General features: G+C 39.3%; 3 protein-coding genes and 1 long non-coding RNA gene across 9 annotated transcripts in view; 1 reads left to right on the plus strand and 3 right to left on the minus strand.

Moving 5' to 3' along the window:
• Positions 1 to 4,007: 4,007 nt before the first annotated feature.
• USP14 (ubiquitin specific peptidase 14) lies at positions 4,008 to 60,695 on the plus strand. Of its 4 annotated transcripts, none has more exons than XM_045378026.3 (16): positions 4,008 to 4,253; positions 8,729 to 8,874; positions 12,373 to 12,405; positions 24,477 to 24,581; positions 25,765 to 25,868; positions 37,988 to 38,046; positions 42,192 to 42,322; positions 43,170 to 43,250; positions 43,604 to 43,689; positions 44,789 to 44,903; positions 48,767 to 48,832; positions 48,985 to 49,077; positions 50,178 to 50,306; positions 55,854 to 55,914; positions 56,568 to 56,675; positions 57,302 to 60,695. In XM_045378026.3, the coding sequence occupies exons 2-16, from the start codon at positions 8,791 to 8,793 to the stop codon at positions 57,448 to 57,450; spliced, it is 1,404 nt and encodes a 467-aa protein (XP_045233961.1). In that variant the 5' UTR covers positions 4,008 to 4,253; positions 8,729 to 8,790; the 3' UTR covers positions 57,451 to 60,695. The 4 variants fall into 4 exon arrangements, with proteins under 4 accessions (XP_045233961.1, XP_005587127.1, XP_073878851.1 ...); XM_005587070.5 differs by having other exon boundaries at positions 4,008 to 4,179; XM_074022750.1 differs by lacking the exon at positions 24,477 to 24,581.
• On the minus strand, positions 60,588 to 113,083 carry THOC1 (THO complex subunit 1). Of its 3 annotated transcripts, XR_012427276.1 has the most exons (22): positions 113,002 to 113,083; positions 110,513 to 110,586; positions 110,359 to 110,419; positions 108,797 to 108,863; positions 105,262 to 105,380; positions 104,764 to 104,812; positions 104,258 to 104,353; positions 101,335 to 101,417; positions 99,620 to 99,693; positions 94,981 to 95,089; positions 93,502 to 93,633; positions 91,476 to 93,014; positions 73,721 to 73,821; positions 72,255 to 72,321; positions 72,007 to 72,057; positions 71,844 to 71,914; positions 71,004 to 71,099; positions 70,343 to 70,408; positions 64,967 to 65,050; positions 62,553 to 62,700; positions 61,497 to 61,572; positions 60,588 to 60,987 (listed from the first exon to the last, which is right to left on the minus strand). XR_012427276.1 is itself a non-coding variant. In XM_005587073.4 (21 exons), the coding sequence occupies exons 1-21, from the start codon at positions 113,053 to 113,055 to the stop codon at positions 60,692 to 60,694; spliced, it is 1,974 nt and encodes a 657-aa protein (XP_005587130.1). In that variant the 5' UTR covers positions 113,056 to 113,083; the 3' UTR covers positions 60,588 to 60,691. The 3 variants fall into 3 exon arrangements, 2 of the variants coding, with proteins under 2 accessions (XP_005587130.1, XP_073878850.1); XM_005587073.4 differs by lacking the exon at positions 91,476 to 93,014; XM_074022749.1 differs by lacking the exons at positions 93,502 to 93,633; positions 94,981 to 95,089; positions 99,620 to 99,693; ... (6 more) ...; positions 110,513 to 110,586; positions 113,002 to 113,083 and having other exon boundaries at positions 91,476 to 92,485.
• On the minus strand, positions 74,419 to 76,706 carry LOC135968265 (uncharacterized). Its single transcript, XR_010582909.2, has 2 exons — positions 76,426 to 76,706; positions 74,419 to 76,134 (listed from the first exon to the last, which is right to left on the minus strand). It is a non-coding gene; the product is annotated as an uncharacterized lncRNA (long non-coding RNA).
• A 25,556-nt stretch (positions 113,084 to 138,639) lies between the features above and the next one.
• COLEC12 (collectin subfamily member 12) overlaps positions 138,640 to 144,179 on the minus strand; it is a 192,658-nt gene continuing 187,118 nt past the window's right edge. The window contains exons 9-10 of the mRNA XM_005587074.5: positions 140,962 to 141,107; positions 138,640 to 139,344 (exon numbers count right to left, since the gene is read on the minus strand). Of these exons, the coding sequence (XP_005587131.1) occupies positions 139,325 to 139,344; positions 140,962 to 141,107 (166 nt within the window). The 3' untranslated portion in view covers positions 138,640 to 139,324. The remainder of the gene's footprint in view (positions 139,345 to 140,961; positions 141,108 to 144,179) is intronic.

Here is a 144,179-nt window from a genome sequence, read left to right on the forward strand (position 1 = left end):
GAGGCCGGTGGATCACCTGAGGTCAGGAGTTCGAGAGCAGCCTGGCCAACATGGCAAAACCCTGTCTCTACTAAAATACAAAAATTAGCCGGCGTGGTGGTCCGTGCCCGTAATCCCAGCTAGTTGGGAGGCTGAGGCATGAGAATCGCTTGAACCCAGGAGGCGGAGACTGCAGTAAGCTGAGATGGTGCCACTGCACTCCAGTCTGGGTGAAAAAGTGAGACTCCGTCTGAAAAAAAAAAAAAAAAAAGAATTCACCCTCAGAGCCTCTAGGAATGCAGTCCTGCCAACACCTTAATGTTAAGACCAGTCTCAGACTTCTGACCACCTGAACTGTAAGATCATAAACTTACAATAAACTTATGTTGTTTTAAGCCACTAGGTTTGTAATAATTAATTACAGCACTCATGGGAAACTAAAACGGCCATAATAACACATAATACTATTTGACACGAAGGAGTGATTGTACAAGAAGGCTTTCAGTTTATGTAAAAAAGCATTAAATGGAAACTTTAAAGTTGGACAGGATTTCCCATGGCCAGATGAGGAAGGAGGGTGCATTCTAAGCAATAAATTGTAGGTAATTCACCTAGTGAAAACATTTCTGATATTTGGTCATTTTTTATAGAAGTTACCCATCCATTAAACACATGGAGGGCAGGGCTTAGCAATGTGTGTCATGGTGACGAGGTTGCTGTCATCTACAACTCTCTCTGACGTCTAGGAAGGCCAGCTGTGCAAATTTTTTTTTTATGCTTCCTTTCAGTTGCTAGCATGGTTCCACCTCCTCACTCTGCCCCCATCTGTCTTAAGTTTAGGTCTGCAGATTTTCAAAGAGGCTGGAAGAAGCTAATGGTACCAAAGGGACCAAAACTTGGTCTACAAGATTCCCTGGTCACCTACAGAATGAATAAACTTCAGATAGGTAACTTTCACATCCAGTTCTCACAGCATCAGGTAATTCCTGAGTGCCTACCAGATAGCCACAATTCCTGTTTATAGTGTACTTGGGGGGAATACAGACATTAAAAAAATAGAAGTGTGATGAATTACTAAAGAAAAAGCTGGCCGGACATGGTGGCTCATGCCTGTAATCCCAGCAGTTTGGGAGGCCAAGGTGAGCGGATCGCTTGAGGCCAGGAGTTTGAGACCAGCCTGGTCCACATGGCAGAAACCCCATCTCTACAGAAAGCACAAAAATTAGTCAGGCATGGTGGTACACGCCTATAATCCTGCTCCTTGGGAGACTGAGGCATGAGGATCACTTGAGCCTGGGAGGTGGAGGCTGCAGTGAGCCATGATTGCTCACTACTCTCCAGCTTGGGTGACACAGCAACACTCTGTCTCAAAAAGAAAAAGGAAAAGAAAAAGAAAAAGAAAAAGAAAAAAAAAGAAAAAGAAAAAGAAAAAAAAAGAAAAAGAAAAAAAGAAAAAAAAAGCACAAGTTGCAATGTGAGTGTAGTAGAGAGGATGATGATTTGCCTCTGAATCTTTCAATCTTTAGGCCTCCTTTACTGTCAACTTCAACAAAGGGCAGCACAGATTTTTCCACAGATGATCTATACATTTTTATTTATTTTATTTTTATTTTTATTTTTTTTGAGATAGAGTCTTGCTCTGTCACCCAGGCTGGAGTGTAGTGATGCATCTTGGCTATTGGAACCTCTGCCTCCCAGGTTCAAGCCACCCTCCCATCTCATCACAGCCTCCCGAATAGCTGGGACTACAGGCATGCACCACCATGCCTGGCTAAGTTTTAAATTTTTTGTAGAAATGGGGGTCTCACGTCATTGCCCAGGCTGGTCTGGAACTCCTGAGCTCAAACAATCCACCTGCCTCGGCCTCCCAAAGTGCTGGGATGACAGGCGTAAGCCATGGTGCCTGGCCAATCTATGCAATACATTTTTAAATATATATGTTATAGAAATATATTACTGAATATTAAAAAAATAGAAAATAAAGCTATCCATAGGCTACTATTCTAGCATACCCTGCAAAATCCCTTTGAAGTTTTACTGTGTAATATAAAATAGGTATCATTTATTGCAACCATGTGCAATGCACTGTGCTAAGAATCTTCTATACATAATCTTATTTAGTCCTTGTAACAATTCTGTGATGTAGATATTATACCGTTTTCTCCATTTTACATGCACAACTTGAAGATATTGCTAGTTTAGTTCCAGACCACTGCAATATTGCTAATATTGTAATAAAGTGAGTCACACAAAGTTTTTGGTTTCCCAGTGCATATAAAAGTTATGTTTCTACTATACTGCAGTCTATTTAGTGTCAAGGCTGGGTACAGTTGCTCATGCCTGAAATCCCAGCACTTTGGGAGGCCTAGGTGGGCAGATTGCTTGAGACCAGGAGTTCAACACCAGCCAGGGCAACATGGCGAAATCCCGTCTTTACAAAACATACAAAAAAAATTAGCCATGTGTGGTGGCGCACGCCTGTAGTCCCAGCTACTCAGGAGGTTGAGGTGAGAGGATAGCTTGAGCTGGGAGGTTGAGGCTGCAGTGAGCCGTAACTGCGCCACTGCACTCCAGCCTGGGTGACAGAGTGAGACCCTGTCTCAAAACAAACAAAACTTTACTGCTAAAAAATGCTAAGGATCATCTGAGCTGTCAGTGAATCGTCATCTTTTTGCTGGCAGAGGGTCTTGCCTTAATGTTAATGGTTGCTGACTGATCAGAGTGGTGGATGCTCAAGTTTGGGGTAGCTGTGGCAATTTCTTAAAATAAGACAATGAAATCTGCCACATGGATTGACTCTTCCTTTCATGAGAGTTTTCCCTGTGACATGCAGTGCTGTTTAGCATTTTACCCACAAAAGAACTTTCAGATTTGAATTTCTTTCAAAATTAGAGTCAATCCTGTCAAACCCTGCTTCTGTTTTATCAACAGTTCCGTAGTTTATGGAATATTCTAAATCCTTTGTTGTCAATCAACAGTGTTCACAGCATCTTCACCAGGAGTAGTTTCCATCTCAAGAAACCACTTTCTTTGCTGATCCATAAGAAGCAACTCCTTGCCCATTAAAGCTTTGTCTTGAGATTGCAGCAATTCAGTCACATCTGCGGGCTCCACTTCTAATTCTCGTTCTCTTGCTATTTCCACATCTGCAGTTGTGTCCTCAACTCAAGCCTTGAACCCTTGTGGGAAAAGACTTGTTGCCAGAGCAGTCAGAATACACAAAACATTGGAGTTTGCTGTTTTACATGGGGGTGGTTAGTAGCACCCCAAAACAATCTGATGTTACCATGTAACATCAAAGATCCCTAATCATAGACCACTGGAACAGATATAATAGTATTAAAAAAGTTAAAGTATTGTGAGAATTATCAAAATGTGACACAGAGACACAAAGTGAGTACATGCTGTTAGAAAAAAAGAACTGACAGACTTGCTAACCCAGGGTTGCCACGAGCCTTCAATTTATTAAAAACAAAAACAAAAACAAAACCTCAGTAAAATGAGGTGTGGGTGAATAACAAGAAAACTGAGGTTTGCAGACATCATACAGCTAGCTAGTAACAGCTGGGATTCAAAACACCTCTGACTTTACAACCACTAATTTTATTTATTTTATTTTGAGGCAGGGTATCGCTCTGTCGCCCAGGCTGGAGTGCAGTGGCACGATCACAGCTCACTGCAGCCTCGACCTCCTGGGCTCAAGCGATTCTCCCGCCTCAGCCTCAGACAGCAAGTGGGATACCAAGTTCCCACTTCATCTGCCGCAGGGCTGGGCCGCGCCAAGACCACGTGGCCAGTGGGCGCAGAGCGGTGGGCAGCAGTGCGCAGGCGCGCACCTGCTGCTGTGGCTGGGGCCCAGAGCCCGTCCCTCCCTCGCTCCCTCCTTGCTTCCCGCCACCCCTCCACCGCCTTCCCCCTCCTCCCTCCTCTCGCCACCTCCAGGCCCCGCCCCGCCCCTGCCGCCCTGTCTCCTCCCTGCAGTCGCTTCGGAGCTGCACGGGTGTTCTGCGTGTTGCTGCGTCATCGCCAGTGGCCGGTTTGAATGAGGCTCTCGTCGCACCGAAGCCGCCGCCACCACCGCGCCTCCGCCTCGGCCGCCGCCGCAGCTGCTTCTGGTCTCTGTCTCTTCGCCGCCCTTGTCAGGCCCAGCCCTCCTGCGCCGCCGCCTCCCGCCGCGCCCCGCCATGCCGCTCTACTCCGGTGAGCCCCGTCCTGGCCTCGCGCGCAGTACACGGGGCCGGCGCTAGGCCTCCGCGTAGGCCTGGCCTGCACTGGTGGGCGCCGGGCATGGGCCGGGAGGGGTCGGGGTGGGGTGCGCGGGGCCGGCGGTGCGGAGACAACCCTGGCACCTACCCCTCTCCCGGCTGGGTTGGAGCCCTGCGTGGCGGGGGAGCGCGGTCCCCGGATGGATGGGGGGAGTGGAGATGGGGAAGCCTCTCAAAGTCGTGACTCTGCAGAATAGTTTCTGACGCTGCCCTGGTGTGCGGTGAAAGTGAGGGTGTGTCCTGAGGCGCTGGGCACCAGGCTGGAGGTGCAGGGCGATTCCTTTGGGCTTCTCAGTGGTCGCCGTGGAAGGGAGCGGGGAAGAAGGGGAGGGATGGAGGGACCCGGGACGGAAGGTGAGCCTTCATCCTTCTTGGGGTTGCCAGGCGGCGTTCGCCGCCCTTCGCCCTTCTCTTGCCCCTTGCCTTTGTTCGACCGCCCCTTTGGTACCAGTTTTAGTTTTGTCCCGAGGCAGATTGTAAACCTTTTTGCTTCGTTTTCGTTTCATCAGACGTTGCATTGCATTTCTCTATCCGAAACATGGTGTGAGCTTTCGGAAGTAGATGAATACACATATCCCCGGGGTGTCATTTCTTGATTGGCGTTTGACAAGGGCTTGTGTTGTTTGCTTGCTGACAGTCCAAGGTACTGGCCAGGGATCACTTTTACTTAGAGAATGGACCTTGCTGCTCCCTAGCCTTATTCAAAATGGCACCTAAAATATGTGTGGTGTCTCCAATTGGCTGTAGATGTGTGATTCATTGACCATCCCTATTTATTCTGTCACAGTTCCTTTATTGAAGATTCAGCATTTACAAAGCATGATACGAATAAGAGTATTGTTTGATCTCAAGGTGGATTCTTGATGGTCTAGAATCTTTAATCGACTTCTTAATGATTGCCCAACCCTTTTCTAAAGCCATAACAACAGTAGAATGACTCTTGAAATATTCTAATACCTAAATACACCAGTAGGTTCACACACTTAAAACCCCTATATGTTTCCTCAAAAAATGCCAGCGCTGACCAAAGTTTCTTCTTTAAAATGTGAACTTTATCTTAAATATTTAATCAGATCTTTTCCTCATCCCTCAAATGAGGGAACTCGAGTAGATTTCTAAGGTCCCTTCCTTTGACCTCTCCATATCGATAATCTGTATTTTGAGGGTCAGCAAAAAGCTCTATATTAAAATGAAGAGAACATTTTAAGTACTATTTCATAAGATTTAGTAGAAAATTAAGTATGTAGGCTTGGCGCAGTGGCTCACGCCTGTAATCCCAGCTCTTTGGGAGGCCCGAGGTGGGCGGATCACTTGAGGTCAGGAGTTCGAGACCAGCCTGGCCAACATGTTGAAACCCCGTCTCTACTAAAAATACAAAAATCAGCCGGGAGTGGTGGCGGGCGCCTGTAATCCCAACTACTTGGGAGGCTGAGGCAGGAGAATCGCTTGAAACCGTGAGGCGGAGGTTGTAGTGAGCCAAGATCGCACCATTGCACTTCAGCCTGGGTGAAAAAAAGCGAAACTGCATCTCGAGAAAAGAAAAAAATTACGTATCTAGATTATTAAATGGTTAAAGATAAGTGCAATTAAAAATTAAAGCCAGGGGCCGTCGTGTGTGCCTTTAATCCCAGCTACTCGGGAAGCTGAGTTGGGAGGATCACTTGAGCCAAGGAGTTAGAGGGTGCTGTGGTCTGTGATCACACCACTGCACTCCAGCCTGGGTGACAGAGCAAGACCCCCGTCTCTAAAAATAAACACACACCTGTGCCTCTTACACAGTTAGGGTTTTGTACATATTGCTTTGTTTTAATTTTCAACATAATCCTGTGATACTGGTATAATTCCTCTTGTAAGCATAAGCAAAACGTTTTAAGTAACTTGCTCATGGCAATAGCGCAATAAATTTCAGGTAGTTTCCTCTCCTTTACTTCTAGTACTGTTTTGGTTTAATCGTGTAGCATCTTTAGCTTGTACTATTGTAATATGCTTCTAGTTTATTTCAGTGATTACAGTGTGCCCTCTTCAAGCCCGATTTCTCTGCTTATGACAGCCTTTCAGGAATTACACGTTGCCTACAATATAAAGCCTTTATGTGTTTTATTTTATTTTATTTTTTTATTTTTTGAGACTGAGTTTTGCTCTTGTTGCCCAGTGTGGGGTGCAATGGTGCAATCTTGGCTCACTGCAACCTCCACCTCCTGGTTTCAAGCGATTCTCCTGCCTCAGCCTCGCGAGTAGCTGGAATTACAGGTGTCTGCCACGTTGCCTAGCTAATTTTTGTATTTTTAGTAGAAACAAGGTTTCACCGTATTGGCCAGGCTGGTCTCGAACCCCTGACCTCAGGTGATCCACTCGCCTCAGCCTCCCAAAGTTCTGGGATTACAGGCATGAACCACCGTGCCTGGCCTCTTTATATATGTTTTAGGATGACTTATCTTCCATAACTTGATCCTTAGCCAGCTTCCAGTTTCATCTACTGCTGCTTTCCCTTTTCTCTGGTAATCAATTACTTACATCTTAGAACTTACCATGCTGCTTTATGCTGTGGAATATTTTCCTTCTTTTCTGGGAATACTTCTGTTCTCTCCTAGTCTCTAACACCTAATCTTTTCTTTGAGATTCAGAATTGATAGTGATAACTCAGAAGTTAATACTTCATCCAGGAAATCTTTCCTCATTTATGAAGCATTCCACTTTGTTGCTGTAGCCTTTATAATACTTATATTGTTAATTACTCCCCCCCACCCCGCCCTTATTAGGCTGTAAGTTTGTGGAGAGTCTTCCCAGTGTTTTGTACTGGGCTTGTCATTAAATGAATGCTCAACATATTCATTGAACTGATGATAGAATTGGGATTTGGTGTCTGGATGAGGTTTTCAAATTCTGATTTCAGGAGTTAGAAAGCAGTTAACAGTTGTGAGATTCTTATTTCTGAAAAGTTATAAAGTTTTCAGTGGAACTAATATATATCTTTGGGTTTTAAAAAATTTATTTCAAAAGTTAGCTATGTTATGAGGCTGATTGAAATTTTTTATTTTGGTAAAATGTATGTAATAAAGTCTACCATTTTAATGGTTTTTACGTGTGCAGTTCTATAGCATTAAGTATATTCACACTTTTTTACAACTATTACCTTCGTCCACATCCTCTGGCAAACACCATTCTCTTTTTGTGTGTATGCGTTTGACCACTTTAGGTATCTCACATAACCGGAATCATCCATGTTGTAGCATGTGTAAGAGTTTCTTTCCTTTTTAAGGTTGAATAATATTGCATTGTATGTATATACCACATTTTCTTTGTCCATTAATCTGTTGACGGACACTTGAGTTGCTCCCACTTTTTTTGGCTGTTGTGAATAATGCTGCTGTAGACATGGGTGTACAAGTATCTGTTTGAGTCCTTGCTTCCCGATCTTCAGGGTGTACCCAGAAATGAAATTGCTGGATCATATGGTAATTCTGTGTTTACTTTTATTCCCACCAGAGGTATACAAGTGTTCCAGTTTCTCCACATCTTTGCTAACGCTTGTTACTTTCTGTTAAAATTTGAAAAGAATAGCCATTCTAATGGCTGTGAAGTGGGATTTCTATATATTTTTAAATGCTTTAGATATGTCTCTGGATTTTTTCTTAATCGAGCACCTCTTGTTCAGAAATGACACTTTTCAATTCTCCCACATTTCTTATGACTCAGATTCTGTATTCCTTAAGTTGTTCTAGATGTGCTTTATTCTCCCAGGAATTTTTTTCTTCTCTTAAACTATCTAACCTTTTTCTCTCTCTTCTTTTCCAATGCTGTGTGCTGATATGAATGATTCTTCAATTAAACACATTGTGGGGGCTGCAAAACTTACCATTTTGGGAAATGTTTCAATACGATCATATTGTTGGAGTAGGATTCAGAAGACTTGGGAGTTTATTAACCAATTTTTTTTGACATTAGCAAATCAATCTACTTCTCTGAAGTCTCAGTTTCTTTTTTTTTTTTTGAGACTGGAGTCTCGCTCTGTCGCCCAGGCTGGAGTGCAGTGGCACGATCTTGGCTCACTGCAACCTCCGCCTACCAGGTTCAAGCGATTCTCCTGCCTCAGCCTCCCGAGTAGCTGGGATTACAGGCGCCTGCCACCACACCCGGCTAATTTTTGTATTTTTATTAGAGACAGGCTGGTCTCGAACTCCTGACCTTGTGATCTGCCCGCCTCAGCCTCCCAAAGTACTGGGATTACAGGCGTGAGCCACCACTCCCAGCCCACTGAAGTCTCAGTTTCTTTAACTATGAAATGAGAAGTTAGGTTTGATCCAGTGAAATTTTATTCAGCACCTACTGCATGCATGCTGCTCTTGATTAGGTAGGCATTATGGGCATAGACAGATGAATGACATACTTTGACTCTTGATAACTGCCTAATTGGTGATCTTCTAAGGGTCTGTAATTCTTTTCTTGTTATTTTTTAATTTAAAAAATTGTGATTTTGTTTGCAGTTACTGTAAAATGGGGAAAGGAGAAATTTGAAGGTGTAGAATTGAATACTGATGAACCTCCAATGGTGTTCAAGGCTCAGCTGTTTGCGTTGACTGGAGTCCAGCCTGCCAGACAGAAAGTTATGGTGAAAGGAGGAACTCTAAAGGTAAAATGTAGTCCAAATTTTCATCACGTTACTATTATTGTATACTTTTTGAAAAATAACACTGGAAAATGTATTTAATTTTAATGTAGCATTTGAAGTACTTTTTTATATGATGAGAATATGTCATCTATGGGGTTTAAACTGTCTTATGCATGTTAGAGTAAGGGAGAAACATTGTAGCTGTTTCACAACACTATACTGTATTATAAAAACATCCTTTTAAAACTCTTTTTACTTTTATTTATTTTTAACTTTTAGGTTCTGAGGTACATGTGCAGGTTTGTTATATAGGTAAACCTGTGTTACAGGGTTTTGATATACAGATTTCATCACCCGGGTACTAAGCATAGTACCTGACAGGTAGTTGTTTTTTTTTAAGATCCTCTTCCTCCCACTCTCCACCCTCAAGTAAGCTCCAGTGTCTATTGTTCCTCTCTATGTGTCTATGTGTTCTCACTATTTAGCTCCCACTTAAAATTAGAACATGCGGTTTGCTTTTCTGTTCCTGCATTAGTTTACTAAGGAACTAACAGGTAATGATCTCCAGCTCCATCCATGTTGCTGCAAAGGACATGACTTTGTTCTAAAAGCATCATTTAAATTTTATTTTAAAATGTATTGTATTACCAGATACCTCTGTGGGTCAGAAGAGTGGAATACTTTACAGTTATCTGTATTGTGTGAATTTTTTTTCCTATGAGGATGTATTAAAAGTATTAGTTTTATTTTGTTTAGACTAAAATGAAATCAATTAATATTTCCTTAGTAATTTTCTGCGATGAGGTTGGAAAATTTTATCTCAGCTTAAACATATGGAACAATACAGATAGGTTTGTTTTCTTAAAAAACTATTACAGAATGTAATTTTGTACATGCATTTGTATGTTGAAATTCAAAGCACTTCAGCATTTTTACCAAAGCCCTGGTTCTGGAAAACAGTTCGTTTTTTTTTTTTTTTGGCCTTTATTGCATCCTACCCATTAATGAAGAGCCGTTTTTTTCTTTTTTTCTTTTTCTTTTTTTTTGAGACGAGTCTTGCTCTGTTGCCCACGCTGGAGTGCAGTGGCGCTGTCGTGGCTCACTGCAACCTCTGCCTCCTGGGTTCAAACGATTCTCCTGCCTCAGCCTCCTGAGTAGCTGGAATTACAGGTGTCCACCACCATGCCCGGCTAATTTTTGTATTTTTAGTAGAGATGGGGTTTCACCATGTTGGCCAGTCTGGTCTTGAACTCCTGACCTCAAGTGATCTGCCCACCTCGGCCTCCCAGAGTGCTGGGATTACAGGCGTGAGCCGCCGCACCTGGTCCCCTTTTTCCATAACAGTAATTATTACCTAACTCCTACCTGGAGATGGGAGGAAAAAAATTCTGTTTAAAAAGAGAATAAACCTAATTTTTTTCTTTACTTCCTTTGGAATGATCACAGTGACCACAGTTAAGAATCCATCCTTGCCAGCATCACTGATGAAGGACTGAAGAAAAGACAAGAAGATATCTATTATTATTATTATTATTATTATTTTTGAGATTGAGTCTCCCTCTGTCACTCAGGTGCTGGAGTGCAGTGGCGCCATCTCAACTCATTACAACCACCGCCTCCTGGGCTCAAGTGATTGTCCTGCCTCAGTCTCCTGAATAGCTGGGATTACAGGTCACCGCCACCACCCCTGGCTAATGTTTGTATTTTTGGTAGAGACAGTGTTTCACCATGTTGGCGATGGTCTCCTGACCTCAAGTGATCTGCCCGCCTCGGGCCTCCCAAAGTGCTGGGATTACAGGCGTGAGCCACCACACCCGGCCTCTGTTGTTTTTAATAATATAAGTATAGTTTTAAAAAATACTTTCTTCAAGGGTTAGATAAAATGCTAGAGATCTGTAGTTAACTTTAAAGACAAAGACTGGCTACCCCCTCAGGGCAGTAAAACACATGTTGGAGGAAAATAACTTTGTTTACCTCTGAAGGTACAGTATGAACCTTTGGCCTTTAGTGAACTTCATAGCCTAATTCGTGCTGAACACTGTACTAGTGGTATGCTGTCAGGAGTTATAGAAGTATGCAAATTAAATGAAACTGTGACTGCTAATAGTTACCATTTATTGAGTACTTATTCTGTGTCAGGCTTTTATTCTATTTTCTTTAATTTTCAGCTATATGTTGTCCATATCTTATAAATCAGGAAATTTTATAAATGAGTGTCAAAGAGGTTTAAGTAACATAGTAAGGCACCAAATGAGCTTATGATTTATAAATCAAGCAGATCTGTGTTCCATTCCCAGCTTTGTGTGACCTTGGGTGAGTGATCTTAGAGGGCATTTATAGTTATCATTCGTTATCTCTAGCGGTCATAGTCCTTAAATTGAGAAGGGCCTGTAGGAAGTTACTGTTCCATTTTAAAGCAGATAGAGGATATAATTAGTGGCACCAATGAAGGGTAGACAAGCATATTGAATACCCAGTACTTTCTATAAAAGGGAGTAATATGGAATCGACTTTATCCTATGAGGGGAAAGGCCTAGCTGCAGTAAGTTAAAATATTACTCTGGACTAATCATGCATTTAAAAAAATATATTGATCTTTATTTAACATATTGAAGGGAAAGTAATTGCTTTATAGATGTGAAATTTAGCACTTGAGAAACATTTGTGGTTATGCAAGTACTAGTAAGATTTAGTTTGCCTTGGGTAGTCTGGTTTATTCTAGCATTTGTATTCTTCTGAGTCTCCTGGTTTTGATGGTAAATTATAGAGTCACCTTAATTACATTAACTCTTCATTCTTGCCATGTAAGCTAGTTATTTATTAGCTCTGCTGGTTCCAAACACCCAAAAAATAGGATCTATCATCTGTCATTAGTCAAGTGTATTTTAGTACTTGCTAAAAGTATTTTTTTTTATACTTATGTGTTTTTTAGTATTTGATGCTGTAAAGGTTACTGCCTTTTATATTGTGTTACCTTATGCAGTTGAAGCAAATTATTTGAAACCCTGGCTTTAGGACCGCTTGTGTTTAAAGAAATTTTTTTTTTTTTTTTTTTTTTTTTTTTTTTTTTTTTTTTTTTTTGAGATGGAGCCTTGCTCTGTTGCCCAGGCTGGAGTGCAGTGGTGAGATCTCGGCTCACTGTAAGCTCTGCCTCCTGGGTTCAAGCAGTTATCTTGCCTCAGCCTCCCGAGTAGCTGGAATTACAGGTGTGCACCACCATGCCCAACTACTTTTTGTATTTTTAGTAGAGATGGAGTTTCTCTATATTGGTCAGGCTGGTTTCGAACTCCTGACCACAGGTGATCTGCCTGCCTTGGCCTCCCAAAGTGCTGGGATTACAGGCGTGAGCCACCGTGCCTCGCCAAAAAAAATTTTTTTTTTATTGCTGTAATTTTAAATAAAATCTGCATACAGGATAAATTTTATTCTGTTTTGAAGTAGATTAAAATAAATTGATTATTAGATTATGTTCTGCTTGTACAGAAGTGGTTAAATGTCTTTTGTTTGTCTTTGAAACAGGATGATGATTGGGGAAACATCAAAATAAAAAATGTAAGTATTATCTTATGGATGTTTATTATAATGCGGTAACCTCATTATGATACCAAAATAAATTCCAGATGACTTTTTTTCACATGTATATCCAGTTGTTCCAGCACTATCTGTTGAAAATACTTGCCTTTTCCCATTGACTTGTGTTGGGCTCTTTCTTGAAAACTAGTTACAGGTTTATTTTTGGTTTTTGTTTCATTGATCTAGTAGATTAGAGTTACACTAGTACCAAATGGTTTTGATTACTAAAGCTTTATAATAAAAGTCTTGAAAAAAAAATTAGCTGGGTGTGGTGGTGCACACCTGTAATCCTAGCTACTCGGGAGGCTGAGGCAGGAGGCAGGAGAATCGCTTGAACCTGGGAGGCGGAGATTGCAGTGAGCCGAGATCATGCCACTGCACTCCAGCCTGGCAATGGAGCGAGACTGTCTCCAAAAAAAAAAGAGTCTTGGAATAAGGTAGTATACATTCTTATGCTCTGCAACTTTCTCCTCTTTGAGATTTTGTTTGAGATTACATTGAATCTGTAGCTCAATTTGGGGAGAATAAACATCTTAACAATATTGCATATTAAAATCCTTGAATATGATGTACTTCCTTATTTGTTTGAGTCTCTGTTTTCTCTTAGCAGTGTTGTAGTTTTTAAATATAGAGATTTTGCATGAGTGTTTTTTTTTTGGGGGGGGACAGGGCCTCACTGTCATGTATGCTGGAGCACAGTGGCATGGTCACAGCTTGCTGCAGCTTCAAACTCCCAGGCTCAAGCAGTCCTTCCATCTCAACCTTCTGAGTAGCTGGGACCACAGGCATGTGTTACCATGCCCAGTTAATTAATTAATTTTAATTGTTTTTTGTAGAGATGGGGGTGTCACTATGTTTCTCAGGCTGGTCTTAAACTCCAGGGCTCAAGTGATCTTCCTGCCTTGGCCTCCCAGAGTGCTGGGATTAACAGGTGTGAGTCACTGTGCCCAGCCCTTGCATGACTTCTCTTAAATTATTGGAACTTAACGTTTGTTCACTGCTTAAAATGATATTAAAAAATTGTTTCCAGCATTCATGGCTAGAATGTAAAAATACAATTGATTTTTCTTTTTTGTTTTTTTTTGAGACAGGGTCTCACTCTTGTTGCCCAGGCTGGAGTGCAGTGGCGCGATCTCAGCTCACTGCAACCTCTGCCTCCCAGGTTAAAGCAGTTCTCCTGCCTCAGCTGGGATTACAGGCACCCACCACCATGCCCGGCTAATTTTTGTATTTTTAGTAGAGATGGAGTTTCACCACATTGGCCAGGCTGGTCTCAAACTCCTGACCTCAGGTGATCCGCCCATCTTAGCCTCCCAAAGTGCTAGGATTACAGGCGTGAGCCACTGCGCCCGGCCAAAATACAATTGATTTTTCTAAGTTTATTTTCATTCTGGGTTCTTGTAAGCAATTTACTTACTAATTCCAGTTGTGTTTTGGGCAGATTCCATTGGGTTTTCTGTGTACATAAACATGTTATCTGCAAATAATGACAGTTTTATTTCTCCCTTTTCAATATTCATGACTGTCAGTTTTCTTAAACTTTATTGACATATAATTGATAAACAGATGACTTCTTTTATTTATTTTTTTTGAGACAAAGTCTTGCTTTGTCGCCCAGGCTGGGGTGCAGTGGTGTGATCTTGGCTCACTGCATTATCTGCCTCCCTCGGTTCATGTGATTCTCCTGCCTCAGCCTCCCGAATTGCTGGGATTACAGACGCCTACCACCACGCTCGGCTAATTTTTGTATTTTGGTTTCGCCATGTTGGCCAGGGTGGTCTCGAACTTCTGACCTCAAGTGATCCTCATGCCTTGATCTCTGTGCCAGGCTTTGTCCTACTTTTTGATAGGATTTCTAATACAGTGTTAATAGAAAGTGAGAAGAGTGGCTGAGGGTGGTGGCTCACGCCTGTAATCCCAGCACTTTGGGAGGCCGAGGCGGGTGGATCACGAGGTCAGGAGATCGAGACCATCCTGGCTAACACGGTGAAAACCTGTCTCTACTGAAAAAAAAAAAAACAATTAGCGAGGCGTGGTGGCGGGCACCTGTAGTTCCAGCTACTCAGGAGGCTGAGGCAGGAGAATGGCGTGAACCAGGAGGCGGAGCTTGCAGTGAGCCGAGATCATGCCACTGCATTCCAGCCTGGGCAACAGAGCAAGACTCCATCTCAAAAAAAAAAAAAAAAAAGTGATGAGAGTGGACATCTTGTCTGGGTGTGGTAGCTCAAGCCTGTAATCCCAGCACTTTGGGAGGCCAAGGAGGGTGGATCACTTAAGGTCAGGAGTTCGAGACCAGCCTGGCCAACATGGTGAAACCCCGTCTCTACTAAAAATACAAAAATTAGCCGAGCGTCATGGTGCGCGCCTGTAGTCTCAGCTAGTCAGGAGGCTGAGGTAGGAGAATTGCTTGGCCTCAGGAGGCGGAAGTTGCAGTCAGCTGAGATCACACCACTACACTCCAGCCTGGACAACAGAGCGAGACTCCACCTCAAAAAAAAAAGGAACAAAATGAGTGGACATCTTGTCTTATTGTAGTTCACTACAACTTAAAATTATGAAAGACTATTAAATTTTGTTAAGTGCTTTTTCTGTTTGTTAAAATGATTGTGTGATTTTTTTTCTTTTGGTAATGTGGTTATTCTCACTGATTTTTAACTTAAACCTTGGGATATGCAGTTCTCAAATTTCTTGGTATTGTTACCCTTTTGCTCTCTTAAATATTATGATTGACCCCAGAGTTTCATATAAAGGCACACCTTATTCTTTGTGCTTCACAGATAATTGTGATTTTTATAAATTGAAGGCTTGTGGCCATCTTGCGTCGAGCAAGTTTGTAGGCATCATTTTTCCAGCAGCCTATGTTCACTTCATGTCTCTTTGTCACATTTTGGTGATTCTTGCAATATTTGAAACATTTTCATTACTCTCACGTCAAGTATGTTGATCTTTGATGTTACTTTTGTAATTGTTTTGGGGTGTCATGAATCACACCTGTAAGATGGCAAACTTAATCGGTAAATGTGTGTTCTGACAGCCTCACTGACCCGCAATTCCTTCTTCCCTCTCCTCAGGCTTCCCTATTCCCTGAGACAAGGCAGTATTGAAATTAGGCCAGTTAATAACCCTATAATGGCCTCTAAGTGTTCAAGAGAAAGGAAGAGTTTCATGTTTCTTACTTTCCACAGAAAGCTAGAAATGATTAAGCTTAGAGAGGAAGGCCTGTGTAAAGCCAAGATAGGCCAAAAGCTAGGCATTTTGCACCAGTTAACCAAGTTGTGAATACAAAGGTCCAGTTTTCAAAGGAAATTTATAATTTAAAAGATAAAGTTCTTGAAGTGTTACTGCAATGAACACACAAGTGATAAAGCAAAGCAGCCTTATTGCTGATGTGAAGAAAGTTTAAGTGGTGTGGATAGAAGATCAAACTAGCCACATTTCCTTAAGTCAAAGCCTAACCAGAGGAAGACCCTAATTCTCTTTAATTCTGTGAAGGCTGAGAGAGGTGAGGAAGCTACATTATCCTCATCAGACTAACACAGGAACAGAAAACCGAACACTGTATGTTGTCACTTATAAGTGGGAGCTGAACAATGAGAATACATGGAGACAGGGAGGAGAACAGCACACACTGGGGCCTGTCAGGCAGTGGGATGTGGGGAGAGCATCAGGATAAATAGCTAATGCATGCTGGGCTTAATACCTAGGTGATGGGTTGATAGGTACAGCAAACCGCTATGACACATGTTTACCTGTGTAACAAACCTGCACATCCTGGACATGTACCCAGAAACTTAAAAAAATATATATATATATATGAGATACATAATTTGAAGCTAGCAGAAGTTGGTTCACAAGGTTTAAAGAAAGAAGCAATCTCTGTAACATAAAAATGCAAGGTGAAGCAGTAAGTGGTGATGGAGAAGCTGCAGTAAGTTATCCAGAAGATCTAGCTAAGATTGCTGATGAAGGTGGCTACACTATACAGCAGATTTTCAATGTGGATGGAACAGCCTGATATTGGAAAAAGATGCTGTCTAAGCCTTTCATAGCTAGAGAGGAGAAGTCAGTGCCTGGGTTCAAAGGCCAGCCTGACTGTCTTGTTAGAGTCTTATGCAGCTGGTGACTTTAAGTTGAAGCCAATGCTCACTTACCATTCCACAAACTGTGGATCTCTTAAGAATGATGCTAAATCTACTCTGCTTGTGCTCTGTATATGGAACAACAAAGCCCAGATGCCAGCACATCTGTTTACAGTATGGAGTAGTGAATATTTTAAGGCCACCATTGAGACTTACTGCTCAGAAAGATTCCTTTCAAAATATTACTGCTCATTGACAATGCATCTAGTCACTCAAGAGCTTTGAGAGAGATAAACGAGATGAATGTTGTTTTCATGTGTGCTAACACAACAACTATTCTGCAGCCCGTGGATCAGGGAGTAATTTCTACTTTCAAATCTTATTATTTAAGAGATACATTTTGTAAGGCTAAAGTTCCCCTATAAAGTTATTTCTCCATGAATCTGGGCAAAATCAAAAACTTTCTGGAAAGGATTCACCATTCTTGATGCCATTAGGAACATTCATGGAAGGAAGTTAAAATGTCAGTATTACCAGAAGTTTGAAAGAAGCTGATTCTAACCCTTGTTGGATGACTTTGAGGAGTTCAAAACTTGAGTTGAGGATATAACTGCCCATGTGGTGGAAATAGGAAGAAAACCAGAATTACAAGTGCCCAGGCACGGTGGCTCACTACTATAATCCCAGCACTTTGGGAGTCTGGGATAGGAGGAGAGCTTCAGGCTGGGAGTTCGAGACCAGCCTGGGCAACACAGTGAGACCCTGTCTTTACAAAAAATAAAATTAGTTGGGCATGATGGTATATACCTGTAGTCCTAACTACTCTGGAGACTGAGGCAGTAGGATCACTTAAGCTTAGGAGTTTGAGGTTACAGTGATCTATGATTGTGACACTACACTTCAATCTGAGTGACAGAGCGAGACCCTGTGTCTAAAAAACAAAAAAGAATAAAAAAATGGAGCTTGAAATTGTGACTGAATTGCCACAATCTCATGATGCAACTTGAACAGTTGAGGAGGTAACTTACGGATGTGCAAAGAAAGTAATTTATTGAGAGACTCTACTCCTCGTGAAGAAGCTGTGAATGTTGTTGAAACGACAACAAAGGATTTAAAATATTACACAGGCTTACTTGATAAAGCAGCAGCAGGAATTGAGAGGATTGACTCCAGTTTTGAAAGAAGTCCTACTGTGAATAAAATGCTGTTAAACAGCACCGCAAGCTACAGAGAACTCTTTCATGAAGGAAGTCAGTCAGTGCGGCAGGTTTTATTGTCTCATTTTAGGCAATTACCCAGGATTCAGGAACCAGTGCTGTCATCAGTCAGTAGCCATCAACTTGGAAACAAGACCCCCCGCCCTGCAAGAAGATGATTAACTGAAGGCTCAGATGATTGTCAGCTTTTTTTTAAGCAATAAATTATTTTAAAATTAAGATGTGTGCATTCTTTTTTAGACATAATGCTTTTGCATAGTTTACAGACTGATATAAACATGACGTTTGTATGCACTGGGGAAAAATTTTTGAGCGACTTGCTTTATTGTGAGATTTGCTTTCTCATGCTCTGGAACCCAAACTGCAATATCTTCAAGGTATCCCTGTGTTTTAATCTATGTAATACTGTTTTGTTGGATAAAAGGTAATTTTATCAAAGTCAGTTTATCACATTTTTTACTGATTTGAACTATGTTGTAAGAAATCTTCGCCTGTGTCAAGTTTACAAGATTTTTTTTTTCCTGTTTTATTTTAAAACTTAATAAGTTTTAGCTGTTACATTTAGATATCTTTTTTTTTTTTTTGAGATGGAGTCTTGCTCTGTCACCTAGGCTGGAGTGCAGTGGCACGATCTCGGCTCACTGCAAGCTCCGCCTCCTGGTTCACGCCATTCTCCTGCCTCAGCCTCCCAAGTAGCTGGGACTACAGGCGCCTGCCGCCACACCCGGCTAATTTTTTCTAGTTTTAGTAGAGATGGGGTTTCACCGTGTTAGCTAGGATGGTGTCGAACTCCTTACCTCGTGATCCGCCTGCCTCGGCCTCCCAAAGTGCTGGGATTACAGGAGTGAGCCACCATGCCCGGCTTATATTGTCTGTTTTTTTTTTTTTTTGAGACTTGTTGCCCAGGCTGGAGTGCAATGGCGCTATCTCGGCTCACTGCAACCTCTGCCTCCCAGGTTCAAGCAATTTTCCTGCCTCAGCCTCTCGAGTAGCTAGGATTACAGGTGTGCACCATCACACCCAGCTAATTGTTTGTATTTTTTTTAGTAGAGATGGGGTTTCTCCATGTTGGTCAGGCTGGTCTTGAACTCCTGACCTCAGGTGGTCCGCCCGCCTCAGCCTCCCAAAGTGCTGGGATTAGAAGTGTGAGCCACCGCACCCGGCCTATTGTCTGTTTTGAGTAAATTCTTGTGTTTGCTGTTAAGCAGTGGTTGAGGTTATTTTTTTCACATGAATATTTAGTTTAGTGAGCAACATTTGTTGAAAAGACTATTGTTTTCCATTCTTCCTCGGTGCCTTTGTTGAAAATCAGTTGACCATAAACGTACGGGTTTATTTCTGGATTCTGTTTTCTTCCATTGATTTTTATATGTACCTTTACACCAGTACCCACTCCCTGCTGTTTTGATTCTTCAGGCCTTGAAATCAGGTTGTCTAAGTTTTCCAGTTGTTTTTCTTTTTTAAAGTTGTGTTGGCTATTCTGGGATCTTTGTATGTCTCTTGCATATTTTTAGATTCAGCTTGTCATTTTCTCCCTAAGAGCCTGCTGTGATTTTTATTGGAATTGCATTGAATGGGTATGTCAGTCTGGGACATCTCAGTATTGAGTCTTCTAATTCACAAACATGGTAAACCTTTCCTTTATTTAGATCTTAACATTTCTCACAACAGTGTTCAATGTTGGGACTTACACATATTTTGTTCCACATATTGTTAAGTATTTCATGGTTTGTTTTTTTTTTTTTTTGTTTGTTTGTTTGTTTTGAGACAGTCTTGCTCTGATGCCCAGGCTGGAGGGCAGTGGCGTGATCTCAGCTCACTGCAGACTCCGCCTCCTGGGTTCAAGTGATTCTCCTTCCTTAGCTTTCTGAGTAGCTGGGATTACAGGCACCCGCCACCACGCCTGACTAATTTTTGTATTTTTAGTAGAGACGGGGTTTCACCATGTTGGCCAGGCTGGTCTCAAACTCCTGATCCGCCCGCCTCAGCCTCCACAAGTGCTGGGATTATAGGCATAAGCCACTGCATCCGGCTTATTTCGTGGTTTTTAATGTTATCATAAGTGGTACTTTTTTTTTTTTTTTTAGACGAGGTCTTGCTTTGTCGCATGGGCTGGAGTGCAGTGGCTCATAGCTCACTGTGGCCTTGAATTCTTGGGCTCAAGGGGTTCTCCCACCTCACCCTCCTGAGTAGCTGGGACTACAGGCATGGGCCATTGTGCTTGGCTAAGTTTTTGTTTTTGTTTTTGAGACAGAGTCCTACTCTGTTGCCCAGGCTGAAGTGCAGTGACGTGATCATGGCTCACTGTAGCCTCTGCCTCCCAGGTTCAAGCAGTTCTCGTGTCTCAGCCTTCTGAGTAGCTGGGACTACAGGAATGTGCCATTATGCCAGGCTAATTTTTGTGTTTTTAGTAGAGATGGGGTTTTGCTGTGTTGACCAGGCTGGTCTCGAACTCCTAGCCTCAAGTAATCCTCCTGCCTTGGCCTCCCAAAGTGCTGGGATTACAAGTGTGAGCCACTGCACCCAGCTGTGGTATTTTTGAAATGTCATTTTCCAATTGCTTGCTAGTATATAAAAATAAAGTTAATTTTTATAATTGACTTTGTATGCTCTGACTTTATTTCATGTATTACTTTCTTAGGATATTGTAGGTATACATGTCGTCTTCAAATAAGGACAATTTTATTTCTTCCTTTTTAATCTTTGTGCATTTTGTTTCTCTTTTTTTCTTTATTGCAATGCTTAAGACTTTAAACAGTGCTGAGTAGAAGTGGTTGATAGTGGACATCATTGCCTTTTTCCTGACCTTAGGGGAAAAGCCTCCATCGTGGCTGGAGGTAGTTTATAGAAGCTCATCATCAGGTTCAGGAACTCTGCTTCTAGTTTGCTGAGAGGTTTCGTCATGAATGGAAGTCGAATTTTGTCATTTTGTTAAATGCCTTTTCTATATCATTTCTTCCTCTCATTTAATCCATTAATGTAAACTACACCGACTTCTGAGTATTAAATAGAACTTATATTCTTGGGATAAACCCCACTTGTACATTATATATTGCTAGATTCTATTTGCTTATCTTTTGTTAAGGTTTTTAGTGTCTCTTTTCATAAGAGGTAATGGTTTATAGTTTTCTTGTGTTCTTTTTTTATCTGGTTTTGCTATCAATGTAATGTTGGTCTTATACAATGAGTTAGGAAGCGTCCCTTCTCTTCTGAGTTTGTATTTTTTCTTTTTTATTTCTGCTGCCACTCCACTGGGGTATTTTTTCTTTAAATGTTGCCTAAAATTCTCTAGTGAAGCCTAGATTCACTAAAATTCTCTTGTGAAGCCTAGTTCACTAGACTTCGTCTGGGTTTGGAGTTTTCTTTGTAGGAAGACTTTAAGAATTTAGCGTCTTTGATAAATGTAGGACTATTTTTTTATGTTTTCTTTCATATCAGCTTGATAATCAGTATTTTTGAAGGAATTGGTTCATTTAATTTAATTTGTTGAATTGATTGTCGTACTCTAATGTTATTATCCTTTAATTCTAGAATGTGTAGTGCCGTTTTCGAAAACTCTCTAGTATGGGCAAATTATGATTTGTCTGTTTCCTTTATCATCAAGCCAGAGTTTTATCACTTTCATTGATGGTTTCCCCACCAAAAAAAAAAATCTTTAGCCTGTTCATTTATTACTTTGTTAATTTTTTCTCTTTGCTAATTTTTTCTCTTTGCTTTCTTTCTACTTTGGTTTTAGTTTTTTTTAATTTTGAAATTTTAATTTTAATTTTGAATTTTTATATAATCATATTTTGTTGAATGAAATGCTAAAACCCAGGCAAATGATAGTGACTTTTTTTGTTTGTTTTAGAAATGGGATCTTGCTATGTTGCTTAGGCTGGCCTTGAGCTGCTAAGCAGTCTTCCCATCTTAACCTTCCGATTACCTTGGACTGCAGGTGTGCGCCACCACACGTGGCTTGGTTTTAATTTTTACTTTTTCTTTTTTTGAGACAAGGTCTCGCTCTGTCGCCCAGGCTGGAGTGCAGTGGCTCGATCTTGGCTCAACACAAGCTCCTGGGTTTACGCGATTCTCCTGCCTCAGCCTCCCAAGTAGCTGGGACTACAGGTGCCTGCCACCATGCCCGGCTAATTTTTTGTATTTTTAGTAGAGATGGGGTTTCACCATGTTAGCCAGATGGTCTCCATCTCCTGACCTCATGATCCGCCTGTCTCGGCCTCCCAAAGTACTGGGATTACAGGCGTGAGCCACCACGCCCAGCCTATTTTTACTTTTTCTAGCTTAAGGTAGAAGCTTACCTAGTTCTTTAATTTTAAGCCTTTTTTTTTTTTTTAAAATCTCTTTTGCCCATTTTTGTCGTATGTATTTGCTTTTTCTTATAGATTTGCTTTTTTGAGTGCTTAGTATATATGGTGTAGTTTTTCCCCTAGTTTATTGTTTTCAAATGTTTTATACATTTTTAAGATTTGTGTAGCTAGTTACATCAGTCTTTTTAATATTTATGTCACTTTTAGAAAATCTTCCAACAATGCATGAGTTTTTGGATTCACTTGCATTCTTTTATGAATATTAATTTTTTTACATTTAAATCTTTACCTTTAATTCATTATGATTGTGGTATGGTATGAAGTGGAGAGCTGATAGTATGTTTTTTCTAAATTATACAGTTTTTCTCAATGTTTTTCATTATATAATCCCTTTTCCCAATAATTTTTAAGGGCATTGTTTTAGTCTCTATTCTTTTTCAGAAATTTCTTAGCTATTATCATGGGTATAAATTTGCTGCATGAATGAATCATTTTGCAAGGTTTTATAAAGGAATTTCATTAAGTTTATATAACTGTAATTGCATCTTTATAGTAATTTTTCAAGTACAAAACTTGTCATGTCTTTCAATTTACTTAGGTGCTTTTTTTCTATCCTTAAGTAAAGCTTTATTCTCTTATTAAAGTATTACATTTTTCTTGTTATGTTTATTCTTAGATATATGTTGGCATTTCTTCTATTGTGTTTTCCAACTGGTTATTGCTAGTATATTCTTTAAATAGTTGGCTCCTGAGACAGTTGTCTTTGGAAAAAGATTCTTAGCCTGGTAGGGTGGCTTATGCCTGCAATCTCAGCACTTTGGGAGATGGGGGGATCACTTGAGGCCAGAAGTTTGAGGCTACAGTGACCTGTAATTGTGCCACTGCACTCCTGCCTGGGTGACAGAGTGAGTCCCTGTCTCTAAAAAAAAAAAAAAAAAAAAAAAATTCTGTAGTGATGGCTTAGTACTGCTTTACTGCTTTGTAATGATATTATAAGATGTCTATGTAGAAATAAAAGGTGATAGAATAAAGGTCTTTAGATTTAATTGTAGGTATTCTTAACTGAATTTGTTGGCCTTACTAATTTCCTAATTTTAATCATCATCTGGATATTTTTAGTCTTCTGGCTATCATTTTCCCTCCCTGTTTTTTGTTTTTGTTTTTGTTTTTTTTTTAAACCTCCACTTCTGGTCCTACCTTTTTCTTTGTCTCATGTGTTCGTGCCTTCCAATTAAGATATTGAGTAAGAGAGTAAGGTGTTGTTCATATTTTAAGATTATGAGCTTTACAATGACAGTGTCTTCCTTGTCCTTCTATTGATTGTATGGAGTGTTTGCGTATGTATTCAATAAAAGTATTTACTTAGGTTAATGTGTAGAATTATATAATTGGATATTTTGAACAAATTTACTCTGTATTTGGTTTGATATTTTTCAGTAATGGAGAATTTAATGCTCTAAAAATATTTGTTTTTAAATGTAAACAATCACTACAGTTACACAACAGACACAGAAAGAATTTTATTAGTGTTTGTTTGTTTGTTTTGTTTTTTGAGACAGGGTCTCACTCTGTCACCCAGGCTGGAATGCAAGTGGTGAGATCACAGCTCACCGCAGCCTCAACCTCCCAGGCTCTAGTGATCCTCCTACCTTAGCCCCCAAGTAGCTGGGATTACAGGCACGCACCCCTATACCCAGCTAATACTGGTATTTTTTGTAGAGACGGGGTTTCGCCGTGTTGCCCAGGCTAGTCTTGAATGGGACTCAAACCATCCACCAGCCTCGGCCTCCCAAAGTGCTAGGATTACAGGCATGAGCAACTATGCCTGGTCTGAATTTTATTAGTTGTTAGTTTGTTATGGAGAGAGGTGATGCCACTAAATGTTAATAATCATTTGAGAAATTCCCTCTGCTACAATATTCTAAACACTATTAGGTGTTTTTATGGCAATATTTGTTTTTTCCTTCAGCTTTATTTAGGTACAATTTATATAGAGTAAAATTCATCTGTGTTTGATGTACAGTTTGATGACTTTGGGCAATTCTGTATTGTCACGTAACCACCACCACAATCACGATTTAGAAGTTTCATCACTAAGAAGTTTCTTTACACCTTTGCCTTGGCCTCAAACAGCCACCCCAGGGCTTTTTTACTTGTTTTAAACAATACAGTGATTTTTTATAGTGTATTTACAGAGTTGTGCAGCCTTCACCACAATCTAATTTTAGAACATTTCTATTACCCCAGAAAGAAACTTGTACCAATTTAAAGCCACTCCCTCTTCCCACCTCCAGTCCTAGGCAGCAACTAATCTACTTTCTGTAGATTTACTTTTTTTGGCAAATAGAATTATGTAATATGTGTTCTTTTGTGCCTGGCTTCTTTTGTTTGACATAAACATTACCAACTTTTAAGGATTTTCATGAAATAACTTTTTTTAAAAACAGGGAATGACTCTACTAATGATGGGGTCAGCAGATGCTCTTCCAGAAGAACCCTCAGCCAAAACTGTCTTCGTAGAAGACATGACAGAAGAACAGTTAGCATCTGCTGTAAGACACGCCAGATTTTATATGTTTGATACTACTTTTTGAAGGACCATTATTACAGTGTCTTTCAGAAAGTAGTATCTAAATGTCTTGAAGACTTAATCATTAATACCAAGATAGATGTTTTTATCTGTAAATAAGAGTTTTATTATTTTTAATTAGATTAAGGGAGTCCTTCTGTGGTTAAATAATGCACAGTTAGGGTTGTTTTTGGTATTGTACACCTTACTACTGGTTTTCAGACTTCCAAGTGAATTTATTTAGGCTTAACTTGTATATATTTAGCTAATATCTGTAATATGTTTCTGGCAGATAGTACTATATAAGTGTTTACTATTTATGAGAAAACAGGGTCAAAGAGTAGTTTAAATGCTGGGATATTTAAATTTTTTAAATCCTTCATGTGGAAAATATATACATTTTATCCTGAATAAATGCAAAATCAGTTTAGAAACTGGCCAACACATGTGTCAAATTTTTTTTTAACACCTTGCATTTATTGAGTGCCATTCATTCATTTTCTTGTTTTTTTTTTTTTTTTTTTTTTCCCTTGAGATGGGGTCTTGCTCTGTCACCCTGGCTGTTGTGCAGTGGTATGATCGTAGCTCACTACAACCTCAACTTCCTGGGCTTAAGTGATCCTCCCACCTCAGCCTCCTGAGTAGCGAAAATTGTAGGCGTGCACCACCATGCCCAGCAAATTAAAAAAAAAATTTTTTTTTTTTTTGGTAGAGACAGGGTCTTGCTGTGTTGCCTAGGATGACCTTGAACTTCTGACCTCAAGCTATCCTTCCACCTCAGCCTTCCAAAGTGCTAGGATTACAGGCATGAGCCACTGTACCCAACCTTTTATTTTGCTTTTTGTTTTGAAGTGTTTCTATGCATGTTTTGCCTGTTCTCTTCTCCTGATAAACCTGCCAAAAAGGCAAGACTGGTATGATTATTCTCTTATTTTTAAGAAGGAAACTAAAACATAATATGATGGCCAGCATGATCCAAGTAAACATTTTTTGGGGGGGAGAAATAAAACTGTTTCTTTAGAGTGAAGGCAGAATATAAATTGGTAGAAGCTAGTAAATGGTACTTGATTCAAAATGAGAATTTTAGTGATTTATATATGTCATGTCATTTTGCAAAAATGGTTTAATGATTTAATCCTTTTTTTTTTTTTTTTTTTTTAAACTAGATGGAGTTACCATGTGGATTGACAAACCTTGGTAACACTTGTTACATGAATGCCACAGTTCAGTGTATTCGTTCTGTGCCTGAACTCAAAGATGCCCTTAAAAGGTAAGGCTGCAGTCTTTTTTGGGTAAGGGATGTTCACATTTGGGTGAGTAGTATTGTTTTGTTTTGTTTTCTTTAGCATCTTAATGAGATATAATTAATTTATTATACAATTCACCATTTTAAAATGTTTAATGATTTTTACAGTATTCACAAGTTTGTGCAACCATCACCACAATCAATTTTAGGACATTTTCCACCTCCCCCAAAAGAAGTGTCATACTCACTGGCAGTCACTCGTTATACCCTTTCACCCACCTCTAGCCTTAGCCAAACATTAATCTACTTTCTGTCATAGATTTGCTTATTCTGGGCATTTCATATAAATTGAATCAGAATATGTGATCTTTTTGTGACTGACTTCTTTCATTTAGCATGTTTCCGTGGTTCATTCATGTTGTAGCATATATAATACTTCATTCCTATTTTATGACCGAATAATACTTCATTTTATGTATATATCACATTTTATTTATCCATTCATTTTGTTGATGGAAATTTGGTTTGTTTCTCCTTTTTGGCTGTTATAAGTAATACTGCTGTGAACGTTCATGTTTTTTGTGTAGATGAACGTTTTCATAATAGTAACTATGTTTGACGTTTTGAGGAACTGCCACAATGATTTTCCAAAGCGACAGTACTGTTTTACATTCTCACCAGCTATGTGAGAAGATTGCCAGTATTTTCTGTCTTTGATTAAGCCATCTAGCGGTGTGAAGTGTGGTATCTCATTGTGGTTGTCATGCACATTTTGTTTTAGTGACTAATGATGTTGGGCATCTTTTCATGTGCTTATTGGCCATTTGTATATCTTCTTTGGAGAAATGTCTGTTTAAATCTTTTGCCTGTGTTTTAAGTGGGTTGTCTTTTTAAAAATTCAATTGTGTTTTTACATATATGCAAGTTCTTTACCCAATGGATAATTTGCAAATCTTTTCTTCTATACTATTAGCGGTCATTTTACTTTCTTTTTAAAAAATTTATCTTTTTTCCTAAGTCTGTTGTATGCAGTGTCCTTTTACTTCATGATACGTTTGTAGTGCAAATGTTTTTTAATTTTGATGTAGTTTAATCTTAATTTTAATTTTTTCTTTTGTCACATATGCTTTTGGTTTCATATGTAAGAAGCCACTGTCTAATTCTAGGTTACAAAAACTTACTTCTTTGTTGTTTTTCAAGAGTTGATATACTTTTAGCTCTTCTGTTGAGGCCTGTGGTTAATTTTTATGTATGGTGGGAGGGAGGGAGGTATTTGCCTATTCTTTTGCATGTGTATATCCAGTTCTTCCAGCATCATTTGTTGAAGGCTGTTGTTTCCCCACTGAATTGTCTTAGCACCTTTTTTGAAAGTCAGTTGATCATAATGTATAGGTTCATTTCTGGACCCTGGATTCTTTTCCATTTATATATATGTCTATCCTTATGTCAGTCAGTACTGGTTTCAAAAAAGAAAGAACATTTTGTTTTTATACCATCGTATGAAAGGAAAAGAGTAAAGAATTAATTACAAATGTTTCGAGAACCTGTGAAATAGTCTACAAATAAGGGTCCTTTCTTCCAGTGAGTATAAATGTAACTTAAAAAATATGTAACTTAATTCTGACTAAATTTATATAACTGTCTTGATACATAAATTGTCAGTTCTTTATGACAGAATTCTGAACTACAACTTGGATTCTAGACAGCTTTATGAATATTGATTTTTGTTTTTTCCCTCAGTCTCTTGTGAAATGTTGTGATAGAACTGAGTAGAAGAGAAGGGAGAGAAGGACTGTGCAGAAATCTGAAAGAGTGACTTTAAAGGTTTTCTACATTTCTCTGAAGTGAATAGTTGTCAGGTATTTATGAGAAACTGCATAGATTACAGCTGATGTATTATCAGTGAGCAAGACACAGTATCTGTCTTCAGGGCACCTACAGTCTAATAGAGAAAGACTATCAAGTAAACAGGTACTGTTTCAGAACTGCTGAGATGGGAAATGTAGGCTGCTATGAGAACATCTAAGGAGGTTCATAAGGGGTATCTAAGGATAGTTTGGGAAGACTCTTAGAGTAACTGGTATTTAAACAGTTAGGTATTATGCCAGCCTGGATGAGAGGTTAGGGAAGTGTAAGAGTGGACTGGAGGAAATAGTATTTAAGCAAGCGTCTGGAGGCAGGAGACTGCAGCATACTCAGTGCAACTGCCTGGAGAAGAATGGATATAGAAAAGGTGCTAGATGGGAGATTAGCAGGGGCCAGCCAGAAATCTTGAAGTCATTTTTAAGAAGTGTGGACTTTGTGTTGTGGACGAAGAGAAGCCATTGGAAAATTTTAAGCAGAGTACTGACATTCAAATTATCCTCTGAATTCTAGGTAGCTAAGATTATTATTTTGTTCTTTAATACAGTTTTTATTTTAATTTTGCTTTAAAAATTGCCTGGTGAATCTTACTGTGTCTTTTATATATATATCCCAAAATATTGATTTATTTTACCCTTTCCTCTTATCCTTGGATGATAATACTGCTTGGGGTAAGAGTCTAGGTCAAAGCCATTTTTCCTCAGTGACTGGGAGTTATTTCTCCACTATTTTTGTGTGTCCGTGCTTACTGATGAGAGATCTGACATCAGTCTTGATTTTTATTCTTTTCTGTTAGTAGCTTTTAGGGTTTTCTCTTTTTTTTTTTTTCTTTCCCCCAGTGCTCCAAGAATGTGAGAGTGTGGGTTTTATTTATCTTATTTAGTACTCAGTAAGCACTTTTAGTCTGAGGACTCTTGTCCCAAACTCTAGGACATTTTTGGTCATTATTTCTTTAGATACTGCTTCTCCTCTACCTCGTTTCTTATACATATTAAAATTTCTAGATCTGTTTTTTAGTCTTCTAACTTGTCTCCATGTTTTAAATTTTTATAATTTTATGTGATGTGCTCCAGGAAAATGCCTCAGTTCTGTCTTACATTTTACTGATTCATACGTCTGCTTTGTTTCATTGCTTATTTATCATGACCTTCTGTTCTTTTTGTAACTCCTTATTCTTAATTTTTGGATCTAAATCCTGCTTTTATTTTTCTGAGGCTCTGAAGTATTTTTGTTTAAAGGTTTTTTTTTTTTTTTTTCCTTGTTTGGCCTTTTAACTCTGTTCTTTTTGGATGTAAGGGTTGTTCTTCCCTCATTTGTTTGAAGGTTGTGTACTCATATCATGCAATCATATTCTCTTCCTTAAGTCTCAGTTGCAAATTATCTGAATAGGTAGTTTGCTGGGGTAGCTTTCTGGCTAGCACCCGTGGGAGTGGCTGGTGGAGATGGCCTTGGCTCGCTTCCAAGATTTCCTCTTCACTGTTTTCTTCTTGGATGCCTTTTAGGCTCCTCCTGGGAGAGCGCTCTTTTATGTTTTGGAAAGAGTTCTTTATAAGCAGGGGAGGTTTCATCCTGTGTGGTTCCATTTTCCTGAAACCAAAAGAAGCATTTTTTGTTTTTCCTTATTTTTAAGTTACTGTTTTTGCTTTTTGGTTTTTATTTTTAGTTTTTTTTTTTTTTTTTTTTTTTTTTTGCTTTTTTTTTTTTTTTGGTACAGCAACCTCTGATGCCAAACAAAAGAAGTAGTTTTTGAATTCTAAATTTTCTCAAGAGAGTGCACTTAGTAACCTAATTGATACAAGATGTCATGGATGGTAGTATGTCTTTGGAAAAATGGCACTAACTGATAACAAGAATGAAAGAACAGAAAAACATTCCATGAAAGGTGTTTTACAGCTGGAGATGAGGAAGATCATCCTCACAAATACTTAGCAGAACTTGTCTTTGGCAGGTTCTATAGAGTGGGAGGTATGGGTTCCGAGTGCGATGACTCGTGCCTGTAATCCCAGTACTTTGGGAGGCCAAGGCAGGTGTCCCACTTGAGCTTAGGAGTTTGAGACTAGCCTGGGCAACATGGCAAAACCCCATCTCTACAAAACAAACAAACAACCAAAACAAAAATTAGCCAGGCGAGGTGGTGTGTGCCTATAGTCCTAGCTACTCAGAGGCTGAGGTGGGAGATTGCTTGAGCCCGGGAGGTCGAGGCTGCAGTGAGCCATCAGCTTGCCACTGCACTCCAGGCTGGGCAATAGAGTGAGGCCCTGTCTCAAAAAATAAAATAAATAAAATAAAATAAAGTAAAAGAAAATAATAAATAAGTGGGATGTTTAATGATGGAGAGTAGAAGGAAAGTGTATGCAAGAGAAATAGACTGGATTAGCTTAAGAGGCAGTAAGGACCAAGAACTATAGCCACAGGTAAAAACAAGGTTTGAAATGGCTTGCTTAATGCCGCCCAACAGTAGAATCTCATCATACTTCTGGAGTTAGGTTCTCAATTTAGAACCTAGAGTGAAAACTATTATGTTACAAAAAATCATCCCAAAATTCTATAAATTACTCCTCAAAAGACAGTATCACATTGCCGTATCTGTTGTATTGGAGACTAGCAAGCCCCACCTCTCAAAGCGTACCCAGTTTCATCTTTTTTTTTTCTCCCTTATTTTTTATTTATTTATTTTTGAGACAGTCTCACTCCCTCACCCAGGCTGCGGTGCAGTGGTGTGATCTCAGCTCACTGCAGCCTCCGCCTCCCAGGCTTGAGCAATTCTTCTGTCTCAGCCTCCCAAGTAGCTGGAATTACAGGTGTGTGCCACCATGTCTAATTTTTGTATTTTTAGTAGAGACGGGTTTCACTATATTGTCCAGGCTGGTTTCAAACTCCTCACAAGTCATCTGCCTGCCTCAGCCTCCCAAAGTGCTGGGTTTACAGGCGTGAGCCACTGTGCCCGGCTGAAAATATTTATCTTTAAACACTAGAGTCTCATTCAGTTCAGTGAGATGCTCATATGAGAGGCATGCAAGAACTGAGACACTCGGAGGGAACAGAAAAGCCCCATATTTCATCTCACAGCTGTCTAGGGGATATGTTCATTGTGTGAAATTGCGTGTGGAATTGCTTATACTACTTAAAATTATTTCTTCTTTTTAGCTTGTTGAGGGCATATCTTCATTTAAAAATTTTAAACATTTTAAATTATTTTTTATTTTTTGAGGCAGGCCCTTGATCTGTTGTCCAGGCTCTGGAGTGGCACGATCACAGATCACTGCAGCCTTGGCCTCTTGGGTTCAAGGATCCTCCTGACTTGGTTTCCTGAGTAGCTGGGACCTCAGACGTGCACCACTATGTCCAGCTGATTTTTTTTTTTTTTTTTAAAGTAGAGACAAGAGATGGCTATGTTGCTCAGGCTGGTTTCAAGCTCCTGACCTCAATCAATCCTCCCAGCTTGGTCTGCCAAAATATTGGGATTATAGGTGTGAGCCACCACATCTGGCACACAAATCTTCATTCTAAGTAATTGATTTCCACTTGATCTTGACAAAAAAATTTTAAATAACAGAAAAGTCTACATAGTTGATACTCACTTTTTCTTAGCCATCTTCTCAGCCCTTATGTCAGGATATGATGAAAATGCATCATACATTTAATTCATACAGATTGAAGATGTGCCCTGGGCTGGATGTGATGGCTCATGCCTGTGATCCCAGTGCTTTGGGAGGCTGAATCTATAGCTTGAGGCCAGAAGTTTAAGACCAGCCTGGGCAACATAGTGAGACCCGCATCTCTGCAATAAAAAAGAAATAGCTGAGTGTGGTGGTGTGTACCTGTAGTTCCAGCTACTCGTGAGGCTGAGCTGGGAGGAATGCTTGAGCCCAGGAGTTTGCAACTACAGTGAGCTATGATGATGCCACTGCGCTCCAGCCTGGGCAATGCAATGAGACCCTGTCTCTTAAAAAAAGAAAGAGATAGGCTGGGAGCAGTGGCTCATGCTTGTAATCCTAGCACTTTGGGAGGCTGAGGCGGGCAGATCATTGAAGGTCAGGAGTTCAAGACCAGCTTGGCTAACATGGTGAAACCCAATCTCTATTAAAAATACAAAAATTAGCCAGGTTTGGTGGTGGGGGCCTATAATCCCAGCTGCTTGGGAGGGGGAGGCTGAGGCAGGAGAGTTGCTTGAACCCGGGAGGCGGAGGCTGCAGTGAGCCGAGATCACACCACTGCACTCCAGCCTGGGCGACAGAGTGAGACTTCAGTCTCAAAAGAGAAAGGGATGAAAATTTGTGTTATACTTGGGTTTTTTCTTTAAACATATGTGTAGCAGTATATGTGTTTTTTATAACCAGTTCGAACAGTCTTAAATTTGTGCTCACGTCTTTGTTTTTATGCTTACATATTAACAGTTCTGCAGTACATCTTGATGCATAGGATTCTTTGGATCAATTTCTGGAAATGGAATTGGTGGGTTAATAAATTAGAGTGGATAGTTTGACCTTTTAGATATTGGCAATTGTTATCCCAAAAGGTAGAAAAATATGAATGCTACATTCTGTACATATTCATCAAAGTAAAATATTATAATGATAAACATTTTTTGATTACTGATAAGGTTGAACTACTTTTTACTGGTGAGTTTGTTGGTGACTTACATTTCTCTTACAAGGTAACAATCTAGGTTTCTCTTTTTTTCTCCAATTACCATTCATAGTATATTGATACACATTGATCTTTTATTGTATGTATTATTATTAAATATTTTTGAGACCTGGTCCTAGATTTTCTAATTGGGTTTATTTATTGAGATCTGATTTCTTATATGTGTTTGTATTATGCCATTTTAACCATCTGGTGTATAGTAATGCATCCTTCTTACTTTCAATGTATTACTGGATAGTTTGACCCATATTTTGTATCTCTTTGAACTTCATGGTCATGTTGTTCAATACACCTTTCTCCCTCTAAATGGATATATAGTGAGAATGTCAACCTTTGGGATTTTGACCATAATGTTTATCCGAAACCATAAGTTTCAGATAAATTGACATTTTTGCAATATTTAGCCTTCCCATCAGGAATATAGGCTGTCTCCCCCATTGTTCCAGATCTTATTTGACTTTCAGTAAGATGGATTTTTTTCACGTGTTTTATTTCCAGCTGTTTTGAATTTTTGTATTTTGTACTGTTAGATGAATTTTCCCTTGATCATTTTGTTATCGTCCCTGCTAGCTGATGGGAAGAAATCAGGCATACTAATTTCAAATATCAGATTTCCATGGTTCCAAGGTGTACTTTCCCCTAATACTGAAATACCTTATATTCTTTGAAAATTTTAATATACTTTTTATTTACCTTGAAAACATTTATTTACCCTGAAAACACATTTTATTTATGATGATACTTATGATTATGATTTATTTATGATATTTATATTTATGAGGAAATAAGACCTATTTTCTATTAATATTTGGATTTTCTAAATAGGTAATCAAATCCATTACTCAGGTTAGTATTGTCTATTTCAGGCAGTTTACTTCGTGTTTCTTTTGTGTTTTACTGGCTAGAACTTTTAACATAGTGTTAAATAGTAGATGGTTGTGGAATTCTCTTGTTTTTGATTTTAATAAGATTGTTGTGTTTTAGGGTTAAATATTGACCTTGCATGTGGTGGAAATATTCTTTTTTTCTTTTTTTTTTTCTTCTTGTCCTCCTCTCAGGTTTGGTGGAAATATTCTTAAGAATGTTAAGAAAGTATTCCTCCATCATTTGTTTACTGGAGATGTTTTAAAAATAAGAAATATATGTTAATTTGTCAAATGTTGTTTGTTGACCTAGTTCTAAGATTTTTCTTACTGGATCTATTTGTGATACATTAGGTTAATAGTTAGCCTAATAGACTATATTCCTGATGCATTCGTATTCTTTCAATATATAGTGCTGAATTTAATTTGCTGGAACATTTTAAAAGGATGTTTGGGGTCATTTGTTACTAAGACAGATGTATAGCATTCTGTCTCCCTCTGGCCGGTTTTTTTTTTTTTTTTTTTTTTTTTTTTTTTTTATTTGTGAGGGTTTGGTGTTAGAGTTATGCTAGTTCTATGTCCGTCTTTTCCTGGAACTTTTGTTTTCTTTCATATTTTTATAGGACTGATTTGCTGCTGAAAGACTTGCCCATGAAATTGGCTGCACTCAGCTTTTTTGGGGTATTTTATTTTATTTTATTTTATTTTGAGACAGTCTCGCTCTGTTGCCTAGGCTGGAGTGCAGTGGCGTGATCTTGGCTCACTGCAACCTCCGCCTCCTGGGTTCAAGCGGTTCTCCTGCCTCAGCCTCCCAAGCAGCTAGGATTACAGGCATCCGCCACTACGCCCAGCTAATTTTTTGTATTTTTAGTAGAGATGTGGTTTCACCACGTTGGCCAGGATGGTCTCAAACCCCTGACCTCAGGTGATCCCCCGGCCTTGGCCTCCCAAAGGGCTAAGATTACAGGCGCGAGTCACTGTGCTTGGCCTTTGGGGTATTTTAAATGTACTTATTCTCTTCTAAAGTTAGTTTTGGGAATTTATATTTTCCTACAAAATTGTCCTGTCTTTAAATTATTTCAGCTTAAGAGTTATTCTACCATTGGACCTGTATTTTTTTTTTGTATTTTTATTTTTTATTTGTTTTATTTGTGTTTTCCTCCCTTTGTTTGTGTTATCTTGCTAGAGATTTGTATTTTAGCTTTCAAAGAATTGGCTATTAGATTTGTTCATTCAATTTTTTGATTTGTCTGATTCATCCTACTTTTTGTATTATGTTTTTCTTATTTCTGTTTACCTTAGGCTTGTTTTATTGTCTATTTTCTAACTTAAAGTTTCATATTTGGATTGTTTACTGACTCTTGTGTAGTAATGAAAGCATTTAGTTCTGAGATTTTGCTTGTTCTCTATTTGTTAGATGAGGCTGTTCAAATGTTAACAAAAACCACTAGAAAGTCTGTTATCTTTTCCTTTTAGCCCAGTTTTTGTTTTTTGTTTTTTGTTTTTTTGAGACAGTCTCACTCTACCTCCGGGCCAGAGTGCAGTAGCATGATCTCGGCTCACTGCAACCTCCGCCTCCTGGGTTCAGGTGATTCTCCCGCCTCAGCCTCATGAGTAGCTGGGACTACTACAGGCACGTGTCACAACGCCCAGCTGGTTTTTGTATTTTTATTAGAGACAGTGTGTCATCATGTTGGCCAGGATGGTCTCGATCTCTTGACCTCGTGATCCATCTGCCTCGGCCTCCCAAGTGCTGGGATTACAGGCATGAGCCACCACGCCTGGCCCATTTATTTTTGATTATTGAATTATAACATGCAGAAAGTATACAGATTGTAAGTGTACAGCTCAATGAATTGTCCCAGGGTGAACACATCCATGTACCCAAAATAAAGGCAGAACCCTTCCAGCACTCTAAAAATCCCCTCACAGATCTTAATCACTACCACTGTTTATGTTTTCCAAATTGGAAATACTATCCTGACTTCTAATCTCATAGATCAGTTTACCAATTTTGAACTCTTTGTGAACAGAAGTGTACAAACTGGGCCCATTTGTCTGGCTGATGACTGGCTAATGGGTCTGGCTCGTGATGTTTAGTGTATCCATGTTCTGTGTATTGGTGGTTCATTTCTATTCATGCTGTATAGTATTCCATTGTGTGCTATACTACCAATTTGTCATCCATTCTTCTGTCGATAAATATTTGGTTTATGTTCAGTTTTTGGTGATTATGAAAAAATATGCTCTGAATATTCTAGTACATTTTTGGGCACATGCGTTTGTTTCTCTTGGGTGTATATGAGTATGTATGCATATGCACAAAATATATATGAGTGAAACTGCTGGGTCATAAAGGGATGTATATATTCAGTTTTGATATGTTTTGCCAACCAGTTTTATAAACGGAGATACCAATTTGTATTTTCATTAGCATTATATGTGCTTTTCATTTGTTCCACATCCACCCCCAAGAGTTTAAGCCAAGTTACTTAGCCAGTGGATTTAGAAACGCATATATGAAAGCATATGTTATAAATGTATTTTATTTCACCATGGGTAAGGATTTGGCCTATTTTGGAAATTTGAGTTTGTCTTTTTGATCTGATGTATGATTGAATATTTTATGGGGACTAGAAAAGTCAAAATGTCCTCTCTTTGTAGGTGTCAAAGTATAATAGACATTAGGTTAATTTTATTATGTTCAGATTTTTTATATCAGTACTTTTAATATATCGACTTGACAGAGATAAGGAAAGATTCTCAGTACTTTTGACTGTAAAACCTCTCAGTATTTCTGTCAGTTTCTCTTTTTCTAAGTTTTTCTTTATAAACTTCAGTGTTAATGTTATTTGGCTTAATAGATGGTTTTACATTAATTAGGAATTACATTTTATTGCTCTAATATGGGAAGTGTTTTTTGGATATTAAATTACATATGACTTTTCTTAGTTACAAAAAAAAGGTTGATAATTCATTAGTTATCTTTGCCATAAATGTAGAAATAGTTACATATTCATGTTACCCTATAACAAGAAGTAAAATTCAGTAACAGCAGCAATTATATAGCTAATTACATTCCCAAGTGATGTTCTGGGATATGTCTGCTATATTAGTACTTCATTTTAATTTCAAAAATGCCTTTCAAGAAGTTGCTAAAATGTATTAACAGGGAAATTTAATGATTTTCAGGTTTTTAAAAATTAACACACATAATTCAGGCATTATTGTGAATTATTGTTTATTGAAAAATTAAGAAAGTTTGTTTAGTCACAGCAGTTTCCGAAAGATGCAAACAAATGAAAAAGGGAAAAACAAAACCCTTCAGTTGAATACAATTTAACACAATACTTTCTGTGATTTCTTTCATACTACCTAAGCATAGAGGTTTTGCTTTTTAAATTGAGATATAATTCCCATCTAGTGAAATGCATATATCTTAAGTGTTTGGTTTGATCAGTTTTGACAAATGCAAATTCTCTGTAATCCATTTGCCTGTCAAAGTATAGAACATTTCTATTATCTCAGAAAATTCTTGTGTGTGCCTTTTCTCAGTTAATCCTTATCCTCTCCACCCACTTCCAGCAACTACTGATTTCGTATTAGTTTGCACATTCTGAAACGTAAAATAAATGGAATCCTACAGGTTGTGCTTTTCTTTTGTTCTGGCTTGTTTCACTCCGTATCTAGCTTGGAGATCCATTCATATTACTATTGACTAGATCAGTAATTCTGATTGCTCCACATTCTTGCCAATATTGGGTGATACTAGTTTTTTTTAAATTTTAATTTTAATCACTCTAATGGGTGTATAGTGTGTACACATAGTTTAATCATAGTGCATATGCAGTCTCCCTCCTACTTCAATGTTTGATATTAACTGAATGATAATTTCTGAGCTTTTGTCATAAGACTTTGTGTGAGTAACGACTGCGGTTTGAATATTTCCTTTGCATGGCCAGTTTGTAAATTAAGTGAGGATCATAAAGCTGAAAGTGAATTTAGAAATCATTTAATAGAAGCTCCTCAGTTTTCAGATGAGCAAACTGACCTAAAACCTTAAGTGACCTATTTAACGATACACAGCAAGCTAATGCTGAATGTTTTTGATCTAATGCTTATTTCTTCCAAGTTATTTCAGAGATTGTGTTATTTTATTTTCTTTGTAATTAATGGATAGTTTTGTTTCACAGTACTTTGAGAAAATGCTTGTTTTAGCTGGGTGCAGTGGCTCATGCCTGTAATCCCAGCACTTTGGGAGGCTGAGGTGGGTGGATCACCTGAGGTCAGGAGTTTGAGACTACCTGGCCAACATGGTGAAACCCTGTCTCTACTAGAAATAAAAAAATTAGCTGGGCATAGTGGCGTGCGCCTGTAATCCCAGCTACTCGGGAGGCTGAGGCAGGAGAATTGCTTGAACCCAAGAGGTAGAGGTTGCAGTGAGTCGAGATCTTGCCATTGCACTCCAACCTGGGCAACAAGAGCAAAACTCTGTCTCAAAAAATAAAAAATAAAATAAAATGTTTGTTTTATATGCGTTTGACAAAGGGAAGGAGCTTAAAGTAGTCTCCATCTAAATTCCCTTTTCAGCATTCCTTTTTTTCTCCATATAATGCAAGACCAGGAGAGAAGAAAAGGAAAGGTGGGAACAACTCCGCGGGACTTGCAGTTGAGGGTGTCGTAATAACTCCTTTTAACTGGCTGCTTCCCATTTGAGTGTTAGAATGAACTGAATTCTATTATTTAACTCTGCTTTAATGTTCCTAGGTATGCAGGTGCCTTAAGAGCTTCAGGGGAAATGGCTTCAGCGCAGTATATTACTGCAGGTTTGTATTCTAAATATACTACTTTTTAATAGGAGTAAGACATTTTATTTTTCACTCAAAATCCTTTGCAGTTTCCAGAATGTCTTTTGTAAAACATCACCTCATTAAGCTTGGAGTGTACGTTATACTTAAGTTAAGCAACTTGGTACTTATTTTGTCATCCAGATTATAAATCAGTGATGTCTGTCCTTTGTGAAAAATAATCTTTGGATTTTTTTGGTTAAATTATGATTTTGGCTTCAGGTTTGATTTGTGTAATATATCTTTGGGGTTGACTGGGGAGAGCCAGCGACGGGTTTTATCACAATCAATGCATCATTATAAAAGAGGGTCTTAGTGAGTATTGGTGTAAAGAAGTGATGTGTGGCCGGGCGCAGTGGCTCAAGCCTGTAATCCCAGCACTTTGGGAGGCCGAGGCGGGCGGATCACAAGGTCAGGAGATCGAGACCACAGTGAAACCCCGTCTCTACTAAAAATACAAAAAATTAGCCGGGCACGGTGGCGGGCGCCTGTAGTCCCAGCTACTCAGGAGGCTGAGGCAGGAGAATGGCGGGAACCCGGGAGGCGGAGCTTGCAGTGAGCCGAGATCGCGCCACTGCACTCCAGCCTGGGCAACAGCGTGAGACTCCGTCTCAAAAAAAAAAAAAAAAAAAAAAAGAAGTGATGTGTATGAGGAGAAATAGTAATCTTAAAGGATAGAAATAACTGGTTTCTTCATTGCATAAGAGAATATGCCCCTCACGTAATTTTGGACATTTTAATACTGTTAAGTCTTTGGGTTAGGTCAATAGGGTTTTACAGCCATGCCTTTTTTTTTTTTTTTTTTTGAGACAGAGTCTCGCTCTGTCACCCAGGCTGGAGTGCAGTGGCCGGATCTCAGCTCACTACAAGCTCTGCCTCCCAGGTATACGCCATTCTCCTGCCTCAGCCTCCCAAGTAGCTGGGACTACAGGCGCCCGCCACCTCGCCCGGCTAGTTTTTGTATTTTTAGTAGAGACGGTTTCACCGTGTTAGCCAGGCTGGTCTCGATCTCCTGACCTCCTGATCCGCCCGTCTCGGCCTCCCAAAGTGCTGGGATTACAGGCTTGAGCCACCGTGCCCGGCCTTTTATTTTATTTTTTTTACTCTTTCTCTAATGGCTTTATTGACATAGTGTACATATCATAAATTCTGCCCATTTAAAGTGTATAATTCATTGTTTTTTAGTTTATCCGCAGAGTTGTGCAAATTTTACTAAAATGTTAACTTTAGAACATTATCATCCCAAAAAGCAACTTCATAACATCTAGCAGTCACCTCCTTTCCTGTTTCTAGCCCTACCCAAACATTTGTCTGTGTGTTCCTTCTCTCTAGATTTGCCTACTCTGGACTTTTGTACTAAATGGAATTAGATAATGTGTAGTCTCTTGTGACTGGTGTCTTTCACTTAGTATAATGTTTTCAGAATTCATCCACATTGTGGCATGTATCAGTACTTCATTCTTTTTTATTGCTAAATAAGAGTGCCTTGTATGGACATGCCACATATCATTTATCCATTCATCATTGATGGATATTTGGGTTGTTTCTACTTTTTGACTATTACAAATACTCCTGACATTCGTGTACAAGTCTTGGTGTGGACAGATGCTTTCATTTCTCTTTGGTATGTATCTAGGAGTGGAATTAATTGCTGGGTCATATGGTTACTGTATTTAACCTTTTGAGGAACTGCCAGAATTTTCCAAAGGAGCTGCACCATTTTACATTTCCCCCAGAAGGGTATAAGGGTTCGGATTTCTCCGTGTCCTTACCAGCACTTAGTATTATATGTCTTTTTGATTGTAGCCATCCAAGAAGTATGAAGTGTTATCTCACTGTTGTCAACCATTGATTTTTGATATTATAAACAGGTTTCTTTTGTGTCATTTGCAGTTAGAGAGATTTTACTCTAACCTTTTTTCCTAAAGTAGACTTACTTGTTGAAGTTTTTAATGAGAAAGTGTGATCGTTTATATCTACTTCATTTGACAGCTTATGTATCTTAGAATAATTTAGAATTTCAGCAGCTTCTCCAGCATCATATATGCGGCTAATAGTATTGGTGCGATGAAAAATACTGTTCTTTACATTTTTGCTTCTTGACTTTTTAACTTCTTGTTTTGAAATACATCTAAATTTACAGAAAAGTTGTAAGAATTCACCAGTTACTAACTTTTAATTGCATTTGGTTTCTCGTTTTTCCGTTATTCATGTAATTTTTTTCTGAACCATTTTAGAATAAGGTGCCAGACATCAGGTGTTTTATTCCTGAATACCTCAGTATGTATTTCCTAACAATAAGGACATTCATAACCACAAGATAATTCTTAATTTTCAGAATCTGAGCTAGGTGCTGTGGCTCATGCCTGTAATCCCAGCACTTTGGGAGGCTGAGGCGGGCAGATTACTTAAGGCCAGGGATTTGAGACCAGGCTGGCCAACATGGTGAAACCCCGTCTCTACTAAAAATACAAAAATTAGCCGGGTGTGTTGGTACATGTCTGTAATCCCAGCTACTCAGGAGGCTGAGGCACAAGAATAACTTGAACCTGGGAGGCGGAGGTTACAGTTAGCTGAGATTGTGCTACTGCACTTCAGCCTGGGCAACAGACTGCGACACTGTCTCAAAAAACAAACTTTTTTTTTAGAATTTGGGAGTTTCACACAGTACTCTAAAATACAGTCTTTATTCAGATTTTGCCAGCTGTCCTAGTATTGTCCATTAAAAATTTTTTTTCCTGCTTCAGGATTCAATTTAAGATCCCACATTGCATTTAGTTGTTATGTCTTACTAGTATCTTTTAATCTACATTTCTTCTTGACCTTTTTCTTTTAAACTGATGAAATACTTTTGAGATGCTCTGTTGATGGTATATACTAGATCTTAAATCATCTGTTTGTTTTTGAGTAGTATATAAAGTATTATTAAAATGTAGGCTTTTATTTAAAAAAATAATTAGCTTAGTAGTGATGCCTAAATTTCAGCCTTCCCTCCAAAAATATTTTTTAAACATTGTGTTCAGTTTTGTTATTCAGTAACATTTTTTTGAGCCCCTGCTTTGTGCTAAGATGCTGTGGTATTTGGTGGGTTCAGTCTGTATAATAATGATAGGTGACATTTCACATCTTGGGTATTAATAAAACATACAAGTTGAGGTAAGCTAGAGGAAGAGTTTTGCTGTACATGAAGCAGAGCAAGGTATGATCACTAGGAAGTCAGCAGAGGAGAAATGGTTCGAACTCCAAGAGAGCAGACTGGTCCATGACTGTGAGATTCATGCTGCTGAGAGGGGTTAAGTGGAAAGAAGGTTTTCTGAAGAAGGTAAATTAGTAGTAGTTTTGGTTCTTAGCTGTCCAGTAGAGTCAGCTGTTTAAGGACCCAGATTTAAATCTCCAGGAGTTGAGTAGATGAGAACCAATTATAGATTTAAAGGGAGGTAAGTGGGGAGAGGTGACCTGCTATCCTGATCTTGGCAGAGTAGCAGAACGATTACATTATGCCTGTTTGGTCCCTACACAGAGGTTATGTGTTCTTTGTACTGAATTAGAACACCCTGCTTTGTTTGGGAATACAAAGGCTGGCAAGAAGAAAGAGAGAGGCAGGGCTCTGAAGTTGTTTACAACTAGTGATTGCTTTGTAAGGTCTTCTGGTGAATTCTTTAAGATTTAAAAATGATTTCTTTTTTTCTTGTTGAGAGTCCAACAATTGTCAGAGTAGATACACTTAAAAATATTTAAGCGGCTGGGTGTGGTGGCTCACACCTGTAATCCCAGGCTGAAGTGGGGAGATCACAAGGTCAGGAGTTTGAGACCAGCCTGGCCAACATGGTGAAACCCTGTCTCTACTTAAAAAAATGCAAAAATTAGCCAGGCATGGTGGCATGCTCCTGTAATCCCAGCCACTCGGGAGGCTGAGGCAGGAGAATTGCTTGAACCCAGAAGGTGGAGGTTGCAGTGAGCCGAGATCGTGCCGCTGCACTCAAGCCTGGGGAATAGAGCTAGACTCCGTCTCAAAAAAAAAAAAATTAAGTAGGTTTTTGTTTGTATTAATTAAAATTAATTTACAGTCGCATGTATTAAGTATGTGACTATTTTACTAAGGCAATGTTTGCTTTGTCTTTAAGCCCTTAGAGATTTGTTTGATTCCATGGATAAAACTTCTTCCAGTATTCCACCTATTATTCTACTGCAGTTTTTGCACATGGCTTTCCCACAGTTTGCCGAGAAGGGTGAACAAGGACAGTATCTTCAACAGGTAATTAGGGCAAGGTATTTTTCATTCTGTAAATGTAAAACTTAGGTTTCCTACATTTACCATACTTATTGGAACATAGTTCGAAATATAAACATCAGTCTTCTCTAGTTCATGCCAGGGCTGTCTCTTGCCTGGAACCTCAACAGTAGTCTTAACTGATCATCTGGCTTCTGCCTTTGCCCCTTTGCAGTTTCTCTACACAACCCATGGTGTCCTTTTTAAAATGAAGATAGGATTATGTTGGCCCCTTGTTCAGTACTCCCTAGTGATTTCTACCGCAGTCCTAAATCCTCTAGCCCCTGGCTTTTTCTCTGAGTTCATCACTACCACTCTGCCAGTTGCTTGCCCCTCTCCAGCTGCACAGGCTTCCTTAAACCCTTCAAGTGCCCTCTTCCTGCAGGGCCTTTGCTCTTGTTCCTTTGGCTGTCAGACAAGTACAAGACCAGCTCTCTCACCTCCTTCAGATCTCAGGGCTCCAAGACCAAAGCCTCAGGCTTTCCCTGATGACCTTGTTGAAATAGGACACTTCCCTTCCCCTGATCACTTACTGTTTCCATCCTGCTTTTTTTTCGCTTCATAACCCTTATCTCTACTTGAATTTTATATTTTCACTGCTATTATGCTGAGTATCTAGTACAGTGTTTAGCACAAATTGGAGCTTAGCAGATGTCTGTTGAATGAATAAGCTATTCTAGAATTATTTTTTGGAAGATCATATCTCTTATTTGGCTTAATATTTTTAAAGAAGGAAACCACTCTCTTGCCTAGGAGACAGTGATTATTTTGGAAGAATTTTGTAGATCATTCACTGCCAGGATTACTTACTTTGTCTTTTTTTACATTACAGGATGCTAATGAATGTTGGATACAAATGATGCGAGTATTGCAACAGAAATTGGAAGCCATAGAGGATGATTCTGTTAAAGAGGTAATTGAAATATATTTGTGATTATAGACTTTCATTATATCTTGATTCTTTTTTTATTTTTTTTCCCCGCAAAGGCTTAAAATAAGTTCATCTTAATGGGTAGATGTGTATTTAAATACTTTAGATGCTCAATCTGTAGTCAGAATTTGGAAGCTTGCATACGACATTTACATTTAATGTATTATTTATTAAACTTAATTCATTGGTGATTTTTTGTAATGTTTTTTGAAGGATTTTACATTAAGGGACTATATTTTAAAAACTTAAATATGTATTACTAAACTGAATTGTGTGGAAGAAAATATACATTAATATTTATATAAAGTTGGAATTTTTATTTTAATTTTTTGCAGACAGACTCTTCATCTGCATCGGCAGCGACACCTTCTAAAAAGAAAAGTTTAATTGATCAGTTCTTCGGTGTTGAGTTTGAAACTACGTATCCTTATGAGCCAAGATTTGTATAGACTATCTACCTTATTAGAATTGACATAAATAGCATCATTGGCTGATTGATTGGTGGTGGGTAGAAGAAAAATTCTTCAGAGGTTTTTTTTTTTGTTTTTTTTTGTTTGTTCGTTTTTGAGACAGAGTTTCGCTCTTGTCGCCCAGGCTGGAGTGCTATGGTGCGATCTTGGCTCACTGCAACCTCTGCCTCCCGGGTTCAAACAATTCTGCCTCAGCCTCCCAAGTAGCTGGGATTACAGGCGCATGCCACCATGTCCAGTTAATTTTTTGTATTTTTAGTAGAGAGGGGGTTTCACCCTCTTGGCCTGGCTAGTATGGAACTCCTGACTTCAGGTGATCTACCCGCCTTGGCCTCCCGGTGTGAGCCACTGCGTCCAGCCCAGAGGTTTTTATGCCTAAAAAAATACAGTAATGGAAATGAGGAATTTGGAAAAGTATACCTATTGGAGTGACCTTGAAGGATAATGGGATTATTCATTATGTTTTGATTAATATAATTATTCTAATTTATTTCTTGAAGGATATTTATTATTTTTTCCTAAGAACATCTTTAGCAGAGTCTACCTCATTTTCATTCACCTTATAAAGAATTAATTTCTTATATGTCAAGGTGACTGTTAATAATAACTTTTAAAATAAAGAATTTTTTAATTGTATAAAATGGTGTGTATCAACTATATACATGAGATTGAACCAGTTAATAAAACATGAATCAGGAAAGTACTGTTTTCTAGGTCATGGTTAGAAAATCTTAGAAAAAAATTATGTTTATGTACCTTTGGGCTTCTAAGACCATTATAAGACCACACTAAATACCAGTTTATAGTTCAGAGTTTATTGCAGTTTATCTTTTAATACACATTTATTACTCATTGTTGTTTATAGAATTGTTGGTAGCCAAATGAACATTCTTAAGTATGTTGAAATGAATCTTTATTGGGAGACTAAAATGTTTTAAATGCCAATGAATGATACTATTAATTTTAATGGAATTAGGATAATGTATTATATTCAAGAGTATATAACAAATTGAATACCCGTTGGCATATTCCTTATCTTAGTTTACAAAGCATGAAATGTACAGAATCTGAAGAAGAAGAAGTCACCAAAGGAAAGGAAAATCAACTTCAGCTTAGCTGTTTTATCAATCAGGAAGTCAAGTATCTTTTTACAGGACTTAAATTGGTAAGGACAATCACAGTCCATCCTTGTTGTTTGTGAATTCCACATTCGCAAGTAAGCCAAAGTCATTATTCGCTGGGCTTTAATGGTCATTTGTAGACATGTGCAGAGCAACATGCATTTTGAGTTGCCCAATACACACAGTCTCATCTGAGGTCAAACAAGTACTTGGCCGTCTTGTTTCAGCTTGGTAAACAAATACCATTTTAGCAGGAATGTTAGCACCGGTTTTTTTTTTTTAATTTCTGCTTTTTATTGGTTATTTCACTGTTTAAGATGACCCGCCAAGCATAGGACTGAGTGCTGTCTAGTGTTTCTAAGTGTGGGAAGGCTGTGATGTGCCTTACTGAGAAAATACACATGTTAGAGAAGCTTCAGTTGGGCCTGAGTTGTGCTGTTGGCTCTGAGTTCAATGTTATTTAATCAACACAGTATGTGAAATAAGGTGTCTTTAAACAGAAACACACATAAAACAAGGTTATATATTGATTGGTTGATGAAAATCTTGTGATCAAAGGTTGGCGGAATCTAATCCTGTATTTCCTCTAGGAGCAGTGGTTCAGTATTCACTGATTCAGTGCTTGTGGTGACTTTGTAGAACATAATTATTGTCACTATCAAAATCAACTGTGTAGTCAGAAATCAAACAAACTTCAACTAGCTTTTCATTTCATAAACAAAAGCATTATTGACATGGTTGCATATGCTAACAAATATTGGGACATCTCACTTTTTAATCACTGGATGTTCCTGCTTCACACTGAAGAAGCACCTAGTGCTTTGTGCTGTACCTTGCTTTATTTTAAAGCACTCAAGAAATGTTTGTTGAATAATATACATGTTAAGATTTAATTTTTCCTTAGAGTTAGTTGTTTTCATGGGCCCAATAACTTAGTTGAACTATTAACTTTAAGGAAAATTACTTAATCTAAGCTTCTGTTTTCTTACATGAAAATGAGAGTAACTATAGGGTTGTTTGTGGATTTGTGCTCTTAACCATTAAGGGTGATCATACAATGTATTGTCTAAACTAGGACACTTTGGTGGAGAGTGAATGAGGGTATGTTAGTAATTATGCAGTGTAAACTGGGATTTTTTTGTGCAAATCAGGGCATGTAGTTGTTCTGCCATTGCACTGTCTTGCAGTTGAGGCCCTGGAATTTAAATAACCTAACTGGCTTTTGGCAGAGCCAGAACTAGAACTCGCTTCTTTCGTTATTCAGTTAGTGCTGCTTTTCCAGTGCCATACTAAAGAATGCAGACTCACATAAAATGTTGGCTTCCACTCTGCTGATAAGCCCATGGATAAAACATATGGTTTTGCTTGCTGACTTACTAATTTGGTATGCTTTGGGGACATGTATATCTCTTGAAGGATCTCCCCATTTGAAGTGCTATCTTTTAATAGTTTTCAAATTGCAGTTCATGTGATTTCACTTTCAAAATCTCTGATAATTAGGATTATTTTATTTTTTTCTTTTTTTTCTTTTTTTTTTGAGATGGAGTCTCTCTCTGTCACCCAGGCTGGAGTACAGTGGCGCAATCTCGCTCACTGCAACCTCTGACTCCCAGGTTCAAGCGATTCTCCTGCTTTAGCCTCCCAAGTAGCTGGGACTATATTTGGTATACAAAAATACCAAGTATAGCCACCACGCCTGGCTAATTTTTGGTATTTTTAGTAGAGATAGGGTTTCACCATGTTAGCCTGGATGGTCTCAATCTCCTGACCTCATGATCCGCCCGCCTCGGCCTCCCAAAGTGCTGGGATTACAGGCATGAGCCACTGCCCAGCCAGGATTGTTTATTTTAATTTAAGTTAGCTTCTTCCTAAACACAGTTGTATGAAAAATAAATCATGAATAAAAGAGCTGTTGCAGCATCTAGATATTTGAAGAAGGGCCTGGAGGGCAGAATATTTAAAAATTTTGGTTGATCCTCTTTTCTGTCTCCTCTAACCAGAAGTCTTGAAGGAAGAAAAGTCAGTGAAAAATGATGAGGCATTGGAATAGGTCCTCTGTGCAGAGCAGAGGCCTAGTTTGGGCAGAGGGGTTGGGTTGATAAACACTGAAGCGGGACCTGGATTATGTTGATAAACAAGATGATTTGTTGTCTGGGGGCTGTCATCTACAGTTTGGGGTAAGTTTGGCAGGGGAAGGGTTGGTAAATGGACATAAGAAGAGAGAGTGAGTCATGTTCTGTCTTATGATACTGAGGGGAGAGTTTTGAGGCAGCGTGGATAAGAACATGGTGACTGTTAAGAGAAATTCATTTAAAAACACAAAAGTACTTAACCCCCAGGAGTCAAACCATGTAAGGCATGATGTGCAAGTTTCAGGATTTACCAGCAAATGAAGTCTCAGTGTTCATCGGAGAGTGTGGAGTGGAGTGCTTTGGGAGGGACTCTCCGGAATGGTATTTTCTTCACAATTTTGTAAAAGTATAGGAAAACCGAACATACCCAGAAGGTCTAGATGATAGTGTATTGGTGATAATATTAAGATTTCACCACATATACTTTCTTGAAAAACATGTATTCCTAAAATGTATTTACTTCCTTTATAACTTTTAAGATGTTTTATCTTTTGTTCTGATAATTCTTGAGTAATTTGGCTTCGTTTCTCTACTGCTTTGCTGCTGAATAAACTTAAGCTACTCCACAGTGATTCCTTTTGTAATGATTAGTAATTTTAAAAAATCAGATGTTAAAAAATTATTATACAAGTGTAACATGCTTAAACATTACCAGTAGGTTATTTTAATTCTAATTTCTTTTTTCTTTATTTTCTTAAAGCAGAGCACATAAATAGTGCTAATTTTTTCTATAACATTAGAAATAGTAGTGACTGGGCCGGGCGCGGTGGCTCAAGCCTGTAATCCCAGCACTTTGGGAGGCCGAGACGGGCGGATCACGAGGTCAGGAGATCGAGACCATCCTGGCTAACACAATGAAACCCCGTCTCCACTAAAAATACCAAAAAATTAGCCGGGCGTGGTGGCGGCGCCTGTAGTCCCAGCTACTCGGGAGGCTGAGGCAGGAGAATGGCAGGAACCCGGGAGGCGGAGCTTGCAGTGAGCCGAGATCGCGCCACTGCACTCCAGCCTGGGCGACAGAGCGAGACTCCGCCTCAAAAAAAAAAAAAAAAAAAAAAAAAAGAAATAGTAGTGACTGTTAAATGTAGAGTATATGCCAAATATTTTACCAGGTTTTCTACATGTGCTGACTGTAATTCTAACAATAGCACTATAACATAGATTACCACTACCACCTTTTCCAAATGATGCCCAGAGGGATAAATACCGTTTTCATTGTTACATGGGCTGTAAGAAGTGGAAAGGTGATCATGCTGGTTAAGATATGTGCAGTAGCTAAAGGCTTTCCCACATCTGTTAGGTTAAAAGAGGGTTTCTGTGTTATGACTGTTTTCAAATTTAACAATAATTGATCGGTGCTTATTGGCTTTTATGCATAAAATGTAAAGAACAAGAGTTTCCTGGGTTCTCTTAATTTTCCTCTAGGGTGAATATTCTGATAATAAACAGGAATGACAGAGCTTTGTTATATAAAATACAATATAAAATTCTCTGAATCTAAGCATCATTTGGGGCATAACTAAAAAACATCAAACAGTATTTACACTCGGGAGGAGTCCACAACAGCGTAAATTATTTGATGCCTTATAAGAATTGAACAGTATCTGGAAGTCTTCCCATATTGTCATCATATTGTGTTTCAGTGGTATAAACCCATTGATATACTGTATATTGCCTATTAAGTGGTGCTAGTTTTTAAAAGGCTTAGTGGTGTGATTCTATATTGCAGAAATTTTTTAAACTAATGTTTGGTCTTCTGTTATGTTCTTTTTTAGCGACTTCAGGAAGAAATCACCAAACAGTCTCCAACATTGCAAAGAAATGCCTTGTATATCAAATCTGTAAGTTATGCATTCCTTTCGAAGCCAAATTCTACTTCATTGAAATATTTCCAGTTAATTAATTTTATCCAGTCTTAATTTTTACCACTGAAGAATTAAAACTTGTATGGTATTTTGATGTAATTGGATTTCTTTCCATTTTCTCTCCTTAGTCCAAGATCAGCCGGCTACCTGCTTACTTGACCATTCAGATGGTTCGATTTTTTTATAAAGAGAAGGAATCTGTGAATGCCAAAGTTCTTAAGGTTAGTAATGAACTTTACTTTGTATAAGAAATGTAATTCTTTGAAGGTAATTGCTAACTTACAATTGCTTTCATTATTCCTTTAGGAATAGTTAGGTTCTTTGAAATATTTAGGGGAGATACTAATATTAGACAGGTGATTCTTAACTATGAATGTATATTAGAATGATCTATTTTTTTTTATATTTAATTGTACACACGCCTGGCTTCTCCCTCACCCCCAAACATCTGGGTCTTTGGTGGGGCCTAGGATATTATATTTTTCAAAAGATTCACATATAATTCTGATGACTCTCCTGCACTACGCAGAAATAGTGCCCTAGACCACATCCTCAGCTTCAGGGATACTGATTCAGTAGCTTGGAGAAGGGCCTGAGGTAGGGAGTGATAACACTCTGCACTATATTCTAGGTGGTTCCTTTCTTTCAGGTGAAAGGAGAAAATCATTGGTGCCCAAAGAGTACTTAAATTGTAATCCCTTGATTTAGGATCCAGCCTCAGAAACCAACTGTTTTTGTTGAGTTGTAGTTCTGCTACATCTCCATAGAGTCCCAGGAGGGGCCTATCATTTTAGCCTTTTGAGCTTAAATTCTTAGTATATTTTCGAATATACTTAGCATTGTATGAGAAGAGAAGGTTAAATGTACTTTAAGTATCTAGTGTTGTATACTTTAAATATATACTACTATAAGCTATTGAACTATATCACTATTATTTCTATGTAAAGTTGTATTTCAAACTTAAAAAAAAAAAAACGTTTATTCCAGTTTGGGAGATCCATTATTTTCACAGCAGCTTGTCTAGTATTTCTGAGATGTTTCTTCTTTCAGGTAAATTTTGGTACTTCCTCTGTGGTTGGTTTTGTGGGTTAGAGTATTTAATGGAAAAACATGTTTTGAAAATTTCTCACCTTAAAAAAGTTAGAACCAGATCATTCTTAAAAATAGGCATTCTTAAGAGGTTTTCAACTGCAGATTTCCAAGTGATTTTCACAGATTTTTATTTTCAACTGTATTTGAATTACGAAAGCATTACTTCAGATGTGTGATACGTTAAGTATCTTTATAAATGTGTTTACACATGTTTTTTGTTTGTATATAGGATGTTAAATTTCCTCTTATGTTGGATATGTATGAACTGTGTACACCAGAACTTCAGGAGAAAATGGTGTCTTTTCGATCCAAATTCAAGGATCTAGAAGATAAAAAAGTGAATCAGCAGCCAAATACAGTAGGTTCTTACTGCTGACTTTCTAATCTTAGTATCTTAATCTCCCATCAGTGCTCAGCAATTACTCTCTTTTTTTTCCTGCTTCATTTTTCCTTCAGAACTATACTTTGTATAGTATTAATAAAAATGGATGAATCTGTATTACAATTAGCAGGTATACACATCCTCCATATATCGGTGCAGGTCTTTAAAGTTTTGCATGTGTTTTATTTTCCTTTTTTTTTTTTTTTTTTGAGACAGTGTCTCCTTTTGTCACCCAGGTTCACTGCAGTCTCAACCTCCCAGGCTCAAATGATCCTCCCACCTCACCCTCCCAAGTAACTGGGACCAAGGCATGCACCACCATGCCCAGCTAATTTTTTGTATTTTTGATAGAGACAGGGTTTTGCCATGTTGCTCAGACCGGTCTTGAACTCCTGAGCTCAGGTGATCTGCCTGCCTAGGCCTCCCAGAGAGGCCTTTAGGTGTATTTTAGCATGAGAAACAGGAACTCTACTTAGAGTAAATGAGTCCTTTGTGGTAGAATAAGCTTAATATTTTCTTTCCCCCCATAATCTGTAGCTCATACTCCTTTTATACTTATCTCCTCAAAGTACTTCGCATAAAACCTTACCTAGTGTTGACCTTGATACAATCAAAATACAGTACATTTCCATCACCACAAAGATCCTGCGTAATTGCCACAGAGCCACTTTTCTTCTGCCCTACCCTTAATTCCTGACAACTACCAACCTGTTCATTTCTATAATTTTGTCATTTCAAGTAAGTTGGCCAGGCATGGTGGCTAGCGCTAGTAATCCCAGGACTTTGAGAATCTGAGGCAGGAGGATCACTTTAGGCCAGGAGTTCGAGACTGTCCTGGGCAACATGGTGAAACCCTGTCTCTACAAAATATGAAAATTTAAAAAAATCAGCTGGATGTGGTGGCATACATAGGTAGTCCCAGCTACTTGGGAGGCTGAGATGAGAGGATTGCTTTAGGCCAAGAGTTAAATGCTGTAATGAACCATGATTGTGCCACAGTACTCCAACCTGCATAACAAAGCAAGACCTTGTTTCTAAAAAAAAACACAAACGAAGTAAAAACTCTTCCACTCTTTAATATAACCTTTCTCACTCAGCATAATTCTCTGGAGATTCTTCCAGGGTGTTAATGCATATTGGTCGCTCCTTCCATTTCATTGCTGATCAGTATTCCCTGGTTTGAGTTTACCACAATCGGCTTCACCATTCACCTGTTGAAGAACACCTGGATTGTTTCTAGTTTTTGTCTGTGATGAATAAACCTGCTGTAAACATTTGTGTACAGGTTTTAATGTAAACGTAAGTTCCATTTCTCTGGAATGAATGCCTAGGAATGCAATTGTTAGATTGCGTGGTAGTTGCATGTTTAGTTTTTCAAGAAACTGCCAATTATTTTCTAGAGTGGCTGTACCATTTCACATTTCCACCAGCAAGGTGTGACCGATTCACTTTCTCTGCATTCTCACCAGCATTTGGTGGTGTCACTGTTTTTCATTTCAGCCATTGGATAGGTTTATAGTGATACTGTGTTTTCCTTTGCACTTCCCTAGTGACTGATGAAGTTGAGCATGTCTTCATGTGTTTGCTATCTGTATATCCTCTTTTGTGAAATGCTTCTTCTTGTCTTTTCCCTATTTTCTTTTTTTTTTTTTTTTTTTTGAGACAGAGTCTTGCTCTGTCGCCCAAGCTGGAGTGCAGTGGCGCAATCTCGGCTCACTGCAAGCTCCGCCTCCCGGGTTCACGCCATTCTCCTGCCTCAGCCTCCCGAGTAGCTGGGACTACAGGCGCCCGCCACTGCACCCGGCTAATTTTTTCTATTTTTAGTAGAGACGGGGTTTCACCATGGTCTCGATCTCCTGACCTTGTGATCCGCCTGTCTCGGCCTCCCAAAGTGCTGGGATTACAGGCGTGAGCCACCGCGCCCGGCCTTCCCTATTTTCTAATTGGACTGTTTGGTTTTTTTACTCTTGAATTTTGAGAGTTCTCCATATTCTAGACCTTTGTTGGATATGTGGTTTGTGAATATTTTCTCCTAGCCTGTAGCTTATGTTTTCGTCCTCTTAACGTAGGGTCTTTTGCAGAGGAAAGGTTTTGTAAATTTTTATGAAATCCAGTCTATTTTTTTATTTGGTTGCCTGTGCTATTGGTGTCATATCTGAGAAAGCATTGCCGGGCTCGGCTCGGTGGCTCTCACCTGTAATCCCAGCACTTTGAGAGGCCAAGGCAGGCAGATCATTTGAGGTCAGGGGTTTGAGACCAGCCTTGCAAACATGGTGAAACCCTGTCTCTACTAAAAATACAAAAAATTAGCCGGGTGTGGTGGTGCGGACCTATAATCCCAGCTACTTGGGAGGCTGAGGCAGGAGAATCGCTTGAACCTGGGAGGCAGAGGTTGTGAGCTGAGATCACACCACTGCACTCCAATCTGGGTGACAAAGCGAGACTCCATCTCAAAAAAAAAAAAAAAGTCTAGTTCAAGGCCTCAGAGATTTATATGTGTGTTTTTTTTCTCAGAGTTCTGTGGTTTTAGTTCTTCCATGTAGATCTTTGATCCATTGAGGGTTAACTTTTTATATAGTGTGAGGTGTGGGTTCAGATTTATTCTTTCGCATGTGAATATCTGGTTGTCTCAGCACCATTTTTTAAGAAGACTGTTGTTTGCCTATCAGATGGTCTTGAAACCTTTGTAGAGATTAATTTGACCATCTGTATGTATGGCTGTATTTCTAGACTATTAATTTTATTCCATTGGTCTATATGTCTGTTCTAATGCTCATACCAGACTGTCTTGATTACTGTAGTCTTCTAATGAGGCTTGAAATTGTGAAGTATCAACTTTCACTTTTGTTCTTCTTTTTGAAAGTTATTTTAGCTATTCTGAGTCCCTTGCATTTCCATGTATATTTTAGGATCAGCTCATCCATTTCTTAAAAAAAGATTGATGGGGATTACATTGAATCTGTGGATCAATTAAAAAGTATTACCATCTTAATAGTATTAAGATGAATCTCAGCACTTTAGGAGGCCAAGGTGGGCAGATTCCTTGAGCCCAGGAGTTTGAGACCAGCCTGGGCAACATGGCGGAACCCTGTCTCTACAAAAAATACAAAAATTAGCCAGGCTTGGTGGCGTGTGCCTGTAGTCCCAGCTGTTCAGAAGGCTAAGGTGGGAGGATCACTTGAGCATGGGAAACGGAGGTCGTAGTGAGCCAAAATGGCACCACTGCACTCCAGTCTGGGTGACCGAGTAAGACTCTGTCTCAAAAAATAAAAAGTATTAAGTCTTACAATCCGTAAACTTCATGTGTCTTTCTATTCATTTAGGTCTTTAATTTTTTTTCATAATGTTTTTTAGTTTTCAGTGTACAAGCCTTGGACTTTTTTGGTTAATTTTATTCCTAAATAGTTTATTCTTTTTGATGCTTTTGTAAATGGCATTCCTTTCTTAATTTCATTGTCTAGAGTGGCTAGTAAAGCTAGCGTATAGAAATAAAATGAATTTTTGTATATAGATCTTAAATCCTTGACTTTGCTGAATTTATTAGCTGTTTTTATCCGTTAGTGTTTTGAAGAGAGTATGTAGATTTGGTGTTAATTTTTTTTAAACATTTGATAGAATTGGTGATCATTTCATAGAATTGGTGGAACAATCTATGCTTAGATATTTTACTTTCAGGAGCTTTTATTTGTTTATTTTATTTTTATTTATTTTTTTTCTATTGGAGTTTTTACATTTCAAATTTAATTTCCTTCATAGATACAGGGCTGTTCAAATGATCTATTTCATATTGTATTTATTTCTGTAATTTGTTTTCCCAGAATTGATCCATTTCATAAGCTTATCAAATTTGTATGTAGAGTTGTTTCTAGTATTTATTACCCTTTTGATGTCTGTAGGATGTTTAGTGAGTGAGATCCATCCCGTTTCATTGCTGATATTTGTAATTTGTGTTTGTCCCCCTTGCTTGAGGATTATTAATTTTATTGATCTCGTCAAAGAATTGGCTTTGTTTCATGGATTTTTCTCTATTTTCTGTTTTTAATTGTATTGATTTCTGCTCTTATTTCCTTTATTCTGCTTGCCTTGTGATATAAATTTCTCTTTCAGCAGTGGTTTCACTATATCCTATGAATTTTGATATATATTATTTTCATTCTGTTCTTTGTATTTTTAAAAATTTCTCGAGACTTGCTCTTTGACCATGGATTATTTAGAAGGGCCTAAGTAATTTTCCTGTTATGTTTCTGTTGATTCTAGTTTGATGCCATTGTGGAGAGAGGGCACACTTACTTGATTTAAATTCTATCACATGTATTTATTTATTTGAGACAGTCTTGCTCTGTTGCCCAGGCTGGAGTGCATAGGTACGATCTCGGCTCACTGCAACCTCTGCCTCCTGAGTTCAAGCAATTCTTGTGCCTCAGCCTCCCGAGTAGCTGAGATTACAGGCGACTGCCACCATGCCTGGCTAATTTTTGTATTTTTATTAGACACAGGGTTTCATCATGTTGGCCAGGCTGGTCTTGAGCTCCTGACCTCAAGTGATCTGCCCGCCTCGGCGTGAGCCACTGTACCTGGCCTAAATTATATTAAATTTAAATGTGATTTAGGTATAGACTATTTACATTTAGTGCAATCATTGACGTTAGGGTTTAATTCTGCTTTTTTGATGTTTTGCTTTTTTTTTTTTTTTTGTCTTCTTGTGGGTTACTTGAACTGTGTTTTAGTATCCTGTACAATGTTTTTAAATGTGCTGCTTTGTACAGTTTTTTCAATGGTTGCTGTAGGTGTTTTCATTCTCTATATAAAAAAGATGTGATTAACCTAGTTGCCATTTTTTGTTGTGGAATCCTTTGACTTCTTGTCATCACAGCTACCTGTAAGCTACTGGCATTGTCTTCATTACCATTATAGTTTTAAAGAACTTTGTGCTGTATACCTAGATAAATTTTTCTCATGTTCCATGCTAAAATGACTTGAAGCAGTGAGTTCCTACTAAGAATCCTTGTCTAATTTAAATCATGCCTCTTTAATATAGGTAAGGCTTTGCTGAAAAATATTTCAGTTTATTTGTGCTGGCGTGGCGAGTGGGCAGGGCTCGGGTGGTTTAATGCAAACTACAGGAATTTAACTTCTCTTGTTACAGAGGTAGTTTTTTCCCCCCACCGCTGTGGTTTGATAGGATTTTGGTAACATTGGGAAATTGGGTTTTCCTTTTCTGCCCTAGAGCACTGTTGAACTGTACTGCTGTATTCACTGGTATGCTCTCACTTTAGTGGTTTAAAATTGGTCATCATGTTCAGGGTGTCTGCTACTGTACTGTAACAAGATTTTATATTGTTCAAGTGTAGGACTGCTGGGTTTACAGTTTTAACTGTAGTTATATCATTTTAGTAATTTGAAAGGTAGACTATTTTGTCTCTGCTTTGCACTGTAGACAGTAAATATTTATGAAATTGAACACTTACAGAGAATTCAAATTTTATTTCCAAAATCATCATTTAAACATTTTTTTCTCCTCAGAGTGACAAAAAGAGTAGTCCCCAGAAAGAAGTTAAGTATGAACCCTTTTCTTTTGCTGATGGTAAGTAACATTTTCATTTTGAGTTATTGTCTGTGTGTCTTTTTAAGGTAAAATTTATGTCTTACCCCATATTTACTTATTCTGATGTCCTTTTCAAACAAAATGTCAGGTTTCTTGAACAATTTACCTTAATATGACATATAGTAAATTTACTCTTGTTGGCATACAGTTTTATGAGTAAGTTACTTCTTAAAACATCAATTATGAAGCCGTAACTATGATTGCACAATAGTATCTTGTTGGTTTTTTTTTTTTTTTTGAGATGGAGTCTCACTCTGTTGCTCAGGCTGGAGTGCAGTCTAGTGATCTCGGCTCACTGTAAGCTCCGCCTCCCGGGTTCCCGCCATTCTCCTGTCTCAGCCTCCCGAGTAGCTGGGACTATAGGCGCCCGCCACCAAGCCCGGCTAATTTTTTGTATTTTTAGTAGAGATGGAGTTTTACCGTGTTAGCCAGGATGGTCTCGATCTCCTGACCTTGTGATCTGCCCACCTTGGCCTCCTCAAGTGCTGGGATTTGGACAGTAGTATCTTATTGGATTCTGATAATATAATACTTTCCTAATGTGAACTTTAGAGTTATTGATTGTTACTTAGCTTGAGGAGGCACATATCTATTCATTGTCTAATATTAATGGATTTACATCTTTTTTTTAGATATTGGCTCCAATAATTGTGGATACTATGACTTACAAGCAGTACTAACACACCAGGGAAGGTCTAGTTCTTCAGGTCATTATGTATCATGGGTGAAAAGGAAACAAGGTAATGAGTATTCTTTTTTCAACTGTTCAGTATTATTTTAACAGTTCATTTATTTTATAGCAGTGGTTTTCAAACTTTGGGTCTCAGAACCACTTCACATTCTTGAAGCCCCAAAGAGCTTTGGTTTATGAGGTTTGCCTCTTAATATTTACTGTATTAAAAATTAAAAGTGAGAAATTAAAAAAATTAGTTTTAAAAATGATAGTAATAAGCCCATTACGTATTAATGTAAAAACAAAGTGAGTGAGAAATGGTACTGATTTACATTTTTATGTCTTTCTGTTGTCTGGCTTAAATAGGAGGCAGCTGGGTTCTCCTGTTAGTGTTTGCATTCAGTCTGTTGCATTATCATACATTATGTAGCCTCTGGAAAATTCCAGAGCACACTTGAGAGAATGCAGGGTGGAAAAGGCAAGCAGTGCTGTAGTGGTGTCATTGAAGTAGTTGTAACCTGGTGGAACCCCTGCAGTGCCCTTAAGCCTGTGTGGTCACCGGGCCGCATTTGGAGGACTGTTGGTGTGGCCAATGGAGCACTGCTGTGCCTCCGATGACGCTATACCTTTTTTGCAGTGGAACTCAGAGAAGAATCCTGCATAACATTAATTCATCTTCTCCCTGTTATTTAGATGAATGGATTAAGTTTGATGATGACAAAGTCAGCATCGTAACACCAGAAGATATCTTACGGCTTTCTGGTGGTGGAGACTGGCATATTGCTTACGTTCTACTCTATGGGCCTCGCAGAGTTGAAATAATGGAAGAGGAAAGTGAATAGTAGTCTTCATTTTAGCTATTTATGCTTAGGTGTGAAAATAAATGTTATTTGCTGATCATTTCTATAATCCAGAGCTTTAGAGGAAGACACATAGGTGGTTTTATCTGTTTCCCCTCGTTTGAAACAAGAGGACAGAAGCAGACCACTCTGTGCATCAACCTAAAAAATTACAGAAAAGAGAAAATTATCTTTGGATTGTGCTGCCCTGTATAAGGGTGGCAGAAAGACATTTTTTAAAAGCTTATTATTTCTTGCATTATTTTTAAAAATTCTGAGTTGAAATGCCTTTCAATCATTTCTTTCTGTGGTCATTTTTCTTGCTGCCTTTTTCACCCAAGATTCAGCAATCAGATGTTTATTGCACACCTATTACCTATTATTTGTTGTTCTTGCATGGTTCAAACCACCATTCTATAGCCACCCATCCTTTGCCTTATCTAACAAACATTTTTCCAGGAAGGTGGAAAAGGAAGTTTTGCTCTCATTGTGTAACTCAGTGCTGCTGTCCATCCCATGGAAACATGGGCACAATCAAGTATTTGTCCAGCCTGTTGCAGGCTTTTCATGACTTTAAAATAAATTGTGATCAGTAATAGTACATTTGATTATACATTTATTATTGTGTCTCTCTCTGATGTACTGTGGATTGTACATTTAACTTTGGAATGGCTTTGTAATAATCAATCTTAAGAAAATGTTGACAAGCTCTGGTTGCTTACTTTTAGAAAATGAGGACATTTAATAATAATAAAAAAAGGGGGATTAATAGCTTTTGACCTCAAGTCTTTTGTCTTCTGAGTGTTGGAGCTTGGCTGAAGATTCAGATATGTTTAATGCTGTACAGTTTCTGAAGATGGTTATTAACACTGTGCTGTCAAGCATCCATTTGAAAATATTTGTTATCTTCTTTGCCTGCCTGTATTTTACAAAGAAATAATACAAAGTTGTAAAAGTAATGGATTTCTTTGGATGCCAAATGCAGTGATGTTATCAGTCAGATTTGTTCCTTGGCTCAGTTGGTGTTTGTATTTCCTAATTCCCCAAACTTTGGCTGGGTGTGGTGGCTCACGCCTATAATCCCAGCACTTTGGGAGGCCAAGGCAGGTGGATCACTTGAGGCTGAGATTGAGACCAGCCTGGCCACATGGTGAAACCCTGTCTCTACTAATAATACAAAAATTAGCCGGGCGTGGTGGTGCACACCTGTAATCCCAGCTACTTGGGAGGCTGAGGTCGGGGAATTGCTTGAACCCGGAAGGCAGAAGTTGCAGTGAGCTGAGATCACACCACTGCACTGTAGCCTGGGTGACAGAGAGACTCTCTCCAAAAAAAAAAATCCCCAAATCTTAATGTCTATTTCAGAATTTTAGTGATTTTAAGGTGATAGTAGAAAATACCAAGCATATGAGGTATTTCAATATGATAGGCTTCTTACATTTTAATACATTAGTTACTCATCTTTGTTCCAGGACCCTTGGCTGATTGCTAGGGAAAGGATAAAGCATAGAATACCAGCCAGTTTGGCTCTAATTTTGAGTTATTTATAATAAAGTTTGGGGATTATCATAACATCTCATATCTTTCTTTGTGTATGTTGTTTGAATGCTCTGCAGAGCACAACACTGATAACTATTAAAAATAGAAAACAGCCATTTTACTTTCAAATCTGATGTGATGTAATCTGTGAACACTAGGGGGGATAAAATAAGCATTGCAGGGAAACTTATTTGTAAATAGCTTCCTCACCTAAACTTTGACTTGGCAATCAATACTTTCTACTTCGTGGAGGGGATTAAGAATACAATGGGGAGGAGGAGACCATAAGAATTATAATGATTCATGTATATTTGTATGATGCTTATAACTTTGCAGTCTTTTTTATTCATTATCTCATTCAGTCAGAACAATTTTATTGAGGACATGAATTTAACAATTAGAATTTAGATTTTCTGACTGTAGCTACTAGATGCTGTAGCTACTAGACCAGGTGAGCTAGGTTTAGAGCAAAGTATATAAGCCTTGTATGGAATAGATTAGAATTTAAAAAATTGTAATTCCTTATTATAAAAAGTTTGATTTCATTTTATTTGATCTACAAGCATTATTCCAAAGAATTTTTTCAAGTAGAAATGGGAGTTATACCAGTGTCGTTTTAAACTAATAAGGCTATTTTAGAATTCAGCCTTGCCTGTAAGGTCTTTGAGAAGGGAGAATAGGCAGCAAAAAAAAAAAGTCTTGATTTCTGAATGTGCCTTATATGCTGTGCCACTCACACCGAGGCCATCTCAGCATTAGAGCCGTGCTAGATCACTGCTTGACTAGCTAGAAGTTAGGCCCAAGTAAGCACATTTACAGAATAATCTGCACTCAGTAGCCCTTCTTCAGGATTAAAAACAATGATGACCTCATCTTAGAGCCCTAAAGGGAAATGGGAACAGGAAAAGGCGGTGGTACTGTCTTCTGCTACTACTACTTAGTGCTTTGCTGTGTATAGGGTGCTTTCACATACATCTCATTTGAATGTCACAAGAATCCCTGAAGTGATTAAAAGTCTTGAGAGGTCAGGCAATTTTTGTAAGGCTAGAAGGAAAAGTGAGGTTTCAGACTTCATTTCTTTTAAAGTTGGCAAACATTTTCTGTAATGGACAAGATAGATAGTAAATTATTTCAGGCTTTGCAGGCTATGAAGTGTTGCAGCTCCTTACCTTTGCTGTTATAGTGTAGCTGGAGCCATAGACAGTTACGAGTGAGCACAGCTGGGTGCCAGTACAATTTTAACGATCAAGACTCGTGGCAGGCAGAACAAACCATCATTTGTTGATCCTCTGCTTGAAAGCACGAATAAGAACAGAGCAGTCATATGGTTTCAGAAAGTGTTATTCTGGGATTCCAGGATAGCTAAATTTTGTAACTACTAACAGCACACAGGAAACTAATTTGGTATAGGAAACAACATATCCCTAAATAATGCTTATTTAACTTCATTATAAATACATCTACTTAACAAAAATAGATTTTGTGAGGGTCACTTCGTTTAGGTCATTATCTCAACCCACCCTCCTACCAACCTCCCCAAACTCTGGTTTGAGCCAATATGTGTTCTATTGTTCTTAGAGCACCAGCCGACTGTACAACAATTGTTATAAAAATGTTTATTGTTTACCAAAACCAGTGGACCTCTTATCAAATGCTGCTTGGTAACAAAATCTATCACAGTTTTAATAAAAAGAAAAAAAAGAAGCTAACTATTTGTCTCATTGTCATTAGTTAGACTTTCTGCAAGGTCACTTAATCCAGACTTATTCAGTGCATTAATCAGATTCTCAGGTGTTGCATGAACTCCCTCTTGATCTTGCCAGGCAACCAGGAGCTGCTTAGCTCTCATCTTCATGTCTTCACTGTCACACTCAATCTGCCTAATTTCTGAGTCTTTCATTTCCAAGTAGGGAGCCAGAATCTTCCATTGTTCACCCAGCTTGTTGGCAAATACCTCTATTTGTTCTCCTGTTACAGGTTTGTCTCGCCGAACATCAGGACCTAGAAAACGGAGAGAATATAAATTATGTGCAATTCTAAGTATACAACAGAAATGGAAAGCTATGGGGCCAATGAGTTTTATTAACCACCTTTAGTAGACTTTATTTTAAAAGCAAACAATTATTTTTTATATTCTCCATAAGCTGAATACCACTCTTAATAAGCATGGTCAATAATCAAAGCTAAAGCTGTTACCTCTGTTAAAATTATGTAGGCTTTCCCTGAAATGAACTGCTCCCCTTCCAGTAACCAATAATTAACAAAGGTATGGGTCACCTTCAAATGTATTTTCCTTCCCTTTTAAAGTATCATTACTCCCCAATTTTATTGCATAAAATGTAGTATTTTTAAAGTTATTATTAAGCAATGTTTTACATTCCTCACTGTAAGTCAGAAACAGTTGAGATAAAATGGGAGAAGTTGAGAAGCCGATTAAATAATGTACCTATCAACAAAGAACCCCAATCTTCTTCAATTTTGTTAAATAACCAAGAAAATTAAATTCTTACTTTCATTTTCCTTCAGTAAAGCATCATTATCTTCCTCATCTTCATCCTCACCTGTTTTTATTTCTTCAGAAGGAGGCTAAAAATGAGAAAGAAGAATGTTTGAAAGAATGCCAGCCTCTGAAGTACGGTAACAAGTACTTTGTTTAGATAAAGATGATTGTGAGATTCCAAGTACAGGGTGCCAGAACCTCACCCCTGAGAGCGTTAGACAGTGTCAGGTAAGGATCCTAAGTGGGACTGTCTTCACATGCAGAAGGAGTGAACTTGGTAAGACCCCAGAGTTGGAAAGACTCCCCACCCCCAATCTGGGAAGCAGGAAGGCCGTGAAAAGCACAGTTCCAGGATTTGCAAATACCCAGGGTTTAGTAAAGATGGCCTCAAGGAAGCCAGTAGCAACAGTGTCCTTAAAAGTTTCTGATTCTTATCTTTTACCTTTGATAAAAGACAATATACTGCATTGGCAAACAGGAAAAAATTCCTGTCTGTGTGTATAGGTGCATAACAGTTTACCTAAAGTACCATGAATTTTATATACTTTTTTGAGATGGAGTCTTGCTCTGTCGCCAGGCTGGAGGGCAGTGGCACAATCTTGGCTCACTGCAACCTCTGCCTCCTGGGTTCAAGCAATTCCCTTGCCTCAGCCTCTTCAGCAGCTGGGACTACAGGCACCTGCCACCACGCCTGGCTAATTTTTTATATTTTAGTAGAGATGGGGTTTCACCATGTTGGCCAGGATGGTCTCAATCTCCTGACCTCATGATCTGCCTGCCTAGGCCTCCCAAAGTGCCGGGATTACAGGCGTGAGCCACCGCGCCCAGCCCTGTTGAACCTTAGTTAAATTACATGCTGTACAGAAAATTATCAGTTACTTCTTTATCAACTCATGTATTTCCTGTAAATGTATATTCCAGTGTGTTTTTCCCTCATTCTAAAACATGGGAGCTTGTGGACCACTGGTTTTTCACATGATTAAGTCAGTTTTTTGCTCACATAGTGATAGCAGTTTTAAAGATGATGTCAACTAAAGGGCATGAAAAGTTGATCTATGGTACTTACCGGTAATTCCTTGGCTAGCTTTATTACCATGTTTTCAAGATATTCTGGTAAACTTTTAAACTGCTGGTTGGTTGGCTGGAAGAAGTGAGGGCTTCTCCGTGCTAATAGTCTCAGGGCTCTCCAACCATAATTTGAATTGTTCACAGCCCTATAAAAAGAGATGTCAGGCTTGTAATTCATAGTTTTGTATTTCTGTATTCCCTTCTGCTTAGTTCTGCCACGTGCAATTCTATATTTAAGGTAAATAGCTCAAAGTACCATTCTTTTGATTGGAATCTTATTCCTCAAGAACTTTTCGGGATGTTGTCCACTGATAATAACAAATCAACAGATACACACATAACTAATAACAGGAACCAACAATGTCTGAAGAGGCAGGCTCATATGAGCAAACACGTTTTCAAAGTTCATACATTTTGTTTAATTTTAACAAGTCAACAAGTGTGTGCAGTACTGGCTAGATGCAGTATGTGTACAACAGGAATCATCCATCTGGCTATTCGGAATCCATGAACTGTTCCCTAATGAAGTATAACAATGATCAAGGTGGTATACAATCAGGTGAGAAACAGAAACTGCAGAGAAATTCTAAAGATAATGCTCCAGAAATACGCAATGCTGCAGAAGAAACCAAACCACCAATTTATTCCATTTAAGAGTTTTGGATTGGAAGTCTCTCCCTCCCCTAAGAATAGCAATTTGGTTTATTTGGTCATCTCTTATAAATGAGCGTGTGTTACCTTTAGGATGTGCAGGTACCACTGAAGACTTAACAAAAACTACCCCTAGACATTGAGGACTCTTCCCAAGTCAACACCTGCTGTGAGGCTTTGCCCGAACAGTTAAGAGCCTTCCTCTCTGACATACCTCTGTTTAAACGATTTGATTATTTTAGGCATGTTCAAAATTCACTGTCAATTATATATATCATTTTTCTTATTCTCCACAAAACCCTCTTTGGAGATAATAATTTGAACTATCACTTTAGGAATGAGTCCATCTAGTCTTACGTAACAGTGATAAATATTCTTTCAATTGACAAACACTTGAGCCAGGCACTCAGTAGCTGTGGAGAGTACCTGAGGCACAGTAATGCAGAATGTGTTGGCAGGCATCGCTAGTGATAAACACACAAGGTATAAGATAATTTCATAAGGATGAGGAAAACGAGAAATGAGAAGGTGGTGAGTGCCACCTTCTCATTTGGATAGTGGTAAGTGCCATGAAATAAAAACCACGAGAATGCAACAGAGGAGACCAGGGAGGGGAAGAGCTTCCAGGGGGACTTAAAGCCATGGGAACCTTGGGGGAAAAGTGGTTCAAGCAAGTGAGACAGTCAAGTGTGAAGGTCCTGACCGGAAAGGGAAAGACGTTTGAAGTGAAGAGCACCAGGCCTGCTGTGGTTAGAGCAGAGGGAAGGCATAGCTACACAGGACAGTATAAGCCAGACCAAGGAGGTTTTTAGACCCTGGGAGGGACTTTGGAACAGGCACTAACTGGAAGATTTTAAGCAGATCAGACTTGGACAGTTATTTTAAAGATCACTGGCTGATACATGGAGCACTGACCACTGCTAGAGAAAACAGTGAAGAGGTCACAGAGGTCACAGTAATTAACAACTCTGGGCACAGGGTCACACTAGTAACGAATATTGAGTGCTAACGACATGCCCTGTATGGTTGAAAGTGAACTGTCTTATTTAATCCTCAGAATAACCCTGTGAAATGGGTACTGTTAGTATTTAACAGATGAGGAAAGGGAGGATGGCGATTCAATTATTAAATTAGCCTTAGTCTAATAAGTAAGTGGTAGAGGGGACTGGAACCTATGCATTCTGACAAGAGGCCTCTTGCCTTTAAACCACTACTCTTCGATTCCTATTGAAAGCCATGAGACTGTGGTGTCACCCAGAAGGTTCTAGATAAAGAGGCTAAGACTGAGTCCTGATGTTACTCCAACATTTGAGTTAGGCAGAGGATGAGGAGGCTGAAATGGAATGTGAGGTGGAGTGGGCAGCGAGGGCAAAGGGCAAACAGAAGAACCATGGATTTGGATTCTCATGGACGCCAAGAGAAGAAAACATTATCTAAGGGGAACAGGATAGGTTAAGAGCTGCTGTGAGATACTGTGCTTTGAAGGGTAGAGAGAAAAGAACTAATAGTTGGAGAGAAATGGGGGCCAGGGGGAGGTTTTTTTTTTTTTCTTATATTTTGAAACAAGGGTGATTCCAAGTCACGCTTAGTTAACAGGAATACTCCTTGAAATCAGGATGTGTCCTAACAGGAACTCCCCTAAGAGAAAAAGCACTACTCTATCCACTGCCTCTCTTAATAAGTTTTCTAGTATACACATAATTCCTAAGGAAAAAACAAATCGAATAAAATTAAAATGAGCTAATGAGAAACATTACTTACTTATATTCATTTTCAACCATATTTTCAGGGTCTGCCTGTTCAATGGCTTCTTCAAAGAATTCCTCCAAAGTGGGCATGTATTCCCTGAGCAGTATAAAATAACTAGTGAGGATCACATATATTCTTAATAATAAATACTCATAAAGTGGTGGCAAGACAAGATTCTAATGGCCCCATACTTTTAGTTACAGTTTTGATTACTTGGGAAGTCAGACTTTTAAGGAACTAAAATCCTCAAAACTAAATTCAGAAAGGACAATAAAGAGGGGATAGTCTAATACTAAACACTATCATATAGTATTTACTACATATATTGTATACTTTAATTACACACCATAATATATGAATATGTTGCTACTCAAAGAGGGCAGCCAGGGGATTTTATAGCATTTGAATTTTACCAGCAAATAAGAAACTTTTACATAACGTCCCCATCCATGAATTATTTTTTCTTTAAACCAGAATTAGACCAAAGCTAATAATCAGACCATAATACGATTTCAAGGGTTTAACCTTTAGCTCTTATTTAAATTGTTACCATGGTAGCATTGTTGATTTTTAAAATGCATCTTTCTTGAATTTGTTTTTAGAAATAAAATTTTTATACAGGGACAAGCAAAGAAATGAGATCTCAGGATCAGAAGACATCTTCTAGAATAAAACTAGGAAAATGGGCTCTCTAAAAAAAATTATCCCAATATCCATTTGTTTCCTAATGCTATAGATACTATATTCCATTTTATGAACATGCCACAAGTTATCCATGTCCTATCCAGAGATATTTAAGTTGTCTTCCCACTCTTTGCTCTGACAATGTTAAATGGACATTCTTGCACCTGTCTCCTTGTAGATGAACAGATTTCTTTAGGCACTGGGCCTTCAAACTTCCACTGCAACCCACAGTAAGAAACTCATTTTACATTGCAACCCAGTACACACATATATGAAGTATATGTACCATAGATATAAGTAAAGCTAATGTTTCACAAAAGTACATTTCCTATTTCATTAAAAAAATGCTAGTTTAAATTACTAAACTGACTTTACAAACCACCAATGATTCTCAAACTTAGTTTTTGTTTTTGTTTTTTTTTTTTTTTTGAGACGGAGTCTCGCTCTGTCGCCCAGGCTGGAGTGCAGTGGCCGGATCTCAGCTCACTGCAAGCTCCGCCTCCCAGGTTCACGCCAGTCTCCTGCCTCAGCCTCTCAAGTAGCTGGGACTACAGGCGCCCACCACCTCGCCCGGCTAGTTTTTTGTATTTTTTAGTAGAGACGGGGTTTCACCGTGTTAGCCAGGATAGTCTCGATCTCCTGACCTCGTGATCCGCCCGTCTCGGCTTCCCAAAGTGCTGGGATTACAGGCTTGAGCCACCGCGCCCAGCCTCAAACTTAGTTTTTAGAAACACTATTCTGATCAACACACCTACTAGCGGGGCACAGACATCTTTAACATTCAGATAGAGTGGTTGTGTCATCAGACTCCCACCAGCAGCACTGGCAAATTATTTTTATCCATAATTCTTATAGAATCTGGGTATTTTTAAATTACTGAATCTCTTAGCTGTGAAACTGCCCGCTGTAGTTTTTAACTGTACTTCCAGTTACTAGTGAAGTTCAGCATCTTCTCAGAGGTTTATTAAGGTTTCTACTTCTGAATCTGGCTCTTCCTTTGTCCGTTTTTCTACTGGATTGATTTACTCTCATAGATTTGGTAGGAATCTAATTTTATTTATCAATTGTGCTAGAATTTTATCTATTTTTCTTGGTCTTAAAAAAAATCTTTTGATTTTGTTGATCTTCTCCATTGTTTGTTGGCTATTTTTACTGATTTCTAATCTTCTTTTACTTTCTACTTCTATACGTTTACTTTTCCTCTGAATGACTCTCAGTGTTAGACTCTTATTTAGCTTGGTTTTTAGATTCCATTCTTTTTGAAAGTGTGAACACTTAAGGCTCTACCTTTCTCTTCTGTGTTCTACTACGTTAGATCTCAAAGTCTGAACACGTAGTGTTTTCACTGTCATTCGGCCCTACATTTTCTAATTTCCATTGTGATTTATTCTTTGATTCAAGGATTATTTAGAAGTGTGTTTAAAGCAGTTTTAAGTATTTTTGCTTTTGTTATTCACATATAATTTACAAAAACTTGTGGTTTCTGTAAGACCAAGCCTGTTAATTATTTTGTTAAATTCTAAATGTATTACACTAAGTTTTTTCCACCAAAATTTATTAAATTCTGAGAAAGGTCTGTCAAAATCCTACTAGATGGTGGGTTTTCTGGGTGGTGGATGGTGAAAACTGACCTGGGTCAACTTCTCATTCTAATTTTGTCACATTTTTGAGAACACGTTCTTAGAAAATAAAGTTTAAAATGTGTGTATTTCTATTTTTTCCCTTTTATCTTTATGCAATGATTGCCTTTATTTTTAATAATGCTTTCTGCTTTTAAGTCTTTTCTGCCTGATCCGAATATAACTATGCCTTTTAAAATTTACATCTTTTAAAAGTTCTTTCAGTTTCAACCCTTCCATATCTTTATTTTTAAGGTATATTTCTTATAAACATATAGATGGATTAGATGGATCTTTTTTTTTTTTTTTTTTTGAGACGGAGTCTCATTCTGTTGCCCAGGCTGGAGTGCAGTGGGCGCAATCTCGGCTCACTGCAAGCTCCGCCTTCTGGGTTCACACCATTCTTCTGCCTCAGCCTCCCAAGGTGCTGGGACTACAGGCGCCCACCACCACGCCCGGCTAATTTTTTGTATTTTTAGTAGAGACAGGGTTTCACCGTGTTAGCCAGGATGGTCTCGATCTCCTAACCTCATGATCCACCTGCCTAGGCCTCTCAAAGTGCTGGGATTACAGGTGTGAGCCACCGCGCCTGGCCGATGGATCTTTAAAATGTAACACCAATTTCTGTCTTTGAGCCAGAAAGTCCATTTCCATTTATATTTGAATTTAACCATACTGTTTTGTACTTTGTGTTGTGTTTTCTGAGCTTTTTTTCTCCTCTCCTACTTTCTATTTACTTGCTTAAATTTTCTGTATTTACCTTTTTTACCCCTCAATTTATTTAAAAATTACACATTCCATTTCTTTCACATACTTTACAAGCATGTTTGACTTAACCATAACATTCTTTAATTCTGACCACCCCTTCTTGTCTTACCTGTCACTTTTAGCAAGTTTACCTTTTAAAATAACCCTAAATAATAAGTATTACTATTTTATACAATGAATTCTTGATACGATTTATTCAGATTTCTTCATGTTTACCAAAGTGTCCACACAGTAATCCTTTCTGCAGTTTACTTCTTTCTGGGTTCAGTTTCCTTAAGACAGCTTTTTCACTAGGGACTGTTGATAGTTTCTCATAGTTTTAGTCAATCACTCAACCACAACTGTTTAACTTGTTACAGAATTTCTGAGTTGAATGTTGAAAAAGTAATACTTCTAGAAATGAGAAAATATACTCATTGAATTTACAAAATGGGCAGGTTTAATAGCAGACTAGACATAGGAAAAGCAAGAATTAATGGATTAATGATTAAGAAATCACCCAGAAAGCAATACAGAAGGAGCAAGAGTTGGAAACAATGAGTTAATGATAGTTGAGGAGGTCCAGCAAACATCTAATGGCAGAAGAAATAACAGAGAATGCGAAAGACATTTTCAAACACTCGTCCCACTGTCTTCTGATTTCTTTGGTTATTCTTGAAGTCAACTGTTAGTTTAACTGTGCTCCTCTGTAGGTTGTTTTTTCTCTCTGGTGACTTTATTATCATGTACAGAGATATGGATTTATTTGGTTTATCCTCCTTAAGTATTATACTTCTTGAACCTATGAATTAATGCCTATTCTTAATAATTAACTCAATTATTGCCTCTTTCCCATTCTCTGTTATTTCTTCTGCCATTAGATGTTTGCTGGACTTCCTCAACTATCATTAAGTCATCGTTTCTAACTCTGCTCCTTCTGTATTGCTTTCTGGGTGATTTCTCAATCATTAATTAACCCATTAATTCTTCCTTTACCTATGTCTAGACTGCTATTAAACCTGGCCATTTTGTAAGTTCAGTGACTATATTTTTTCGTTTCTAGAAGTATTACTTGTTTTTCAAGTCTGCCTAGTCCTTTTTGATAGTGCCATATTCCTGTGTTTTCAATTCCTTCTTATTTTGTCTTAATTTTCTGAAATATACTTTTTTTACAGCCTTTATCTTATGGTTTTATTATCTAAAGTGGCCAACTTCTGTTGCTTGTTCTGTTTGCCAATCTTGCTCATGGTGGACTATTTCCCTGAAAGTTTTGTAAGTTTGGATGGTGAACTTATCTTTGGGTTTTATTTTTTTTTTTAACAACCTTGTGAATATAATCTTTAGATTTTTATCTGTGGGAATCTTGTTTAGTTTGGGTTGAAGGGGTGACCTTCAGAAAGATTTTTATTGCCAGCATGGAACTTTCTAGTTCACTGTCTTAGCTTGAGGGTTCCTTTACATTGCTGGTAGGAAAAATTTAAACTGTAAGACTGCAAGAGAGCAGACTTATGGGACAATTTCTCAGGGAATACTTTTTCCTGTAACCTATGTGTTGGTAAAAACCGATAAGCTTGTTTCCTGTGCCAGGGAGCATATCCCCGCCCTGCCCTTCTTTTACAGATGTGTAGTGCTTCAACAATTTCAGCTTTGTTCAGGGGAAACTCACTCACAAATTCATGCAGGCCTAAGGCCTTTCTGTCCTTTTGTGACTATTAAAACCCAAGTTCGGCTGGGTGCGGTGGCTCACGCCTGGAATCCAAGCACTCTGGGAGGCTGAGGCAGGCAGATCACAAGGTCAGGAGATTGAGACCATCCTGGATAACACGGTGAAACCCCATCTCTACTAAAAATACAAAAAATTAGCCGGGCGTGGTGGCAGGAGCCTGTAGTCCCAGCTACTCGGGAGGCTGAGGCAGGAGAATGGCGTGAACCCAGGAGGAGGAGCTTGAAGTGAGCCGAGATCACGCCACTGCACTCGAGCCTGGGTGACAGAGTGAGACTCCGTCTCAAAAAAAAACAAAACACAAAACCCAAGTTCCCTGGTTCCCAAAGCTGGGAATCATTAGTACTGCTGCCCTGGAACCATATTCTGTTCATAGGCTTACTCTTCTGTTGGTAGTTTTGATTCCTTTTGTGAATCTTTATTTTTTTGTGATTTCTAAAATTATTTTATCAGCACTTCGAGGAGTTTTATGGTGGGAAGTTACACTCTGCTGTGCCAAGAGTCAACCACAATAAACTTTTAAATTTCGTTTGAGCTCTGATCATAGCTGAGAAAAGGCTCCATTCTACTCAACTTGGTAAAAGCAACACTTCATTTGAAAAATGTTCAACTTGCCTTGTCTCTGATTTACAGGCTTCCATATTATCAGGACAAAGATTCCAAAGCCTTGTTAACTCCTCACTACAAAACAGACACAGAAATAAATACGTTTTTTATGGACACCATCCTTATGTGCTTTGAAACTGAACAGAAAAACAATACAATGTACATAGTGGATTTGGGGATGTTGATAGCATGAGTTTTACTTTTCTCAATAATTTTTGGTATTTAAAATACCTAAAATTATTCTCTATATGAACATATAATCATTAATTATAATTATGACTAATGATAATTGAATAATCTTTAGTTTTTTCTAAAAATATTCAAGCACAATCTAAAGCAATGATTAGTTAAGTAGAAGGTAAGAGAACTCAAGGATTATGGTACCTTGCAACAACTAGAAGTGAGCTTCATCAATCTAAACAATCCTACTGTCTGAAACGGAAAAAACGGCACAGCCAAGAGACACAGATTTTGGAAGCTGGAGACAAAATGAAGGTTTTATCTGCTGCATGAACCTACATAATGGGCAGTATAGAGAGTGCGGTTTGCTCTGGCTATCTATGTGTGTACCAAACACAAATTCATATTATATTTTGGATGGAGAGTTCTTATAGTAACATCTTCAAAATATAAAAATAAGAACATTCCACATGAAGACAAGTTCACCTACTTTCCCATCAGAATTTTTTTGCTGGGTCCTTTCCCTAGGAAGTCCTCGGGTGCTGTTCTCTTCCGAATTATTCTCGTAGGTTTGGTATCTGATGTTCTGTGGTGAAAAAAAACATACACTATTTTTTGAATTACACATAGATAGCAGAAATAGAAGAATGTTTAATGTAAAATAAAATTTAGTTATTGTTTTCCTCTTAAGAAAGATGAAAACTGGCTGGGCATGGTGGTTCATGCCTGTAATCCCAGCACTTTGATGGGCTGAGGTAGGTGGATCACCTGACATCAGAAGTTCGAGACCAGCCTGGCCAACATGGTGAAACCCTGTCTCTACAAAAATACAAAAATTAGCCAGACATGGTGGTAGGTGCCTGCAATCCCAGCAACTCGGGAGGCTGACACATGAGAATCGCTTGAACCCAAGAGGCGGAGGCTACAGTGAGCTGAGATCGCGCCACTGGAGCTGAGATCGCGCCACTGCATTCCAGCCTGAGTGATAGAGACTTCATCTCAAAAAAAAAAAAAAAAAAAGATGAAAACTTCATATTATGATAGAACAATTATCAAATATAAGACAAAAATGCCACATTGCAGGGCAAATCACATGGAGTAGATATACAGTATTCTTCTCAATAATATAGATGTTTGTTCCAGGAATTTAATGACAAGAAATTTATGAGGTAAAAAAAATACAGAGGTAAATCAAAGTGGTTGTACTCTTACAGAGTTCGACTTACATTTTTTATATGAAATATATACATGTATCTTTACATGCTATAGTCGTATCAGAGCATATTTTCAAAAGCTTTTCTCATCGTTCTTGTGATGAGTATGTATTTACCTTTCTTTCACAAAACTTGGGCAACCTTCATTTTTCCATGAGTTCCAGTTTTCTTCAGTGTTTAATATATGCTGGGAAAAACAGAGATTACATTTTGGTTAATGGAATCCTCTGAAATTCTGTTTCGTGCTAAGAAGAGGATGTAAACATAAAAAACACATACCTCTACCATCTTTGAAAATCTTTCTCCATCGGGGGGGTTTTCAGATAGTAGCTGTGATTAGAAAGAATATACTAAGCTTTCAACAACTTTCTGCATCATAGGAGTGGTTTGTAGGCAGAGAACCAAGGAGTGTTTGTGGTCTTGTACCTGAGCTTAACTTTATCCTTATTTTCCTATTTGGGGCTGAAACAAAGAAAATCCTAAATTTCCATTTTTTCAATCATGGGTTTGTTGCGTGTTGAACTTACTTGATAAACTGATTTTGTAGTATCTTCAATCCAAAGTGATTGTTCATCAGTTAAAACATAGTTTGAACTAGGGAACAAAGCAATGAAAGCATGCTTGAGTTACAGCAATGCATATCCAATTTTAAGCTTTAAAAAACACAAGGCATGTAACATGTAACTATACTGTGGATAGTGTCAAAAATTACCAAGATAAGAATAGTCACAAATGAAAGGATTATAAGAGAAAATTCTTGCACTTCTTCCTCAAGAGGGTTGGTACTAAAGACATAAAAACATATGCAGGTAATAAAACATTCAATTAATCAATCGGATTCACTATGAACAGAGCAATAAATGTTTCCTAAAATAAGCTGAGTGTGAAATGAAAACCTCTGATTTGATATTAAGATACTTGTATACATGATGCACATTCAGTATGGCATGCTACATTCCTTTAAGGTTCATTCAAAACACAACGAATAAAAACACCCAAACCCTAGAAAAGGCAACAGGCAAACCCAAATTGTTAATAGCCACCACTAACTGAACTCTCACAATGCACTAGGTGATTTAAAGACATCCAATAAATATTGATGGCTAGGATCTGAACACTTTACATACATTATTTACTGAATTCTTGGAACAAGTACATGTACATATTAAACACAGACTACAGTGGCTCAATGATTTGCCCAAGGCCATAAAGCTTTAATTCAAACCTACGTCTCACTCCAAAGTCCCTGATCTTCCTACAATGCTATACCAAACCTCAAAAATAGATAGAAGGATAAGAAATTACATTTTTTTAGTGTTTACCATGTGCTACTATCTTAAAATGACAAGTCTGAAAGAGCTGCACTGCAGCCAGCAAATGATGAGCCTGGGATTCAAACCCAGCAGGTAGTAAAGTCATTATACAACTAATACTGCATTGCTCAGTGTCCTTAACACAAATATCGTTAAGTAGCAGTGGGCTCCACCTTCAGTTATGGACAGGACAGGAGGAAATGGATGGAGGGATTTAGATAGACAGTAGAGAGCCTAATAAGGTTTTGTGAAACCCCAAAGAAATGAACTCCTTTTTGCTTAAATATTTTATTTGCATCTTTTAGCTTGAATGTCCTACACAGCTCCACACCTTGTGAGAGATGTATTACTGGCTTAGTCTACAAATCCGCTTTGGAGGAGGTCTGAGGGAGGTGAGAAGGGAATGATGGAAGTTTGGAGCAGAGACCTCCACCTGCCAATAAAGACGACAACTCCTGCTAAGCCCTGGAATTGGGGCAGGAAAAACTCACACTGACAGATATATTTAACATCTTTTCCTTAATCCTAATATCTAAAAGCCTTCAATATATCAGCTGCAATACATGTGTTTTAGGGATAGAACCTTAACATGAAATGGACACAATACAAAAGAAAAATCATAAGCAAGTCCTTTTTTTTCTTGGCTGTTTACAAATTATTTACTACCCATATTATCTTACCTTTTGAATTTGACCTGCCCCTTGAGATATTGGAATAAAATGAGATACTGCAACAGGATGTGTCGACGAAAGTTACTGTCACTCAGTTGTAAATCCATCAGCTACTCAAGAAACAAGCAAACACATATGAAAACAACACATTAAAATCAAGTTTTGCCTAAAGGTACAAAATGTGCTACTATAGAAATGGAAGATTCCAATTCAATTTAAAAAACATTTGTTGAGAATTCATTGCACATGAGGCATTACCGCACAAGCCCAAAGACGGTCCAGTCAAGGTTTCACTTAGACTTCTTGACTGTTTTATGCCATGACAGATTCATGTTGGTGGATAACAATGCTCTATCTGTGGTCCTGACATGAGGATAAAATAAGGCAGAAATATAAAAAAGTAAACTGGGCATGGTGGCACAAGCGTATAGTCCCAGCTACTCAGGAAGCTGAGAAGGAGGATCACTTGAACCCAGGAGTTCGAGATCAGCCTGAGCAACATAGCAAGACTCTAAATTTAAAAAAAAAAAAAAAGTAAAAAGTAAAATTGAGGCTACTACTTTCCCACATATGAAGAAATACTGGCTAAAGAAGATATGGATAACAGCACAATATCAACGGGTACCACTCATTTTTGCAGCCCTGTAAGTGCCTGCAACAGAGGTATTAAGAAATTAGAGGTGAAAATCATCTCTGATTAGATGGGCTTTGTTTTTTTTTAGCTTTTAGTGAAAACTGCATCATACTTGTATTATCACAGAATCTAGATTAGAAAGGACTTGAAGGTGATTTATGAGGAAGTTCTTCAACGACCCTGCCATCCAGCTGTAAGAATAACTTGCGGGTGACGAAGGAAAGTCATTCTGATTATGTGCATGGAGCACTGAAGGAAAGGTGAAGTCTGTAACCACAAACTCACGCTAGTACTGCTTTCAAAAACTACAGTAACAAAGGAAAGCCACGTTCTCCTAAATGAATCACCAGTAAGGCAGCTGGAAGCATCAGAAATTGGTTTTGGTTCAATGTCCCAAGTTCTGGTGGCTCTGCTTTACATGGTTTGGTACCATTTACTAAGGCCACCTAACACACACAAGCCTCCTTATTCACTAGCAACCCCTTCCACACCGCGGCTCCAGGTCTTAAAAAAAAAAAAAATTAATGATCAGCCTTCCCGTCAGGTTTCCCACACTTTTAAGGACTGAATATATTTGATTGTTATTTATATTAACTCTCCTATCCCAAACTGGAAATGTGAATGGCTGGCCATCAGCCTTCCCTTCCTCCAGCCCCTGGGCAACTTGACTGTCTCCACTCAGGCTGTTAGTTCCTTGCCATCAACTCCACGGACAGGCCCACCTCTGCTCCAGCTACCCACTACTGTGGCCACAGCTAGACCTGGGGTTACAGCTTCCCCAGATCTGAAGTCTTTAACTCACAATCCTATCTCACCACCTCTATCCTTCCCAGGTCTCTCACTCAGGTGCTTCCAATATACCTAATATTTGGATCTTACTGAGACTTTAAGGCCCTTTCTATTCTCTACCTGTTAGTCCAATCCTATTTTAGTCTAGATAAGGGGTCAGCAAACCTTTTCCTGAAGTGTGAAATAGTAAATATTTTTATTAATAGGTTATGTGGGCTAAGAGGCATAGTATGGATATTATGTAGGTATTTAAACATCTAAAATATAAGAGATAAAAAAAAAACCAAAACCACCAAAAACAACCAACACGGGTGGTGGGCCAGATTTGGCCTGTAGGCTATAATCTGCCAACTCCTGGTCTAGACTTCATGGCTAATCTCTTTGTCTGTTTTCTTGCCAACTTCCTCAACACACTTGTCCCATATTTCTTCTGTCACATCTAGTGAGCACACAGCAACCTTGAATAAACCAACTGTCACCTTCTCTATACCAACTCTCAGGCTTCCAATCTCGGCTGAAAGTGAGGTGCCTGAGTGAATATACCAAATTACACAGCTATGCAGAAGGCACCACTGGTATGTGGTCTCCACCTTAAACATCTGTTTTTAGTCAGCAATCTCTCTTTATTCTTCAAGGTCATTCTCTCTCCTATTCTTCACAGTAATGATTTCAAACCCTTTTCACTTAGCAAAAATACTACTTTACCACTCCTCTTCACTTTCAGTAGATAACTACTTTTGCCTTCAATGAGGAGAAAAATTCATTAAATTGGAAAGCATTTCATTTCTTGGCCCCAAAATGACAAGTCAGCTGCACCCACACCTTTGTTTACCTCATTTCCTTCTGTCACAACTCTCTCATGACTAAAGGTATTCCATCTGGATTACCTTCCATCTGGAATCCCAATATCCCTAATAACTGAATTCCATCAACTAACTGCCCTGGTTTCTGTATCTACAACCTCTTCTTTCCAAGCTCCTTTCCATAAGCATTACATAACCTCCCTCAGGCCGGGCGCGGTGGCTCAAGCCTGTAATCCCAGCACTTTGGGAGGCCGAGGCGGGCGGATCACAAGGTCAGGAGATCGAGACCACAGTGAAACCCCGTCTCTACTAAAAATACAAAAAATTAGCTGGGCGCGGTGGCGGGCGCCTGTAGTCCCAGCTACTCAGGAGGCTGAGGCAGGAGAATGGTGGGAACCCGGGAGGCGGAGCTTGCAGTGAGCCGAGATCGCGCCACTGCACTCCAGCCTGGGCAACAGCGTGAGACTCCGTCTCAAAAAAAAAAAAACCTCCCTCAAAGATCTCCCACATTCTCACCTCCCCCTTTAATAGCAAAGCTTCTTTAACTGACTACAGGCACTGTTGCCAATCAGCCCCTCAACCTGCTATCATCTGACAGCCTCATCCACTAATCCATTGAAAGTGTTTTTGTTGGTTGGGCGTGGGGGCTCATGCCTGTAACCCCAGCACTTTGGGAGGCTGAGGCGGGCAGATCACCAGGTCAGAAGTTCGAGACTAGCCTGGCCAACATGGTGAAACCCCTATCAAAAAAAAAAAAAAAAAAAAAGTTGGGCATGGTGGTACACACCCTGTAATTCCAGCTGCTCCGGAGGCTGAGGCAGGAGAATAGCTTAAACCTGAGAGGCGGAGGTTGCAGTGAGCCGAGACCATGCCACTGCACTCCAGCCTGGGCAACAGAGCGAAACTTGGTCTCAGGGCAGGAGAAGTGTTTTGTCAAGATCACCAATGACTTATTTGTTGTTAAATCCTGTGAACACTCTTTATTGTCCTCATCCTACTTGATATGCTTGGCTTCCATGAGTGCCCTGCCTTTCTAGTTTTTCTGTAAACTCACAGGTTACTCTTCAGTCTTCTCCTCGTCCCTTCATTCTCCCTTAAACATGGGTTTTCTTCAGGATTTGATTCAATATTTTCTTCTCTTCTCAATCTACACTCTCCCCTCTAGCTCATTTCATATACTCTACAGTTTGAATTACCATTTATAAACTGATAACTCCTACAATATACTCTCTACCTAGATCTTGTTCCTAATCTCCAGATTTGTATACTCAACAACCTATTACACATCTCTACTTGAATGTTCAACTGACACTTGATTGGATTTTACAAAGTAAAACATCAGTTTTCTCCACAAAAGCTGTTCTCCAGTGTTGACTAATTCAATGAGAGGCTCCAACATCCACCCATTTGCCCAAGCAACTCTAGGAAGGCTTCCTGGAGAAAGCAGCATCTAAACTCTCAACAAGGGACAAACCTAAAGATGGAGAGTGGGGGTTGCGGGACGGGGGAGAAAAGGGGGGAGCCAAATAAGAGACTGGTCTATTTGAAGGACCAAAGTTCAGAGTTCAATACATCTGGAGTAGAGATGTGAACCCCTGGCTTAAAGAGACGAACCAAAGTGGCTAGGTGATGCTTACTAGCTGTTCATTTTATTTTTTTATGTTGAAAGATTTTTCTTGATAGAAACAATGGATTGAAAATAGGAGTCAACAAACCACTGAATCGGGGGTGAAAAGGTCTAATGAGATTCAAGCTAACTGTTTCACATCATACTTAAGGAAACTAGGTCCAGAAAAGTTAAAACTACCTAGGCAAGATTACATAGCTAGTTAGTGACAGAGCTGACAGTGAAACGAATGCACTCAATTGTACCCTTTCCTTCATAATATATACTATCTAGTTCCATTTTTCTTTGCTTATTTAAAAAATTATACCATTTACACTATGTCATAGGTCAAACATTTCATTATTATTAGTTTTAGAAACAGGGTCTCACTCCGTTTCTCAGGCTGGAGTGCAATGGCACCATCACAGCTCACTGCAGCCTTGAACTCAGGGGCTCAAGCAATTCTCTCGCTTCAGCCTCCTGAGTAGCTAGGACAACAGGCATATGCCACAATGCCCAGCTAATTTTTTTCTTTTAAATTTTTTGTAGAGACAGAGTCATACTTTGTTGCCCAGGCTGTTTTGAACTTCTGGCTTCAAGCAATCCTTCAGGCTCAGCTTTACAAAGTGCTGGGATTATAGGTGTAGGCCATCATGCCTGGCCCAAATGTTTCTTTGTAAATGTCTGTGTATCTTGAGCAAAGGGCTTTTATTATCCTTAGCTGTATGTATGTATGTATGTATTTAGTACAGAAGGGTCTTGCTATGTTGCCCAGGCTGAACTTGAACTCCTGGGCCCAAGTGATCCTCCCACCCTGGTCTCCTAAATAGCTGAACTACAGGCATACATCACTGGACAAGGCTACTGTCCTTAGTTTTTATGGCACATCTTAGCTCAGGCCTCAGTTTTCCCGATATTCTAAACCTAAAAAGTCTCATGCTTTTCATTTTAGTCATCCTTACATGCCTTTCTGCCAACCAATTTTACATATAAATAATATTCCTGGGTAAAATTAAAGTATATGAAATCTTCCATTTCTATCAATTTAACACAAAATACTTTAAAAAATGTGTGTTAGAAAACAAAATATTCAGAACATTCTCATTAAAATCTTACCAATTGTCATAACACATCAGGTGAGATCAAATTATCCAATTTTTAAATTATGAAATATTTTAAATGTTCAAAAAGGTATAGTTAAATAATACAATGTTCATGTACCCACTACCCAGTCACATATAAAATCCTAACATTTTTACTTGTTACACATCTGTTAAAGAAACAGAATATCATAGACACTGTTGAAGCTCCCTCTATAACCTCCCTACTTCTATTTCCCTCCCTCCCTCTACTATGGTAACCACTACCATGTATTTCACGGTTAGGATTTTTATACACATTTTATATTACTACATATGTAAACATCTATAAATAATATATGGATGTACTTTGCATTGTTTCAACCTCTATACAATATGTGCTATTGTGCAATTTGCTATTTTCATACAACACTATGTTTGAAATTTACCCATCTTAATACATGTTGCTCTAGTTCAGGGATTGGCAAATCTTTTAAGGACCAGCCAGAAACTATTTTAGGCTCTATGGACTATATATATCTGTCACAACTATTTATCTCTGCTGTTACAGAGCAAAAGCAGTCAGAGACAATCTAAATGAATGAGGGTGGCTGTGTTCCAATAAAAATTATTATTCTTTTTTATTGTTTTGTGAGATAGGGTCTGACTCTGTCACCCAGGTTGGAATGCAGGAGCACGAATATGGCTCACTGCAGCCTTGACCTCCTGGGCTCAAGCGATTCTCCTGCCTCACCCTCCCCTGTAGCTAGGACTACAGGCATATGCCACCACAGTCAGCTCATTGTCATATTTTTTTGTAGAGATGGGGGTATCACTTTGTTGCTCAGGCTGGTCTCAAACTCCTGGTTTCAAGCAATTCTCCTGCCTTGGCCTCCCAAAGTGCTAGGATTACAGTCACCTGACCTGGCCCAATAAAAATTATCTACAAAAACAGATGATATGCCAGATTTGCCAACCCCTGCTATAATTAATCCATTTTCAGTGCTTTATAGAACTATCGCATAAAATTATCTTATCACCCAGTCTTCTGCTTGTGAACACTGACACTGTTTCTAAACTTTCATTTACAAATACATCATTTACAGACAATGGTACAGTGAATCTTCTTAGAGATTTCCTTGTGTACATGGGTCCTATGTAGGGGGCCATATTTAGGAACAAATTTTAACTTCACTAGTTTTTACAAAAGTATTCTGCAAAGTGGTTGATTCAATTTATATTTCAACAGTGTATAAAAGTTCTCATTTTCCCACATCTCTGCCAACACTATTATTGTTAGGCTTTTCAATTTTGGCCAGGTTGCTAAGTGTGAAATGGTTATCTCATCATTTTATTTGCACTAGAGAGGCTTAGCAACTTTTGCAAGCTCATTCACTATTCAGTTTTCTACATCTTTAAATGACTTGTTCTTATCATCTTTTCAGTTTTCCATCTGGTTGTCTTTTATCAATGGAATATTCTGAATACTAATCTTTCCTGGTTATATAGGTGGCAAATAATCTTCTCCTAGTCTGTGCCTTGTCTTTTTACTTTGCTTATGGTATCTTTTACTATTCAAGACTTTTACATCTTAATATTAAATCTTAAATCTTAAATTGATATTTTTCCCTCACAATTTGTGCTTTTTGTAGCTCAAGAAATCTCTCCCTACTCCAAATTTACATATTTCATATTTTCTTCTAAATGTTTAAAAGTCTTGCCTTTCTCATTCATACTGTCAATTAACCTGGAATTGACTGTACTGAGGTACAGACTGAATTTTAATTTTTCCATATGGATAATTTATTAAGAATAGGCTGGGCCTGGTGGCTCATGCCTGTAACCCCAGCACTTTGGGAGGCTGAGCCGGGCAGATCACCTGAGATTGGGAGTTTGAGACCAGCCTGGCCAACATGGAGAAACCTCATCTCTACTAAAAATATAAAATTACCCAGGCATGGTGGCACATGCCTGTAATCCCAGTTACTCGGGAGGCTGAGGCAAGAGAATCGCTTAAACCCAGGAGGTGGGTTGCAATGAGCTGAAATTGCGCCATTGCACTCACTTGGGCAACAAGAGCGAAACTGTCTCCAAAAAAAAAAAAAAAAAACCACAAATAATTCATCCTTTCCTCGCTAGTTTATAATGGAATCTTTTTGTATATTAACCTTTTCTACAATTCAGACTTTCTATTGTTTTAGTTTTCTTCTTCTGTATACTGGTACTAATAATTACCTGTCCTAACTACTATTGCTGTATAGGTCTTAATATCTGACAGGGCAAGTGTTCCTGCTTTCTTCATATTTTTCTTACTCTTGGCTCTCTGCTTTTCCATAGAAACATTAATACTAACTTTTTGAGTTCCCATGAAAAAACCCATTTGGTCTTTATAATAAAACAATTCATATTCCTTTGGGTATAACTTAAATTTAAAAATCCATTTGGATACTGATTCAAAACATGCTGAATCAATAAATCTGGGGAGAAGGGGCACTGGGTCTGTACCTATAAATGTAACGCTGCTCCATTTTTGTAATGTTTCTCTATGAAGACTACGCCTAGGTATTGGAGAGTTTTCACTGCTATTCTGAATAACATGTAATTGATTACTAGTTTATAAGAACACTATTGATGTTTCTCTTGCAATCTTGCTGAAGTTTCATTAGTTCTAACAGTTTCTTGGTTCTCTTGGATTTTTCTCTGCGGACAATTATATTGTCTTCAAATGGGGATAGTTTACTCTTTTCTTTCCAATACTTACAATTCTTATTTCCTTGTTTTTTTCTCTTATTGAAATGGTTAGATCCTCCAGTACGGTGTTGAACAGAAATATGGTTAGTGTCCATCCATGTCTTCTTTTTGGATTTAATGGGAATACTTTTTAAAGTTTCATAATTGTGTATGATGTTTGCAATAGGGTTTTTAAAATCAGTCCTTTTATCAACTCAGAGAACATTCCTTTCTACTTTTTGTATTGAATATTAGATTTTATTGAATTTTCTTGACTTCTGAGCTGATCATACAGATCTTAAAAATCTTTAATCTTTTTTTTTTTTTTTTTTCCCAGACATGGTCTTGCTGTGTTGCCCAGGCTGGTCTTGAACTCCTGGGCTCAAGCAATCCTCCAGCCTTGGCCTCCCAAAGTGCTGGGATTACAGGCGTAAGCCAATATGCCCAGCCAATCTGTTGTTCATCTGGCATTATATTCATCTTTCTGATGAACCATACTTACATTCCTAGGATAAACCATATGTCTCTATTTAAAAAAAAAAAAAACTACTTCATTTGTGAGTTTATAAAACACTTCAATAAATAGAAAACATTCTATTTATATGTGAGACGAATATATATACACGTTTTTCCTTGTTCTGTCCTTATCGGGATTTTAAGTTATAATCTTATATAATGAACTGGGGGGCTTCTCTTTTTCTAACTTCTGAAAATTTTCATTTATGGTAGAAATTATTTATTCTTTGAAGTATTGATAAGATGTGCCTGAGAAACCTCTGGGCCTGATGTCATTCAAAAAGTGTCATTCTGGCTGGTATTTCTTTAATGGTTGTTCATCTATTTAGTTGTTTTTTTTTTTTTTTTTTTTTTTTGAGAGTCTATTTTGGTCATTACATTTTTCTAAAGAATTCCCATTTTATTAGGCTTCAAAATTTATTTGTAGAAGTTGTTCATAATATCCTCTTAATCATTTCAAATATCTCTAATTATGTCAATTTTTACTGTTAATACTGTTTGCTGGTATCTTTTCATTTTCCTTGCACAGGCTCTGGATTTCTTTTTATAACATTTTCTTTTCAAAGAAACAACTTTCAGTTTTGCTGATATATTTTATAGCTTCTCTTATTTCATTAAGTTGTGCTATTATTATTACTTCCATTTTCTTGAGGTTTACTTTGTACTTTTTCTAACTTCTTGAGTTGAATGCTCAATTTGTCACTCCTTCTTGACATTTTTTCCATTAATGCATATGAAGCTTTAACGGTCCCTTTACATCTCCCTTTATTTGTAACCCACACTTCTGACATATCATTCTTCCTGTAATTACAATTTTGATATATTTATTACAAATTTGGAATTTCCATTATGATTTCTTCTTTAATTCCTGGGAAATGCATTTTTATGTTTTCATATATTTGCCTCTTTTTAAGCTGTCCTTTTTGCAGCTTTAATTTTAGAATTCTAATTTGATGACAGAGAAATGTGGCCAGAGAATCTGTTCTTCATATATAATCTTTGAAATTTGCTGAGAATTTCTTTGTGACCTAGTACATGGTCAAATTTTGTGAATGTTCCACGTATACACAAAAATAAATATATTGCTTCTATTTATTCTGTACTACATCAAGCTTATTACTGTCATTGTTCAAATTTTCCATATACTTAACTAATATTTAGTCAACCTGATCCATCAGAAGCAGTTAAAAATACATACTGTTATTGTGAGCCAACTTCTCATAACTTTGTAAGTTTTTGCTTAATATATTTTGAGGGTATATTGTGAAATACATATAAGTTCATGACACCTTCTTGGTGGTTCATTCCTTTATTATGTAGTGTTCCTTGTCCTATTTATACTTTTCCCCTTAAATTCTATTTTATTTGTTATTTATGTAGCTTTCTTTTTGTTGGTATTCGCCTGGTATGTTTCTTTCCATCCTAATATTTCAATCATGAGTTTTGTTTTAGGTAAATATCCCTTGTGGATACAAACTGCTCCATCTTCCATTTATTAAATTTTTCTTGTGTTCTTTTCTTTTCCACCTAAGTTTTAAGCTCTTAGGTCTGCTTTCTTCCTTCTTAGTGAAAATCATGGAATTACGGAACTTGGCTTTGCATAACTAGGAAAGGATAAGATTCTGAGACGCAAATCTCATTAAAAGGAAACTGGTGCCCCCAGAAGACAAATGTACCAATGGCAATTTGGTGCATGGGAAGCTCAGAACATCTGTGTAAATGTGAATTTATGTTTTGCTCTTGAGCCCCCAGTGAGGAAGAGTACACAAAAGGATCGCTACTACTAACCTTGAGTTAGTTCAGAATGTTTTCACTCCTTAAAAGTGCTTTTGTATGACCTCTAGTTGGCCTAATTTAATACTTTTTCCTGTTGACTGAGTGTTAGGCTCTTTTTTTTCTTTTACGTGAAAACCCACATGAATTGTGTGTCAGAGAGTGGGTAACAGGGTAGTCTCTGTAACATGACTGCAGGCGTTGCGTATTTCTCGAAAAAGTCTTGAGTCTATGAAAGGAACACAGCTATACAGTTTCTACAGTATATAACTGATCAGATTGTGTGTCTTGAGAGATTTCTGGAAAAGTACTAAATCTCTCATGTACTGGATTTTTTTTTTTTTTTTTTTTTTGGAGACAGAGTCTTGCTCTGTCACCCAGGCTGGCGTGCAGTGGCACAATCGTGGCTCACTACAACCTCTGCCTCCCGGATTCAAGCAATTCTCCTGCCTCAGCCTTCTCAGTAGGTGGGACTATAGGTGCGCACCACCACGCCCAGCTAAATTTTGTATTTTTAGTAGAAATGGGGTTTCACTATGTCATCCAGGCTGATCTCAAACTCCTGGCCTCAAGTGATCCACTCACCTCGACCTCTCAAAGCACTGGGATTATAGGCATGAGCCACCACACCCGGCTTCACATACTGGATTTCCTTTTTAAATTGCTGAAAGGCACCACTAAGTGCTTACATAATCCTGGACGAGGTGTTAAAATCTGCCCAGACAATTAAGAAATCAAGGCTAAACTCCACATGTTTTGAATATACTCATTTTCTCCCCAGACTAGGAAAAAAATATATAGGTTCCACAGTTAGTATGTTTACAAATATTTAACTTTAAACTTTAAATTTAAACTTTTTAAACTTTTAAACAATTTAAACTTTTACTTTTCACAAATGTGTCAGATATTAAGTTAGGGTCTAGAGGATTAAATTGTAAAATAGTTTTCTACCTGGAATAGTACCTTCCATATAGCTTATTCAATTGAAATAGAAAACACTGGTTTCTTAGAAAAGAATGTATAAACAATTGTATAAAAACAACTACATTATAAATTTAAATAGCATTCCTTCTTTTTTTTTTTTTTTGAGATGGAGTCTCACTCTGTTGCCCAGGCTGGAGTGCAGTGGTGGGATCTCAGCTCACAACCTCTGCCTCCCAGGTTCAATGGATTCCCCTGCCTCAGCCTCTAGGGTAGCTGGGATTACAGGCACCTGCCACCACACCCGGCTAATTTTTGTATTTTGTGGAGATGGGGTTTCACCATGTTGGCCTGGCTGGTCTTGAACTCCTGACCTCAAGTGATTTCCCCGCCTTGGCCTCCCAAAGTGCTGGGATTGCAGGCGTGAGCCACTGCGCCCAGCTCTACTTTGTAATAATTCTTTTCAAAGTGTCTTTCAAAAAAAAGTTCTTAAAAAAATGAAAATCTAATTTTAGTTTAAAAGACCTCTCAGTGTCCCTGCTGAGTTATAAAATAAAAGGAGACGCCCATTGATGGCAGGACCTATCAAGTCTCAATCCTTTTATTTAGTAAAAAAGTAACCTGAAGACACAGTCTCAAAGTTTTAAGCAACTTTCTGTACTAATACAGTAATGTGTCACTTACCTACAGGGATACAGTCTAAGAAAGGTGTCATTAGGCAATTTCCCCACTGTGTGAACATCATAGACTGTACTTAACAATAGTATTGCCTACTATACACCTAGGTTATATGGTACAGCCTATGGCTCCTAGGCTACGAACCTGTAGAGCATGTTACTGCACTGAATACTGTAGGCAACTGTAACACAATGGTTAAGCATTTGTGTATCTAAACATAGAAAAGGCAAAAGTAAAAATAGTATTATAATCTATAATCTTACAGAACCACTGTTGTACATGGGGTCCACTGTTGACCAATTATGTGGTCATTATGTGGTGCCATTATGGGGTGCATGACTGTACTGTGAGGTAGACTTAGAAGGCTATAGTATTCCTCAATAAAATAAATACCAAAGATTTAAATTTCATTTTCCTTAATACTCATAGTCAATGTAAAACAAACTCTAATGTTTTACATTAGTGCTATTTGAAAGTTTTCAGTCTAAAAGATGACTTTATGACTTTTCTTTGGTTAAACCACAAGGTAGAAAAAAGATACAAATATAGAATTCTAATAAACATAAGATTTTTCTGCCTTTAAAAGGCTAAAATGAAACTTTCTAATATAGGTTATTTTGTTGTTACCTGTATTATTAATACTTAGGATTATTTACACATAAACATGGGTGAACAACTAAATCAAGCTGTGATTAAACAGCCAGTGTCTATACGTTGGTTTTCATAAATCTCAGACAATACTGAAAATTATATGAATTTACAGAATATTCTTACGCTATCTGGTAAAGTTTTAATACTCTATAGGATCAGAGAGTATTGAAAACATTTCTACAAAAAATTAAAATTCAAACACAGAAAACATAAAAAATCCCTAACATATGATTCTTTTATTTAATTTTATTTTATTTTTTTGAGACAGAGTCTCACTCTGTTGCCCAGGCTGGAGTGCAATGGTGTGATCTCAGCTCACTGCAACCTCTGCCTCCTGGGTTTAAGCGATTCTCCTACCTCAGCCTCCCAAGTAGCTGGGATTATAGGCACCTGCCACCACACCCGGCTAATTTTTTTGTATTTTTAGTAGAGACAGAGTTTCGCTATGTTGGCCAGGCGGGTCTCAAACGCCTGACCTTAAGTGATCTGCCTGCCTTGGCCTCCCAAAGTGCTGGGACACAGGTGTGAGCCATTGTGCCTGGCCTGATTCATATATTTTTAAACCTATGTATCTCTGACCATACCTTAACATGTTTGCTCTTCGTAACACTCAGGATGAAATAAATCAGTTAATGTTTACATATTAAACATGCTTGATAGAATTGTTTTAAAAACTAATTTTAGGCCGGGCGCGGTGGCTCAAGCCTGTAATCCCAGCACTTTGGGAGGCCGAGACGGGCGGATCACGAGGTCAGGAGATCGAGACCATCCTGGCTAGCACGGTGAAACCCCATCTCTACTAAAAAATACAAAAAACTAGCCGGGCGAGGTGGCGGGCGCCTGTAGTCCCAGCTACTCGGGAGGCTGAGGCAGGAGAATGGCATAAACCTGGGAGGCGGAGCTTGCAGTGAGCTGAGATCTGGCCACTGCACTCCAGCCTGGGCGACAGAGCGAGACTCCGTCTCAAAAAAAAAAAAAAAAAAAACTAATTTTAAAGTTTTAAATAATACTGTTATTAAACACTGATCTATTACAACATGCATATAAAAGTATATTGAAAACTAATAAATACTTGTATATAATAGAGGAGTGAGCCTGATTAACTCACAGAAAAAAATTTTTTTCCTCTGGGTATGAAGTCCATTTATAACCAGGGAATTTTTTTTTGCCCTCTATAGAGTCTGTCCAGGAGTCCAAAATTATTGTCCGCATCAGAGAACATTTTCTTTTCAAAGGTCTATTAACATTTATAAATATGACTTCGTTATGCTTTTGTGTAATCATGACTATACACTGTTGTAAACATAATAAGAGTTCTCATTTCTAGAGGACCTAAAATTTGTAATGGTCTGTTATAGTCAGTATTAATTTCTATTACTTTGGCTAATAAGAAGGTTGGGCGGCTTCTCACTCTCTCTCTGCTCTTTATCTTATCAAATAACTAGTCTCCTCTGCTAAGTCTTTCACAGCCTTTGCCTCTCTTCAAGATTAGGCTCCAAATTCAGAGCCTACTTTGGCAGTACACCTTCTGCACCCTAACTGCCTTTAGTCTTTCCTAGAGGGCTGCTACTTGGTAGCATCAATCACTTTACTTTCTTATCTTGCTTGTATAACCATGGCTTGACTCACACACAGAGGTTATTCTAAAAATAACAATGGCCGAGTATACTCTTAAGTTTTCTAATATGCTCAATGATATTTAAAAAGCTGTTCTATTTGTCAGGACCACAGAGTTCAAAAATGTCAGAACAGAGGGTAGTTCATGCCTTCCGCCCTGAGGACCATTACAAGTCAATTTTATTTATATTAAAAAATGTCAATCATATGAAAAGGTTTTATCTATAGTATTTATCTTTACAGGATGAGTGAAAGCATATGCTAAGACTGACACAACTGTCAGCAAAAGACTTCTAAAGCAGTGATCCCCAACCTTTTTGGCACCAGGGACTGGTTCCATGGAAGACAATTTTTCCACAGACCAGGGGTTATGGGGTAGAGGGAATGGTTTCAGGATGATTCAAGTGCATTACATTTATTGTGCACTTCATTTCTATTATTATTATATTGTAATATATAATGAAATACATATACAGCTCACCATAATGTAGAATCAGTGGGAGCCCTGGGCTTGCTTTCCTGCAACTAGAAGGTCCCATCTGGGGGTGATGAGAGACAGTGACAGATCATCGGGCATTAGATTCTCATAAGGAGCACACAACCTAGATCTCTCATGATCAGTTTACAATAGGGTTCATGTTACTATGGGAATCTAATGCTGCTGCTCATCTGATAGGAAGCGGAGCTCAGGTGGTAATATGAGTGATGGAGAGCAGTTGTAAATACAGATGAAGCTTCACTTGCTTGCCCACCACTCACCTCCTGCTGTGCAGCCCTGTTCCAGAGCTATCTAAAAGCCTCCCATACCAAAAACAACTAATGAGATTAAAAGAAAAATTGTAGGATAGTGGTTAGCCTGCCCACTTGTTAACAGCAGGGTCTTGCTTCTGCCTTCATTTGCTCCTAGCTAAGCTATAGTATATCTTATAGGAGACCTATCTTAGCCTTTACTACATAAAGATTCAACCTCTCAAATGGACATAAAAACTACAAAACATTTAAGGCAGAATGACTGTATGGATAGTTTCTTACTGCCAGGAACTTTTTTTAAAAAAATGACCAAAAGTCCTAACTAGAGGCCTCTTCACGCAATGCAAAGACCAAGCAAAATTGTGAATTTTCTTTTCTCCATGAAAAAGAATGGCCTAATGACCACACTAGAGTCAACAGTACATGACTGTGGGTAACCTCACCCTGGTAACTGCTAGCCACTGAGTATTCCGTCTGATCATTCTCGTCATTGAGTCTCAGACGGAAAGCGAGAAGCGTATTATTCTAAAGGACTGGGTAACCCTAAAGCCTGTATCTAGTTAGTGTTGTTATACTCTTTTCTGTGATAACTTAAAAGATCCAAAAATATATTCCTTTAACCATCATGGTAATACTCATGGTACTTAAATGTTTTGAAATGTTGTTCTACTTTTACATGCTACATAGTACGGAGGGAGGAATCCCTATAATACCAGTGCCTTTTATTTGGTATAAGTTGAACAATTAGAGGTAAAATCCTCCCTTAAAATTTCTGAGTATGACCTTGAACTAACCTTAAAGAACAGATACTTTTCCACTCCATTAAAAAATAAACAACCCAGATATCTCAGCACTACATTTAGCAAGTAGTATCCCTGAATTATTTTGCTCTGCTAACAAGGGAACTATACTGTTGGGCATTAGTATTTACAATCACACTCTAGGTAGCACAAAAATGTGGCACTTTGTTTCTAGGGGAAACTTCTGTCTTTAAGGAAGGAAGATACGATAATTTACAAAGACACCCATTTTATTTGTAGAACCTCTGCCTACCTGTAGTTGCCACATAACTGGCCTATCTCCAACTATAAAGTTTATATCATCTGGCTGGGCGTAGTGGCTCACGCCTGTAATCCCTGCACTTTCGAAGGCTGAGGCAGGCAGATCACCTGAGGTTGGGAGTTCGAGACCAGCCTGGCCAACATGGCAAAAAAACTTGTCTCTATTAAACAATACAAAAATTGGCAAGGCGTGGTGTCGGGTGCCTATAATCCCAGCTACTCAGGAGGCTGAGGCACAATAATCGCTTGAACCCAGGATGTAGAAGTTGCAGTGGGCCAAAAAAAAGTGTCTCAAAAAAAAAAACTTTATATCAAACTTGCCAAGTATTATTCCTGGACTATCCCTGAGGAAAAGTCTGACCAGATTCATGTAACAAAACACAATGCTTCTGGATAATAATATTCCCATTGGATGGGGTCACAGGCTCTATTACAGAGATGAAAGATCTAACCTTGTAATGATAAGCACTTTTCTAAACCTATTCATCAGTGAAATGATAGGCTATAGAATTATGCTCCAAATAATCACAGCTTTAGATTTCACTTTAGCTAGCTCTTACTGGCAAGGAATACAGCACCTGTATCCCTGAAAAATCCAGACCTTTCCCATGACTTACCAAATCTATATCAGAAGTTGAAAGTAACATCAGGCCCAAAACTAGCGTATATTTAGGTGTGAAGGCCTTTTTGGGAATCCTAGTATACCACATAAGGTATAGAGATGCTGGAAGGCTTCTTTCAGTGCAGCAGTAAAGCTTACAAAATGTTGCATATTTTTCATGATATAGGTAACGCATTACAAATATTTTCACTTGTATATTAAGTAGTAAACACTAAAAATACACCAAAAAATATGAAGAATGTACAAGGAGGACTGTAAATTTAAGATAAAGTTGTTGCTCAAGGGGCAACAAAGGGAAATGAAGATGCAAAACATTATATGTCTCACATTCTCTTTGGTACTATTTTGTGCCTTTTTCTTATTCCTATGGTAAGTTTTAAGCTTCTCAAAGCTGGTTTTACCTTCCTCGTGGTATTAATTAATGAAATTTCAGAGCTTAATCCTGAAAGTTCATGTTCTAACTGCTGGTGAAAGCAAGTTTACAAAGATTCATAAAGGGAGAGATACTATTAGAAAGCCAAGTGTGATAAAGTGAATGGAGAATGATATAAAAGCATCAATCCCATATTCCAATGTGGAGATTTCTCTGAAAATGTTTAATCCTGCTGTTTTTCATTATTAAAATGTCTTTAGAAATGCTATTTGTTCGGGAGGCGGAGGCAGGAGAATCGCTTGAACCCAGGTGGCAGAGGTTGCAGTGAGCCAAGACCGCGCCATTGCACTCCAGCCTGGGCGACAGAGTGAAACTCCGTCTCAAAAAAAAAAAAAAAAAAAATCTATTAAGACATCCAGATTTTTGAAATAGCTATCATGTCCTGAGAAATGTGGACCTGTAAGTCTTAAAAGTATACAGGTCTTACTGGTTGTTTTATTTTGTAACTTTTTTACCCTGATAATATTAAACTGACACCTCTGCATTCTAAAAAGTAGATAACCTTGGGAAGTTTCTCTGTTAAGCAAGAAGAGCTTTGGGATTTTCCTCTCCTCTTCCACATAAGGTAGAATAAAACCTTTGAATTCTTTAGTCAACCAAAAGGTTTCTATATTTGTTTCATTTAAATTAACAAATATAGCTGGAGTTTAAAAAATCCAATCTGATAAAGTCTTATTAGGTAAATTAAATCAGTTTATACTTGTTATTACTGACATATTTCTCCCCTCCTTTCTCTTCCTTTTTCCTTCCCTTTCTGCCATTTGCCGGATTTATAAAGTAGCCTAGGTTCCTCCCTGCCTCCCTTTGATCTCTGCTCTTTGAGAGCAACAAGTTGGTTTTCTTTTGGTGGTTACCCTTTTAATATACATGAAAAGGAATATTCAGTATTCCTTTCCTACGCCTGAAGATTACAAGGACTGCCATAATTTTAAATTACTCACGAAACATCTCTGCTTTCCCCTTCCATATTATTACTGTCATCTAGTTAAGTTCCACGTTAATAAAACTTTTTAATCAAAAAAATTTTAAATCATTCATGACTTTTTTGTGTTTATAGTCAATAGTAAATTTACTGTCATATTTTTTAATTTTTGTGCTCACCGTTGCCTTCTGTATCCCACTCCATTCTTATGGGTTCAATTTCCTTCCTCCTGAAGAACATCTTTGAGTAGTTTTTTTCAAAATGAGGGTCACTGAGTGGTAAGTTATCCTGGTCTTTAAACAAAAATGTCTTTCTTCAATCGGCAGTCTTGGGTATATTTAACTTGGTATAAAATTCTAGATTCAATGCCATTTTTCTTTCAGCACTTTAGTATTTCTCTACCGTCTTCTGGTATTAATGGTTGATATCTGTTAGAAATCTGCTAACAGTCAAACCGCTGTGCCTTCCCAGTATATCTGTCTTTCTTATCCCTTAGTGGTTTTTAGGTTTTCTCTGAATGCCCACAGTTATGGCATGAGGTACTGAAGAGTAGATTTATCTTTCTTTATCCTGCTTGGCAGTTGTGGCATACTTTTAAGCTGAGGATTTGAGATTTCCTTCAATTCTTTGCAATCCAGTTTCTCTACCATTCCCTCCATTTTCTTCTTTGGAAATCCTACTAGACAGATGTTGGAAATTCCCAATCTATTCACCATGGCTTTTAACTGCTCCTTCACTTAAAAAAAACAAAACAAAAACAAAAAAACTGTGCTGTTTGCTGGATGAAGTTCTCATCACCTTCTTCAGTTCACTAGTTCTTTGTTCATCTATGTCCAGTGTATAGTTTAATTCTGTGTGCTGAGTTTTGGTTTCAATGATTATATTTTCCATTTCCAAGACTCCTGATTAGTTGTGTTGACTGTCCTACTTCATTTCAGCCTGCTTCTGTTTCATGATTTCTTGTTCCTTTTCAATGGATTAAGTTATCAATTATCTTTTTGAGTATCCAAAACATATATGAAGTCTTGGTCAGGCTATATATTTCATCTGGAATAAATATACGTCTATCCCAAGAGTTGATTTTGCTGGTGATCCTTCTTAGCATTAGATTTATGGATTTTGGAATTTTAATTTATCAGAGTTTTGAACAGGAGCCTTTTCTTTTGGGATGTTTGTTTACTTCCTTTCCCCTCCCTCTCTGTGTACATCCTTCCCTTTCTAGCAGTTCTGCATCTGCTTCTACCAGGGCCCCTGAGTCCAAAAGTCTAGAATAAGTCTTATGATGACTTCTTACAGCAGCTGCTTCATAAGTATACTTAGCATATCACATATCTGGTCACTGAGCAAGCAGATGGACACAAAGCTGTCTTTGTTATCCCTAGGCTCACAACTTCCTATAAAACCATAGCCCTTGGCAGAAGACTGGCAATCTTTTTTCTTAGTTTCTTTCCAAAAGTGGATAAAAGTTCCACCCTAGTCCTTGGCTTCAAGAAGCGAAACTGGCTCTGGCCCCTTGTCCCACATGGTGCACATTTAGTCTCTGTTACTTGTAGCCAAATTCCTGGACACCACCACCTGCCTTGGATAGAGAGTCCAGCAGGCCCAGGCTGCAGTTTTGCTCACTACTTGGCATTTCTGGTCCATGAAGATATTTATCTTGTTTGTGGAAGCCCAGCCTTGTCTCTTTTGTTTTCTCATTTATATTTTACCCGTCATTGCTATGTGTTTGGAGCAAAGGGAGTGAGTCGAAACATAAACTCAATGTGCCATCTTGACTAGAAACTTTACATCATCTTGTAGCATTATATTTGAACAAAATTTACTTTTTAAAATGTATAAATAAGATTAACAAGGAACTTTTAAACCCCTTACTTGTACCTAAATATTATGAAATATTATTTTCATATACAAATTAAATCCTAACTTGACGTTTAAAATATATAGACATGAAAGTAATTAAACTGCATTTATTCCAAAATTAGTCTACAAAACAGACTTAATGTAGAATTACTTTCACCTTTGAAATCAAATTAGTCCTACTTGTGAAAGGAAGAAATGGGACTTTCAAAGTAACATTAATCAGCTTTAACCCAAAGTAAAAATAGGAAACATTTCTATTCAATTTAAGTTAGAAAGGCTGTCAGCTAAACAGAAATAAAACAAGACCATTTCTTATTATGCTTAGTGAGAAAGAAAAACTTATACCTTTTCACTTGTTAAAAATTTTGCAAAATATACATGCTCTCCTCCTGTTTTCAATTCTTCCATCTTTTTTCTTGAGGCCTGAGTATCATCTAATTTATAACTCTTAAAAACAGCTAAAACTTCTTCAGAATACTGCAAAATAAAAATGTTAGTTTTATTCGACATTGTTACCCAAATTTGTTTAGTGCTTTTCTGCATCAAAATGTCTAGAATTTACTCTCAATCATGTATGTATATTGTATATTGTAAGGCACACTAACAATAAAAATTATGGGAGTAAAAACTATTGTGGATATTTCACTTGTTGTAAAAGTAGGAACAAGTTCCCTACTCCTAAAGAAATGCGATTTCTTGGCCAGTTGCGGTGGCTCATGCCTGTAATCCCAGCACTTTGGGAGGCTGAGGTGGGCAGGTAACTTGAGATCAGGAGTTTGAGACAAGCCTGGCCAACATGGTGAAACCCTGTTTCAACTAAAAACACAAAAATTAGCCGGGCACCTGTAGTCCCAGCTACTCGGGAGACTGAGGCTAAAGGATCCCTCGAACCTGGGAGGCTCCGTCTCCAAAAAAAAAGAAATATGATTTAAGAAGTTTGTGTAAGGGACAAACAGAGAAGGGAACACTTTTAAGAGTGTATAGGAATTTACCAGTGAAATTGTTTAACTACCTGTAGAAACTCTTATGTATTTCTTGTGCTAAAGACTGAGCAAATAAATTCCATCAAATTCTGTTCAGTTAGAAGACAATTTCAGATTATTTCTCACTAACCACTTAATCTGAATTTGGATGGTGCTGCCCCCACAAAAAATTGCATACAAAACAAAAACTATTAAAAATAACATAACACACACCACGCTACTTTGAGAACTACCTACTTATCTTATATTTTGATTACAACAAAAAAGGATAACTGATCTTTAAGTAGCCAAGAAAAATATAAAAAATTCTTCTAAAACAGGATTGGCAAACTTCTTCCATAAAGGACCAGAGAGTAATTATTTCAGGCTTTGTGGCCTTTATAGTCTCAGTTGCAACTACTCAGCTGTGCCATTAGAGTGCAAAAACAGCCACAGGTAAGTGGAGGTCATGGTAGTATTCCAATAAACCTTTGTTTACAAGCAGTAGGTCAGATCTGGCCCAGGGCCATGACTTGAGGACTTCTGTTTCAACAAGACAGCTAAAATAATTTTGTACAAAGACAGAATATATTCTGCAAAATATCATCAATTTATGTTGATAACACTCATTATATTCCAAAAAAGCAAGGCTGTAATGACTTTTAAATATCCGATTCTTACACACTACTTCACAATAATAGTGGTTTAAATATTAATTTGTAATTTAGCTTGTTATGAAATTGGTATAAAAATGTAAGAGGTAGAATAAAATAGTGAAAAGTATGTTAGACAAGGGTAAGTTTTAGCTCTATCACTGGCTATAAAATACTAGGCTTCTGACAGTCTGTCACTGGCAACTCACCTTGAGAAAAGTTTTCCATGAAATCTTCTCATAGCATTGCACGGGGTTCCTGAAGTAATCCTGAAGTGACCAGAATTTTCGATACAGGTTGTAATCAATTGGAATAGAGCTAATAAAATAAATGTTACATTACATAAATCATTCAAATTCTTTTACAAATATCTATTCTTAGCTTTGGTCACAAACCATTTTCAGAAGCTAATGAAAGTTATCAGAAAAGTACACATTCACAAATACTTATATAAACTTTTACAAATCATTTTAGGGAACTCACAGACCCCAATAGACTCTCTTTATCTACACTGGTGGAGCCCCTGAATTTTGGAAGGACACATGGTTATTCAGAATTAAAGATTATGTTTCCCAACCAATCTTGCTGCTAGTATGATCATGTGATTAAATTCTGGCCAATCAGTTGGGAGCAGAAGTCATATGTGCAACTTTTGGGCCATATTTTATCACTGGCCTTTTCCTCTTCCTGCTGGCTAGAATGTAGATGTGAGAGTGAGCCACCCTGCACTACAGGAAAAACGGCAAACACCAAGAGATGATGGAAGAAGAAGGTAGAAGAAACCAGGGTCTAGGCAATCTCACTGAGCAGCGCTCCCTTACCAGCCTTGGACTGCCTGCTTCTAGACTTCGATATGAGGGGGAAAAAAATCAACTTTTATGTTGTTTAAACCGATGTTAATCTGAATCTATGTTAACAGTCACTAACTAATAATATATCCTAAGAAGCATTAGTATGAGATAAACATATATGGTACATATCAAGTTAGCATCACAAAAATAAGCCCTTTCTCTAGTGACTTTATTATGGCACTACTAATTCAACTTCTAATCTTGATATGTCACAAATCTACAGTGTCAATACATATTCTTTTAATTTTTTTTTTTTGTTTTTAAAGGAGTCTCGCTGTTGCCCAGGCTGGAGTAGAGGGCAGTGGTGTGATCTTGGCTCACTGCAAGCTCTGCCTCCCGGGTTCAAGCAATTGTCCTGCCTCAGCCTCTTGAGTAGCTGGGACTACAGGTGCCCACCACCACGCCCAGCTGATTTTTTGTATTTTTAGTAGAGACAGGGTTTCATCGTGTTAGCCAGGATGGTCTCAAGCTCCTGACTTCGTGATCCGCCCACCTCAGCCTCCCAAAGTGCTAGGATTACAGGCGTGAGCCACTGTGCGGCCTATTCTTTTAATTTTTAAAACAGCTAATATCTGATAAATGGCTAGTATGTAAGGCACGTGAAAATCAACAGTGAAGAACACTGACAACTTTTAACTAACCAAAATCTAAATCTAGTTCTTGCCAAAGCTTTCATCAAGAATTAGTAGTATCTGAAAGAATCTAATGGGCAGGTTTACTTTCACTCTTCCTAAACTTTTCCCTAGTAACAACTCGGAAAGTAGGAAAACAATGATCTGCACATTAACCTCTCTCTATAATTAAAGCAGCTTAACTGATTTACAACAGTAAGATTATACCTCTGGGTTTTCTATGAATTGGGTTTTTAAAAAAAAAGCCACAGCCTGGGCGTGGTGGTTCATGCCTGTAATCCCAGCACTTTGGGAGGCTGAGGCGGGCGGATCATGAGGTCAGGAGTTCGAGACCAGCCTGATCAATATGATGAAACCCCATCTCTACTAAAAATACAAAAACTACCCAGGCGTGGTAGTGCGTGCCTGTAATCCCAGCTTCTCAGGAGGCTGAGGCAGAAGAATCACTTGAACCCAGGAGGTAGAGCTTGCAGTGAGCTGAGACTGCGGCACTGTACTCCAGCCTGGGTGACAGAGCGAGACTCCGTCTCAAAAAACAAACAAACCAAAAACAAAACAAAACAAAACAAAAAGCCACAAAAAGAACATTACCTAAAACATTAAATAGAGAAAAGAAACCGCACTATATAAATTATTTACATCCATGAAAGAACAAGAACCAATATTTGTATAGTTCCACATTTGATAAAGAATGTTTTTGAAGTGCCTGTGCACACACACACACTAACAAAATGTTACTCAGTTACAACATGTAAGATTGAATATAATACCTCTTGAAATGTAGTACCAGGAAAGTTTGTCTCTTAAAAATGGGGCTAGTTCTAACAGAGAATGAGAATCACGCAACCATTATATGTCCCTTTTGTCTCAATTGATAAGAACTTCACATCTAATTTAATGTTTGATACCAATAATGTTATTCCAAGTTACTAATTACCATCTCCTACCTGTAAAGGCTTTTGATCTCTTCCCTTTTATCTTTAATTGGCTTGGTGGGTATCTGAGGCGTCTCACAGAATAAATTTTGAAGTTGTGTTAAATATTACTGTTAGGCAGTTTTTATAGTTGAGGCATTAATATATTTTTTAAAACTTAAAGTCCCCTCTCCTAGATGCTGTCCCTTGCTCTTTTCCTTCACAGCTGAATAAAATTCTTCAAAGAGTTGTCTATACTCCATGTCACCACTTCATTACCTTCCCATTCACTCTTCAGCCCACTTGCAATTTGCCTTCCACCTTCACCACTCTACAGAAACTTCTGAATTTTCTGTTTATCCACACAAAGCAAATGTAACCATTTATTGTATTTGCAAATAATAACAAATCAGAGACCCAGTTACTATGTAAAATAGAATGTCTTGTAACTATTTTAACCAAAATACTCTGGAAAATTTGATAAAGTTTTTAAAATGCTGAGCTATTTTATAGGATGTTACACATTGAAATTTCTTAACAAAATGTTTACTGGTGTATTTCAGCCAAATCTGAATGGACTTCATATTGTAGGTACATGGGTAACGTGCTCCGTTTTGTAAATTACAGTGCCTAAGACCATCTGCTGTTTACAAAGTAATTCCTCATATATTTTCTCCCTCTATTCAACATAAGTGACTGTGACAGAGACAGGCAGCTGAGTGTTAAGTCTTATTTAAGGGATTTACAAACATAACCAATAGGGATGAACTGTCTATACAGTCTTAGGCAAAATCTAATTAGACAAAACTGCATTGGTCGGTGTCTTTGGGGCCATTTACACTTCAGGTGACTCATTATCTTGTAGCCTACTAACTTGCCCCAGAGCCCTGATGTTGCTCAGGCCAGACCCTAAAGCCTATTCCATCCATGCCTAATGAATAAATATGTCTCTAAAAAAAAAATAACGATAACAAATAATAGCTACTAGACACTGAATAGACAATATTCTAAGTGCTTTACACTTACCACTACATATAAACAATTAGTGCCTTAATAGACTATTTCTGATCATCGTCTTATTTAATCCTCTTAACTGTAGAGTGTAGGTGGCACTACTACATTTTAAAGATGTTGAAACATGACTAGGAAGTATTGGAGTTAAGCTTGGAGCCACACCACTTCTAATGTTTCTTCTGGAGATGTGTTTGAATTTGAAATCTGGGATGCCAGAAACACAGGGCAGATACAGGAATCCCATCTTGATCTTCTAAACAGTAATGGAAATTCTTTCAATTATAACTAATGACTCTCATCATCTCAGACACCTGGAAGAGTGCCAGTGAAGGAAAATTTTCCTTAATACCTTCTCTTTTCTCTTGCTTATTGCTTCTAAGCCAACGCTAGGAAGAAATTATGGCAGGTCTTCAAATAATGATGTTTCCTTCAATATTGTTTTATTGTAACGTTGATGAGGGGAAAAAAATGGATTCCTGGCTGGGGCCATGGTCTATGTGAAGTTTGTAAATTCTCCCTATGTCTCTGTGGGTTTTCTCTAGGTAGTCAGATTCCCTCCTCCATTCCAAAGAGGTGTACATGAAAATAACTGGCATGTCTAAATGGTTCCAGGATGAGTGAGTGTGGGTGTGTGGGTATACACACCATGAGCGGATGGCGTCCTGTACAGGGTTGGTTCCCGCCCTGCGCTCTGAGTTGCTGTGACAGGCTCTGGCCACCCGCAACCTTAAACTGGAATAACTAGGCAAATAATTATCTTACTTGTTTTTATTAATCTTTCTCAAATGCATGTATAGCTCACATTTATTCAATGTTTAATAACAGAAGCATTTTCATCTTTATCTAGGAGATTGGTGATTGTTTTTGTGACTAGAAATAGGCCATAGGAACCTAACTTTTGTTTATTAGCCTATGGGAAAATTGGTTTCATTATACATCGTTTCACTTAATGTTGCAGTTTCTAGAACCTATCTATGCCACTGAGGATTGCTTCTGGAAAGAAAGCACAGGGCTATAGAGGAGGAGATAAGAAACAGTTTTAAGAGCAAGGGGAGAGAAGGTGGAAAGGTTTCTTAACCTGCCTATTTCATTCAAAGTTGGCCCAATACACACAGGCACTGGGTCCACAAGTTTAATAGAAGGGATTAAGGGGAGGAGCTCCCACGGCTGCCTGTGGTTGGCTTTTCAAATGCTGGGATGATGCATAGGGTAGGCTATATAAACAATGAACTGTCTGTACTTAACATAGAAACCAGCGGATAAAGCCCGTTAGTGATTTAGGATTTATTATTTTAAGTAATATGCATGAAAATTACAAATGAAAGAAATTTCTTATAATTTCTTTCCTCCTTGCCTATATCTTCACCCCAGAGAGGATACTCAATAAATTAAGAGATTACCTCTGTAAGTCAAAAAGCTTAAGCTCTGAAAACTCACCACGTTGTTGGAGCTTCCTCATCTCCCATTTCACCTTCTTCTACATCCATTCCTTCTTCTCTATCTTCAGTGTGCTACATTGAAAAAAAATGTATAGCCTGTCATGAAGCAGTCATCAGACAGGAGATAAATACTAGAATAATAGGTCAGCTACACATTCCTAGGCAACCCCCAGTTAGAGAAGTCTAGTCACTAACTATCTAGACCTATAGTTAATCTGTAAGGCAATCAGAATTTTACCTGACGGACAGAAGAACTCAAGAGCAGTATGACAATGATATAACACAATCATGAAGACAGTAGAAAGTTTCAAATTTGCATTTCTAAACATAATCAATAGATTCCCTCTGGGAATAAAGGCCTAAATGTTTTGGAAACGCACAAAGACAGTTCAACAATAAAATGAGCAAATAGCATGAATAGGTAATTCACAGAAGAAAAATAAATCCCAATCAACATATAAGAAGTTCCTTAACACCAATAATGATCAACAAAATGTAATTAAAACTAAGAAGACTTATTTTTCAAATATATACATCAATTAAGCCAATATTTTTAAAAAATTGATAATTCACACTGTTGGGGTGAGGCTGTGGGGAAAAAGGGAAGGCATTCTCCATGTGCCACTGGTGGCTGTATAAATTGGTATAACCTCTTCGAGAAGTAACCAGGAAATAGCTATTGAAATATGAAATATGCATATATTTTAACCCAGTAATTTTACTTACTGGAATTTATCCTAAAAAGACAATTGCATAATTGATGTAGATGATGCAGACTGATGCAATATTATACACTACCTGGACACTAACTTTTTTTTTCACTATCAGACATAATCTAAATGCCCACAGGCAGAGAAATGTGATATATCCACTCTGATATATCCATTTACCAAGGGCCATTTAAAAATGAAGATAAATCTAAATCTTAAAGGAAGAAAGTGAATTTCAGAATAGTATGAATGACCTCATTTTGGAGAAAAACAACATGTTTGTACATATACCCAAAAAGTCCTGGTATGGTGAGACACAGAATGCTATGAGTGGTTACAGAAATAATAAAAATTTATAGAAAAAATACATATTCTGCAAAAAATAACCCAACGTTTAAAACAGAAAGTACATCTATTCTATAATCTACCTTATGATTAACACTATCAAAACAGAAAGTACAGCTACTTCGTTAATCCACTTTAATAGAAAGCTATGCCACAATCTACCATAGTCTACCTTGGATTACAGAATAACTGTACAGTCTATTTTAAACACTGCTTGAATTTTTTACATACAAAACATTATTTCTGTAAGTTGGAAATAAAGTCAAAAGTTTTTAAATTTTTGATGACTTATAGGCTCGTTTATATGATTTTTTTTTTTTTTTTTTTTTTTTTTTTGAGGCAGGGCCTCCCTCTGCCACCCAGGCTGGAGTATAGTGGCATGATCAAGGCTCACTGCAGCTTGACCTCCCTGGGCTCAGGTGATTCTCCCACCTCAGCCTCTCAGGTATGCTCTGCTAATTGTACTTCTTTTGTAGAAATGGGGATTTGCCATGTTGCCCAGGCTGGTCTTGAACTCTTATGCTCAAGTGATCTGCCCATCTCAGCCTCCCAAAGTGCTGGGATTACAAGTGTGAGCCACTGTGCCTGGCCCCACATAAGTTATCTTAATAACAAACCTGCAAATACGTTATCTGAGAAGGTTTCAAATCAGCCTCACCTTCTGACCCAGGGTGCTTTCCTGCTCATTGGTATTGAAAACAGTGACATTTTCCAGATTAAACTGACTCTGTAAGTTAAGACCTAGTAAAAAAAAAAACCAAAGAAGATTCAAAGCAAGTCCAGTGACACCTAAACTTACGTACGAATGTAACTTGTGTCATAATCAAAACTACAAAATGCTAAATCCATAATTAAAGAGCAGTCAAAATGAACACACTTGATTTTCAAATCCTTTCAAAACTTCATTTCTTAAAAGTACCTTTGGAGTATGGGCATACCTTGTTTTGTTGCTCTTCACAGTTTCTTGTTTTTTAAATAAATTGAATGGCAACCCTGTACCATGCAAGTCTATCAGCACCATTTTTCCAACAGCATATGCTCACTTCCTCTGTCACATTTTGGTAATTCTCACAATATTTCAAACTTTTTCATTATTATCATATCTGTTACGATGATCTGTGATCAGTGATCTTTGAGGTTAGCATTGTCATTGTTTTTTGCCACAGATTTGTTTTTTGCCACAAACTGCACCCATCTAAGACAGTAAACTTTTTTCCTTCTTTTTTGGACAGCGACTCACTCCTGTCACCCAGGCTGCAGTGCAGTGGCATGATCATGGCTCACTGCAGGCTCAGCTTCCCAAGCTCAGATGATCCTCCCACTTCAGCCTCCAGAGTAGCTGGGACTACAGGCAAGCACCACCATGCTTGGCTAAATTTTTTCGTATTTTTAGTAGAGATGGGTTTTCGCCATGTTGCCCAAGCTGGTAAGACGGCAAATTTAATCAATAAATGCTGTGTGTGTTCTGACTGCTTCACTGACCAACTGTTCCCATGACTCTCTCTCTCCCCTTGGGTCTCCTTATTCCCTGAGACAAGACAATATTGAATTTAGGCCAACTAAGAATCCTACAATGGACTCTAAGTGTCAAGTAAAGGGAAGAGTCTCACATCTCTCACTTTAAATAAAAACCTAGAAATGATTAAGCTTAGTAATTAAAGCATATCAAAAGCCAAGACAGGCTGAAATTTCTCTTGTGCTTAACAGCCAAGTTGTGAATGCAAAGATAAAGTTCTTGAGGGAAGTTAAAAGTGCTACTCCAGTGAACATATGAATGATAAGAAATCAAAACAGCCTTACTGCTGATACAGAGAAAGGCTAAGTGGTCTGGATAGACAAGCAAACTAGACAGAGAAAAGCTTTAACTCTCTTCAATTCTGTGAAGGCTGAGAGGTGAGGACCACAGAAGAAAAGTATGAAGCTAGCAGAAATTGGTTTAAGAGGTTTAAAGAAAAAAGCCCTCTCTGTAACATAACAGTACAAGGTGAAGCAGCAACTACCAATGGAGAAGCTGCAGTAAGTTATCAGAAGATCTAGCTAAGAACATTGATGAAGGCGTCTACACTTAACAGATTTTTCAATGCAGATGAAACATTCTGATATTGGAAGATGCCGTCCAGGACTTTCATAGCTAGAGAGAAGTCACTGCCTGCCTTCAAGGAACAGGCTGACTTTCTTGTTAAGGGCTAACGCAGCTGGTGACTTTAAGTTGAAGCCAATGTTCATTTACCATTCTGAAAATCCTGGGGCTCCTGAGAATTATGCTAAATCTACTCTGCCTTGGGCTCCATCCATAAAGACAAACCCTGATGACAGCACATCTGTTTATAGCATGGTTTACTGAACATTTTAAGGCCACTGTTGAGACTTACTGCTCAGAAAAAAAAAGATCTCCTTTCACAATGTTATTGCTTATTCACAATGCACCTGGTCACCCAAGAGCTTTGATGGAGATGCACAAGGAAATTAATGTTGTTTTCATGCCTGCTAATACATCATCCATTTTGTAGCCAATGAATCAAAGGGTTATTTCAACTTTCAAGTCCTGTTATCTAAGAAATACATTTCATGAGGCTATAGCTACCATAGTGATTTTTTTTTTTCTTTCTTTCCTGAGACGGAGTCTCGCTCTGTCGCCCAGGCTGGAGTGCAGTGGCTGGATCTCAGCTCACTGCAAGCTCCGCCTCCCGGGTTTACGCCATTCTCCTGCCTCAGCCTCCCAAGTAGCTGGGACTACAGGCGCCCGCCACCTCGCCTGGCTAGTTTTTTTATTTTTTAGTAGAGACAGGGTTTCACCGGGTTAGCCAGGATGGTCTCGATCTCCTGACCTCATGATCTACATTTGAGAAGATGTGCTCATTGCTACTGGAGTATCACTACTTCTGCGGCCCTCTCAGAGACCAGAGCTAGGAAAGACATATGTGTATACTAACCATACTCAGGCACTACTGTAAGCTCTTCACGTGTTTTAATTCATTTAATCCTCACAACATATAAAATAGGTGGTATATTAGCCCAGCATTAAGAAAAAGAGAACTGAAGCAATGAGATATTAAAATCTCGCATATCTGAACCGACTGGGGAGGGGGAAGGCTCTGGAGAATAAGCAATGTCCCATTTCAGGAGCTACAGAGTGGTTATACAGTATTTGTTTCATTATTATTTGCTTTATGTACTTTTCTATATAAGCATTATATTTCACAATAAAAATCTGTTAAAAAAGAGAAATGAAAGGAAGTCTATATAGCTAAGTAGTCGTGACTGAGAAAATGGAAACACAAAAATAGGCATACATTACGAAATATAGATGTGACGGTTTACATCTACATGTTTCAGTATGATTCAACTGTACGTTAATAAGCTTTGAACTTAAAAGAATCCATGACTTTGTTTCAAGATTACCTGTATTATATACTAGGACTGCTATAACTATTTATAAGTAAAAGAAAATAAAGTGACAATTTCTATGATGTCTTTCAACTTTTTAGAACCATTTTTCTCATTATCATGACAGATTTTAATCTATTAAAAACTGGAAAAGATTTTCCTGCAGAAAACTCTTTTAATGCATAAAAGCTTACCTGATTTCTCAGACAGTGGGAAAAGCCTGGCCAAAAAGAGCTGAATCCGTCCACAGAAGACTGTATTCTGGGATTTAGACAATCTTCTTAGGAGATCTAATGATATATGAAAATGAACGTTACACAGAAAAGATAATTCTATGTTTATTACAACCATACCTAAAAGTTTCTAAACCAGTTTGTCAAGAATATTTTCCTAAAGCAGTAGTTCTTAAAATGGGGGCAGAAACCACTGCCACAAAAAAGTACTAGAAATTAGGAACAAAACAAGTTCAACATGACATGAAAAAGACAAACTTTACTACATGTTTCTGACTTTCATTAAGTTTATGCCCAGAACAAAAACAGCTTAAAGTGAATGAGTTCTAATAAATCAGATTGTTAGTTAAAAATACAAACACCTAATCTATTTTTAAAATGTTATCACTGGTATTTAATTCAACCACATGTTTTTCTGGGCATATTTACATTTTAAAAAGCTATCATTTAATCACTCAATTACTTACCATTGCACATACGTAGTAAGTAATTTTTCCCAGCAGAATAGAATGTATTCTGAAATTAAGATGCAAATTATCACTCTTCTTCTGAACTTGTTACACATTCTTCAATAAGTTGCAGGAAGTAAAATATTAAAGAACACTAACATGCACTGAGAATCTACTATGCCACTTACACTTTTTTAAAGTAAATAACATTTTCAATGAAATGAAAATATTTTCAGATATAAGATAAGAAAACATGACACTGTTTTTAACATGTGAAAGTGTGAATTTTCAAGTTAGTTTTTATTACTCAAATTAAATCAAATTTTGTATTTCAAGTTTTTCTCCACACATGGTTTTTACTTGGCTCTCCCAAGAGAGCAGTATATAATTTTTTCATAGGCACAAACTTGTTGGCGATCAGCAATACTACAAATAATTTCTTTTTTTAAATCTACCCTCAGAACTCTGAATCTACAGAAATACAAAGTTAGCAGGAAAAGAAACTAAGGCACTTACTGATTTCCAAGTAGCAACATTTTTTTCCACAAAAGTGAATATTGTGTCACACTGATCCAAAGGAAGACAATCCAAAACATCTCCCAACAATACAAAAGGTGTAGATGCGGTACAAATACCTTCAAGTGGAGCACAAGCCAGTTTAAAAGTTTAAAAAAACATTAGAGTAAAACAGCCTATGAAAAATAATACTGAAGAATATCTTAAAAGGTACACTTTGTTACTCATAACAAAGTTTTAAAAGGACAAGAAGTGGAAGCAGCCTACAAGTCCCCAAACAGGACATATTTAAGTAATTTTTGATATGTGCACTCAGTAATGATGACAATAATTCTTGACAAGATCTAGAGCATTTACTATATGTCAGGCACACTAAGTACTTTACATATACTAACACATTTAATCCTTATAACCCTATGAAGTAGAGCATATCATTATTTGCATTTTATAGAATGGGAAAATTGAGACACAGAGAGGTTAAATAACTTGCCCAAGATCACAGAGCCAGTAAGTGGCAGAGCTGGGATACGAACCCAGGCAGTCTGGCTCCACAGTCTGTTTTCTTCACCACTAAGCTATTCAAAAGAATATAATGCAGCCAATTAAAAACGATGGTTATAACGACTATAATAACTTGGAAAAATGCTTAGGATATAATGCTAAGTGAAAAAGGCAGGATTCAAAATTGTATGTACATATGATTATGACAATAAAAAAATTCTTAAAAGACTATAGAAACTAAAACCATTATACCAGATGAATGGTTTTTAAAAGTAGAGGAATTATGAGTACTGTTTTCCCTTTTTCTCATTTCCAAATGTTTTGTAGTGTTGCTAAATTGTCTTTGTGATTTGAAAAGATTATCTTCAAAAAATAACAAGGTTTGATATTAACTATGATTTAACATTTAAAATAACAGTATTGTTTCAGGGGAAAGAATGGAAAAGTAGAAAGTTACTGTTTAAAGAACAACAAAATTAAGATATTCTTAAGAAAAGGTCTATTTAGTCTATTCAGACTACCTAGAAATACTTTTATATCCCTACTCATCCTTCCTTCTATTTTAAGGCAATGGGTACTTACTAACACTCATAAATGTTTAAGAAAAGTAGTTACTTAGGCATGGTATATGGGGAAAAATATCTAGGGTGATCTAAGTCCAAAACAGTGCATTAATACACTATATCTAGAAAAAGGAAGAAATCTTTCCAGCTGTACTCTGCACTAGTAAGATCATATCTGGAATGTGATGTGAGGGATATTGTCGAAAAGCAGTGGTGGAATAAAACAGCAGATTTCAACTCAATACAAGGGAACACACCAATAACCACACTTGTCTAACAGGACTCAAACAGTGAGCTCCACTAATGAGCATGATTCAGCAGAGGCTGAATGACCACCCATCAGGGATGTTACAGCAGGGAAGCGGTCTAGGCCAGAGATGAGACGGGACTAGGTGACCTCGAAAGTCCCGAACAATACTTAGATTCAATATTATATACCCTGCACATCCAAGAGATTTGAGAAGCATACTCTCTGCCCTTAGCTGCAGTACAGCCTGGAATAAGTTAACTCACATTAAATAATTAGAGAACTTTTTCTAGATTCTACTACCAAAATTCTGAGTCAGTAGAACTAAGCAAGGTTTGGGAATCTCATCTAAAAATAGATTCACTGGTGGTTCTGATGAGCCAGCAAGTCTGGGAACCACTGGGTTACAGTGTGATTCCCCCAAGAGCTTTCACAACCTGTGTCCCAGCTTCCACACCAATCTCTCTCTACCCTTACCTGGGCCACAGACATCCCTCCCTAGTTCCCACTCCGCAGCTCCCAAACACCATGACATGTTCATCCTTCCATGGTTTTGTTTACAATGTTGTTTTCTGTGTAAATACTCTTCCTCCTTTTTACCACATGGTAAATTTCAACTCCATCTTTCTAAGCATAGAGTGAATGTCTGCTCATCTAAATAACTCTGGTATCTTGAAGCAGGCTACTTCATCTATGCTTTTGAAACACACTCTACATAAATACACTGTAGCATTTGGCACATCCTAACCAGTGACCTTTGAATGTAGACTATGAGCTTTTTAAGGTTAGGCATTTTCATACGCTTTAACCAGTAGTGTCTCACACCAAACAGAAGCTCAATAAATATCGGCCAAATTGAATTTAACAAAATATATTTATGGATAATTTAAAAACATGTCACATAAGCAAACAATTATAATCTGTCTCAAAAACAAAAATTCTCCCTAAAATAAAAATGCATTTATACCTTTACAGTTTAAGCTCTTAAGTCCTTATCCTTCTCAAAAGTTCCAAGTATAGACTAGACTTTGTACAACTTCTTCATTAAAAACATCACCAGCTGTACAAGAGTAATGTATAAAGTTAATCAATGAACTAAGGACACACTGAAAATTGACAGAAACTAGACAGGAACATTACATTGTGGAACTTATCTAACAATGCCTAATGAATGAATGAATGATTAGGCAACTTGTATAAAAGTTTAACAACGTGAATTTATGAACTTAAGTTCACAAAATAGTTTGCCCCTATACTGGGAGGTGTGTGCCAGTTTTTAATAGAAGCATCAAAATAACACATAATGTGAATAATGCTTTACAGATTAAAAAGGAGTTTTCATATACATTATTTGAATTAATCAAATGAGTATTTTAACCAAATGGTTAAAGAAGAATGCTGATAAATTAATTTTTAATTTCTTCTTTCTGCAAGTATTTAATGAGCTCCCATTATGTGTCAGGCACTGTGTACTATGTGCACTGTTTACCCAGTCTTCTAAAGCTATCGCATACAGCCATTTTAACAGGCCCCTGCCCAGTTTTCCTGCCAGCAGTCACTTCAAATGGAATCATTCATCTGCAGCTGCTCTTTAGTATGGCACCTAATGCCCTTTATAAATGGACCTAACCAGCTTCTTTCCTCATCATTCTCATTGTCCTCTCCTCCTCCTGCTCTACACAATTATCTAGCTACTCCCTTCTTAGTATGTCTGACAAATTCTTCATACTTCACATTCTAGTTCTCATGTTCTTTTCTAAAATCTCTCCTGATTCCTTTAGACTGAAGTTTAGAGAGACATGTTGGCTCTATTCCCTCTAACTACACTTCATTCCCACTTCGACCATAGTACTCACACCAAAGTAAGGTATGCATACACCTGTTTCTTCCATTAGCTCCACATAAGCAGGGGAATATGTTTTATTCACCACTGAATCTCCAGGTCCTAGCTCAGTACCAGGCACATAGTAGATGCTCAATAAAGATTTACTGAATGAACAAAACAACTGGAGGACAAAGCAAGTGCCAAAATGTGCACTGCATAATAGAGATGAGAAATAAGAGTGAACTAATTCAATTGGGACTTCTTGGCAAAGCTGGGAGTCAGGTAGAACTTGAAGAATAAACAAAATCAGATGTGGAGAAGTATGGGGAGAAGACGTTTTAAATAAAGCATGTCATGTCCAAGACTACTTTAAACAAAACAAAACAGAACCATACTTACCTTCAGTTACTCCCCCAATAGCAAGAGAAATAATAGCTAAAACGTTTTCACATGATGAATGATTTATCTACCAACAGAGGAGAAACAATTTAATTTAGGGGCAAGAGTTCAGACTAAACTTGGTAACAGTAAACACATGTACTCTGATATTATATTGACTATCACAAATACGGAATACTACATTTCTTATAGAAAATATCTTCTAATATGAAGTTACAAAAATTTAACAGTAACATATAGAATCAGTAGTTGTAGAAGTATGTCAAGTAACAGGTAGGTGACTCATTCAAAATCCAATGGTCTCAGGAAAATGGTTATATTGGTAAGATGAAGGCTATAAGCTAATCAAGGACAGAAGTGCTGAAGCCATAACTCAGCCGGTAGCACAGGGCAAAGGCAGGGCTAGGGGAATTAACTACTAATACACCCATGTGTCTGAGGGGTGGTTTTAATAGAAGGAAGGCAGTGCTTAGGTTTTATAAAATTATAATAACCAGCATTTACTGAGCGTTCATTAAGTGCTGTTTCATATACAATAACACTGAAAGAACGGTATTTCCCCTCTTTCAAAAGAAACTGAAGCACAGAAAAGGAAAATAACTTGCCCAATGCCTTTCAATGGAAGTAAAGGAAAGAATCATTTTTGAATCAGAATTGTCTGAGAGAAAGGGACACTGTATTATGGCCAATAGAAGGGAATATAGCTTTTGGGGACTCAACCTTTGCTTGACCAAGAATAAACTGTTGAAACTTTTCCTCTCATAAGGTGCCCCATTATTGGCAAATAAATTCAGATTTTTCATGGTTAGACTTCTCTCGTGAAGTTGGAGAGCCCTTATTTACATAAGTTTACTGATGAGGAGGATGCCAGAGGAAAATGAAGGAATGGAATCCCAGCTCCTAAGCTAAATATTCTTGGACTAGACCTTTCATGCCACTACAGGATGTGTCACTGTTTACATGGGAAAGTGAGAGAGCCCACCTTCACCTCTAGTTCTTCCTAAGACCGCATGTCAATTTTTCTTATCTCAGTTGGACAGGGCTCTTGTCATTTATTAAACCAAACCCTGAGAATGTACCTGTGCTATCAAAATCCTTACAGAACTCGTATACTGTCAAGTCAACTTTTACAAAGCAGAAAGCTTACTCTAAAAAAAGATGTTTAAATATCCATTCTAAGAAAAAAAGCGGCCGGGCGCGGTGGCTCAAGCCTGTAATCCCAGCACTTTGGGAGGCCGAGACGGGCGGATCACGAGGTCAGGAGATCGAGACCATCCTGGCTAACACGGTGAAACCCCGTCTCTACTAAAAAATACAAAAAAACTAGCCAGGCGCGGTGGCGGGCGCCTGTAGTCCCAACTACTCGGGAGGCTGAGGCAGGAGAATGGCGTGAACCCGGGAGGCGGAGCTTGCAGTGAGCTGAGATCCGGCCACTGCACTCCAGCCTGGGCGGCAGAGCGAGACTCCGTCTCAAAAAAAAAAAAAAAGAAAAAAAGCAATTTTTAAATAACATCGTTTATTAATTTTTCAGCAAAATTTTAACAATGGAAAAACATACTTACAATTTCTTCTTCTAGAACACCTCTGAAAGCTTGGTCAAGGGTACATTTTTTTTCATTTTCACTATTAAAAACAAAAGACATCCTCATTTTTCAAACAGCTCAGAGTATGTATAAAGATTCAGGCAAGTAGTTTTCATAGATATCAATGCCTTACCTGCCAGGTACCTGGCTGAAGGTACTTAACAATGGCTTGATGTTTTTGTTGTTCAAGGCCTCTCTGGTAGACTTCTAAAAAAATTAAAATGGCAAATACTTGTAAAGATTCTGCTTATTATTTGCTGAAAAATATATCATTCATTGATAGTGTATCTTTCTAACTAAAAAAAGCTTATACCTGGGAAAAATTACCTATCAGTCATTCTCTCAGTAATCCTTATTCCAACGCTACTTAATGATATGGATACTCATCACTTTAAATTTGGCAAGAGCTTCCTTGCTGGGCTTTTTCATTCTAGGTTTTCCCTCCTACTATCTCTTTAAATATCATATTCATGACACTATTGTGTTAAAAAAAAAAAAATCTCTAAATGGCTCCTTATTTGCACGTTTTAGTTTTGAAGCTTCATAGCTTCCTCAAGGTCCTTGATAATGTTATCCCACTCAATTTACCCAACCTTAATTCCCAATACTCCCTAACACATACTTTGCACTAAAATCTAGTCATTCTTCATCATTTTCTATCAAACTCATTCTAGTGTATTCACACATTCATGTTGCTCTTCCTACCTGCTCATCCAAATTCTACCCATTCTTCCACACCCAGGTCAAGTCTTGCCTCCTCTAGGAATCTTGTTCAGTCCCCGATATGCAGCACTCAATAAAACCATGCTGACAATCTGCAGATTGTCTTAAAGGAATCATAACTTAAAGACAAAAATACTGCAAAAGGCATTCATTCTATGAACACTCACATACACTTAGAAAGTCATCTTATTACCTCACAGGAATTACATTTATCCAAAACGTGTCCATTCCTTGCTCTGCCACTAACAGGCTGAGTAATTTGGGGCCTGTCCCTTTATCTCTTTGTGCTTCATTTTCATCACCAGTTAAATAAGAGGGTTGTTGTAGATTTTTACTACCAGCAGCAGCTGTAGTGGCATCATCTAGGAAGCTGGTAGAAATGCAGAATCTCAGGCAGACTTACTGAGCCAGAATCTGCATTTCACAAGAAGCTTGAGAAACACTGAACTAGATGATCTCCAATTTAATGGTCCTTTTCAGGGCTAGTACGAATTTTTTTGTTTGTTTTTTTGAGATGGAGTCTCCCTCTGTTGCCCAGGTATTGTGCACTGGCATGATCTTGGCTCACTGCAACCTCCGCTGTCTGGGTTCAAGCGATTCTCCGGCCTCAGCCTCCCAAGTAGATGGGATTACAGGCGCCCACCACCACGCCTGGCTAATTTTTGTACTTTTAGTAGAGACAGGGTTTCGCCATGTTGCCCAGGCTGACCTTGAACTCCTGACCTCAGGTGATCTGCCCGCCTCCGCCTCCCAAAGTACTGGATTTACAGGCGTGAGCCACCGCGCCCGGCCGCTAATATGATCTTGGATAGTCCTAACAGTTACTCTTACCAGGCTTTCAAAGCACCAGAGATTGCAGCAAAATGCACACAAGGAAAACGATTATGATGACATACACAAAATATAATCCATTAAAAAAAGTGTGTGTGTATATACATATATATATACACACACATAAACAAGAAAACTACTACTTACTACAAAGGATGAATTTTTCTTTCACAGAATTTTCATCCTGGCATCCCTATAACTACCTAACCACAGCTGAATACCTGAGTAGTCGAATGCCTTGAAATGTTGGTGCAAATGCTAGAGACTAATAGAGTCAGGTAACTTAAAAGTGTTCTTCATACTTACGTTGCCGTGACGAGCAACATAAAAAGAATAGAGTGTCTAAAGTCAGAAAAACGAGTGAAGTCACAAGTTTTTTGGGGATGTCAGCTTCTATCTCATGTACCAGGAATAATCAACGTAGCCTGCTTCACAGTGTTACTCTAATAGTTAAATGAGAAAGTGCGCTGTCAAGGGTTTACCAAATGCTCAAAACCACCCTTCCACATTGAGCAAGAATAAAATAGCATCTAGTTACCCTTCCCAAGGTGCTCTATCTGCGTTTTCCCGCTTAGGATCTCCTCATTGATCTCTTAGGAGGAGACACGGTGGGTTAAAGGGTGGTGAAGAGACGGCGGGAACAAGCACTTGGCAGCTCGGAAGGCTGGGGCGGGAGCCAGGTCTTTGGACTGAAACCACTCCCACCCTCCCCCTTCAGCAGCTCCCCTTCCCCTTCTCGAGACACCTGCCCCACTAAACGAGCTGAGGGGATAGACCCGACCAGAAGTAGTCTGCAGGTGGGCACTCCAAGCGGGGAGCCGACGCGCCCAGCACGCGGAGTCCGGGGACCCGCTGGCGGGTGGGCGGAGGCTGACAGCCCAGCCCGCAAAGAAGAGGCGGGTAGCGCGTCTTTCCCTACCCCTCAACCTACAACGGGGCCCGGAGCGGACGCTGAGGCGGGCACACCTCTGTCTCGCTTTACCCCAGGGCAAAATTCGAGTAATTTCAGGGAGAAGGGGGCAAAGCATAGCGCCGGGTCAGGCCTGCACCCTCCCGCCTACAGCTTACCGTAAACCGCGTCCGCGCTTCGGGCAAACTGAAGAGCGGCGGCGTCGGAGACATCTTCTCGGCTGCGCGTGCCCGCCACTGCGCTGCGGCGCTTGCCGATGACGTCAAGCCGGGAGCAACGAGACTGCCGTCTCTCTGACCCCGGCTAGAGCGGCCTGTGAACACCGGGCGGGCGAGCTGGTAGTGGGGAATTTCCCTGGCGATTGAGTTCGGGTGGGCGTTGGGCGCCTCAGTCAGCCAAACAGCCTAGTCGGGGTTCTTGGGTAGCCCTTGGGGTGAGGGGACTTGGGCGGCCTAGGTCTGTAAGCTCTGCGCTCCCAGGCGTGGAAGAGACTGGCCGCGCACCTGCGTTTCTGTGATTTTCCTGGTTTGGGGAAAGCGGGTAAATGGCGGCTGGTTGCGGCTAACTGGGCCGCGCGGAAAGGTAACCCAAGGCAGGTGGATTACCTGGGGAAACGGCTGGAGCAGTGGTCCTGGGCCGCCGGTCTGCGGTCATCCCGGGAGATTAAGATTCGGAGTGGTGATAGGCTCCGATGTATAATACCTATCTCACAGAGCTGTTGAAAAGCTCGACTGAAATAATGACCGCAAGTGTGAATTGTAAAGAAAAGTAATAGTATTTATTATTAAAAGGTCTCTACTGGAAGAGACCTAGGAGGAATGCAGTTCGCGGCGCTGATTGGAAAACGGGTGGCGCTGCGTCCTGGGCCGAGGCTTCCCTAGCAAAAACCATGTCTCCCTCGCCATTTCGTCCCTTGCCTCCCTTCCCAGGAGAGACGTGGCCAATAAAAGCCGAGTGGCAGTAACTCTTAAGTTGGAGTTACACGGTGGAGAAGGAAGCACTGACTCAGACTCGGGGTAACTTCCTCTTATTCCCTTACACGTGTATCTTGTTCCCTTCTTCGAAGTCTGTAAATTTAAAATCTTAAGCCCTCCAACAACTGAACAGACCCCCTTTTCGCCAAGGAGACACCAGAAAAATCTTAGCAACCGAGTGGCCAGACATAACGGGATGGGAGGTCAGATGGAGCTGGTTATACCCTCCCCCTTTTGTGATTTAGAGGAGACAGCTGACTGGCCACACAAAATAGAGGCCGGGAGCGGTGGCTCACACCTGTAAGTAATCCCAGCACTTGGGAGGCCGAAGCAGGTGGATCACCTGAGGTCTGGCAAACATGGTGAAACCCTTTCTCTACTAAAAAATTACAAAAATTAGCCGGGCCTGGTGGCACGCACCTGTAATCCCAGCTACTTGGGAGGCTGAGGCAGGAGAATCGTTTGAACCCGGGAGGCGGAGGTTGCAGTGAGCGGAGATCGTGCCATTGCTCTCCAGCCTGGGCGACAAGAGTGAAACTGTGTCTCAAAAATAAATAAATTAATTAATTTAAAAACACGGAGATGATAAGACTGATGGAACTGACTCCATGGCGGTAAGATACCAAAGTATAAACAGGACGTAAGCCCATGCCAGGCAAGGGTTAAAAGTCATGCATCCCTACACTTATAAAATAAACTATGTTCTCACTATGCTTCAAGGTTTTTCTTTTTCTTTAGCAGCTGAACAAGCACTGGCCTCACAATATTAAAACAATTTGCAACTCATCGACCACCAGACACTAACAACCCAGTCCCACCAGCCGTAAATACAGCTTTCATCGATTTCAGTAACTCTCCTGATAAGGTCGCTGACCATGGACTAGTTCTGGCCAGTGTACAGTGATTGCATGCTTACGTACCTTTCTGTCGTGAAAAGATGTTTTGCGATATAGGACCTAATTGTAATACATTTAAATGTTAAGTCTCCACCCCAAAGTGAACATGGGTTGTCTGTTAAACATGCATATTTGTTTAATATGCATGTGTCAAGACCACCTTCATGAATATTCATAGCCGCTCCTCTAACTTGTTGAATATGTATGTTTAGCCAACCTGTTCAGCATAAAGTTCCTACTCTAGCTCCTCTTCTGAAGTGTCTGTGCCTGGTCTTGGCTGGAGGCATGCTTCCCAGCCTGCAGAATGGCCACCTTGCAGGCTGTAACTCCTTATAAGAAACAAAGTCTCTCCTTTTCTAAATCTATAGATCTTATGATCTTTGAGTTAACATATGCAATAAGAATACAGGAAGCTAAGCAAAAGATAACTGCAGAATCTTACTCCTAAGTGGGAATGGTGAACAATGAGGACTACCTGAAACATTGCAGGCTTTTTAAGAATCAGCAAGATCATTCAGGTTTGGTTGTATACATTAAATTTACAAATTGGCAAAATAAAAATGATTTAATTCAGAACTATACTGTGTTTATCTGATAGTAATTGTTGTAATAGTATTATCATATTACAGATGACTATTAACCATCTGGAACACAACTAAGACCTCAGAGGCAAGTACATTTTTTTCTTAAGAGACAGAGTCTCATTCTGTCATCCAGACTGGAGTGTAGTGGTTTGATCATAGCTCACTGTATCCTCAAACTCCTGGGCTCAAATGATCCTCCTGCCTCCATTTCCCACATAGTGGGACTAGAGGGGTGTGCCACCATGCTCGGCTAATTTTTTAATTTTTGTAAGACAGGGTTTTGCTGTGCTGCCTAGGCTGGTCTTAAACTCCTGGGCTCAAGTGGTCCTGCCTCGGCCTCCCAAAGTGCTGGGATTACAGGCATGAGCCACCGTGCCTGGCCTGGCACTTTTCTTATATTACTTCTAGTCCTTACAACAATTTTTTACTTAGTTATATATTAATGAGGATACAGCCTCATTGGCCCTAGGTCATGTGGCTAGAGAAAGCTAAGTTTGGGATTTGAGCCTAGCTGTTATCCCAAAGCCTGTATTTTTCTCAAGTCTTAACTCTTGAATCTTTACCATGGGCCTGTTCAATGTTTCAGAAATTATTTCCTTACAGTTGGATAAGGGCGAGGACTGTAGTGTCATGAATAACAAAACAGGCCCGGCACAGTGGCTCACACCTGTAATCGCAGTACTTTGGGAGGCTGAGCCAGGTGGATCACCTGAGGTCAGGAGTTCGAGACCAGCCTGGCCAACATGGAGAAACCTCATCTCTACTAGAAATACAAAAATTAGCTGGGCGTGGTGGCGGGCACCTGTAATCCCAGCTACTCCAGAGGCGGAGACAGGAGAATCGCTTGAACCCAGGAGGCAGAGGTTGCAGAGAGCTAAGATCGCGCCACTGCACTCCAGCCCAGCTGACAAGAGTGAAACTCCATCTCGAAACAAAATAAAATAAAATAAAATTGGATCCCTTGTATCATACAAAAAAATTCCAAGTGGATTAAAGATGAAGTATGAAATGCAAAACTAAATTGTTTAGAATATATCTTAATTATCTTGAGTAGGGAGAGATTTCACAAAATACAAAAAACATCAACCAAAAAGGAAAAGACTGATGATTTTGGCTACATTGAAATTAACATTAGCCTATCAAAAGACATAATAAAAGTGAAAGATGAGACTTAGAGTGGTAGAAGATATTTGCAGCTTATATAACTAGTAATTAGTGTCTACAATATATTAAAACTTTTACAAATCGGTAAGAAAATGGCAAAAGATATAAACAGGAAATTGATAAAGAGGAAACATGAAAAACTGCTTAACCCCTCACAAGTAATCAGGGAAATGCACAAAACAACACTGAAACATCGTTTTCTCATCTCGCAGATTGACACAAGTTAAAAAACATGATGAATGTGAGTGAGGAAGTTGGGCGAGTGTACCCAGCTGATGGAAATGTAAACCATTTTGGGGAAGAATCTCACATTCTAGTAAGGGCTGAAATGTAATATCCTTCCACCCTGAATTTTCTAGGTCTGAACACAAGAGGATTTCTTACGCATGTACAACTGTGTATACACGGAGACACAGAAAAATGTTTATTGCAGTATCATTGACAATGCCACAGAATTGGAAATGCCAAGTGTCAATCAATGAATCGATGAATAAATTTTAAAATACTCATTTGATAAGTGTGTCCAGCAGTGAAAATGAAAGAACAAACAAGTCTCTTTCACTGGTTGCAGTGATTATGTTTTATACTTTCATAATTTTCTACAGGAATGAAATCAGCAAAATTGATTTTAATGAGAAAGCCACAAAAAGAGAAAATTTTGGGGATTGCCAAGGAAAAATCATTTTGGAGATGAACCCCCTTTTTTTTTTACCCATTACAATATGATAATTTAACTTACTTTGTCTCTTTCCATAGTAACACAAATTATTTTAAATTCCACTGGAATATCTTCTTTGAAGTAACTGGTTCCGACCACACGAGGACAGTATTTGCATGGAAATATCTCCTTCAAAGTAATATAGTGGGAAAACAGAGACACACACAAACTTTTTGTATTTAGATGTATTACTGTGTCTGGAGCGGATTCTGACACTGACCTTCAACTATCTTAGTCAATGGAAATTTTAAGTAAGTTACTGTCACAGCCACTGTTGTGTTAGAATACCATACTTATTTTCATTCGTTTCGAGTCACTCAGCATCTCTCTGCTGCAGATGTCAGGAAGGCTCATCTGGACTTTGGTGGTGTTTTTCTTTCAACCTGTTTCTTTTCTAACAGCTGTTTAGAAAATAAGTGGTACAGATCTGCATCAGGGGGAATTACTAAACTGTGATCATTTCACAAGGTTTTGTGACCTTTAGCATGTATTATTTTATTAATACGTCCAAGAGGAAAATGAAGCACTTTGCCCTCAGGGTTGGAAGAGAGATCTGCCACTTGGTTCTGGTTAGACTTTCCACGACACTGTTTTTTGACCCAACACCAGATTCCACCCACTTGGTGAAAAAGTGGAAAGAAATGAATAGTTTCCTGTTTTGAAGTTAGCACCAGACCTCCACTAGATTTTCAGCATTGATGGCAACAAATTATACACTGGGAGTTTAAGGTAGCATTTTGAGGCCGAGTGCGATGGCTCATGCCTGTAAACCCAGCACTTTGGGAGGCCAAGGTGGATGGATCACCCTAGGTCAGGAGTTCGAGACCAGCCTGGCCAACATGGCAAAACCCCTACTCTACTAAAAACACAAAAACTAGCCGGGCATAGTGGCACGCACCTGTAGTCCCAGCTACTCGGGAGGCTGAGGCAGGAGAGTCTCTTGAACCTGGGAGGCAGAGGTTCCAGTGAGCCGAGATCGTGCCACTGCACTCCACCTGGGTGACAGAGCGAGACTCTGTCTCAAAAAAAAAAAAAAAAATAGCATTTTAATTCAAATATCTTTCCCACAGTGTTTAGCTCATTGCATTTTAGTTTAATGTCTTCCCTAATGAAAATAAACCTGATCAATCCATTCCCCAACTGAAAATCCTTCAGTGGTTCCAAATGGCTTTCAAGACCTAATTAACTCTGTGTTCAAATGTTTATAAATCACCCGTGCCTAACAAGCATAAAACTAGATGTAAGCATCTCATGCCTATGGCCTTTATAAAACCACAGAACTAAATGTACATATACAAATTAAATGGGAACAAAACATCAATAAAATTCAAACTAACATTACTAATGGGCAATGAATATCATTTTGTTGAAATGAAATGGAGGCTTGCAATATATTAAATTGATGCAAAAGTAATTGCGGTTTTCGCCATTACTTTTAATGTTCAAAGTTTAAAACTGTTCTCTACAGCTTGGCATTTCTATCTGCTGTGGGGTGATTCCATTTTGACATTATTATTTTCTCTTTGAACTACTGTGAAAAATCCAAGATTTTTATAGCACATAGTGATAAAATTTAGCCTCTGCTTGACTCAGATGATTATTTTATTATGAAATCCATTGTTAAAGCAAACTAAATATGGCCTGAGAAGGACTCCATACTTCTATATTTGAGTCCTTGTGGATAAACTGCAACCTAACAAAATTAGTAGACAAGATTAAAAACCTAATTTAGGAGTATGTGCCTGTAACAACAGATGAGTCTCAGCCAATCCCAGCGGCTGTGCTTCAACCAGTCATATGCTGCTGAGTGTTCAAACTGTGTTCAATAAGGTAAACGCCAACCTGTAACCAATCCAGCTGTTTCTGTACCTCACTGCCGATTCCTGTATGTCACTTTACTTTTTTGTGTCTATAAATCTGTTCTGACCACGAGGCACCCCTGGTCTGCGTCTGTTGTGATTCTGGGGCTGCCTGATTGGCGAATCATTCATTGTTCAATGAAACTCCTTTAAATTTAATTCGGCTGAAGTTTTTCTTTTGACACCACCTCTGGTCTCGTTTCATTAGCCCATGGTAATAAAAACAGAATTATGTTATTGGAATGTCTACTCCTTGAGGGTGGGTCGTTTGTCTACCTTTTTCACTGTAGTTTTCTTACTATCTAGAATAGTGTGTGGTGCATGGAAGGTGTTCAGTAAATATTTCCTGACTGTAGGAGTTGATGAATGAAGAAATATTTGGCTCTAGTACATTATTATATGCAAATGCAGACCCTGAACTCTCGGGGGCAGTAACATTGTCAGATGGTCATCCAGAGGCTTAAACAATGTGTTAACATTGCTGATACAGTGTTCTGAGAAATTAATTATTGATTGATTTTTCTCTGTGTTTTTCTCCTACAGCCCTTCCCTTTCTTCTTACCCCAGCCATTCAAGCAGGTGCTTGGGTTCTATGCCGATGACCTCATGGGAGAGATCTGATTGGTCAGAAAAGCAGCAACTGGACTGGGCATGGTGACTCATGCCTGTAATCCAGCACTTTGGGAGGCCAAGGCAGACAGATTGCTTGAGCCCAGGAGTTCAAGACCAGCTTCGGCGACATGGCAAAACCCCGTCTCTACAGAAAAACACAAAAATTAGCCAGGCATGGTGGCATGCCGCTGAAGTCCCAGCTACTTGGCAGGGCTGAGGCAGGAGGATGGCTTGAGCCCAGAGGTGGAGGTTGCAGTGAACCGAGATCACGACACTGAACTCTAGCCTGGGCAACAGAGGGAGACTCCATCTCAAAAAATAAATAAATAAAAGTTAAAAAAAAAAAAAAGAAAGAAAGAAAAGCAACTATTGCTTGCAAGCTTCTTGGTTTGTGTTCCCTAAATTTCCAGAGGATAGAGGCATTTCAGAGTACACCCTTCCTCAGTGTGCTGGTTATCTTCCATTCCTGCCTCCACATCTACTCTCCATCTCCACCCTTATCTGTGCCCCTGAGGGTTGACCTTTATGAATCGCAAAATTGGGCCCTCTTGCCTTTTGGCTTCTGCTTAGATTTGGTCAGTGGGAGGCACTAGGGTGAGGTTGGAGGGCCACATCTCAGTGGCCACTTGTTTAGACAGATGTCATTCCTCCCACACCACACCCCCCACGTCCTTTGGTGTTGGGCTCTGTGAAAGGCCATGAAATTGTGACAAAACCCTGGAGATATGGGGTGAGGGGAAGAAAGAGACCTGAGGTTAAGTTGCCTGTCCTCCTGGTGGAATGGTAGACTCAAAATTAGAAATTAAGTTTAATGATAGAAAATTAAGTAATGTATTTACATATATAGATTTGCACACTGGGATTCATTCCTTCCATGGTTTTGCTTTAAAGGTTATCATTGCAATGGAAATCCAAAGCTTAAGAATTGTCATAGTGATCTCAATGGGCTCCACCCATGAATCCAATCTGAGAAACACTACACTATATTATGCTCAACTTTGGGTTATAGCATTCTAAAAGCTGGTTTCTTGTGAGCATGAATAAAAGTTGTGATTAAAAGTTACACTCTGGGAGGCAGCAAAACATAGTGGATAAGAATAAGAAACCTGGACTCAAAATCCAGCTTTGCCACTTACCAGCGATATGATTTTCAGTAAGTTACTTAATCTCTCTGTGCATGTTTCCTCACTTTTAAACAACACAAAATTTTGAGGATTAAATCAGACAATATGTGAAAATGACTTAGAAGGGTGCATATGATCTGCTCCCAATAAGTGTTATTATTATTATTACTATGATCTCAGTAGTCATTCAGGTGTTCCTTTATTTCGCTAATGTTTACTTACCACAAACCCTGAAATGTGCAGCAGGAGGTATTCATGCAGACGTGAATAAAGCATTCATCAGCTTCTGAGCAGCTGGCTAGCTGCTCACCAAAAAATCCATTCCTTCTTTTACTTGGGCCTGTGGCTAGACTACATTTCTAGCACCCTTGCAGGTAGGCATGGCACATCCATGAGTTCTAGCCAATGGTTTGTCAGTAGAAGTTTTTTATATGTCACTTTTCAGCCAGGGTTTTAAAGAGGCACATGTGCCCTCTTTATCCTCGTTCCCATTCTAGATTCTTGATGCAGAAGATGACAAAGCCCGGAGAAATGACAGAACCTGGGTTTCTGAATCACTATGTGGAAGAGAGCCGTCAAGCAACTAGGAATATCTACCTCACACTGAATTAAGGCAAGAAGTAAACTTCTATTTGTCTTTGAACCTTATATACTATTACAAAGGTCTGTTTGTTATAGCAACTGGTATTATCCTAATTAATGCATTCTTCTTCTAATTGATGGAACCATGATGGAAAGGGTACATGCATTGCAATCAAGGATGCTGTCTATTTGGATTCAAATTTTTAGGAGAGTGGGGAAGAAGCTAGAAAAATGGGATCCTTGGCCGGGCGCGGTGGCTCAAGCCTGTAATCCCAGCACTTTGGGAGGCCGAGACGGGTGGATCACGAGGTCAGGAGATCGAGACCATCCTGGCTAACACGGTGAAACCCCGTCTCTACTAAGAAATACAAAAAACTAGCCGGGCGAGGTGGCGGGCGCCTGTAGTCCCAGCTACTCGGGAGGCTGAGGCAGGAGAATGGCGTGAACCCGGGAGGCGGAGCTTGCAGTGAGCTGAGATCCGGCCACTGCACTCCAGCCTGGGCTACAGAGAAAGACTCCGTCTCAAAAAAAAAAAAAAAAAGAAAAAGAAAAATGGGATCCTTTTACATCCTGTCTTTTTATTGAAGCCAGACCCCTTTCAGATCCTCCTGATCTCACCATTGTGTCTTACCCTGGCCAGTATTTTCCCCGACCTTTCCTTTATCATTTTCTTTGTTTTTAAGGCTGCTCGCAGAAGGCAGCCTCCATAGTTCAACCATGAATAGCATCCACTAAAAGTGCTGACCCCTTTTTAATATCTGGGTCATGCTTTGTGTGTCTTTTTGCATTAGTGTGATGAAAAGGACTTCCTTTGGTTCCTTTCCCAAATGATCAATTGGCAATTTGTACAGTAGGCTGAAAGGTTGATCCTGCAACAGTTCATAAATAACATGACTTATTAATCAAAGAAATTTCATAATACACAAGGCATTTTCACTGTTTCTTTTAAAATAAGGTTTGTTATTATTTTTGGAAAACATTTTAAAATTCTAGATTAATTGCACATTTACTTCTTTTTTTTCTTTTCATATCTTTTATTTTTATTTTAGATTCAGGGAGCACATGTGCAGGTTTGTTACAAGGGTATATTGCATGATGCTGAGGTTTTGGCTTCTGTTGATCCCATCACCCAGCTAGTGAACATACCATAGTACCCAATAGCAGAATTTTAAGTCCTTCCCCACTCCCTCCATCTCCCTTTTTGGAGTCCACAGTGTCTGTTGTTCCCATCTGTATGTCTGTGTGTACACAAGCACATCTGCTTCTTGAGACAAAATACCTTACTTTCAATAAGCACTTTTCAGGAATATAGGGTCTACACCTTTACTAAATGGCAAGAACAGGTAGTGGTTCCCATACTGTTTTATCACCATCCTCCTGCCTAACTTCTTATGACATGGACAAACACCTGCATTTGCACTTAGACAGGCCTGTGCAGAGTAGACTTATGTCAACATTGGTTTGGAGGGTACTGCTGCAATTCAGGACAGCTCAGGGAGGCCCGGCATGGTTAGTTCCAGCATGACCCTGCTCCAGGCTGTCTGGAGGCCTCCCTAAAGGAAGATGTGGGTGGTGTCCAGTTCTCTACTTTCTCCAGGGCACTGCAACCTTGGCTTAAGAGGTATAATAACACAACTGAAAACAAATCATAGGCTCATTTTTACCTGGAGTTGCCAACTGTCCTGGATTGACTACTCTCATCTAATAAGCAAGCCTGAATCTCAGAAATATAAGCACTTCAGAAACACTGCAAGTTCGCTTTCTCTCTTTCTGTCTCTCTGCCCCAAGCCCCTAAACCAAAAGAAGACAATACTTCTTAAGTTGCTATATGCAGATTCAAGTACCCATATTGATAATATTTGCTATCAGGACTTCATTTTACATTTTAAAATAATATGCCACCTCTGAAAAAAAAATTATTGTTTTGGCAGGTTTTCAGGAAACAAATGCTCACCATGTGAGATTTTAGAAAAAAGGAAGGGAAATTCGTCACTCAATACTTTGAAGCATTCAGCAACTTCTAAATCCCTGGAAAAATCAACACAAAGCAAGCCTCTTGCAGATTTCTTAACTTTTCTCTTCTCCTAGGAGATGCCAGTCTCTCAGCTGGCTGGAACACAATTTGTGAGCCAGGATTGGCCCAATCCAAATTGTGGCTTTTCATTCTTCTATAGCAGTGGCTTCCAAATGGGCAATCACAGCCACAGCCTAAAGTGTGCACCTGAAAACTAGGCAGAGTGGGATTTGGCACTACAGGCATTTTTTCTGATCTCCTCCATAGAGGGTGTCATGTTCTGGCCAGTCACTGAGTAGGAGTGACCACCCACTGGGCAAGGAGCTTATGGGAGAAACTACGCATTCCCCAGCCTCGCATTACTCCCAGGGTAAGTTGCCAAGGAAATGCACAAACGTAAGTGCCAAAGAGTCTCACATCACATATCTGCCCTGAACTTACCACGGCAGGAAAATTAACAGCTACCTACCACTTACCAGCAGAGTGAAAAAGAAAGATCACAGGGTCTTGGTGCTTGCTGAAAATGGACTGCTGCTGCAATATAGTCCCACTCGGGGTGGCCCTAAGGAACATGGGCAGAAATGTAAGCAGTACACTTGGTGGTTCACTTTATAAACCGGGAAAAATGGCCTGAGAACAGATTGGCATGGACTCTGGGGCAAGGATGAATGGCTTGGCTGCTTAAGTGGTCAGGGCCCAGAAGGAATCAGACAGGAAGGTCCATGACAGAAAAAAGGGAGAGGCATGAGGATGGACCTATGGTTGCAGATACAAAGTATGTGTATCTTTGTGCCTTAGATTAAATTAATGCCCACCAGGGAGCTCCCACTATAGAGGAAGCTCTCAACAATAAGGTGAACAGGATGTCTCCTTTCATAGATATGAACAGCTAATGCTGAGCCTTCACCATGACACCATATCTTAAGGAGACCAGACCAGCTACTTGGCAGCAGATTGATTCCAAATTCACTTTGTCCTTATGCTGCCCACGTGTCTCTGTTAGCACCACCATCCCGGTACTCACAAAATACCCGATTGTAGTACTCATGGCACATGGCCTTGAGATCCACTGCTCTCATCAGCTATTGGATCAACTGGAAGTAGCTAGTCTAACAGGAGAGTGGAAAGATTATTTGAAGGCTCAGGTAGGGTGCTAGCTTTGGGGCAATAGCCTATAGGATTAGGGTGCTGTTCCCCAGTATGTAATATATGCATGAAAACAGTGGCTACAGTACTATCTTCCCGATAACTAGAACTTGCAGGTACAGGAGCTGGGGAGTAGAAGTAGCTTTGGATTCTTTTACAATCACTGTTTCTCAAGCTTATGGCTTTAGGTTCTGCCATATTCATGGTTCTGGTTCTCACAGGGGAAACCAGGCAGTCACTGAACTTGAAGCTGTGACTATTGCCGGGTCCTTTGAGGCTATTCAATGTCAGTGAACAAATTGGCAAAGAAAAGAATTACTACATTGACAGGTGAAATTGACCCTAATTACCAAGAGGAGCTAGGGCTGCTCTGACATCATGGAGTGTGACTGGAACCCGGGGGACTCAGTGGGGCATCTCTTGGTTCTTCCATGCTCAGGGGATAACAGGAAATGGGCAAGTGCAATAGCTGTGACTCATTGAGGCCACGGCAGACAAGGACTCAGTGCTGAAGTTCTGGGTCTGCCCATCAGGCAGCCTTGAGTCCCCAGAGTGCTGGCCAATGGTGAGTGAAATCAAGAACGGGGCTGAGGGAGGGAAGTGAAGCCTTTATCTATCTTGGGATCTGCTTTCCAGGGAACTCAAGAATGGCCCCCTCACCTGGCACAACATCTGGAACATAATGGGGGGGGCCCTGTGTTGTTGACTGTATGAATCTCGATGAATACATGAATGAGTAACTGTGCGCAGTGTCCTGCAGTGAAAGTGCTCAAGTTAATTCATGCTTGAGAATTGCTTCGGGATCTCAGGGGAGTCTACATGTGAATGCGTGGCACTCCCAGCTCCTGCTTCAGCAAGGTCCTCTGCGTGTCCCTCCCACAGAACCAGGGTTCTTGTGTTGAAGGCTCACACGCAACTTTGGAAGTGCGCCAAACCACCTCTCTGCTTGCCTCCCCAAGACACTGTGTCACCAGCGGGAATTCATTATTCCTGCAAGTCAGAGCGACACAGAGAAATACAAGCCTTAGGGCCTAGCCATTTTCTTTCTCTCAAATAAAAAAGCCAAGTCACACATGGCTACAATTTGAATGCAGTGTCACTTGCATACTTTATTGCTGCACACACAAACCAGTTGGATATTTTTGTAAGTGACTGACTGAATTTAGTTTTTAAATTATGCCATGTACCTTATTTCGATAAATGACCAAAATAGCCAGTGCGTGTAATGTAATTACAGTGTTGACAGTGGTCTAAGGCTCAATGAGATGAAAAATTGCTTTCCCTCCACCCCTTCATTTCTGTCTTCTGAGATCAGTTGGCTGGAGATGAATTCTCAACTTATGAGCTATTTCTTGAAATGGCCTGGATGGGCCCAGAAGTGTTTTTGCCTAACTCCTGATCGTGAAAGCAGAAACCTTGCAGATAGGGTCATAAAATCTATCAGGCTTTCACTCAATTCCCATAATATTGCTTCCTCTTAGTCTTGACATACTAATGATTTGGCTCAATGATTCTCAACTCATAGGTCTCCAGCCCATTCTGGAGTGCTAAAATTTTTGGTGGCATCCTGAAGAGAATGAAATACCCAAAACCACAGTAAACGAGTAAGCAGTAATTACCATGCCATCACTATTAGGGTTTAACACTTGTCCTGGTGTCTATACAAGCATCCACAGTTATTGCCTCATTCACCTGGCAGTTTTTCAGCTGGATGGTGTTTGAGAAGAGCTTTTCACTGCCTTGACCTTTCAATGACATGCTTAAATAAGTATAAAATTCAACTTTGGTACTGGCCCCATAAAAATATACATTTTGTGTGGCACATATACACCATGCAATACTGCTCAGCCATAAAAAAGAATACAATTACATCTTTTGCAGCAACATGGATGGAGCTGGAGGCCGATATCCTAAGTGAAATCACTCAGAAACATAAAGTCAAATATCACATCTTCTCACTCATAAGTGAGAGCTAAATACTTAGTATGCATGGACATAGAGAGCGGAATAATAGACTCCAAAAGGTGGGAGGGGGTTAGGGGTTGAAAACAGTACCTACTGAGGACAATGTACACTATGCAGGTGATGGGTCCACTAAAAGCCCAGACGTCACCACTACATGATACATCTATGTAACAAAACTGCACTCATACCCCTTAAATCTATAAAAATAAAAATAAAAAATACATTTTGCTCCTATAATTACAGAGAGCTGCACATAGCTCTGTATTCCTTTTCACAGCCTTCTCACCTCTGTGTTTCATCTTTTGAACATGTCTGCAACAGCTAGTATTCCAGTTGTACCAAAAAGGAAATTTATACCGTGATCAAAATTTGGCTGCATGTTAGCAATGGGTTTGTGGGATGCCACAGTGCTACATGTAACCTACCAGTTAAGAACCATGGGTCTGGCTAGTCATGATGGCTTCTGTGAAGAAAGAAGCACAAGGGTGACGAGTTATGTTTGTTTAGATAAAGTTATCCAAAAATTAGGTAAAAGGATGACTATAGATGCATGCAAATGTCACCCTGCAGTGTTGACCCCCAAGCCCATCCAAGGGCCATCTGAACCTCCAGGGAAATGTAACTTTGACGACTATGTCGATTGTGGCTCAAACACTATAAAGTTAGACTTTAGTGAAGATAATTGGTAAGCTGCAAATGTTTTTTGTCTGGCAGAGGGGCAGTTAACTTCTGTTTGGCTAAAATATAATTCCAAACGTTATGACTCCATTGCCCTGTGGGACAGTTTTGTATCTAATTTAGTGGTCTTATTCTAACAATCTTTTTTTAAAAAAAATATACTTTATTTTTCTAGAACAGTTTTAGAAGTACAGAAAAATTGAGAAGATAGTACTGAGGGTTTCCTTATACCCTGCACTTGGTCTTCCCTATTATGAATATCTTACATTAGCATGATACATGTTATAATGAGTGAACCGATATTGATACATCATTATTAACCAAAGTTTTCCTTAGTGTTTTTTTAATTGTTGTTGTTTTGTTTTTGTTTTTGTTTTGTTTTGTTTTGAGACAGAGTTTTGCTCTTGCTGCCCAGGCAGGGATGCAATGGCACAGTCTTGGCTCACCTCTGCCTCCCAGGTTCAAGCGATTCTCCTGCCTCAGCCTCCTGAGTAGCTGGGATTACAGGCATGCACCACCACGCCCAGCTAATTTTGTATTTTTAGTAGCGAGGGGGTTTCTCCATGTTGGTCAGGCTGGTCTCGAACTCCCGACCTCAGGTGATCCACTGACCTCAGCCTCCCAAAGTGCTGAGATTACAGGTGTGAGCCACCGCACCTGGCCCCTTAGTTTTGACCTACTATCTTTTTCTGTGTCAAGATCCCATCCAGGATCCCACACTACATTTAGTTGTCAAGTCTCCTTAGGCTCTTGTTGGTGTGGCAGTTTCTCAACCTTCTTTGTTTTCAATGACTTTGACAGTTTTGTGGAGTACTGGTTAGGTATTTTGTAGGATGTCCCTCTATTGGAATTTCTCTGATGTTTTCCTCATGATTAGACCCATTTTCTGGGTTTGGAGGAAAAGACCAACAGGTAAACTGCCATTTTCATTACGTCATAGCAAGGGTACATGTTATCAACAGGATTTATGACTGTTGAGTTTGATCTTCATCACCAGGCTAAGGTAGCGTTTGTCAGGTCTCTCCACTGCAAATCAGTTTTCCTCTTCCTTTCCATGATGTGCTCTTTGGAAGGCAGTTATCTGCAGCCCACACCTAAGGAGTAAGGAGTTGGACTCCCCTTCCTTGAGAATTGAGTAGCTACATAAATCATTTGGGATTCTTCTTCATGGGAGAGTTGTCTCTTCTCCTCCCCTTAATAAAGTATTCAATCATTTATTTGAACAGTATTTTAAAATAGGCAATTCTCCCACCTCAGCTTCCCACAGTGCTGGGATTATAGGCATGAGCCACCATACCTGGTCCTGATCATCTTATGGTCTCCATAGTCTTGTCTTTTCCAGAAAGTTACATAATTGGAATTATACAGTATGTAGCCTTTTCAGACTGGCTTCTTTCTGTTAGCAATGTGCATTTAAGGTTATGTCCTAGCTTTTTGTGGCTTGATATCTCATTTCTTTTTGTTGCCAAATTACATTCCATTGACAGGTATACCACAGTTAGTTTATCCATTCATCTACTGAAAAACATATTTGTTGTTTCCAGTTTTTGGCATTATGAATAAAGGTGCTACAAACATTCATGCCTGTAAACCTTTTTTCACCATCTATATCCTGACTCCATAAGACGTGGATGTCCATGTCCTGATTACTTTAAGCCAGTTTTTCCATCCTGCTAGCTCCATCATTAATAACATGTACCCATTGTATATTTGTAGGAAAATATGTTTTTTTAAAAAATTATTTTTAGAAATGGTGTCTCACTAATTGCTCAGGCTGGTCTTGAACTCTTGGCCTCAAGCCATCTTCCTGCCTCAACCTCCTGAGAGCTGGGATTACAGGTGCAAGCCACCATGCCTGGCACAAAAATTATGTTTTTAACTTTTTGACAATCATGACTTGATGTGCTACTTTCATAAAATGCCTCTGCCTCTAGGATGATGTAAATATTGCTTTTGTGACATAGGGTACATGCCACATGACCTGACTTCAAGACTTGCCGCTAACCTCATTTCCATAAGCAGGAACTTTGATGTGACCTTGGGCTGGGTGGGAACTTCTAAGGCTGAGCCAAGGGAACATTTCTGACCAGTGGTGCTATTGTTGGTGCCCTCTTACAAGAGTGGTTTTGAAAGTACTACTTTGCTTTTAAAGCTAATTAGGATCATCCTGTGTGCCCTGAAACGGTAGGTCACATTATGACTCCCAATTATATTATTATTATATTGTAAGGAGAGTGGGAAAATAGTGGAATGGAAATAAGACTAGGCTTAGGGCTCTGCTACCCAGCAGCAAGTCCATTAACACTCTGAGCCCCTGGGTCCTCATTTTGTAAAGTAGAAGCATAATAGCAACATAAGAATAATATGACTGATAAAATATCTTAATCCATAGAGGTATTTGGTCCTAAATAGATAAAATTATATGTGTGAAATAATCTCTTTCTTTCTTTTTTTTTCCTTGAGACGGAGTTTCAATCTTTTCACTCAGGCTGGAGTGCAGTGGTGTGATCTCGGCTCACTGCAACCTCTGCCCCCCAGGTTCAAGCAATTCCCCTGCCTCAGCCTCCCGAGTAGCTGGGATTACAGGCACGTGCCAGTATACCCAGCTAATTTTGCATTTTTAGTAGAGACAGAGACAGGCTTTCACCATGTTGGCCAGGCTGGTCTTGAACTCCTGACCTCAGGTGATCCACCCACCTTGGCCTCCCAAAGTGCTGGGATTACAAGCATGAGCCACCATGCCTGGCTGTGTGAAAAAATTTCTAAGCACTATAGAAGAATAAATTATATGTCTACTATAAGTATTGGCAAACTTTTTCTGCAAAGGGACAGATAGTGAATATTTTCAGCTTTGCAAGCCATTATGGTTTCTGTTGCAATGATTCAACTCTGCCATTGTAGTTCAAAAGCAGCCATAGACAGTACACAATGAGCACAGCTGTGTTCCAATAAAACTTTATTTACAAAAACAGACAGTGAGCTGTATTTGGCCTGTGGACTGTAGGATGATGATCCCTGGTCTAGTAAGAGCATGGAAGGAAATAACCTTTCTCTTGAGATTTCTTCCAAATACAGTGCTAGGGAGGACATTTAATAATTTAGCCACTGTATTGATTCACAGACTAAAAAGTTCCTGGGTGAGATTAAGGAGTTGCTGGTCAGCCCAACTTTATTATTATTTTTTTTTTGACAAAATCTTGCTGTGTCACCCTGGCTGGAGTGCAGTGGTGAGAACACTGCTCATTGCAGCCTCAACTTCCTGGGCTCAAGCAATCTTCATGCCTTAGCCTCCCATGTAGCTGAGCCCATAGATGGGCACCACCACAACCGGCTAATTTTTTTAAGTTTAATTTTTTGTAGGAATGGAGTCTCACCTTGTTGCCCAGGCTGGTCTCAAACTCCTCACCCCAACTCTTTAAAAAACACAGCTACTTCCTTGCACTCTTCTCAGGGTCTCATCTTTCCTATGGGTGGAGCTAACCTACTCTTTAAGGAGCAGCAGCTCTTTTGTCTATCCATAAAACTGCTAAGCCACTCAACTGGGCCATATTATTAGGTGTCTGGGCTGACTAAAAGCTGTTATTTCCTAAGCTGCACTGGGGACTTGAAAGACAGAATGACAAGGAAGGGAAGGGAATCAAGGCTGCAGCTTGCATTTTAGGAGCCAGATGCTGTGCTAGGTGCTTTTCCTACATTAATGAAATGAAATTTGCAAGAATTCTATGAGATAGGTATTAGTACACCCATTTTGTATTTAGTACATGTGTTTAATTTTACAGTTAGCACATTCAGCTTCTCATATATGTCAATTTCTTGAGTCCTAACATCCCAATTTCCACAGGGAGCAGAAAATTTAATTTTGTCAATTCAAAGCAACTCAGTCACTTCTGGATTTAAAAATGGTTCCTGCAGCTTCAAACTCAGTTAATGCAAGATCTTCCTTCTCCCCCTCCTTTCCCCTCCCATAGGATGTTCTAGGTTTCTGGGGGGTTGGCATGTGTATCATCCTGCGATGACAGGGGTTCAGCTGCACACCGGCCTCTGCCTTTGCTGAGTTCTGTTGAGAGCTGTCTTTTCTGGCCCTCATGGTCCTGTTGGGTTTCCTCTCATGTTTGTGAAGATCACACACTCTTCTTGTCTCTAGCCCTGGCTTCTTTGGTATTGTGGCTTGTACTCGGTCACTTTCCTGTTCCTTGAGGGACTCACAGGCACCTTTTGCTTATGGTTCTGTGAGACTGTCCTGAAATTCATCTGACCAGGGCGTTCCCTCAGCCATTGCTAGGTGTCAGTCCATTCGGGGTGCTGCTATAACAAAATTCTATAAACTGGGTGGCCTGTAAACAAGACATTTATTTCTCACATTTCTGGAGTCTGGGAAGTGAAGATCAAGATGCTGGCAGATTTAGTATCTGGTGAGGGCCTGCTTCCTAGTTCATAGATGGCACATGCTTGCTGTGTCCTCACAGGATACAGGGAGAGAAAGAGAGAGAAACAACGGGAGAGAAAGAAAGTTAGCTCTGCTCATGTCTTTTCTTGTAAGGGTGCTAATCCCATTCATTAGAGCTCCACTCCATACCTAACCACCTCCCAAAAGTCCCATCTCCTAATACCATCACCCTAGGGGCCAGGATTTCCCCATATGAATTGTGGGGGGACATGAGCATTTAGACCAGAGCACTAGGCTGCCACTCTGCAGCCACCTGGGATGTGAGGCTTCTCCATAAGACTTTAATTCTCCTGAGCTGCCCCGTGAGGAGCCAGGCAATAGTGTCTGCGGCAGGCAATGGTGTCTGTGGAGGCAATGGTGTCTGTGGAGACAGTCTAAAGATATCTAAGGTCTCTCTGGCCCTGGAGAGGGTCTAAGGATATCTGGGGTTTCTCTCTTATTTTCTGAATAAGTGGCATCAGTTTGCAAACCCTCCCCAGCTGTGTAAATGGTTTCGGGCATGCAGTCTTTGTTATCTTACCCCAGGAGGGCTAGCTGCTGTCTTTGTCTTGGATGACAGATTTTTTTTTCTTTCTGGAACTGCCTCCTAAATGCCCTGTGACAGCCAAGTTTCCAAGGAAAATGGCCATACAGAGCTCTGTCCACTCAAGTGATGTGGCTTATGCCACCTCTAGGCTCTCCTGAGTTTTACACGGCTTTATGGTCTCATACTAACCACGTAAGGAGCTGAGACAGGGCTGGGGAGAGGGCAGAGTGGCTGCCATCAGTTATGTGATTGGAACCCGTGTGTCCTACCAATGACGACAATGTCACGCATACTCTCAAACAGCAGCTCTGCCAAGAATGGTGCATCCCTGGCTGGGACAGATAGCCTGTCACCTTCTCCTGTGGTGACAAACCCTTGGTTGTTTGTTTCATTTCTTCTAGAAACAAATATGACAAGGTTGAGATCAGATTAACTATAGATCAGTTTAGGATTCTGTTTGTTTCTTAATTCAATCTGATTCCTATTTATTGGGTGCATTTCATGTGTAAGACATTGTGCCAGGTGGCAATAAAAATGTAAAATAGTTCTTTTCTGCAGATGGGGGATGAGAAGGGAAAAAAGTAAGAAAAGAAAGACCTAGCTACGGCCTCCAGAGGTGTCTGTTGCCTAGTGAGGGACGGGGTAGACAGATACTCTGGGAACTCAAAAATCCCCGCAAGAGGGTCAGTGCCTTCAGAGAGGAACAAAGGATGCATGAGAGGGTTTAAAAAGTTGTTCTGGTTGGTGTCTTCATGGAGGATGTAGCATTCAGGCAGAATTTGTAAGGAGGGCCAGATTTCATTGGGTGGAGGTGTGGATGAGGGGTATTCCACCTGGGGAAGCCAATCAGGAATATAGAAATTCCGGACTTCTTGGCCCTCTACAGACCCCAGACCACCTGTAATTTCCTTTCACATTCCCAAGGCCAACTCTTCTCCATTTTCCCAGAAAAGAAAGAGAAAGAAAGAAGAAAGAAAGAAAGAGAAAGAAAGAAGAAAAAGGAAGAAAGAAAGAAAGGAAGAAAGAAAGAAAGGAAGAAAGGAAGAAAGGAAGAAAGGAAGAAAGAAAGAAAGGAAGAAAGAAAGAAAAAGCAAGCAAGCAAGCAAGCAAGCAAGCAAGCAGGATTGAAACCTGGGCCTGTTTGGCTTCAAAGCCCATGCTCCATTCATTCAACACTAATTAAAGCAGAGGACTCTGAGAGGCGCAGTGACTCTAGAATCCAGGGTGTTTTCTCCAAATTAGATCTCTTTGACATCCATAGCGTTGGAGGCCAAAATCACTCTTTGCTCATTGACAAGGAAGGGATTGGTCTACTGCATTTATCTAAAGTGTACAAATCAGGATTCCTACACCTCCTTGGTTCTTTTACAAAGAGAGGGTGTTCTTGGTGGCTCATTTGTTTCCTGTGGCCAAGAAGAACAGAATACAATGCACAAAGCCCAGGCAGTCAATAAGATTAGCGTTAAAACACAGAAGACAACATGACAGAGAGGAAACCAGAAGACCATGGGTTCAAATCCCAGCTTGTGGGAAAACTATTTAACCAGCCTGATCTTCAGTTTCCCTGGATAGGAGCTGGAGATAATACAGGTCAAGTTCCCAACCACAGTAGGTGTTATAATAGCTATTCCAGAGCCAGCACTTTATACTCATTTATGTCATGCCTGATCCAGCTCCTTTGCTCCATGGCATAGGAAGTGATTTTAAGAATCTTACAACTCCCTGCAGCTTCCAGGCATGATTTAGTGGGGTACAGGCACTGAGTGATGATTAAAGAATATAGCAAACTCTGGCACAAAATGTTAGAAGACCAGCCAATGGACAATTCTCCATCCCTGGCCCAGAGGACTAAATGGAGACCCCTTGGTTAAGCCCATTTAACTACCTGTCTGGATGAACTGTCAGAAGGAGCCCAAGCCCTGGCAGCTGACCCCTTCCCCAAGTTGCACAGTGATCCTTGCTTTGCAAACTCAAGGCTAATAAGTCATTGGAGGAGGCTGGAGTACAATCCCATCTATGAAGGCAGGGCTGGCTGGAGATGGTTATTCATATACTCATTCACTGAAAAAAATGTGAAAACCACTCAAAACCTCTGAGAAATTAAAGTTGGTTTTCATAAGGCTGCTTCCCCCTGGCCTTCTGCTCATCTGGTATACCCTGTGCATGCTACATACTTATTTGAACAGCGGTATGTAGGAGAGGAAAGATGAAAGAGTGGAATAAAATGTTGTCGACATCTGCCTTGTGACTTAGAAAATAAATATGATGCCATGCCATTAAGGGATTCTTCTGAGAAAAAGGAAGTTATTGCACAAAGAAACAGATTCTTAGAAAGACTGAAAAATTTGCTTGCACTTCTAAAACCGCTGAGTATGACGAAGAAATGAGATGCGCCATCACATTGCCATTCAGGACAGGTTCTAAAATGTTTCCCTGACTCAGGGCCAGATTTTGGTAAAGAGAATGAAGAGAATGAGTCTGGTTTACCATGTGATTCTTTTACTCAATCTTCCATTCACACACACACACACCCCAACTATTAGCAACATCATGAATTCCTTCACTTCTCCTGCTTAGTTCCTTCCCTTCCTTCCTTCCCTTCCTTCCTTCTTTCCTTCCTTCCTTCCTTCCTTCCTTCCTTCCTTCCTTCCTTCCTTCCTCCCTCCCTCCCTCCCTCCCTTCCTTCCTCCCTCCCTCCCTCCCTCCCTTCCTTCCTTCCTCCCTCCCTTCCTCCCTTCCCTCCTTCCCTCCCTCTGTCCCTCCCTCCCTCCCTTCTTTCTGTCCATCCTTTCTTTCTTATTTTTGAGATGGAGTATCGCTTTGTCACCCAGGCTGGAGTGCAGTAGTGCGATCTCGGCTCACTGCAACCTCCGCCTCCTGGGTTCAAGCAGTTTTGTTCCTCAGCCTTCCAAGTAGCTGGGATTACAGGTGACTGTCATCATGCCCAGCTAATTTTTTTTTTTTTTTTTCCAGTAGAGACAGGGTTTCGCCATGTTGGCCGGGCTGGTCTCAAACTCCTGGCTTCAGGTGATCCACCTGCCTCGGCTTCCCAAAGTGCTGAGATTATCAGTGTGAGCCACCACGCCTGGCTTTTAACTTTTTTTTTGAAAAGGTCTCGCTCTGTCAACCAGACTGGAGCACAGTGGCACAATCTCGGCTCACTGCAGCCTTGACCTCCCAGGCTCAAGTGATTCTCCCACCTCAGCCTCCCCAGTAGCTGGGACTACAGACAAGCACCACCACGCCCAGCTAATTTTTGTAGTTTTTGTAGAGTTGGGGTTTCACCATGACGGCCAGGCTGGCCTCGAATTCTTGGGCCTGAGCCATCCTCCTGCCTTGGCCTCCCAAAGTGCTGGGATTATAGGCATAAACCACCATGCTGGCCTCTCTCTTAATCCAGTAAGTTTTAGGCTTTTCAGCTAACCTGTAGATTACCTAACGCAATGAAGGAGTTTTGTCTTTTACTACCCAGAGCACTTGGTGCAGGAGGCAGCTCTACCTCCAGGTGGGGTTTGTTGGGAAAGGATTCAGATGAGAAGTGATGCTTGAGCTGAGTCTTAAAGGAGGTGTTTTCCAGGTAAAGGAGGCAGGGAAAGAAAACCCAGGGGGAGTATGGAGGTGAGAAAGAGGCTAGTGGAGGGTGCAGGTGCATAGTCTGGCTGTGCTAGTGCCAGGGCATGGGTGATGGTTCCCACCTGGAAAGAAGGCTAGACTTGGAGCTGGGAACCAGATACCAAGTGCCCTGTGGCCCCTGCAGGTATGTCCTACGGTCAACCAGGATCGTTTGGAAGATTTTAAGCCGAGGGTGAGGGGTAGGATGGACTCAGATTTGGGGACCTGAGTGGGGAACCTGATCAGATTTGCTTTTTGGAAAGTGACTGTGACAGAAACGTGAGCCATGGGCAAGTCTTCAACCTGAGCCTCAGTTTCCTCATTTCTCAAGAAGGAGCAATAGATGTGCATGAAGACTGGAAGAGATGATGTATGTGAAAAGTGGTATATGTCAACTATTATATGACTTTGAGTCATGAATCGGGTAACATGCTTACTGTCTCAAGAAGAGATCAGTTTTGTCATCTGGGGCAAAACACACATGCTTGGTATTGTTTCTTGATTTATACAGCTGTTTCCTTAAACTTTTTTTTTTTTTTAATGGGAGCAGCTATTACTACTTTTTGTCTGTTTCAGCTTAAACTCTGTTATAAATTGGAAGGACTGAGTTGTTGAACATTGATTGTAGAAAAGGAAAAGAAAGTTTTTATTTTTTGCCTTGTTGTGCATTCATTCTTTCAAAAGCCATTTAAAGTAAGAAACATTTTCTATCTTCTTATAGTAAGTAGCAAGTCAGGTGCCTGAAGACCCCATCATATTTTACTAAAACTCTCCACTCCAAAAGAGCATCAGTTGTGTAGGTGAATAGAAATCTGGTGTGTAGGCCAGGCATGGTGGCTCAAGCCTGTAATCCCAGCACTTTGGGAGGCCAAGGCAGGTGGATCACCTGAGGTCAGGAGTTCGAGACCAATCTGGTCAAAATGGCGAAACCCTGTCTCTACTAAAAATACAAAAATTAGCTGGGCATAGTGGCACGCACCTGTAGTCCCAGCTACTCCAGAGGCTGAGGTGGGAGAATCGCTTGAACCTGGGAGGTAGAGATTGCCGTGAGCCGAGATCGCGCCACTGCACTCCAGCCTGGGTGACAGAGCGAGACTGTCTTAAAAACAAACAACAAACCTGGTATGTAAATAGCTAAATATAGAGACATACAGGAGGCATCTTATAATGTGATTATTCATCTGATTTTATTCAGTGTGCTATTAAGAAGGACCCTTGCTTCTAAAGAAAATTAGAACATTTTCAAAGCTTGCATGTGAATCCGGTCTACTCAGTGATGGACTGACTCAGGAAACCACATCACCTCCCCAAGCCCCAGTCCCTGTGAAATGGGGAGTGTAGTAAGACCTACTTCCCAGGGCTGTTGGGAGGATCAGGCGAGACAATCTGATTGAAGCACTTCGACCAGTGCCTGATAAATAACACGTGTTCGGTAAGTTATTATTAGGGCTGGGAGAGGAATAGCTTCAGCCGCGAAAGGTAACACTAGTCTACCCTGATGATGGCATTAGATACTTATTTTCAAGTTTCTTCTGAAGACAAATTTTAATTGATACTTGAAAAACAGGAAGAGCATGAAAAAGAGGACTCAGTGTAGTCTGTAAGAGCTGTTGAGCCTGGAGAGGTACTGGAATGCGGTGTCTGCCTTGTGTTGCAGGCTTCAGCAGTTTAGGCCCAGATGACCGTGGGTCCCACCTGCCTGACAGCAGGGCACACAGGTGCTGAGCAGTTGGCCATTACTGGGCTGTGAAAACAGCATGAATGGGGAATGGGGATTGTGGGCAAAGCAATACAGTCCACGTGTTTGCAGGTGGGAAAGTCAAACTCTGTCTTTATTCTTTTACCATTTTATTTGGGATAGGTAGCAGCACCACCTGGGAAGACCCTTGGGAAGGAGGAGAAGGAATCTGTTGGATGGAAATCTTACCTTTGAGCATCAGTTATATTTAATGCCTAGTTTAAGCCCTTTTCATATTAGACTTTCCAACAGCAAGTCAAGGAAAGTCAAGGACTGGAAGGAAGATGGGCTCAGAGGAAAGGTTCTTTTTTTTTTTGGAGATGGATTCTCGCTCTGTCACCCAGGCTGGAGTGCAGTGGCGCGATCTTGGCTCACTGCAATCTCTGCCTCCTGGGGTCAAGTGATTCTCCTGCCTCAGCCTCCCAAGTGGCTGGGATTACAGGCATGTGCCACTATGCCTGGCTAATTTTCATATTTTTAGTAGAGACGGGGTTTTGCCATGTTGGCCAGACATGCCATGAGGTCAGGCTGGTCTCGAACTCCTGACCTCAAGTGATTCGCCTGCCTCGGCCTCCCAAAGTCCGGGGATTACAGGTGTGAGCTACCGCGCCAGGCTGGAAAGGTTCTTTTAAGAGTTCCACAAAGTGGCCAAAAGTTTGTTCTTGCATTTCATCATGCATATGCCTTGGAGTTATGTTTTTGGAAACGACTTAAGAAAACAAACTTTCCAGGTAATATGCAGCTGGTTCCCATCTTTCTGGCATCTCTGTCTTTGACTGATGTGACACCATACGTTCCTGACAGTTAACATCGGCTCTGGTAGTGGTCTAATACCAAGTACAGTCATAGCTCAGCCATGAAATAGGGCCTTCTAGAGAGGCCAGATTCAGTGCCCTTCCCAACAGATGCCTATCCATCCCCCACACCTCCTGACTCCACCAAAATGAAGTGGAAGCATGTCTTGAGTTGCCCACTTCTTCTGCGTCTGATCAGGCACATGTCAAGAATGTTGGCTGGTGATGGGCTCAAGGCACAGCCCACTTCACTGAGTCGTGCATGCATGCAGGCTTGATTGACACTGGCAAAATCTGTAAGGATATTTCTAGACATTCCAAGTGATTGACTCCTCTGAGGAAATGAAACATTAAAAATATATATATATACACATGTATATTTAATTATTTTTTTAAAACCACAATTGAAAAAATTCTTTGCCACTGGGTAGAATTAAATCTGACAGGAAACCCTAGGAGTTTTTATTAGTACCATTATTGTTTTCTTTGGCTCCATGTATTATGTCGGTAAAATGACAAAAAAAAAAAAAGGAAAAAAATTGTAAAAGGCAAATATTTTGTACAAAAATACAAAGTTTTAAAAGCTCTTTAAGTATATTTCATATTATTACTAAGAGTTGGCCTATATATCTGTATGTCTGCATATTTTTCCTACACTTGGGATTTTTAGAAACGTATGGTACTGTTTACACAGTATATGCTTAAGTTCTTCCTATAACTCAACAATCAATGATAGCCTTTTTCTGATTGTAGTGTTCCATACTTCGGAAGATATAATTTGAATAATTGCATGGTTACTGACGGAGGAAAATCTATGTGATTCGGTCCATGTGCACAATGAATTTCAGCATATCACCCTGGGGAACATTTTAGTTCCCAAGTCTTTGGGTAATGATGGATGGTAAAACACTAGCTGTCAATTTTTTTTCAGTAATTGGTTTTCAGTGCTTTTTTTTTTTCAATCTGATGAGAAGGTGATGCAATTAGAAAGGAGTGTCCTTTGCCTTTGAGAGCTGAAAATTTGCTCATGTGATTCCATCACAGTCCATTATAATGCAGATGACAGTACTAAAAGAGAGAAATAAGAATGGGCATTAGTTTTTCTTAAATAATAAAGTTAAAGTGCAATTCAAAAAAAAGAAACGTGTATTTTTATAGAACAGTGTCTAAAATACATCATTCAACAATGCTTATATTTTCCAAGAAACATCTAGAAGATCTTATTCAGATGAAAAGCTAAGTTCCATTTTGAAAGAGCCTATTCTGGGGAAGCCTGGTCCCTACTCAAATCCCAAATGGCCAAACAAAGCATACAAAAGACAAATCTGAGTTACTTGTCACCATCAATTATAATCTCTTGTTTAGATATCTGTGTTTTTCCCCCTCAACTGACCCAGCTGTGAGTTCCTATGTGTCTTAAGGTCCCTAGCACTTGGACCAATGCCTGACACATCAAAGGTGCTCAATAATTGTCTGCTGAATGGCAATATGGATAATTTATGCCCCAGTTACTTCCAAAAATAGTTTGACCAAAATATATTAAAGGTTTTTGTTTACTGCCAACTTTTTAAATGAACAGCTTTATTGAAATACAATTCACAAATTGTATAATTCACCCATTTAAAGTATATAATTCAGTGGTCTTTGGTATATTCACAAAGTTATGCAATTTAGAACCAATCTAGTCTAATTTTAGAACATTTCCATCACCCCAAAAAGAAACCCCATACCCATTTGCCTTCATTCCCCATTTCCCCCATCCCCATCACAAACTTTTAATCTCATTCTGGTGAAGAAAACGAAGATGCCGCATGCCAAAGAGGGTCGTGTGTTAAATAAAGCTGTAGGTACACAGCCTTTGAAGTCAAGAAAATCTCCACAAGCTGCTTTGGCTTATGAGCTTATAAGCAGCACAGACGATCTCTCTCTATTATGGATCACAGGATCTGGCCTATAGTAGATGCTCAGTAGATACTCGTGGAACTGAATGTGTGGCCACCTGGATTAGCTGTGTATGAATGTCTATGAAAAAGGACTAATATTGGTGCTATATCTTCTTTCTTTCTTTCTTTCTTTTTTTTTTTTTTTTTTTTTTTTGAGACAGAGTTTCACTCTTGTTACCCAGGCTGGAGTGCAATGGTGTGATCTCGGCTCACTGCAACCTCTGCCTCTTGGGCTCAAGCAATTCTCCTGCCTCAGCCTCCTGAGTAGCTGGGATTACAGGCACATGCCACCACGCCCGGCTAATTTTGTATTTTTAGTAGAGATGGGGTTTCTCCATGTTGGTCAGGCTGGTCTCAAACTCCCCACCTCAGGAGATCCGCCTGCCTCGGCCTCCCAAAGTGCTGGGATTACAGGCATGAGCCACTGTGCCCGGCTGGTGCTATATCTTAAAGAACAATTAACTCACAATATAAGATACTTATCTGGGTCAGTTAGTTTAGCATTCGTTGAGTACTTCCTACATGTGAGGCACACTTATTATTTAAATCTTCACAACAACCTTGTGAAGAAGATGCTATTACTATTCCCCTGAGGTTAATCACCTGCCCAGTTAATAAATAGCAGAACCAGGACTGAAACCTAATTGCAGAGCCTGCATTCAGGGCCCTTGTACTCACCACCCCTCACCCTTTCATAGGACATAAGCTGGCAGCTCCCTCTTAAATCCCATCTACGGCTCACCTGTCTCTCTGTCTTTTTCGCAAATGAAGTTATTGACGTCTTCACATTGGAAATCGTTCCACTGCCCAGCAAAAATCAAGCCAGCACAGTCTTCTCCTGGCCCGTGGCCATGACCCCAGTTATCCGGCTGTCCAGCTTTCCAATTTCTTTTAGCAAAACAGAAATTGAATGTTATTTGCACAGTAATGCACAGCTTTTCTTTACTCAAGAGCAGCAGAGAAATATAAAAAAACAAAACTGAAGCATGTCATCTATGCTGGAATGAAAATGCAGTTTAAGAAGCAGTACGTGTTCTTATTCAGAGTAAGGAGGAGCTGTTTTGGAGAGTAATGTGTAACGCAGCATCTCCCTGCAGGCCTGTGATCTTTGCTACCATGAACCAAACTCACTACGCTGGTTCATCACAATGCGGAGGGAGTGGATCTTGCTTTGGGACAGTTAGATGAATGATTTTCTAATGTGTACTGGAATGCTCACTTCTGGGCATGAGTGCATATATGTGTGTGAATATCTATTCATTATGAGGACATGATACACACACACACACACACACACACACACACACACACACACGGTCTTGTGAGAACCCAGAGGGACCTTGTACATTTCAATATCTTGCCTCTAACAAGTCCAAGAGCCAGGAAGAGAAAGTGAAAGACTTTTGAAATACATTTACAAGAACCTACAATTACAAATAACTGGTTATGATTATCTGGCTGAGTTGTGGAAGGTTGATCGCTTTAGAAATAAATAGTAATTTAATCTTACTGAAAATGACTCCTACATTTCACTGCCTTTTTTGAGAGAGAGATTCTTAAAAACAAGTTTCTTTAGGATGAGTTCACATGGGGCTTTTAACTTGGATGCTGTGGCTCGGAACAGCACTTTGCCACAGATAACAGTTCTTGATTCTGTTTCCATGAATAAATCAGGTGTGCTTCCAGACTTACCCTTTGAAGGCTCAATCTTGTCTAAGAAGCAGATTCATTCACAGAAGCTTGCAGCTGCTGCCTGAGAGGACAAGCCAGCCTCACGTGGAGGGTCTGGAAGAACATCTGCAGCAGAGGGTGCTTCCCATAAACAATGACTCATTACCGCACTGGCCACAGAGTGTCCTCAGGTCACCCGAGAAGACAGCCTGTATGGCCCTGCATGTCTGGACAATAAGACCCGCAAAACCAGAGGGCAGCGTGAAAGGACGGTTGAAGTCCATGGTCAAAGGATGGGGACAGGGTAGAACTGACTCCCCCACACCAAATGTGTATTTTGGGATTTTAAAAAAATGAATATGAAGGCTGGGCGTGGTGGCTCATGCCTGTAATTGCAGCACTTTGGGAGGCTGAGGCAGGTGGATCTCCTGAGGTCAGGAGTTCGAGACCAGCCTGGCCAACATGATGAAACTGCATCTCTACTAAAAATACAAAAATCAGCTGGGCATGGTGGTGGGCACCTGTAGGCCCAGCTACTTGGGAGGCTGAGGCAGGAGAATCGCTTGAATCCAGGAGGTGGAGGTTTGCAGTGAGCCAAGATCATGCCACTGCACTCCAGCCTGGGTGACAGAGGGAGGCTCCATCTCAAAAAAATATAGATATTAATCGAGTGGCCTCAATTAAATAAACCTAGTGATGAAAGAGAATTCAGAGGAAACCATCGATTGGTGAGAGTAAAAATGGGATGCTACTTAGAAGGGAGAGTTAGAAAATAGTCTCACTCACTCACTCACTCACTCACTCACTCACTCACACCAGGCATCCATAGCCCTCCTGCTATGAGCCAGGTATCATCTGGGTGATGGCAACATAGCAGTGCAGAGAAGACACAAAGTCCCAACTCTTAGAGCTTACATAACAGACGAGTCACAATGAGTTCAACATTTCAGCCTGTGACAATCTCAGCCCGACACCAGATAGAGATGAAGTTGGAAGGAAAAGTAGTTTACTTTCACATTTGCTTTTTTTGTGTAACTCTTTCCACCTTGTGAGATTCTTCTGGAGATGTCAGCAATGCCTGAGCAGTTTGATCTTGTGGATGTACATTTTATTCATTTCTGCCAGTAATATGAGGGGGTTTGATTCTACTTTTGTTTATAAAATTTGAGATCTATGACTCCTGAATGTATAATGATAGGATATTTGATATTCTTGATTTCTCAGTTAATTGGGAAATTGTATAACTACGACTTCTTTGGGCTTAGAAGTCCTGCTTAATATTTTCCCTTTGCGTTTCCTTTTAAGTCGTTTTAAGTTAAATAAATAAAAAGGATGTAACAACCAGGCAGAGAAATAACTGAGTGATAAGAAAGGAGATAATCTTTATCACCTTTCTCCATTTGATTTTCCAGGTCACTGGAATTCTTTACATACAGTGCTCAAGGCTTTCCTTAGGACTAAAAGCAGAATGCAGTTCTATGAGCAGAGGTGACTGCAGTAGGCCAGAATGGGTGGAAAGTGGGTAGCCTGAAGGCAGGCTGCAGGGACAATTTATTCTGTGGACTGACCACCCAGAGTCTCAAAGCATCTCTTCAGCAAAGATATAATCACATGGAGAGATTTGCGGGAAAACCCCTCAGTGTGCGTGTTTATAATAAAATAGCACATAACATGTCAAATAAGCATAATGTATATATTTTGGGGAAGAATGTCAGCTTAAACAGTGCCTTAACCTCATTCACAGGTAGATTCTGGCAAGATGAATGGCTGAAGTCTGGGGCTCAAAGCCCCGAATTCTACATTATCATACACATGTCACAGAAGTGAGTGGTAGCAGCACATACATGTACTTGGACATCATACTCTGAGTACACCAGGAATCTTGGAAATGCTTGGACTGACTGCTCTAGTGAGCTGGAAACACACACACACACACATCAAGTATATATATCTAAATATAAGATATTTAGAATAGGATTTAGAGGCTGGGCACGGTGGCTTACACCCGTAATCCCAGCACTTTGGGAGGCTGAGGTGGGTGGATCACCTAAAGTCAGGAGTTCAAGACCAGCCTGGCCAACATGGCGAAACCCCATCTCTACTAAAAAAAATACAAACATTAGCCAGGCCTGGTGGCAGGCGCCTGGAGTCCCAGCTACTGGGGAGGCTGAGGCATGAGAATCGCTTGAACCCAGGAGGTGGAGGTTGTAGTGAGCCAAGATCACACTACTGCCCTCCAGCCTGGGCGACAGAGCGAGTCTCCATCTCAAAAAAAAAAAAAAAAAAAAA

Source organism: Macaca fascicularis, chromosome 18 (assembly GCF_037993035.2).
Source record: "Macaca fascicularis isolate 582-1 chromosome 18, T2T-MFA8v1.1".
Classification (NCBI taxonomy): Eukaryota; Metazoa; Chordata; class Mammalia; order Primates; family Cercopithecidae; genus Macaca; species Macaca fascicularis.

Excerpts from the sequence above, each read along its gene's own strand:
- THOC1 (XM_005587073.4), bottom strand. The coding sequence starts at position 113,055 with ATGTCTCCGACGCCGCCGCTCTTCAGTTTGCCCGAAGCGCGGACGCGG. Across the intron at positions 93,634-94,980 it reads CATGGAAAACTTTTCTCAAG|TATTCTGAAGAAGTTTTAGC; the intron begins GTGAGTTGCCAG and ends TTTATTTTGCAG. Across the intron at positions 73,822-93,501 it reads AATTTTTAACAAGTGAAAAG|CTGATGGATTTACAACTGAG; the intron begins GTATAAGTTTTT and ends TTTCTTGAGTAG.
- USP14 (XM_005587070.5), top strand. Across the intron at positions 24,582-25,764 it reads AAGAACAGTTAGCATCTGCT|ATGGAGTTACCATGTGGATT; the intron begins GTAAGACACGCC and ends TTTTTAAACTAG. Across the intron at positions 25,869-37,987 it reads CTCAAAGATGCCCTTAAAAG|GTATGCAGGTGCCTTAAGAG; the intron begins GTAAGGCTGCAG and ends TAATGTTCCTAG.